At 39.8% G+C, this 133518-nt stretch overlaps 4 protein-coding genes across 8 annotated transcripts; 2 read left to right on the plus strand and 2 right to left on the minus strand.

Moving 5' to 3' along the window:
* Window positions 1-7999: 7999 nt before the first annotated feature.
* Window positions 8000-45272, plus strand: EZR (ezrin). 2 transcript variants are annotated; one of them, XM_051801568.1, is made up of 13 exons: window positions 8000-8280; window positions 26037-26120; window positions 30567-30662; window positions 31445-31719; window positions 32560-32643; window positions 33261-33407; window positions 36820-36916; window positions 39821-39984; window positions 40897-41027; window positions 41721-41881; window positions 42143-42235; window positions 43162-43413; window positions 43747-45272. In XM_051801568.1, the coding sequence occupies exons 1-13, from the start codon at window positions 8269-8271 to the stop codon at window positions 43909-43911; spliced, it is 1761 nt and encodes a 586-aa protein (XP_051657528.1). In that variant the 5' UTR covers window positions 8000-8268; the 3' UTR covers window positions 43912-45272. The 2 variants fall into 2 exon arrangements, with proteins under 2 accessions (XP_051657528.1, XP_051657530.1); XM_051801570.1 differs by lacking the exons at window positions 8000-8280; window positions 30567-30662; window positions 31445-31719 and having other exon boundaries at window positions 26062-26120.
* Window positions 45273-46097: 825 nt separating this feature from the next.
* SYTL3 (synaptotagmin like 3) lies at window positions 46098-78769 on the minus strand. 2 transcript variants are annotated; one of them, XM_051801566.1, is made up of 18 exons: window positions 78068-78769; window positions 77095-77126; window positions 76132-76621; window positions 71997-72544; window positions 70383-70598; window positions 68916-68980; window positions 66295-66346; window positions 64803-64875; window positions 63797-63869; window positions 60307-60431; window positions 56504-56647; window positions 53621-53799; window positions 51317-51419; window positions 49910-50080; window positions 49602-49701; window positions 48868-48976; window positions 47788-47993; window positions 46098-46444 (listed from the first exon to the last, which is right to left on the minus strand). In XM_051801566.1, the coding sequence occupies exons 4-18, from the start codon at window positions 72104-72106 to the stop codon at window positions 46314-46316; spliced, it is 1857 nt and encodes a 618-aa protein (XP_051657526.1). In that variant the 5' UTR covers window positions 72107-72544; window positions 76132-76621; window positions 77095-77126; window positions 78068-78769; the 3' UTR covers window positions 46098-46313. The 2 variants fall into 2 exon arrangements, with proteins under 2 accessions (XP_051657526.1, XP_051657527.1); XM_051801567.1 differs by lacking the exons at window positions 76132-76621; window positions 77095-77126; window positions 78068-78769 and having other exon boundaries at window positions 71997-73630.
* A 32-nt stretch (window positions 78770-78801) lies between these two features.
* DYNLT1 (dynein light chain Tctex-type 1) lies at window positions 78802-84056 on the plus strand. Its single transcript, XM_051801584.1, has 5 exons — window positions 78802-78940; window positions 81686-81727; window positions 82912-83035; window positions 83246-83323; window positions 83638-84056. Exons 1-5 carry the CDS (start codon window positions 78914-78916, stop codon window positions 83706-83708), a joined length of 342 nt encoding a protein of 113 aa, XP_051657544.1. The 5' UTR covers window positions 78802-78913; the 3' UTR covers window positions 83709-84056.
* Window positions 84057-86497: 2441 nt separating this feature from the next.
* TMEM181 (transmembrane protein 181) lies at window positions 86498-120717 on the minus strand. Of its 3 annotated transcripts, XM_051801573.1 has the most exons (18): window positions 113718-113790; window positions 112768-112911; window positions 108806-108909; window positions 104032-104087; window positions 102664-102754; window positions 101970-102088; window positions 101120-101239; window positions 98815-98895; window positions 97724-97823; window positions 96856-96986; window positions 96158-96249; window positions 95745-95802; window positions 94960-95062; window positions 94811-94862; window positions 94111-94193; window positions 92929-93018; window positions 91296-91362; window positions 86498-90374 (listed from the first exon to the last, which is right to left on the minus strand). In XM_051801573.1, coding segments are annotated over exons 2-18 (1428 nt in total). In that variant the 5' UTR covers window positions 112770-112911; window positions 113718-113790; the 3' UTR covers window positions 86498-90295. The 3 variants fall into 3 exon arrangements, with proteins under 3 accessions (XP_051657533.1, XP_051657531.1, XP_051657532.1); XM_051801571.1 differs by lacking the exons at window positions 112768-112911; window positions 113718-113790 and adding an exon at window positions 120549-120717; XM_051801572.1 differs by lacking the exon at window positions 112768-112911 and having other exon boundaries at window positions 113718-113832.
* Between the last annotated feature and the right edge of the window lie 12801 nt (window positions 120718-133518).

A 133518-nucleotide genomic window follows, 5' to 3' on the forward strand; every position in this document is an offset into this window, starting at 1 on the left:
TGCTTCTGGAGTCCAGCAGCACCTCACCCTTCTCCTCCCACACCATAAGTGCTTGAAGGTCAAAACAGAGCAGTGAACCAACAAATCTAGCTCCAAAGGTGTTGCTAGTAATTGCTGAGAGGTCACACAGATGAAACTGTGGCACAGAAGGTGATCATAGGTTACATATTACAGATTTTCCCTTCTCATCTTCACATCTGTCTTTTATTAAAGAGACCAAAGAATTCATCGTGCCACCCTTAAAAGATAATCGGCTTGTTAAGTAAGTGAAACACTGAGCTGAGCTGTGTTCTGCCTAGGAGCAAATCAAGTCCGTGCGAAATCCTGGTTACCTCTGAGGCAGCACGTCAGCTCTATTTTGAAGACTCGGGTGGTACTCAGTTAACAGCCAGGTCCTGAATTACCTGCTGCAAACAGGTGAAATTCAGCCGGTATTTTTAAGGTAGCACAGTGATACCATTTTTGAAGTGTTTTGAGGAGTTGCTAGCCAACATGCTACAAGACTCGGTGTTTATCTTTTGTGTCATGCGTCAGCGGTAATTACTTCACAGGCTAGGTGTGTCATTGGGAAGCACTGAAAACTCCCTTTGTTTCAGGTTACCTGCATGCCTCAGTGTGGCAGGTGAGCAGTAATAAGCCCGATCCCCTTCTCCTCCAGCAAGGCCTCACAGAAGTTATTTGGTTTGGTAGCCTCTTTGTTTCTGTGTTACTGGCTTTAAGGCAGCTGGGGCTGATTAGATAAGGTTACTGTGTATCTGCAGCCTTGACATAAAATAGATTTAGTTTGCCCTCAATGTTTAGCAGGGTTTTGAAAACCAATTAAGGATATATGTAGCCATTTGTACATTGTGTATGAGCTGTTTGCTGTGAAACACAAATAGTTTTTTCTCATGAATATTTAGTTGAGGTACAGTTCCAGGTAGGCCCTAGCAAAATATCAGAGTTAAAATTCAGGTCTGGTGAAAGTAGGCAGTGTTATGCTTTGTTTAGCAATGTCACCCTGCTTATACCTGCCTTGTACTTGGTCTTACATCTTAATCAGTGCCTGCCTGTTTTCAGTATTATTGTGTTATCACAGAGCAAACAGAGGATTTCCCAAGAGATAGGTGGATTCTTGTACTTCAGACTCTAGCTTGGTGTCTTACTTATGATATACTAAGGTCAAAATTACTCTCCTTTATCTGCGAGAAAAATCTCCATTAGTATATTTTGTCCTTATTCAGCACTGAGAGCTCCCTGTGCAGCTTGCACTGCTGCTGGGCAGCTGCAGCCTGAGGGGAGCAGAAATAACTTCAGCTCCTAATGGCACTTGGAAATGTTCATGTCTACAGCAGATGTAAGTGTTGCAGAGTAGGAGAGCTGATGTAAGGACCACTGAAAAACAGCATCCTCAATATTACATGTTTTCTGTTTCACTGTTGGATGCAGCCTTTAAGGTTAACTAGCCTTACGCTACAAAATAAACCTAATCTCTAATGTTCAGAAGAAGGAGAGGCCTTGTTGCATAGAGCACTTAAATAAGGCTAGGCAAAATATGAGAAGATATCTGAAAGAGACAGTCCTGAGCTGAAAAATAGGCCAGAGTGAGCTTTACCTAGTAACCTGTGCATCCAGAATTTTTTTCTGTTTCAATTAGGGAAAAATGTGAGAAAATGGTCTTTTGATAGCTGGCACCAAACTGCACAGTAATGTACAGCTTATATTACTGTCTTAGCAGTAAAGAGGCAAGAGCCACACTAGATGTTTTATCTTGGTTGAGTATTTAACTGCAAATTGCATTATAGCTAATGGATCTTCTGAAATTGAATGAGAAATACAAGTACCAGTCAATATAAACAACTTTCACAATTTACACTGAAAAAGGACTTGGCAGTGGAGAGAACTGGCCAGGAGGAAGAATCACTGCCATTCGGTCTTGAGACTGGGGTTTAAGGCCTTTCTAATGTTACAGGCTGGATTTGAGAATCACCAGGTGAAACTCAAGAGCTTAGTTTATGCTGAAAGTCAAACAACATGGTCGTTCTGATCTTAAGAGGTGTGAGTCAGCATCATATCATAGGAAAAGAAAAGGGACTCTATGTGCATTAATTGTACATTGAACTCTGCATACTTAGCCCTGAAAGAGTTCTGGCACTCTTAGTTAAATTGAAATAGCTTATTACTTGTGGTTTTGAACTCTTACAACCTCATTCCTACAGTGAGAGCAACAAAACTGTCTGCAGTGAATGGAATTATAAAGCAACTTGAAAGAGCTCCTGTACATAGATTGATGAACTATTTTTCTCTCTATCAACCAGTGGGCATTTATTTTGCCTCCACCTTACCACTCACACCTGCTCTAAGCACAGATATATGCTCTACTGATGAAGTACATGAACTAAGTTGGTTAATATGATTTGACATGCAGTTTTTGTCATCACTGTCTTAACACATCTCTACTTTGATATTAAAAAAACCTCAAAAATAAACAACCAACCAAACCAAACCAAACAAAATCCACAAAACAAAAACCAACCAAACAAAAACCTAAAATGGCTGGTCCCCATAGAAAGAGTTCAGATGTGCAGGGAGTATGTTCAGTATATGGCACTCAGCTCTGCTTTTAATCAGATTTCAAATAAAAAGCACAAAGGAAGATATCAAGGTGGAATAGAGATTACTTAAGAGGGGAACTCCCTTCCTCTTTCCTTTCTTATCATAGGCATTAAGATCATTACTTCATTTCAAGACGTAAAAGCTGTGTTGCCCCTAGTTTCCATTTGCTTTGAACCTTGGACAAACATGGCTGGATTTACACATGTGGTAAAATCTCCACAAATTCAGTATGTAATGAACTTGGTTTGTCATTTTACACTTTTACATAATACTTTGTGACATGATTGTTCTCATTCAGTCATTCATTTCAGAAAACTCTCAGTGCTTTTTCTATTTGTTTATTTGTTGGTAAGATCAATAATTCATTGTGGATTTCAGTTACAGAGATGATTACCATAGAATTTTCTTGCCCTATCACATACATGTTTAAACCTGCCTTTACTTTAAGTAGTATTTTACCTGTATTTTACCTATCACTAAGTCTTGCCTTCCCCATCCACGGTAAATAATTTTTCAGTCTCAGTGTACACAAAATGTAAATGCCAAATTGTGTTTTGTTTCAGTTGAAAAGAAGACTTTATTGCACATTTTGCATCACTCCCTGTGAAATTTTCCTGTGGCAGAAGAGTGAAGAATGTGTAACTAGAGTGGTTGCTAAGGCAACTCTCATGGGAACTGAAAGCAAACTGTCTTTGGGACTTCTCAGAACTGTTGCAGAGAAGAAACATATTCATAATCTTCCTTTAAGCTTTTCTCTCTTTTTATGATGGGTGAGAACAAACCAGATAAAAGCCTGAAGTTGTCTACTTCTTTTTCCTTCTTACAACATTTTAAAACAATCCTTCATAAACTTAATTATATATACATTTCCTCATAATCTACCATGTCCTCATAAGGCTCCATGATAGTCAATCAGAGAGCCAGATAATCCCAAGGACTGCTTGGGGGTGCTGCTGGAAAACAGAATGATTGTAAAGATAAGGGTCTCCCAGCATGTAACCATTGGATCGTGTAATGAGGTTTATTTCCAGGCCTGACTGCACCTAGCCATTTGTTGGTACAGAAAAAAAAACAACTTTGTGGGAATCCATGCTTACTGAAAGAAAAAACTAAAAAAACCCCAAACCAACAACAAACAACTGAACTTGGCAGCAGCTTCTCATTTAGGAACAAGGAAAATGAGGCACAAGCTTTGTGCTCTTTTACCCCTTCATAGGAAACCCAGAGAATGTTTTGAGAGTGGTTTGTCAACAGATGCTGGTCCCCCATGACCTGAATTCATTGGGTTCAATAAGCTCAGTGTGGGTAGTGAGGAAGCAGCTCTCAGTACAGACAGAAATACAACTTGCCAGGTCCTTGGTCACTCTTCCTGAAGTCTGACATTTTGGGAATTATATTGCCAAAATTTCAGAAAGTGCAGTGGGGAATAAGCTGTTTATCTAGTTATGCACAATGAAAAGGAAGCTCTTGTCTGTAATATCATATGGTTCTTTTTCCTTCTACAACTCTTCCAATTGACAAAGAAAATCAGACAAAAGAGTCTTGACCTAGATGAGAGCAAATCTCCTTAAATCTATACGTCTCAGAACATGGCATCCTTTCCATTAACTACTATAATGAATGTCCTTTCTTTTAACTGCTATACTACTGTAGATTTTCAGTTAGTAAAAAATCCTTGGAGTAAATCTGCAAACAAAACCACCAAAGATGCTGCAAAACTCTTCCAGCTATGCCTCGCCAAACCTGGATGAAGCTTTCTGTATGGAGAAACAGGGAGTTCAGGTCTGTCTCTTACTGAGACTATTGATTTTTTGTGAGTGACAAGAATGGGAATTTAAGGCACAAGATTCCATGTTTCCCAGTTCCAGGATGATCTAGCTTAGGAAATTTTATGGTGACTAAAAATTGGCTGGCACAAAGCCTGTTAAGCAAAAGCCACTTCATAGTGGACTTGCTTGAGAAAATTCAGGCAAATACTTGGACTTCATAAATTATTCACATCAAATTGAAATGTTATTACAGATTAAAGTAGAACAGGAAAATTAAATGGGTCTTCTCTCTAAAACAAGGAAGGCAGGCTTGCTGAGGATGACACAGCTTGATTAGGGGTCAGTAAGGTACAGGAACTGTTACAGGGAGGAAGACAGAAACTGGGTTCTGCTGCTGACCTGCTGAGCAATCGGGATTCTTTCATCACCTCCTCTGCCTTATTAATTCCTGTAAAAGGTTAGTAATGCTATCCTCTTAATAAAGCAGGTTAAGAGTAAGTGCTGGATCAGAGCAGATCTTAATCCTGTAATTTAAAGGCTTCATTTTGATTTGGGTCTTATGCTTAATTCTGAGGTCTGACTGAAGATGATGTAGTTCGGGTAGATATAAAAGCTGTCTCTTGCTTAGCTAATGCCTAAATCTAGAAGTAACCAAGTTCCATAAAGTTTTCATGTGGAAATTTCCCCAGATTGCACATTTGTATCTGGGTTTTTTATGTTTATATTTCTGCCTCAGGATGTCTTGATGTGGGTTAGTTGTTTTGCACTTACTTCACTCCTTCTCCAATATTCCCTTATACAGACTCCAAAAGGGATTCAGTCTGTAGGCATTCTTAGACAATGCTTATTGGTATTACACATGGTGGCCATGCTCCCAAAATTCACTATATTGATTTTCAGGACACTCTCAGAAAAAACAGAGAACTGAGGCATCTTACCCCCACTCTGGAGAAGAGGGCAACTGGATTGATTTGCATCTGCAAAGGATGAGTGTGCTTCTCTATAAAAGGGAAGAAGGGGCTTGCATAATATACCTTCCCGTCTTTCTAGGGCAGAGGTGGAAAGAGAAATATAAAGGAAGGCGCCAAGAAGGAAAGCCCAAGAAGGAGGCGATAGGTGTCTAACACATATTCCAAGCTGGCAGTTGTTCTGGTTCCTTCCACTGAAGACAATTCTTCCTGTGCAAGATCAATATGTTCACAGTGGCTGGTTTTGGGTGGAGCGGTGTTGGGTAAGCTGATAGTTATGGATGCCATTGAGGTATCTACCTTTTCCCAGGTATTGCAGGTGATTGTGGGAGAATGGCACAAGGTAATGTGCTGTGGCAAACAGGAACCTAGAGACTGTATGTTGCCATACTTAATTATTAGTCACCTGAATTCCTTTTGCCCCTAGGTCTGTGTGGTTATGAAGCAATGGTAAGTGTTTAAAAAAAAACAACTAACCAAACCAAAACCAGGGGTTTAAGCTTGGACATGTAACTAGCATATGGAAACAAATACTTACCTTACTGATTGAAGAAATTATGATTTATTAAATGAGACATCTCTCTGACATGGAGTTTCTTCAACATGAAGCCTCAGGGTGATGGTCTCTGATCCCATGTTGAGCTATGGACTCAGAAGAGGACTTTGGGAATGGAAATCTCACAGAATGGAAATTGGCTTGCCCTTAGATCTGTGTAATGCTCTGTTTCAGGGATATGCAGACACACGCACTTGTTTTGTCTTTTCTTTTTCCAGTCATGGCCAAAATCTGTATTTTAAGACTATGGAATGAAAATATCTCATCTCTATCCTTTTCCACCCCCCAAAAAAATCCATGAGTGCCACTCGGAGGTCTGAGTGCAAGCTGTAAAAGCTGGGTTCTTACAGCATTTCTTACTTGGAACAGTTGTTCCTTGTGCTTGGCAGCCTATCCAAAACACTCTGATAATCTGGTCTGGTTTGTTTCCAGGGTCATCCTACTGAATAAGGCATGATTCCCACCATAAAATTATTGCTTAACAGAAGAGCATAGAAAGCCTCCTCACAAATCACACTTTTGTTAAATAACCTGATCCAGGCAAATGTCAACATATTTTGTTAAATTAACTTGATCCAAGTAATTCTCAGTGATATTGTTTCATCTGAAAATGGAGGCCATACCTGTTTCCCAAGGATGTTTGATCCCATGGCCCTTTTCTTGGAAGCTATTCAGCTTAGACTATTTCTTCTCACCTGCTGTTGCAAGCTGCCACCCCCATGGGTCTGTTTTCATGGTAAAGCCTCCTCTAATCCCAAAGGATCATGCAACAGGAAAGGAATATAACCGTGAATTCTCTCAGCCTTCAACTCAACTCCCCTCCCCTTTCTCTCACAGACCTGACACAGTAATGCTTCTTTTAATGTGACACAACCAATTGCTGTTTGGTGGACTCTGTGAGGGAAGACATCATTTGGATTTCTGCCAAAGCAGGACCTGTATGGTTAGGGCTGTCCTTTTTGTTCCCATCCCTTGATATTTCCCAGGCTCTCTCCTGCCCTATGTACTTTCCATTAAGTGGGTTGTTGTTCTCCTTGTTCTGTGCCTCCCTGTTCCTGTCCTATGCGTTTTCTGACCAGACAGACAGACACTGGTTGAAGTGGGATGTTGCAGACAGCAGCTTGGGTACAGGCTGTGTGATTTCCTCAGTCTTACAGCTCAACTACATGCCATTGCCGGCACAGCGGAAGAGCTGTGTCCTACAGGCCGTTGCCCATGACTATGTAAATACAATGTGCTCTTGTGACCAGCCAAGCAAGGAGATGCTGTGGGAGGCCAGCAGCTCCTGGCAGACACCATCTGCAGGAGTGCATTGCATTCATGGGGGAGGAGGGAGAAGGAACGAGGGGCAGACACACGGACTTTGTCATCTTTGTATGCCTATAGATTGTTAGGCTACTTACATGAACTTTTTTTGGCTTTATGAAAAGTCAGAACCAACTGAAGGATACTCTTTGCTTTATTATTTCTGAGCTTAGATGGATTTTTGGTTTTCTGTTTTGCTGAAAATGCACTTACACAGAAAGCAACCCTGTGTTTTGTTAACTAATCATGTTTTCCGACCTCGCACATCAAGAAACACAGCGACTATTACAGACCAGCGTCTGTGCCCACAATTACAGAAACATGGAACTCATTCTCCCTTTCCCGGGCTGGATGGAGGCCGGGGCAGCGGGGGACTCGGTGAGCCCACGCAAAGCAGCCGTCCCTCCGGGTCCTCTCCTAAGCGGGCACTTTCCCGGCCTGGGAAGCGCCGGCCACGCCGCTGGCCCCGGTGCGGCTGGCGGCAGGTGCGGGCGCGGCCACAGCGCAGTGGGCACGGTGTGCAGTGGGCAGGGCGGCGGGGCGAGGGTCTCCCCGCGGGGTCCGGAGGCAGACGGAGAAGGAGCGGCGCAGGAAGGCCCCGCCGCGCCTCGGCCGTGCCCGGCGGGCTGTCGGGGCGGTGCCGCCCCCGCCCCCCGGCACCTGTTGCCCGCCGGTTCGCGGGCAGCCCCGCCCGCCTCTCACCCCGCGGGGTCCGGGGGTGGCCGGAGGTTCCCGACCGCGGTGCCCCCTGTGCCCTGGGGGCGTCGCGGCGAGGCCGGCGGGGGTGCCCGGCGGCGGGGCGAGGCCGGTGCCGCGCTCGGAAGGCGCCGGGGGGAGCGGCGGGCAATGGCCGGCGGCGGTGAGTCACCGCCGGGCCCCACCTGCCGTACTTAACCCGCCGCCGGGCGGCCGCCGCCGCACTCGCGGGTTGCGCTGCTGCCGTGGCCGGGAGCGGCTTCTTCCACCTCCGCCTCCTCCTCCTGTTCCTCCTCCGCGCGGGGTGCTCGGCTGAGGCGAGGCAGTCGCTGCATGAACGTTCGTCTCGGGAGTAGGAGCAGCACAAGCAGCCCCCAAAATGCCGAAGCCGGTGAGTGGGGCGCGGGTGGGAGGCGCCCCGCGGGGCCGTCCCGGGGCCCGCCCGCCCGGCCGGCCCTGGGCGTTCGGGGCTGCCCGATATTTATTTTAATATCCTGGAGGGCTGAGCACCTCTGGGTGCCGCGGCGTGAGCTTTTGCCGGGCTGGAAGAGCTGAGTCCAGGTCCCCGCTCCCGGTGCCGGGACGGGGCGTTTCGGCTGGAGCGCCCGCGGAAGTTCTCCTTGGCGCCGGGAGGGAGCGGCGGGCACCGCGCTCCGGAGCCACATCAGCGACTGCTCTCAGCAGGAGGAGTCGCCAGCGCGGCTGCCATGGGGCGCTGCGGGCAATGGGCCGTGGGTAGGACGGAGGGGTGCCTGGCCGTCCTGCCGCCGGGAACTGGGGAGGATGGAGTTTCGGGAGCTGTGCTCTACAGAATCAGGCAGTGGATTGCTCCGTCTTCTGTAACGCTGCCGTAACGCTTCTGTAACGCACAGAGCTCCCTAGCAACTCTCAAAAGAGGACCTTTCATCACACTCCCGCTTAACGAGAGGGTGGCAAAACTTCGCTGGCTTCCATTTACTGTGCGCGTGGCTTGTGCATTTCTCTACAGGAAATGTGTCTCCGCCTGTACATATAGGAGAAACCTTGTTTCCTCCATGTTTTGTTATCTAAAACCTAAACGCCAGGGGCTCCTAATGCAGTTCTTCACAGAGGTCTCTACCAGTCATTGTCAAATATCTATTTCTTCTTTTATGTCTGTTTCTCTCTTCCCCCCCCCCTTTTTTTTATTGTACGGACTTGTCTTTTTCGTTGCCCCTTCTTTCTGTTGACACCACCACCTGCTCGCCGCCTCCCCCCTCCGGCCTTCTAGACGGTTTTTTGCTTGTTTTATTTTAAAGTCTGCTGCTACTGTGCCAGTTAGAAACGATAACTCCCTTGGGGAACCAACTGCCTAACGCGGAGCTTTGAGCAGTCATTGGACCAGACGCACTTTTGAACTTTGAAGAGCATAATCAGAGCAGATTGTTCTTACTATCACTATCTGTTTTCAGTAGAGGCAATATTTCTTAAAATGCAATGCAGTGAAAGACTTATGTATGAGCTCACATAAATGAAATATGAAATAAGAGTAAACAAGCTTATCTTTGAGGTAATAAGCAATTCATGGTTTACCACTGTAACACTGAAGTTAGTTGAACTTTTTTTTTTTCTTTTTTTTTTCTTTTTTTCCCTAAAGTCCTTAGGTTAACTTACATTGCAGTTTCTGTAAACCTACAAAAAAAACCCCACACCAAATGGTGTTCAGTCCTTCTGAGAACTGAAAAATCTTCAGTCTCCCTGTATTTCATCAGTAGGAGGTGATATATTGCTACATATAATAATGCATACTGAAAGGACCCTTCTGTAACTGGGGAAGCAAATACATAATTTACAAAGCATTGATATAAAAGGTTGTGTGTGAATAATCTCTCTCTACCTTATTAGTTGTTTGCTAATTACAGAGTGCTTTCTCGAAATATCCTGGTTAGAATAATCTGAAATCCTGGTTTAGGACTAAGTCGCACTGGAAGCCGTGGATAGGTGTAGAAAAACTCTTTAATCTCTTAAAAAAATAATACAGCTGTGTTTATCTTTTTGCTTGGCATGGCTTTATTTGTATTCCCTCATAGATGGTGATTTTTCTTTGTGTCTTGGCTGACTAGCCACTGAATAACAAAGGTGGATGGTGTAGATCACCTTCCACTGGGGAAGACAATGGTAGTCTAATGATTTCTGAGACGTGACCTACTGGCTGGGATTTATGGACAAGACTGTGTCAATAGTTTGCACAATATAAGGGTTTTTTTATTATTGTTTAATCTGTTGTTCAGTAGGGCTAACTGATACCGTACTGTAAACGAAAAAGAGGAATTTTGTAGAGGTTATTTTAGTAAAACACTGTTTGGTCTGACTGCTTCAGACTGAGACTGGATTTGGATGCTTCCCAACTCAGCTCATTTGATCTTAATACAGCTAAATAGGATTTGTGTCAGTTTGCATGGAGAGAGGATGTAAAGCTGTCACTCCAGAGACAGAACTGTGTTCAGGACAAATGTGACAACAGCCTTTGGCATGTGTGAGGAATGATAGCATGACCTCTTGGGAACCAGTTTTAGTTTTTGATGGGTATTTGACATAGGTGCTAAATATTTATTACCTGTGCTTGTTTGCATGTGTCTTGCCTGCATGGCATACGTAAATAAGATGTTGCTTGGCAGACTTCATGCTGCTGTGTGTGAAGTCTGACACACTGGTCATCAGTTGTTTACAAGTAAAGGTTTAGATGACAGAAAGCAGAATTTTGGCAACACCTCCTCCTCTCTGCTCCCCCCCCCCCAACCCACTAGGCTAAACCTTTATATGAAACTATTTTTTTAACAAAAATTATACATGCACACACAGAGCTTACGGGTCATGTTTGTAAGTTATTATTTCACCATAAACAAATAGTAAGTCCATTAACACTAGAACGATAGTGATTTTATATTTTAATTATATACCAAAGTGAAGTGCCAGAAGGCCAGCTGCATTCCCAACTCTGCGGTAACATTTGATCACAATTAGTTGTATCTGATGCATGCTTACCATGCTCAAAATAAATTTTAGTAACAGTCCTGAAAATAATTCTGAAATGAGTATATTTGTTAATATAGACACATGTTAATATATAATTTAACACAGACATTGTGCCATGTGTAACAGTTACAAAGTAACAAAATCTCTCCAAGATAAGCTGTAAATATATAACTTGTACCCACTTCATAAGGGTTTATGGCTAGGAGTTCATGAGCAGTTCAGATACATGATTTCCACCTAGCCTGCACAGAGGTTCAATAGATTTTACAGGTAGTGAATTATTATGTAAGGAAATGCAAAGAATGCTGTCTAATCCAAATCTTGCAATGTTATCGGGAAACAAGTGAAATGCTGAATAAACTTATTTGCTCAGCCTTGCATCTTTTCATTACTGGAGTGTCTGTGTGCTCTCTGCATTTTTCCTAGATTCGTGGTGCTAGTTTATTTCTGTTTGACTCATTGAATGGATGGTGTTTTAAGTGAAATATATCCTTTTGTAAAACAAACCAATCCAATAAATTGTGGTTAGAACAGCATGGCTGCGGGCTAATGAACAGTACTTACCGAAGGAGGAGGAAATGTGATCTCTGGTCTATAGAGCTGTTAATTTGATCTGACCTCTGAGCATTCTTGATTACTTTATTGAGGGTGGATTTTTTCTTTTTTTTTTTCCTATTTTTTTTGTTTGTTTTTGTTTTGTTTCCTCTTGGGGGAAAAAAAACTTAAAACTTCACAAGAAATTGAGTGAGCTTTGCAGCAGAGCATTTGATTGATGTAGTGTCACACAAGAACTTTTAATACTTGTATGCATGTATGTAAAACTGCGTTAAGAGAAGACAGCAGTAAATGCAGTCTAACACCTTCTGGTGCTAAAGACAAAATATAAGTGAATAATCTGAGGCACCTTTTTTTTTTTAACACTTTTATTAAGGGCCTGTGTTCAGAAAGCAGAGCATAGTAATGAAATCCAGTAATGCCATGCTGTTGAGGGGGAGGTGTTATTGATGCAGAGGGCCAATATGTAAAGGCGATTGAAGGACAGGGTAATAAAGTCCCACTGCAACAGTTAAACTTGGAGGGGTGGGGAAAGAAGGTCCCTCACTAAATAGTGTAGAAGGAGATGGATTAGTCAGTGGTAGAATGACTGTTCTATTGTCTGTGTCATCTGCAATGCATAGGGTGTCTCTAGCAGAAAGCATTAATAGAATGCACTAGTGAGATCTTTCCTTGAATGTAGGTTACATTTGTCTGTGTCCAGGAGAGAAAGATTCAAAGCAGAACCTAGGGAAGGATTTTAGGATGATCAGGAGTAGAAAGCCTCTCACGATAACAGGGTACTTAGCTAGTTTAGCCTGGTAGAATTCAAGGAGTTACCTCTTCCTTCACCTGTGTAAAATGCAAGGGGTTCAAATGCCAAAGAGGAGGAAGAATTGCTTTAAGTGGAATTTGTGATTTAAGGGACTTTAAAACCTTAAAGCAGTTAAGTGTGTGTGGTGGTTTTTTTTGTGGGTGGGTAAGATTTTTTTTCTCCTTCCTTGTTGATCATATTCAAAGACTATTCCAAGACCTAACATCCCTTAAGATAAAATTTGACAAGGGCACAGTTTAATGCTGCTGCCTGTAGGAGTGGGGAACTGGCACTGATGTCTCAAAAGGGTTTTCCCAACTGTGTTGTTAATCATGTGCTAGTGTGTGCTAGGCATGAAGTGGTTAGACAAGCCCTCCATACCTATTTGATGTTGAATATGCATGTATTCTGAAAAAAGAACTTCAAGGCAGCGTGCAAGCCTTCTGCCAAACCTTTATCTGTCTGTGAGCAGATATGACATTAAAATTCAACAAGTTTTCAATAAGTCAGCCTAAAAAATATATAAGTGTAGTGACAGGAATTTATTTCTAAATATAAACAATTAATAATTGTTCCCAATTTATTCTTGACTGTGTCTTCTAACTACATCTAGTGGTTTGATCTTAGTGCTCTTCACAGCAGATTGCTATAACTGGACTGAAGTAAAAATACTTTTCATATCCTTAAGTGCTCATAATTAATTAAAATACTCTTAACTTATGGACAGCTATAGATTTAGTCAAGAATAAAATATTACCCTTGTAAGCATGAATTGCAGGACATTGGTGATACAGTGTGTGGTGTACTTAATGCCAAGAGATGTATGCTCACTTTGGTGCTAAATGGAAACCTAAGGAAGCTTCCATTTGCCAAATGTAAGAACTCCCACTCACTGCTGCAAAAGAAAGGTGGAGGATTCTGAGTAGTAAATTTAGGGAGTAGTTGACAGATGACTAAACTTTTAAAAGAATGAGTTCACAGTTTTGCCAAAACCCTTATTTACTGCATGATCTGAGTAAGCATTTCCGAGGGCTGTTTGTTCTGGGGTGTTAGCTGCTGCACAGAAATCAAGGGTGTTAAGTGTTATGTTAGTCACTACTTAAAGAATTTCTTAGCCTTCTTAAAGGGCAAAGGGGGAAGATAAGCCTTCCTGTTCTGCTCCCTCCCTCCACCCACATGAGCATCTTCCTCTGTCCCTGAAAAAAGCCGTAGTTATGTCAGGACTTTTTGAGAATAAGACTTCTTGATGACCACTGAAGATTCCCACATCAGTGTAGTTCTTGTTTGGCACACTGTGCCCAAAGAGCTTTTTGCGCACTGTAAATCCCATAATCACTCGATTGACCTTGATGGAAGGCAATGCTGCCCAAGATCACTGAACCACACTGCACACTGTGTTAAGTAATGTACTTTAGCTGCGTTGCGTTGTGTGCTTGCTTTGAAGCCTGGTTTCTACCATGGATAACATTTAGCCTGTAAGCCAAGAAGTACCCTCTTTGCAGAAGCAACAGAAATCTCTGGCTTTTACTGAACAGCGAAAATTGTTGCTACATGAGGCTGGAAACAAGGTGTAGCCCAGTGTAACAAGCTAACCATATTGCCTCCATATTGCTCATCTGTTCAGATCCAGATTTTGTTTCCTTTCTAGTTTCTTCTTCATTGTGGGGGAAATTTACCTGCCTTCCCTGTAGCTCCTCTCATTCTATGAGAGAGTGTGAGTAGCAGCCATGTGCTCAGCTGGGGCTGATGAGCACCTGATACTAACAGCCGTCAATTAAAGTAGAAATCCAGAGTCTAAGAATTAATGTGCAGGACTTCTAGTCGAGTAAGCAAGAGAAACTGTTGCTTGAAGACCACGGAATTGTGTTCGGCTACCTGCTGTGTAGGCTCAGTAGAAGAGGTACTGGCACCCCTATACAAGGCCTGTAGCCTTCTGCTACCTTTGGGAAGGGAGTGTGGGATTGCCCTGTTTGAGAGAGGGTTTGTGTGCATTTAGTTCTCCCTCTCTGTCACGAACAAGTGCTGTAACTGTTGTGTAAAACTCAAGTGTCACTATCACCATCTCTTCCTCCCTTGTTCTTGCATGAAAATGTCTGTGTTCTAACCTCGGTGTGAAATGTGTGTGAGAAAAGGATTTTCTGGGGGTGTGAGTGGATGGCAGTCCAATTGACGAATTTGAGCAGGGTTATGAAATGGCCCTAGAGCAGCTCAGTTCTACCAAGAGACCACTGCTCTGCAGATGCAAGGAGCAGCTCTGTGAGCTGCCTGCTACCTGAAGAATTAGGGATTAAAGAATTTTGCCCTTTGTACCCAGGCACCTGAATGTAGCCTGTGTAACCCAGTAGGTGACTTCAAAATCTGTACTGTAAGATCTGGGCTTCAGAGTTATTTGAGGGAGCTAAAGTTATTCTTTAATACCTAGTTTGAATACACTTAGCTTGCTTAACTTTTTGTTTTTGTAGAGATAAGCGATTGTGCACAGTGGTGTTAATTGGTCCATGGATTTGCGTAATTGATATTAGGTGATCTCAGTGTGGGAGAGAATAGTTTTTCCTCCTTAACAACTGACACAGCTGTGCAGGCAAACTCTTGAAAAGTACTTTTTCTACCCCCACTATGCTCAGGGACTTTGGGAACCACTGGGGTATATTTGTTTGCCGTCACACTTCTAGGTTGAGGGGCCTGTGAAGAGTTGCATCTCAGAAGCCCTTAAACTATTTTGGGGGCTAGGAAGGGATATTTTGCTGATCCTTGCAATTGCTTTTCCTTTATGATCTGTAACTTCTCAAGAGCAATATCCTGGTGCGTAGGTGACATTCCAGGACTTGCGATGCCCTACTTTTATCTGGGAGCAAATAGTACCTGTTGCATACTATTTGAAATACCTCATTGGGAAGTGGAAGCACTGTAGTGTATTTCACATAGATCAGGTTATCAAACTATCAGAGGTGATCACATCACATAATCCCACTCATAAATTTCACAAATGCCATGTGGTATGCTCCACTGAAGTCCATGAGGTAAAATGAAAGAGGCTGATCTGGATTAGGTGAAACAGAAGGGTGGGATATCAAACCAAAAAACTCCCACTCTGACAAATGGATTTGTATCTAGAATGCAAAAAGAACATACATCATTACCGGGCCTTGTGTGACTTGTTACACTGCTATTTCTCCTTGAGTAAGTGGAGTTCGTTTTCCTTCTGTGCTTTGATGTTTATAAGAACATGGCTGCCCTTGTAGGTCAGGCAGAAAGCCCTTGTAGCCTAGTATTACACCTCTGATGTTGGCCAGAAGCTGATGCCTGAGGAAGAGTATTTCAAAGATACGCACTATTGCTTTCCTCTGAAGTATTGGAGGTTGAAAGGTCCTATATAATGAGTTACTAAATGGATTTCTGTGAACTTGTCCAGTCTCCCCTTGAAACCATGTGAACTCCAGCATTCACAGTATGCTTTAACAAAGGCTGTCCTAGATAACCTTCACGTTGTTTGAAAAGTTATCTACAAAACTCCTTGCTAGAGTGCTATTTGATTTTATTTTTTTTTTCTTGTTCATGGGGTTGATGCCCTGTAGTTATTCTGTTGGTAGAGCAATGAATATACATTCCTTCTCTACCCTGTTTGTGGAACTCATGAATTCATATGCTTCTATGTCCTAACCTCAGTTAATTTTCTTCCAAACTGAGAAGTCCTAGTTAGCTTAGTCGATGCTTGCATGGTAATTATTTGAACATCCTTGAGCTTCTTCCAGATCACATCTGATGAAAATACTGCTTTGCATCCTGTAATGTCTCCATTGGTAAAGAGTATGGTTACTGAGAACATTTCTTCAACAGTTGTATGTTGTATGCCTTTAAGTCTCAGGTCATAGTCCTGTGAAAGAGTAAGTCATAGATGTTCTTTGTGTTCAGACAGCCCACCCTGCTCCAATGTAACGTGCTACTCTTCCACCCCAGAAGAACAGCCTTGTGCTAGGACTGTTCATACAGGATCTATTGAAAGTGTTGAGTGCTGTGTGCTGACAGTGTGTTGTTGCCTGGGCTCCAGGTGAGTAGCCATCAGACATTTGGCTCTTTGTAATGGCTTAGGGTTTTCCATGCACATTGTCCTCTAGAACACATCTCTGCATAAGCATTGGAATAAAAGACACCAGTATTGGTGCTTGGATTCAGGGAAAGCTCTGAGGTTATTATAGCTTTTATTTGCATTATTCATGCCTTCAGACCCTGCCCCTGCTTGTTGTGACTTGGTACTGTGGAGTTCAGCTTTTGCAGAAATCGTTGTATGCCTCTTGCTTCCAAGTGAAAAAGCCAAGCAGAGATAGGAAATGATGTTTGTGTTTTGGATCAAGACTATAAGACATTCAAGTTGGTTTTTATTTTCCCTTGAGGGGATTGCCTTAGTAGCTGATGTGTGAATATTAGAGATGTTAAATCATTTAGAAGGCTCTGAAATTATATTAAAATTTGAGATCTCAAACCTCTGTATTATCTGCACTTGGCCCCATGCTGTTGTTTCTGATGGAAAATAGCAAAAGATCTGATTCATTCTGGATTCTGAGCAACATCTTGAGATAAACCTTATTTGTGGATTGGTTGTGGGGCTTGCTTTAAACTTCATGTGTAAAGCCTTAGTCTCGCAACTTCATTATGTTTAATTAGATGCAACAGCTGTCATGATAAAACAGGCTGTGTATGAAGGAGTTTGATCCAGTGGCCTCTAGCTTCCCCCTGTATTTATCCTTTATGTACAAAGGACCTATTGTTGCTGCAGTCTGTGTTCCTAAATCCATCCTAACATCCATTGAGGGCAAATGGCACATCCAGGCAGTGGTGCTATGTTGAGCCTGTTGTCACTAGCTGTGGGTTCCTCCTCTAAAGAACAACTCCTGCTTGTACACATATATTCTGAAAATGCTAATAGAGTATTATGCAGCATCAGAGAGTCTTTAAAGTGAATCTTAATGTATTTCAATGAAACATCGTAAATACTGCTGCTTCTTCCTAGCATCCTCTGGGTTCAAAGTAAACCATTCTTACATCTCATGTAGAGTGAGGGCAAGTGTTTTGCATGAATAACATCTGGGCTCACAAAGAGGATGGGGCTTTGTTCAAGGGCAATATCCTGGGGCCTTTCAGACTTACACTGCATTGCTTTGTCTTGCCAGAACATAGGGCTGTCCCTAGGTAATTTTACCTTTAAAAAAAATGTGAATTTAAAATTTTTTAAAAGGCCTCTGTCAGTTTTTCAGCTTCTTCTGAACTCTAGACAGAATAGTGTATCTTGCTTGTTAGGAAGGAACTTAAGTTGGGAGAAACTTAAGTGGGTGAAGATTTTTCTCTGTCAAGAGTACTCGCTTGGTTTTACTGTTTAACTGAGCAACTACTGTTAACTGTACAGAGCTGACCAGAGCTGGAGAATGCTGAAGTCTGACTGTGGCCTAGACGTTGAGGAGCCAGGGCTGTCATAGATGCAGTGTCACCTGTGCTAGCCACACCTACATGAAATATTCATGATCTTCTAACATGCAGAGCATTATTGCTTGACCTAAGATAACAAACTGAATTACAGCCATGGCTGCTTCTTGACTTTTCACACAGATGCCTACTATGCAGTTATTACATGCTGACAGAAGAGATATCAGGCTTTCATTAAGGGAACTGAGATAGGCATGTAATTTAGGATGGCATCTTCTGCACATTTAAACATAAAAAAAGTTTGAATTTGCATTCTAGTATTATCTTCATGTTTAATTATAAGGAAGGTTTCATGCTATCTTACAAAGAAGAGTAAAGTGACCTGGCTGCAAAACCAAACTCTTCTTTTGGGTTTCTTGTGACCTGTTTGTGTGTGCCAGCAGGGAGGGGGATGTTTATTCTGAAAATTCAACCCGCTTTGTGAAAACTGGAATTTCTGGATGACTCCCCAGATCTGGATATTCAAGGTTTTCCTGCCCATATCAGTCCCCCCACTCCACTTAATCCAGGAGATAGCTTTCAGATTTCATTGAAAAAATATTCTTGGCTTCCCCTCAAAGTACTTTATTTCTCTTCAGAAAAACTGCTATGGAAGATGTTGTAAATCTCTTTCACTATACATGAGAGCAGCAAATACTTGGGCTGCTATTGCCTTGAGTAAACTTAAAAAATTTCAGTTAAGTATAGCTGATATAGTTATTGCTCTTTAAATACTGAGGATTAGTATCCCCCAAAAATATGGTTGTATGAGCTGTTGCTTTAAAGTTGACTAGTAGTTAAGGCTAACAATCATGCTGGACAATTTTAAGGTAACTACTAGCTTATAGATTATTATTTACAACTGTATTTACCCTCAGTGGTATTTGTCCCTCTCCTGGGAAGGTGAGCAAGGTTTTAAGGAACAAAGACCAGCCTACTCAGCTCTAATTTTACGTGCTGCAAATGCAGCAATACCTAACTGCTTCTTAGACTTGGAGGAATTCCATTGGAACGTGACTTAATGTTCCCATTTATTTGCAATGAGGAAGCAATGTTTAACACAATGAGAGCTGAAATGGAATTCATCTTTCAGTTCACAGCCGGGTCTTTTTGATTTAACACGGTATGCTGACAAACTGGGTCAGTCAAATGGGTGCAATGAGCTTGCCTTGTCAGCCAAGGGAATGCCAATGAGGCTATCCCCTATTCATGTTTTGTGAACTGATGAGGCTGTTTTCTTCCTTGTCAGCACACTATGTTCTGCAGTGTGCAAGGCGAGGCTCATGACTGCTGCCCTGTGCTGCTGCTGCCCTCTCTGAAATGCAAGGTGTTGGGCAGGTAGTGTGCAAAAGCTGCTGTCATGGGAGCAGGGGAGGAGCATGTGAAAGGCTTTCTTCGGTGTTTTGCTGTACATCGCTTTCCCACTCTCATAGTAGACAGATTCTCCTTCCCGCAGAAGGTAAACGGTGGGTCTGTCATTTGCCTTCTTGTTTTAGCTTCTTGAAGTTCCTCTAAATCATAAAAATGTAGCACCGGAGAGGACTTGAACCTGTGTTGTCTGAAGGCTGCATGGAGGTGGTTATATAGTATCCTAATGTCTTACCACTCTAGCAATTATTGTGTCTTCTCGTGTTACCAAGTTTGCAATAAGAGGCTGGGGGTTTTTGGTGTGTTTTATGGTTTTTTGGATTTTTTCCCCCTGTTTTTGTCCATGTGGGCTTAAAAGTTACTGTCTTGTCTATAAACACATCATGCTTTAGACAGGTCCCATTTGTAAGAGATCAGTGACATGCTTAAAAAATCAAATGGATTTGAAATGACCAAAACCCCCACGAACAAACAAAAAAACCCCCCAAATATGAGAAACCTCAACCCACAACCAACCCAGAAACACCTGACCTGCAGATTAGTGCAGACTTTCCTTGGTTAACTTGCCCCCTTCCAAAAGAAGCATTCAAATTTGGGTGACAGCATTCCAACTAGCAAGTCATCAGGCAAGCAGAACAGAATAGTCACCTTTTGTAATGCTTCCGGTGACAAATACATTCAAGAATGTAATTTTCCCTTCTGTGTAATAACATCACACCAGGAAATGTGGTATTTTTCTGGGGATTATGATAGACCACATCCTTGTCTACAGTCCTGCTGTGGAGCTATTGTTTGCAAGCTTATACTTTGTTCATCTCCTCCTCTGGTCCATTCTCCCCTCTCCAAGTGTAACACCTGTAACTATTTTTCAGACCTACCAAGATCTTTGAATTCCAGCCCTGTACTCCAAAAGAGTTTCTTATTTGTTCTTAACTAGGTGCTGTTTGTGAATGTGTAAGTGCTCTCTGTCTTCCAGGGACTGTGAGAATATTTAACTTTGTTTTCTTACTCCCTTAATCCCACCACACTCACATCCCATTTTCAAGACCTTGGCCTGACATGAGAAGGTCCGAATACATGTCCCTGCAGTAGTTCCAGCAAGATGAAGGTGCTGAGCCCAACTAGGAGGGAAGTTGTGCTTTGGCAATCCTGCAGCAGTGAATAGAATAGAATTGATCATTTGCTTTACACTGTTTCCTGTTTTGAACGAAGCTGTGGAGAATGTAGGTGCACAACTTGTTTGGTTGTAACTTCACATGGCTCAGATTTGTGGTCCCATATGACACAGACTAGGCATACAATATCAAATATGTTACTAGGTGATGCTTGATCCATTAGGCAGATTTCTCTGTCAGAGAAGAAACAGAATTGGCTCCAAGTGTGTTCTTGACATGTTGGTGTTCATAAGTCCTAAAGAACAATATAATAAATTGAACTAATATTTCTGCAGTTCATGCTAGTTACCCTCTCAGAGTTGTCTTCTCCTCTCCCCAGTGTCTGAACTGTTGATTGAATCTGTTGATTTAAGTAACCTGTGGAGGACAAGAATGCAGACACTGAAGTGTTAGCAGGTCAGCTCTGAGCTCTGGAGCCTGTAGGAATTTTTTCCCTATATAAAGGTGAAAATTTTCTGAAAATAGTTTCCAGTAGCTGGGACTACAGTTACTCCATTAATATGTTTTGCTGTTGGACCTGGAACCAATGAACACTACTGAATGGAATGTGGAAGAATAGAGAGCAGTTTCAGTGCCCTTCTGATGCTGCTACATGAAGTTGTTTTTCCTATTACCAGATACTTAATCGCTACGCGCGTCTCTGAACAGCTCTGGTTGCTAAGGTCAAAATGAGATTACTTTGCCCATGCAGATGCATTGCGGTCTGGGCCAAGAAGCTTGTCTGTTATTTATTCCAATAATAGTTTTTGCTTGTGTGGCGGAAGAGTAGACCTGCAGAAGTGAGGATGCAAGCTTAATACTACTGCTTTCTTAATAGTATCATTAATAACACTGCTTTCTCTTATTTGTTAAGACTTCCGTATTCCCGAAGCACAAGTGCGTCCATATGCATATAGTCTGTTTGTGTATGTGTAAGAAAGCTTAACAGCCCTGCGTGCCCTTTCTCATAGTATGTGCTGTGCAGGCACAACACTTAAAATGTGGTTGATCTGCTTACTTGTAGCTAGCAACTTGCCTGGAATTTCCACATGTCCAGTGACTGAAGAAAGAAGGCATGTCTACCTAGGGTGCTCCACTGTGATACTGCTAATTGCCACCACTTGGAAAGATATGTCACTAGCATTTGCACTTGTAAGCCTGCTATTTAAGAGACTGGTCTTTATCCCTCCTAGGAAAGAGGAAGAAAACATTCTTGAGAATTGTCTGAGGCATTTAGAACTGCCTAATGATAATAAGCAACATGGTTAAGGACCGGTTTATCCTGTGTATAAGGGTAAAAGTTGGTATTTACTGCCCTTTATCTTATGTATTCACTGAAAATCAATGGTATGTTCTTTTAAATGACTCACACAACTTCATGGTTTCACTGAACTATTTTAGTATGCAAGTGAACTTAAGGGTTATTACATTACATGCGTTAGGGTGCAAAATATTCACGATGGCTTAGTGTGTGTGAGAGCTGTGGAGTTTTTTTCTGTTCTGCCTTCCCTTTCCCCTTCAGTGTAGGATGTTTTTCAGTGGAGCTGCAATATTAGGAGAGGGATGGTTAACTTCAAAAATACCGTATTGCCTGCAACCAGAGACAGATTCTGAACCAACGAGCTCAGGAGTCAGACATTAGGAAAAAAATGTGCATGCGTGGTGTCCAACACACCTGGAAATTGGGTGTTTGTGAGAGGAAGGGATTGAAGAGGCAACGTCATCTTGGGTTCCTATCTAGGTCTTGGATCTTCCACAAAGATGTTGCCACTCAGCTGGTTGGTAGTGTGTTGCCTCCTTAAGAGACAGTGTTTTCTGAATTTTTTTTCAAATGGCACTTTAATTTTCCAAGTTAGATACTCTAGTAATGTGCATGGACTCTGAAAGACTGCCCTGTCCCCTAGATTGGTCTACTGACTTAGTATTGGAAGAGATGTTGTCTTAGCATCAACAAAAAAAGTAAGAACAAATGCATGACTTAAGGGCATTCCTAAAGCACAGAAGATTCTGTTCTAACTACTGTAACTTCTGATACAAGAACTTTCCTTAGTATTATGATCATTTAAAATACATTTTGTAGTTCCCTCTAGTTCTTTCATCTTACTTCTGTTCTCTTGTTCCAGTTGGTAGTGTAGCTAACATGTTACAGTCTATCCCAAACAGTCCGAAGTCATGGAACTGGTGTTCAGTCTCTAGTGTTCTAAATTTTGCGGCTTCTGTTGAGTCTTACTATTTATGGAGAGTTTTTCATTTTAATGCAAATGACATTGCCTCTTCAACAGCATGCTTTTTCCCCTCTGAATCCAATTTGTTACCAATTTTATGCATCATAACACAGGGAAAGAGGAAAAACTGATGTTCTGTAGTGTTTTTGTATGCACAAGCAAACCTTTTAAGGCTCCATTTGTCATTTTAATTATGTTAGTCTTGGACATTAAAGGTTAATCATAAAATCATAGAATGGTTAAAGTTGGAAGGGACCTTAAAGATCATCCAGTTTCAACTTCCAGAATTATAAAGTGTTATGACACTGGCCTATCGAGAAGAAAGTTACATCTTACTGTCTAAGATTTTTAGCATACTGTGTGCTTAAATGCACACAGTTTTTAATATAAACCCTTATTTCATGTGTAACAGCCGTGTGCTCTTCTCCCCCCTCCACACTTATGCTTTTAAAAAATTAGAAACTGTTTTTATTTTGGTTATGGCTTCAACTTTGTCCTGGGTTACTGCCAGGATTTGGTAGGGATCTTAACAAATGATCTGCCTTGCCTACGCAGGTTAAGCAGGACTTCACTTGTGAAAGTTGTCTTAACTGTGTCTTGCTCTTTTTGTTGCTCATGGAAATTAGGTTGAGTTGTTCCCTGCTTTCCTCCCCAACCATACCTTGAACTGGTTAGCACCTTGGGTGTTGATTTAATCGTCTTGGAGCCATGGGAAGTTTCATGTGGTCTGAGCCGAATGAATTCCAAACTGATCATCTCTCAGTGTAACAGGCATCACAGTTTCTTCAGACTGTCTAAACCAGGGTTTTGAGTGGGTTAGGCTCTGTTTGCCTGCTTTACTACCAGCTTCTGTGGCTAAAAGGTTGTGTGGAGTGGTTGTAGGTCATCCATTCAGAAGCCCTGTTAAAGCCATTATGTTCTTCTTGAAATTAAGGCTAAGGTTTGGAGATGAGAAGCAAGAGGACTTAATATGGCAGGAAGGAGACTCAAAGGATTTTCCCAGGCAGTCATCAACTCATCGAAGGGATAGATACTTGAGGCCCTGTCTCTTCTTGCTCTGCCTGTCATGTGGCTAACAGTTTGCCTGAGAGCATACCATGGAATTCCTCTTTGTCCTGCTGGTTATGCAGTCCTTTAAGAACAGAGAAGTTAATCTTTACCACATATCCCAAGTGTCCTTGAAAGCTTTTTGGATAACCAAGTAGTCATGTTCCTGCATGCTTCTGGCTTTACATGATTGAAGTGGAAAAGCAGATTACTACAATTTCTTAATACTAAAATAATTCTTAAAATATGTAGCAGCGAAATGGCTTTAGCACTAAATAGCTCACTGTGTAGCTAATCCTTCAGGAAGGGGTGTGTATCCAGATGAGTCTTGTAGGGTTGCGGTAATACAAGATATTCCCCTAGACTAGGGAGGTTAATTTTTTTTACTACCAGATAACTACAAAGGAGAGATAGAGGAAAAGACACATACTAGTACCGCCTGGAATTCTGTGCTCAGCCAGCATCTTGCAGGTTTTCTAGTAAGTAGGAAGCATACACTTTTAAGTTCTTCAGCTTGTAAAGTGATACTTATTTTACATCCACTGTGGTGTTTCATCCAGAAGTACAAATAACTTGCACAGTACAAGACTGAAGATTACAAGCATATGTTGTCTTGAAGTGGGTAGAAAGGGATTAGAATATGATTAGGGATTTATTGTTGAGAGGGATTAAGCAACAGGTGTTTTTTAAGGTCACATCTTTGAATTGCAGCCTTGCTGTTCCAGAGAATTTGATATCTGAACTTCCTCTCCTTTCCTACACTGGAAACACTTCTTGGGAACCCCTTGGTTCTTAACGCACAGGAAGAAAACCTTAAACGTAATTTCATGTTCCATTATGGATCACAAATGCTACAGTTAGGTTTTCCAAGAACTCCCTTTCCCATCTTGCTTGTTCTCTGATATTGCATTTAGAGATTTTTTTTTTTTAATTTCTAATTTAAGGGACACTGCTCTAAAAATATAGCTTGAAAGAGAAAGGGCACTAAGTCATCTTTTGTGGTTCAATTCTGGGCTTCCATGACTTGGAAACTGCCTTCAGTCATCTTTCTGTAAGAGGGTCCTCTGTCATCTGAGAGAGAACAGGAGGAGGAAACAACTCTATAAAGGCTAGAAGATACTTGATGCCTTCATAAAATCATTTAGTTTGGAAAAGATGTCTAAGATCATCAAGTTCAACCATTAACCTAACACTACCAGGTCTACCACTAAACTGAAAAATGTTGGTTAGACATATAGTGTCTTGCTGAAAAAGGAGTGCGAAATTTTCTGATGTGTTTGACTAAAAGTAGCTTAGGCAACTTGTTTTATTCACAGTTCTGTATTAAATGTGACATCATTTCACCTGACATTTATCCTAGAGTTTAAATATGCATAATTAAGTGGCTGGGAACTCCTGAAGGTCAAAGCTTTGTAGTGTGAGTGATTCTATTCCTCTCCTGCCTCTTACCTCTCATTTCTTCAGATGAAGCAGCCTCTCCTGGTCTCCTAGCTCTGGCTTTCTGTAAGGTGACGTTTACAAAATGCTGGGAAATTGAAATGAAATGTCATCTGCCTGTAGCTTACCTGCTGTCTGGCCTTGTGTTTACATGTCCACTTTTTCTTCTTTCCTTTAAAATACTAAGCTACAAATCCAGTTGTTAGTAGAACTATACTACACAATCATCCAAGTTGGGGTTTTTTTTAGTTTGTTTTGCTGGGGGGGGTTTTGTTTGTTTTTTGAGAAGTAGTATAATATTGTAATGAATATAACCTACTGTAGTCAAGACAGTTGGAGATAATCCTTTCCCGATTTGCCATTTTACTGGTCCTTATGCTATTCCCTGCAAGCTTAGTTGCTGCTTTTGCCTCCTGATTAACTGCTAATAGACTTTTTCTAGTCATTAAACACTCTTGCCTTCTGCATTCAGTGGCAGCCTCTGCCTTGCAGTCTACTGCTGTTGCAGTAAATCTGGTTATGTTGTTTCTTCACTGACAGCAAGAGCTTAGTGAACTCTTGCCCTTTAGTATCATTTAGTACCTGTTACTGCTGGGTTTATGTGCTGAGTAGATTTTTATGAGGGAAAGAATGAATGGTTATCAGGTTAATGCTGATTGCTTTGTAAGAATAATCTGCAGCCTTTTGCCTTTAAAACCTCAGATTAATTCCATCTCTAATATAAATGGAAGTTAAATTATAAGTCTTAAATTTAATTTAGTCATTAGGGCCTTTCGTAATCCAAGGGATGGCCTGGAGGCAGCTATACTATGCACTCAGAGTAGCTCTTAGTCCAAGAGGGTTTAGGCCTGGAAAGGGTCAAGTCTAAAATGCCCTCTTGTTTAACCAGAAGATCAGTCCAATCCTGTATTGAGTAGAAAAACCTGCAGAGCAATCTGGATAAGATGGCAAAATGAGTGCCCCAATTAAGTTTGCTGGTGTGATAACATAATTCTAATTGAGGCTTAAGTGTGTATATTATAGATGTGAGGGTAGTGCATCTAAGCATGGAGACTATTGTACACAAAGTACTCTGTTAACACCTAGAAATAACAATGCTTTTTGTTTTTCTCCTTAGATCAATGTTCGAGTTGTTACTATGGATGCAGAGCTGGAGTTTGCCATTCAGCCAAACACTACAGGCAAACAGCTGTTTGACCAGGTCAGTGAAGTTTTTGTGGGGGCTCTTTCTGTTTTAGTTTGGCGTATCTTTCAGACTATAGTGTTTACTTAAGACTGGATTCCAAATCTATTTTCACTCTACCTCCTAATCAAAGGCCCTCAGTCTGAACTGAGATCTCTAAACTCCATCACAGTAAAAGAAAAAAGCAAAAACCCTCGGAGGTATGTTATACTCCAGTGAAAACTGTCTTCCATGTTAAGTGATGAAATGTCACAAGGGATCTAAAATGTTTGGACAATATAGGTAGCATGTAAAAATGCACTTCTTGCTTTGAAATACAGCTTAGTTCTTACACTGTTCTTCAATTCTAAGGTTGAAATGTTGCCTTTGTGCGTGGAAGTCTTTAGAATCAGATCTTTAGATGGCTGAAGAAGGTGTTGGCATGGCTACATTAATTCAGAAGCTGGGTTGGAGGTAGCCACTTGCCACAGGTGTTTGAGTTTGTCACACTGCTGAAAAAACAGAAGAGTTTGAGACCTCCATGCAGCGTTTGTAGGCAACATGCCTTATAAGAAACCCCTGTGCAGCAGGACAGAGCACAGATTTGCACAGTCTGCCTTCAGGAATTCCCAGGAGAGTGGAGGGCATGAGTGACCAAGAGTATCCTCCCCTTGCTGTTATTCTTCCTGCTACTGCATTAACAAGTTTAAAGATGGACCTACAAAGATCAGATAAAGGCAACAATGTGCACTTTATAAAACTTTATTATTGTCTTAAGTAGCTTGTTGTTCTAAAACTGAAGCAAGGCCTAGATTCAGCAGAAAAATTTTACGTAGTACTCTGAATTAAAAAAAAAAAAAAAAGAAAATACTTGCTTCTAGCCATTTCTGCTGTAGACCTGAAAACTAAGAACTGATTTATGCAAACTTCAGTTACATATTTTAAGCTGTTTACAAGCTTTTACAGCAGCTCCTTTGTACTTCTCCCCCTGTATCCGCTAGCCTTGATAGCAAAGGGTGGTTGAGCTTCAACTCAAGTAGGCAGTACTGGCTAAACAATGTCCATTGGTTGGTCCTAAGGTTTTGTTGGTACAAGTTCTTGTTTCAGTGAGTTAACTAGAACTTGCTAGGCCTTAAGGCAATTGTGCATTAAGAAGTACTTAAAAAGAAAACCTAAAAAAAACCCACAAAGCAAACAAACAGCCCACAAACCCAACTAAGAAAAAAAAGCCCCCCAAAAAACACCAACAAAATTCAAAACTCGTAACAAACAAACAAACAAAAAAATGCTTCTAGTGGGTTCTTGAAAGGAGTCAAAGGAGGAAATCAAGTTCTAATCACTGCAGATCTTCACAGTACAAAACAGAGTTTAGCATTAAATCTAACTTTAATGCCTCTTGATTACTACTGATGTGGGCTAAACATCAACTATTCATTGACTGGAAATCTGCTGAAGCACATATGAAACCTGCATTTTTATGGAACCAGTGTTTGGCATTTGACCTACCAGAGAAGGGCCAAGATGATTAGAGAGATGGAGCCTTTCCTATGAGGAAAGGCTAGAGGATTTGGGATTGTTCAGTCTGAAGAAGAGAAGGCTTCAGTGTGACTTAATTGGCCTTCCAGTACCTGGAGGGAGCCTACAAGAGAGTTGGAGAGAGACTTTGCAAGAGCATTTAGTGACAGCACAAGGGAGTATGATTTAAACTGAAAGAGAGTAGGTTTAGATTAGATATTAGGAAGACGTTTTTTACTGTGAGGGTGGCGAGGCACTGGCATTGGTTGCCCAGAGAAGTTACAGATGCCCCATCCCTGCAAGTGTTCAAGGCCAGGTTGGATGGGGCTCTGAGCAACCTGGTCTAGTGGAAGGTGTCCCTTTCCACGGCAAGAGGGTGGAACTAGGTGATTTTTAAGGTCCCTTCCCACTCAGTCCATTTTATGATTCCATTCACTGCTGATCACTCTTGCATCGTGGTAACTTCTTCCCCCAGTCCCTTTCATGTTAATCCAAAACAGAGAGCTCAGATCTCATCTCTGAGGGTACAAAAATCCAAGTGACTAAATGACAGGTTTTTAAAAGCAATGCCTTAGATTAGACTGTAAGTATGTTCTATGTTCCTTGTGACAAGTATTCAAGAAGGACTTTTCCCCCTCATATATATTAATTAATGTTTACATCTGTTAAGAGTTAGGGTCATATCTCTGGCAGAAGAGAAAATACTTCAGCTGAGAAGTTAAAATTCCTGAGAACATGGAAAAAGGCGAAATGTTTCAAATTCAAGATACTTCTATTTTAGCTTGCTGTCTAGGTACTTCAGGATTTCTGAAGATTGCTTGTTGCAGCACCATTGAGATAGACCATCACCTCATGGAGATTTCATCCTTACATCCAATGGCTTGTTTTTAAAGCCTGTGACTTAAAATTCTTATCCATATTTCACATCTTATTGTGGTGCACTTCTGCATATCAAGAGAGATTAAGGTAAAAGTGTGCAGCACAAAACCAGTAAAGGCGAATACCATATCTTTAGCTGCAACTCTTCTGGCATCCTCTCTTCACTTCTGCTGTACAAGCCTTTTATTAGGCCCTTATCTCTGGTGGAGTTTACACTCAGATTAAGCCTGTGGAGGCAACAGGTTTTCACATGTATGGGGAGTGGCCCAACTTGAACTTCAGAACTACTGTGGGGGTGTTGAAGCAGGCTATTTTTAAAAACTACAAGATGATTTTTTGGCCTAGCTGTCAGCTAGCAAAACTACTCTGGCAGTGTCCTTGTTTTTCAGGCTTTGCTAGCATAACTGTATCCTGCATGTAAGAGGGATTATAGCTCCTTTTCATAGGAGCAGGAAAATAGTGGAAACCTGTGAATATTGAGTTCAGCTCCTCTCAAGCCAGACCTGTGCAGAGTTTATCCTGCAATGAGGACTGAGGTGTCCCAAGAAACAACACAGTGGACTCTGCAGCTGGCTGGAGTACCTCCCACATAGTCATGTGCTTTCTTGACCATGAGTAAAAGAAATTCAAATGGAGGAGAGTGTGCCACTGGCATTTTCTGGAAGTCAGTGCATTACTGAGTGGAATAGTCAGACTTAATATTTGCTGCTTCATGGGTTTGAGGAAGCGGGGGTGGTGTCTCCCATCTTGAATATAATGCCTTGGTTCTTATTTCTTCCTTTTTTTGCTATGGATGAAGTTTACAGAGCATTTTCCAGAATACAGTATGAAAAATTCTTTGTTCTTTGTATTGGAACTCAAACTGTGAAATTTGGCTTAATGCTTTCTCCATTCTTGCCTTTAGGTTTTGGGAAGAACTTGAGCGGTCATAACTTCTGCAGGCTTTCTAGCTTGATTTATAGAAAAAGTGTAGTTTTTCTCTTGTAACAGACATTCAGAGACTATGACCTGAAAAATGCTTCATTTACGCAACTCTTCATTTTAACAAAGTTGCAACACTCTTTTGTGCAACAGGAAGTACTATGCTTAACATACCCCTGCTTTTCTGCTAGACTTCATAGAAATACAGCTTGCTGTCAGAGAACTTGTCTCTTCCGTGAGGAAATAAGCCACTTGGAGGGAGGAGGGAAAATGAATTTTAGTCAAGTAAAAGCTGAAGTATTTTCAGACCCCAGCTCTTTATAAAAAGTTGTGGAAATTGGGGTTTTTTGTTTGTTTGGATTAGTGGGTTTTGTTGTCTTTCTGCTTGTTTTTTTAACATGAACTAATTAGTCTTAACTATCACAACACCGTTTCTTTCAAGTCTGCTTTCAAACCATAGTGTCTCTAACAACACTCTAAATGTGGTGGGTGAAACAGATCCTTGGTTGAGATCTTAGACTTGTTGAAGCACATGTAACTACACGCTCTCAAGTCTGTCACACTTTCCTAACTTGCAAAGTGGTTTTAGAAAGTTCTTGCCTTCCAGTCGGTTCAACTCTCTATGATTTCTACATCACTCTTTGTGGGGCTACTCTGCAAATAACATCAAGGAATGATCCTGATATATCTTTCTGGATTTCAGCTCTGACTAGAGCACAGCTTTACAGATAGATGAGCTGGCAGGCAGCCACTTGTCTATAAGAACAAGCTGTCGAGAGTAGGAGGAGATCAGGGGCTTGTTAGGCTATAACCTCCACTGAGGAAAAGTAACATGTCCAAACAGCACTGTTTTCACTAGTAAGCGTTCCATCCAGTCAATGGATGGTGTTTCTGGATGTTTCAGGATGTGCTGTTTGTCTCACCTGGTTTCCCCAGAATCATCCTCTTCTAGAAACCGGGTGGGATAAATAGCTTACCTATGCCATTGCTGTCATCTACTGTGGCAGCTGTATATCTTTGTCTACAAGGTGAAATTAAGAGATGCCGGATGAGTAGGTTTAGCCTGTTGCCTGCACTCATCACAGGTGATGTGGGACTTGAAAGGATACCTGGACCTCAAGTGAAGTGTTATCTACAATAACTTCTTTTTTTTTTACCTTTCCGTTGCAGGTGGTTAAAACCATAGGTTTGCGAGAGGTGTGGTACTTTGGTCTTCAGTATGTGGACAACAAAGGATTCCAGACTTGGCTGAAGCTTGATAAAAAGGTAACAGACTGCGGGTTGATTGCTGAGCAAAGGTTAAAGCCTATGTGATTCCTGATGTGTTATTGGCTGCAGCTTTATAAACCTTGTACCTGTTGTTGATTCTTCCTTAATTTTCATAACTCTAGGATTATTTTTTAGACATAACTTTGTGATATCCATGAGAATTGTTTGGCATGGTGGAAGTTTGCCCTTTCACTCTGCGTGAATTGTAGAAAGCGTTTTTCAGATATGCAGCAGCAGCTCAATACTGTATTTTGTTGAGTAGAAGCAGCTATGCTTTTTGTGACTGAAGAAACATCTTGGCTAATGATGGCTTTAGGCCCTGCTTGTGCAGGATCAGTTGTTGGACTAATTGGAAAGACAAGTCACTTCAAGGTTGGGCAGTTGTAACAGAGTGCTGACACCTCTGATGTGCTTCTGTTTGTGGACTTGCAGCTCTTATGAGAGTATAAACTGTTTTTCTTGGTGGAGCAGTCAGTGACACATGTTTTAATGTTAGGGGGCTGTTCTTTGTCAAACACATACAGTACTGGATGGGTTTGCCATCTGATAGAGCACAGTAAATCATTCTCCAGTGACCAAGGCTTGTTGTGCAAACAGAATTTTTCTGACATAGTTGAAAAACATAATATAGCCCCCCCCATGTTCTCATACCAATTAAGAAATTCCAGTAATGAGCTGCCAGTCAAGCTCCTCTTAAGGCAAATACGTTTTTCTGTGTAAAAGCAATCTATTCTGTTGTTTACAACTCTGCTCAGTTGTGGTGTCACCTCTGTCCTCAGGTTTCTGCTCAGGAAATTAGAAAGGAGAATCCTCTCCAATTCAAATTCCGTGCCAAGTTCTTCCCAGAGGATGTGTCTGAAGAGCTGATCCAAGACATCACGCAGAAGCTCTTCTTCCTGCAGGTGAAGGAAGGGATTCTCAGCGATGAGATCTACTGTCCTCCTGAAACAGCAGTACTTCTTGGTTCCTATGCTGTGCAGGCCAAATTTGGAGATTATAACAAAGAGGTGCACAAGCCTGGATACCTCAGTTCAGAGCGTCTGATCCCCCAAAGGTGAAGAAGTTGGTTGATGCAGCCTCCCTTTTTTTTCTTTTTCTCATGGGGCTTTTGTTGTTGGGTTTTGGTTTTGGTTGGTTTGTTTGTTTTTTAATTTGAATTCTAGTTAAATACAAGGAGTTTCATTGAAAGCATGTTTGGTGGGTTTTTTAATTGAATTGTATAGATTTGGGTTTTTCTTTATTTTATTTCTATCTGTCATATCAGAGTATGTTTTTGCCTCTCCTTGGGTTGGTTAGAGAGAGGAAGTATACTTTGGTATTCAGCTTTTATTTCCTAAGCATTGCTGTCATGCTGGTAACTGGCCATATGAATATCTCCTCTTTAAGAAAAAAAGCACAGGGTTAGATTAGGAATGTGTTATTCCTGAAGTTGGGTTGCGTGCCCTTGATCTCAATTTACAGTCCTAAAATCTCATATGCAGAAAGCATGTCTTGAGGCTATGCAGTCCGTACCCGCACAAGATCAGTGGATGTTATCAGACCAATCGCTTCTGTTTATGCTTCCTGACAATGCTGCAGGAATGTCTAATTCCAGGAATGGCACTAACTTTCTCTTTGCTTTAGTCCACCGGTGTCTACAGCGTGTATGGGATTTGTTTGCAGTGTTTTGCTTATGCCTCTCATGTCTCTGGTCAGTGAATAGAAAGGCTTTGCAGAGGGTTTTGGTTCATTCTAAATTGCTCTGCTTCACCGAGTACATCTTTGGGCTGAGTTAGGGTCTTCTTTTTGGCTACAATAAGACTCCCACCAGGGTGAGAGTAAGGCTGTGGCAAAGATCAGCATCAATAGATATTACAGAACATCTAACCTTGCTAATATCTGTTTCCTTGTATAGGGTCATGGATCAGCATAAACTCTCCAGAGAGCAGTGGGAAGAACGGATTCAGGTGTGGCATGCTGAACACAGTGGCATGCTCAAGTGAGTGTTTTGTTTTGGTCCTAGGGCTGGTCACTATGTTGCTTGTTGATTACCTTAAGCTTGCAGTTCTACACCATGGTTTTGAAATAGACTCTGAGTTGCCTGTCTGGGCCAACTTCTGGTATGTATTTTCTAGTTCATTGTTGAATTATATGGTAAAATGAAGTAGGACATTTTGTACTGGTGAGAACAGTGTGACTTCCAGGACCTGTGTATATTGTATCAGTGATGACTTTGAGCAGGGAAAAAAAGTAAAGGTGTATGTCAAACCTTAGTCATTGAAGCATTTGCACTGACAGATGGGGAAAGTTCAGATATTATACCTTTCCTACTGATTGTACCATGAGACAAGAATGAATGCTGAGATAGATGAACATTGATAATTTTCTGTCTGGAAATACTGGGGTTTGGTGAAGGGAAGTGTTCTGTGTATGTGTGTTCATAGATGTAATATCCTAACTTCTAAAGTGAATCCCAAATGGTGAACATTCAGTTTTAACTCCTGTGTTTGATGTGGGGGTTTAGGAAAAGTCACCTTTTTCTTCTGAGGGCTTTTTGCTTTGAGATAGTCAGATAAATAAGAAACCAACATTTGCTCTCCTTGCTGTCTGAACCAGAGAGAATGCCATGCTGGAATACCTGAAGATTGCCCAAGACCTGGAGATGTATGGAATCAACTACTTTGAAATCAAGAATAAGAAAGGAACTGACCTTTGGCTGGGGGTTGATGCCTTGGGGCTCAACATCTATGAAAAGGATGATAAGTAAGGCTTTTGTTTTTACCTCTGATCTCCCAGAGAGGGTTGGTATGGGAGCCAAGAAACGTTTTTCATTTACAGGATCAGGGCAAAGTTAAGAATTTGCTTGTGTTCCAGTTTTGGATCAGTAGGTGAAGCCAGGAAATGGGCTTTCACATCATCTGTGCTTTCATGGCTTTCCTGACCTCTGTGGCCTGACCCGCTAATGCTACCTGCCGTATAAAGAGAAATGTCAGTGGTACAAGGCCATCTGCTTAATTGTGCACAGCTGTGGCACTGAATCCTGAACTGAGGAGTTTACCAGGCTTCTCCTTGAGACAGGTCGCCAGGTTTGCCATTAGTGGATACAATATGAGAACCTAGATAGGCCAGCATATCCTGAAGTTAATGATAGATGTGTGTACAACTGCCTGGTTTTGGAAAAGACAGATTATGGGGTGGGCACGAAAGCAAAGCTGGATAACACCCAGAACCCAGGGAGGAGCTAACCTATATAGTTACTGTGAACAAGGAATGAAATGAGGTCTTGCTGTGGTATGCATAGTTTTAATCAGCCCTTCTGGTAAAGGCAGAGCCATTATTAATTGGATAGTAGGTGGGAAATGATAGACTACATCTATAAATAAACATAAGAGGAAGGTGAGAACAGCTGTGTCTAAGCCTGCTAGTCTCTTCTAATACTCCACAACTGAAGGATTGAAGGGGAGCTAAAATACTTATTTTTCAGATGTAACATTGCTGTCTAGACTGTTTTTTCAAATCTCCCATCTCTTATGTTCCGAATCTTTGTTTCATGTCACTAATCTGTAACAGACTATCACTGTAATACAGAAGGGATTTCACTTGTTCTACATCTTTGCCTCCAAAAATCTTTGAATGCAACCCAAACATTAATTGGAACTCGCTGGAGCTTCTGTTAACATGGCAAAAAGAGAGGCAGTCTTTTCTGCAATGTTAATATGTGCTGTCACCCAGAAAACAAGGAGTGTCACTTGAAAGAAAAGTAGTTTCGCTCATGTAATACTTCAGTCTTGAATGACTAGTCTTGCTATGTAACCATGGTCACACAAACAGGTTTTTCAAGCTGGAGAAGCAGACAGAGTGTAGCCATTGACTGTAAAGAGCTATCAAGAGCATTTGCAAAACAAATACAGTGCTGGAATAAACTGCTTATTTCTGCCTGTAACTCTTGCCACTATGTAATTAAGTCTTTCAGCAGATACGGGGACTAGAAAAATTGTAATGTGTAGAGTGCCTCTGGCTTGTATGTGCAAAATTTGGGGACTGGGGACAAAGGTGAAAAAGAAGAGATTTCATTGTTGAAGTTCAACCTGAGGAAAATGAGACTGTGCTGTAGGTGTGTGAGCCTCTATACTGCAGTGTATGTCAGTGTGCCACTTCTAGGTGTATTCAAGCTTTTATTTTTTTTCCCTCTCATTAAAGAAGAGAATTGGCAATAGAACTTACTAATAAGTGAATTATTTTAGTTGTCCATCTTACTGATTATATAGGATTGAAACACTAAAGCTAATGTGATGGAGGCTGGAGTAATTAGTTAATCTTAGTCTAATCGAATCATTTTCTTTACAGTCTTTACTTAATGTTACACACTCACACTGTTGCATAATTTTGCAGTTGAGTTAAAGGTTAGGGAGTGAAAAGTTCTGAAGAGGATGGATTTTATTCTTGATGTTTGAATTTAAATGAAGTAGGGTTTTTTTTATGGTTGGACCCAGCAAAATCTTGCTATGTAATGGCTTTCCATCTCTTTGACAAAGAATGAAATTCCTCCAAAATTGCCAGCTTTTTTTCCTTAACCAATGAGCTCTATAAGAAGGATTCTTACAGAATTTGAATGGTTCACTGTGATGAGACATTTCTCTAAGTGCTAAACATTAAATACATGTGTTTAAATCATTTGCAAGAAATAATTGTGACAGACACACATACATTGGAGGGGTTAGAAGATTGCTTGTTGGTATTATCTTTTATGTAAAACACAATTCTTAATCATTAACAACTGTCTCTAGAGAATATACCCTCCCTTGATAAGAGGCAAATGGAAGAATAATGATGTGATATTAAACATAAAAATGGGAATATTTGGTTGGGGAAATTAGAGGACTTTATTACAGTCAAATACAGAAGTCCTTGTAATATTAGAACTTGCTGCAGAGCTGGTCAGATGTGTAAGGGTGAAGTACTGGAATGGCTCAGAAATATTTGGTCTTATGAAAAACTAGACGCTTTTTATATGCAAGAATCTGAAGAAATTAAGGCAGAGGAAAAAACCTCCAATGATTAGTGAAGCTTTTAGAAATAATTTTAAACTAATAACAGACCTGAACTCCTCAGCAATGAGGAAGAGCTGGGAATCTGAATCTTGTCCTTTGCTTCCTTGGGGTGCTTTTCAATAGGGGAGAGTCACATGATGCAGCTTGTTGAATGACCAGCCAGTAAAGTTCCACTTGGTGACTCATGGGATGGGCTGAAAGAGCAGTTTGTAGAGAAGGAAAGAACAGGGCTCTTTGTTCCTAAGCTTGCCTGTAAATCTAGGGAAGAAGATATCTAAAGGGAGGGTGTCAAGAGGACGGACCCAGGCTCTTCTCAGTAGTGCCAAGCAATAGAACAAGAGGCAATGGGCAGAAACTGATGCACAGGAAATTCCACCTGAATATGAGGAAGAACTTCTTTACTGTGTGGGTGACCAAGCACTGGAACAGATTGCCCAGAGATGTTGTGGAGTCTCCCTCGCTGGAGATATTCAAGAATCATCTGGACACAATCCTGTGCTATGTGCTCTGGGATGACCTAGCTTGAGCAGGGAGGTTGGACCAGATGACCTGCTCTGGTCCCTTCCAGCCTGACCCATTTTATGATTCTGCGAAACAAAAGACATAATTGCTCCTACCAATTGTGCCTGTTCAGCAGTCCAGAAGTGAAGGCTGCATGGAGGTGACTGGTCTAGCTGTAACATAGCAGGGTACGTTTCTCTGTGGGTGCTATAGGGTGTGGGGATCAGCTCAGTTACTTTGGCTTATGCCTGTAATGATGTATGAGAAGCACGTGCTCTGGGAAGCACGGCACATAAAATCTGCATTATGTGAATTTTAGGCCTGGATTTCAAAGAAACAAACTTAAAACAGGTGTTTGATAAAGCTGAGCATGTGGCTTCAGTAGAGTCCGTCATAGTCAAAGGTCAGTAGGGTGGCTGACCAAAATGGGAAGAGACTCAATAAGAGAGGTGACTGGGCTTCTTCTCCTACTCCCTGTGGGGTTCTGGTTCACTTACTGTTCTCTATCTGTTGGGAGAGCTGTGTGAAGCGTTGCATTACACGGCGTCTGTGTGTTAGAAGGAATGTGAGGGGAAAAAAAAGTTTATTGCGTCATCTCTTAAAAATATTTTTCTTTTTTCCAGACTAACTCCAAAGATTGGGTTCCCCTGGAGCGAAATCAGAAACATCTCCTTCAATGACAAGAAGTTTGTTATAAAGCCTATTGACAAGAAGGCACCAGTAAGTATGTCTTGAACAGATTTCTGGATACTGCATATGAACAAATAATACAGCTTCATCTCAAAATAGTCGTTGGAGAGGAGAAAGCTGCAGATATTCTAGATGCAAAATGAGCCTTAGTATTTAGAGTGTATGTAGAGCTGTCTGTTTTTCTGTACAGCATAAGTACAGAAGGGCTTATAGCAATATCCAACATGGAAAAGATAAGGACTTTACAACTGCAGAGTCCTTTTATTTTCTAGCAAACTAGGTAACTTTATGCCTAAATTAGAGATTTTTTGCTAGTTCCATGAGTCCTCTCCCCATTTCTTTCAGTGCATGGAAGCTGGTAGATAACTTTTATTTTTGGCTTTTAATCTGAAGAAAAAAACCCAAAAATGTTCATTAAAAAAAATTACAGAAGTAATTAAAATGCTACTGCAAAACCACATGGATACATATGGCTTCCCATCCATCACTGCTCACTTCCACACTACTGAGTAAAAGCCAGTAAAGGCCCATGGTGTTGTTCACTGACTTTCTTGAATACTAATGTAAATGCCAGGGATATGACTTCTGTGGAGAACTGAAATGTAGCTGCCTGTGAATGTTGCTTTTCAATACTTACAAGTATGTTTTCAGAGTTATTTTAGTGAGGAATTAGAAGCTTACTTTGACCTGTTGAGAACATAACATGGAATAACTGGTATAGGTGGATGTCATTCTGTCAGTCTTGTGAAACTATGTGAATAGTTGAGAAAGATCTCCTCTTGTCTTCTCCCACCCCAGTACTTGATCTTGGTGGGTAAGTGCAGCCCTGAGAAATAATAAGCAGTTAGGCTTTGTCAAAGGAGAATAGCTTATAAATATCTCTAATAGAAAAAACTCCTCCCAATAATTTAAAGGATACTAATGTACAGTGTGCTGCAGGGATTTCTTCCAGATAACAGCCTGAGGGAGTGGAGCTTCTTTCTGTGATGCTGTTAGTGAAAACCAATAAAACTCCACAGAGACAGAAAGTTGATCTGTCAGGCATGCTTTCCTCAATAGAATAGCCTCTGTCCTGTGTTGTACATAATTACAAAATATGGATCACAGCTTTCCACCCACTTCCCAGCAGTAAATCAGACTGAGTTTGAAATGGAGGACTCGCAAGAGTCTGTTACAGAAAGGTGTTAACACTGAAAACTTCAATTACGTTTTCTTCCTCTGTGTTAATTGTCCTTTTCCCTCTGAGTGATGGTATGTTGAAACCTTCACTTGAAAGAAGAATTTATCTGGACACTAATTCTGAGCATTCAGGAAGTTGTCTGGGTCTTTTCATGTGTTTGTGTCTCCTTTTAAAATGGCAGGTGTTATAACTACAGCAGAATACTCAGTCCACCCAAGATGTGGGCTGGAAGCTCCCCTTTAATGTGGAGGATTCTACATGTCTGTGTTTAAATGGACAGTAGTGTAAAGGGTAGAGTCCTGTGGCACCTTGCCCTGCTTAACTAAGCTTTTAAATTTTTAGACTTGCCTGCCCACATACTGCAACACCTTCAGCACGTTGTTTTTCAAATATCGAGATGCAATGCTCCCAGTTTTGTGAGACCTGGGGGAGGCTGGGGATAAGAAAAGAAGGGTATTCTTTTATGTTCTTATTTAAATGTTTTGTCCCTTGGTTATGGCTTAAATGACAAATGCAACCACCATTCACTCCCTCAGTATTTAATTCCATGTAAGTGAGCCTTGCCTCAGGATAGGGCTTGTTCATCACAATGTACACAGACTGTTTGTTTTTAAAATTACTTGTTAGAAGGAGGAGGTCAGATGAATAGCTTACAGGTACAGTTCAGTTAGCAGTATCAGACCTGTATGGCTCAGAATGGCTCTGGCAGAATCTGGTGGGAGAGCACAACACACTTCCCAGACTTCCTCTCCTGCAGTCATTGTGTGCATTAGAGAAGTGCATTGGAGAAAATGAGTCTTTGTTGCCATATTCATCTTAAGTGGTACTTAGGGAGCTTTTAATTGCTTCTAGTGTGTCTTCTATTTTTTCCAAAGATAGCCACAATTGTGCTTCTGAGCTCAGGCAATTAAAAACATGATCACTGCTTCTATGCAAAAGTGTAAAGCCCGTGTGGCCCTTCCCAGTTCCACCTCTTGCTAACAGTGAGGCAATCCATGGGAGAGTGATTCTAAGGAATGGGTACTGGCTTATGGTGGTAATGTGGCAGCTTGCCCACTGCCCTTACCACCATTCACGCAGTACACAAAAAAGCACAAAAATGTTGAGTTTGTTCACTGTGTAAGTTCAGACTTCATTGTAAATGCATGAGGTTGTGGACTCAGTTAAATCATCAGGCAGGTAATGAACTTGGCCCTGTGTATCCCTTTCTTAGCAGATTTTCTTCTGGAAAATCCAGTCTGATTATAACACAGATAATAAGAAATTTGCAGCTGTTCTTCTTGCTGAACCAGAAATTTTAGAGTATCTTGTGCTTTGCTACTGCCTGCAACCTGATATTCCAAATAACCCATATATTTTTAGTTTTGTGCTTTATCTTTCATTCACAAAAATGTGCAAACTGAAAAACTACTCAATGCCAGAAGTCTATGTGTTGCCCAGATGTTTACTTGCCAACCCAGAATCTTCTCCAATATTTAACAATATTCATTTAAAGGAGACTTCATTGAGTTTGGAATTTTCTCTAGAAGATAATTTTTCTAGAAGAATAACTTATCAATTCTATGTAGACTTTAAAAGGAGAATATAAATAATAATTTTTGCAAGAGATGATTTTGACAGTCCCTGCTGCTATATTTAAATAGCCTTGCATGTGTGAATTAGAGTGAAATCAGTGGCAAGGTTTTCTGTCTGCAATTAGCTGGGACAAGAGAAAGCATGCTTATAAAAAAACTACTGTGTTGTCTCTCTTCTAGGACTTTGTGTTTTATGCCCCTCGTCTGAGAATTAACAAGAGGATCTTGCAGCTCTGCATGGGCAACCATGAACTGTATATGCGGCGCAGGAAGCCTGACACCATTGAGGTGCAACAGATGAAAGCCCAGGCCCGGGAAGAGAAGCACCAGAAGCAACTGGAAAGGTGAGCTTGAATACAGGCAGCAGGCATGGAGTGGCAGAAATAAATGACACTGGACTCCCAGGGTCAGCAAGCAGCTGTACCTGCGGGTCAGCGGTCAGTAACAGGGGTTTTGCCTGGGCAAGGCTAAGAGCCATTCCAGGTTCATGAGGCACACACATGGTCCTAGGAGGGGACTCGGGGTGTCCTGCAGTGGGACTGTAAGCATTGCTCTTCTTGTGACCATGCAGGTCTGCTGTCCTGTGCAGTCTCAAGAGCTGCGAAGACATGTGCAAGTAAAGGCACAATGGGCTCTGGTGGTGCCCGCCTAGAGGAGGGTTCTACTGACTCTCGGGTGTTAAAACCTGATTTATGTGCTGGACCATGGGATGGTTGGGAGTAAAGGGGAAACCTTCGTGGGGAGCATATGTGTACAGTGTAAAGAGAGAAGAGGGGACTGGGAGATTTCTTACATGCAAGGAAAAAGCAGTAGCAATTCTACCACTGGCTTCAGGTTGCTTAGGGTACAAGAAATCGTGCTGCTTTTCTCCTGTGTTTGTGGATTGTTTGTCTTCATTCCCTCACTGCTGTTGACGTTTTTACGCCTCCTTCACTTTCCTTACAGCAGAAGTAACAAAGTTAAATCTCCTCTGCTGTGCAGTCCAAGTCCTGCTTTTTCTCTCTGCATCTAGTAGCTATTTGGTGTTCTAAACTTCTGTAGTGGCCAACAAAAATACAATTTAAATGAAATGGGGCATCCAAAACTGAGCAAAAATTCTGAAGTGATAAAGGAACAGCCTATTTCTGTCTCCTGGCTCTTGTTTCATGGTAGCCACTTTCCATTGAGCTGCCTGGAGAGATGCCCAGCCAACTTTCTTGTCTGGTGGTAGCTTGAGTCTGAAAGTGAGCTTCAAACCTGAAATCTGTTTCTAACAGGAAACAACTAGAAGATGAAAAGAGGAGGAGGGAGACAATTGAGAGGGAGAAAGAGCAAATGCTGAGGGAGAAGGAGGAGCTCCTGGTGAGGCTACAGGAGTATGAAGTGAAGACTCAGAAAGCAGAGAAAGGTAAAGTACTTGTCATGGCTGACCAGACTGTGTGTACTGTGCTCCATAGAGGGGTTACATGGATTGCTGCCTATGCCTTGACTAAATCTAGTGACACTGAGATCTCTTAGCAAGGCTTACTAATATCTTCCTGTATGGGTAAATACACACATGTGCACACAGTACTCATAATAATCCAAAGTATTAAAGTAGCATAAAATCTGCAGACTGTATTTGGGAACCAAAGGGCAAGAACTCTGTTTTCCCCAGTTGCCAAGAGGGTTTAAGTAGCAGAGCCTCTTCCAGCAGTGAGCAAGAGTTCAGCCCTCAAGTACTTTTTACTTAATGCCCAGCAGAAAAAAGTGCTTTGGGAACAAGTCTTTCCAATGAAATGGAAGCATTCTGTTTCAATGCATAGATGATTAGATTGGAGACAGCAACATCTGGTCTATTAAGGCCAGCAGAATTTTGTCAGTGTTACAGACTTTTTAGTGCAAACATCTTGCAGAAAATCTAATTATAATGTGCATCTGACTCATCTGAATCCAGTTACTTGGTGTACTATGCAAATAATTACTTTGAGGAGCATGGTGAAGGGAGTATTGCATGCTGAAGTAAAGTGCTATTGTGACTTACTGCAGTTACCTGAGAGACTGTTTGTAGTTCCTTAGCTTTGGCCAGGCTTGTGGACTAACTGTGCTGATCTTTTTCCAGAGCTCTCAGATCAGATCCAAAGAGCCATTCAACTGGAGGAGGAAAGGAGACGAGCCCAGGAGGAAGCAGAACGTTTGGAAGCTGACCGTTTAGCTGCTCTGCAGGCCAAGGAAGAGCTGGAAAGACAAACTATGGACCAGATAAAGAGCCAGGAACAACTGGTAAGACCTAGTCATTTTGAGGATCAGATATGCTACTGTGTCCTTGAGTAAGGTAAAGCCGTCTTGTTCAGGGAAAAACCTAGTGCAGTAAAGTACTAGACCACGTCATAGGATCATTATGGCACTGGTTTCTATCATAAGGAATCGACTTATTTGTTCCTTATTTCTTTATTACAGTTAACAGTGTTTCTTTGTTGTGCTTGGTGGTTGGGTTGGGTTTTTTTTAAGAGTCCTTATCATTCCAGTTTTATTATTAAACAGGCTACAGAGCTTGCAGAGTATACAGCCAAGATTGCACTTCTTGAAGAGGCAAGGAGGCGTAAAGAGAGCGAGGTTGAAGAGTGGCAAATCAGAGTGAGTATCTGCCTTACAAAGTTGCTCTAAAGTTCTGTGCTTGAGCAGAGCACACTGTGGTGCTTAGCTTGGTGTGACTTCTCTACGCATATGGAGACAAACATCTGTACAGCAGTGAAGAAGGGCAAACTTGTGGTGAATGTGCAATATGCCTGCAAAACACCTTTCTTCCAACAAACTGTCAAAATTCAAAATGGAAACCTGTATAAAACCTAAAAATATGATCATCATCTTGGAGCCATGGAGGGGGAGGGGCACATGGATAAATGATGCCTGATGCATGATAAAATGTCTGAAAACATCAGTCAAGAGAAGATTCTGCAAATGCAGCCACACTGCAGGTATCCATTTTGAGGAGTGTGTGCTGTTGTTGGTGGCTTCCTAGTCAGCATAGTTTAGCAACATATGATGTGCTAAAACCAAAGACAAACCACACAAGGTTCAGAGTGCCTGATGCTCCCAGTGCCCTGTAACTAGGGCTATGGGCTGCATGGGAGGGCAAAACCACTGGAGCACTAAGGAAGGTACCTGCCTAGTGCATAACTACATTCAAAATTCCAACTTGGGAATCTGAGTTCTTGCTCTGTAGAACTCTTGTCTCTTCAGCCTACAGCTCTTCAAATGGAGAACAGGATGAAGATAACTAGCTTCCCCCAGAACAGTTTTTCCTAGGCTGTTTTAGTGGAAGAAGATTCTTTGCTTAGATCTCCTGCACATTACACAGTGAACGATAACATACCTAGCAAAAAAAATAAAAAAAGTTCTGTATATGACTAATAGAGTACTGTCAGCTGCAGAGATTTAATTCTCTCTTCCTTGCTTTTCATAGTGGATTGAAAAAACTGGGAAGATAAGCATTTGAGTGTTCATTAAGCTGGTTTAAAGCAAGAAATGCATTTAAAATACTTTTTATTCTTTTCCCGAAGGCCAGGGAAGCCCAGGAGGATCTGGTAAAGACAAAGGAGGAGTTACACCTTGTAATGACTACTCCACCTCCACCTCCACCACCTGTCTATGAGCCAGTGAACTACCATGTCCACGATAACTTGCAAGACGAAGGCTCTGAGTACTCTGCCTACAGTGCAGAGTTCTCCAGTGAGGGGATCAGGAATGACCGCAATGAGGAGAAGCGCATTACTGAAGCAGAGAAGAATGCACGTGTACAGAGTCAGCTGAGGGTAAGATGATGTCTGGGGGAGGCAGAGTAATTGAAACAGTCTTTCCTGGAAAACGTCATTTAACCACTTGGTTATACGCATGGAGTATGATAGTTTCTCTTTGTTTACAGTTCCTGTAGGCAGTTTGAAATAAAGACAAGGTATATAAAGATTACTCTCATTGCTGAAGCTTTGAGGTTGCTTAAATCATCCATAGTGTTTATGGAAAACATATGTTGTATCCATGTCACTGATCTGTCCAGTCATCTGTCAACTGTCAGCTCTCACCAAAGAACTGTCATGAGCTGGAAGCTTCTTACAAATAACCTGTATTCAATGTTCTTCATATTGCAGGCACTGACAGATGAGCTGGCCCAGGCTAGAGATGAAAATAAGAGGACCCAAAACGACATTATCCACTCAGAGAACATGCGACAGGGACGTGACAAGTACAAGACGCTGCGGCAGATCCGGCAAGGCAACACCAAGCAGAGAATCGATGAGTTTGAGGCGATGTAACAATGCTTGTAAGAAGACAGGACTGTGGGAAAGGCAGATCTTAATGCTGTGTTCTTATTTTGGGGTTTTTTTGTTGTGTTGGTTTTTTGGTTTGTTTTTTTTTTTCCTGAGGAGGCATCACTGTATGACACTTAACAAATGTTCTCTAAACCCAGAGGTGTTTAAATCTCCCATTTATCCTGTACCTTCTCTGAAATTTGATATAGTTAAAAACTTATTGTACCACTGATCCTGGGAACTTGCTCATGCCTTTGCTTAGTGCCAAAAGGCCTTATGTCACATCTCTTGTTAAGCAAGACAAATTTTAACAGGCTGTGCTTCTAGTTGAAGATACATGTCCTGTGCAGGTGCTGGATTCATCCTGGTCTAAAAAATAAGCATCTGTGGGTGAATTTTGTGCCATACGTCTTTGTATTATTAGTTACAGTGCGAAGTCCAGCAGTTGAGAAGACAGGTTCTGGAACTCAGGATTTGCAAGCACCTGAGTGTGTACAACCTTGCACATGTGCTTGTACGCCCTGTTTTTCCCTTGGTCTTGATGCCCATGTTCCCCCTCCCCAGCCCACCCCCACACACAAAAGAACTGACAACACCTCAGAACTACTTTGTGTAGAAATTAGGCGTTTTCCGGTTACTGTTCTCAACTGGAGAATTTCTGCAGTGATGGCTCAGAAGTGTGGCATAGGGACACTCATATCCTCTTCACGTAACAAGTAGCAAATACTCTGTTGGAATCCAAATACACTACTGTGTTTGCATTCCAACTTCATTATTGATCAGTTATAGTGTAGTATTTATATATATATATATATATAAAAAATGCAACATGTGGATTGCAGTACTAGTTTAAAGGGAAATAGTTTTGCTCTGTATATTTTGTTACTTTTCAGATTTAATAAGACTTGTGTCTGTAAAAATGCCTGAACAGCACTGTAGTCTGATACAGTGCAGCTGATTATTTACTATAAAGCATTATTTGTAAAGATCATTTTTTTACTTAATGAAAACTGTTATATGTACACATGATCCAGTATATACAATTTTACTGCACCTATTTTTCTAACAAATTTTCTAATTTTTTTAAATGTTTGATTTAAAGTTTCAGACTCCAAAGATGAAGGGACTGCTTGTTTATATCACAGTTGAATTCTCTCTAGTAGAGAGCGTTTCTGTGACCATTCTTTCCCCACTCTCCCCCTTTCCTTGAAAATCTGTTAGAAAGTGAGATACAGTATGTTGTCACCTCTTCTCTTCCATTTACAATATCTATGCTGCATTATACGTGAGTAGAATCTTGTGTGGGGTTTTTTTTATTTGCAGCAGCAAACATCTAAATAAAAGATCTGCAAAGTAACAAAGGATGTGGAGTCAAGTGTTTCTTGTGTGGGGTGTATTCTGTATAAGGTGTACTACTGCTCTTTTAGTTCCTCAGCTTAGCCTGTTAGTCCTTGTGTCTTTAAATCTTAAATCCTTAAAAGCCACACTGACCTATAAAGGAAGAAAGGGCAATACTTGCAGTAACAAAAGTATAACACAGCAGCACTAGTTACAGTTGTATATATGAAGTTTCTGCTGACTGTAACACTACATCCGAGGCAAGGCAAATTGCTGCAGTAGTTTGGCCTAAGCTTGCATTTCCACCAGTACACATGAATAAATGATAAAGTCATTTAGTCAGGAGCTAAATTCTTGTCACATGCTGTACACCCTATGGATCAGACTTGTTAAAGCTGTCTTACAGCGGCAGATAAGAAGGAACTTATTACACCCACACTTAGTCTATCAGCTGTTGTCCCATACTCCTACTGAGGGAGAATTTGTACCTTAACTTTCTAAGCCCTAAGATGCAGCACACATTTGAGAGATGTGGCTACAGGCCAATGCTTTTTAGTGGCATGTGAAATAATAGTGGCAGTGTAGATAATTCTGAAGCAGAGTTATTAGCATCTCCCCTTTGCAGTAAGCAGACAAAGATAAGCTAGTTTTCAGTTCTGTGTATAAAACATTAACCTGAGAGTGAAAGCACATAACTTTCCTCCTGTAACAGTTATTTTCTCTGAGAAGTATTCCTAGCTGTGACTAAACAATGAGAGCTTGGCTATGCCCAGAAATGGAAAACTGCATATTTTCTGGCTACTGTTGCTTTGTCAACATAATGCATCTCAAACTGAGACTGTAACTCCTCAAGAAACAATATTAACCTTATACTCCAGCTAGAAACACAAGTTAAAGCCTTTACTTTTTAAGAAATAAAACATTCAGAATGTCACACACTTTCAAATACATAAGTCTATTCCCCAAAAGCCAGAGTGGATTCATTTGCATCATACTTTCCCCAGACCTGAAGTCTGGGGAAGTCTAAAATATCACAAATGGGGAAGGAAAAGTTGTGTGATAATTTCTCATGATTTAAAGTTTTCCTTATTTGAATGCAGTACAAGTGTAAAGTCCATCCACATGTTTGGGTTGCAGAGCACTTCTTGCCATTGGAGCACTGACTGAGAAACAAGGTCTGTAGAGCCAAGCAGTTCCTCTGCAAGAAAGCAAAAGGAAAGGTCAGTTATTTTTCACTAAGCCTTACCCAGCTTCAGGCCCACTTGGACTGGTTAACAAAATAACCTGTTCACCCACTTCTACAGTAATTTCAGCTCCTAAGGCACTAATTGCAATAAATTGTATTTATACTTTTGAAGTATTACTTACATCCTGTAAACTAGGATTTCTCTCTGAAGATCTCCGCTTGCAGCAAATAAAAAGTTTTTGGTTATATGACTAGAAGCAGAGGAGCAAGTGTGTGCACTATTAATAGCTGAATGATACAAAATCTCCTGCTTCAGTTCATCTCCAGTACCTTCAGTGCATTACTAAGCTTAGGGCTTGAATCACTTACAAGCAGGTAGCCCCTGCTCTAGCAGAAAGGAAAATGCTGGGTCAGATAATCAGAAAAAGTTCATGAGGAAGCCTGCAAAACATTGACTTATCACTAGTGATAATACTCCTCTAAAGTGCATACTGATACCCAAACAACATGACAGCCTCAATCTTTTTTGAACCTGTCATCTCAAATACTGAAACCACAGCACTTACTCTCAGGGAGGATGGGGCTAGGAGACTCTGTTGGTCAGCCCTCAAGTGATAAGGGTTGGACTTGATGATCTCAGAGGTCCCTTCCAACCCAGCTGTTTCTATGATCCTGTGATTCTATGATAATGCTTCCCTGCTCAACTACCAGGGAAACAGGGCCTATTTAGCAAGCAGAGGGTTTTTCAGATGTTTCTCAAACATTTCTCAGCCTTCAGAAAGAAAGTTTGCTCTTATGTTAGAACAGAGCCCAAAACTCACGCATGCAATAGCCCCTTCTGAGCAAGTTTCACCTTCTGTATTTCATTGATTGGATTGATTTGTGGATGTAAAATGATAATCAGAAACATAAGCAAGGTTGGAGTCTACTAGATCATTAGTTCTTGTGCTTTCTTTTGATGAGAAATCATTTAAAATTAGCCAATTCATAAAAAACAGTTAAGGGAATAAGTCTCTAAAAATACAGAGAGCTTTGGGTGGAGTTAGAGCCAGGCCGTTTCTGTGCTTGTCTTGGCATGGCTCTGACCTCAAAAGTTACCATGTTAACAAATAGCTTTCCTGAAAATTTCCACTGAAAACCTTGAGCTTCCCCACAGACCTAACTAAAGCATATGCATCAGTTCTTGCTGGATCAAAGCCCAAGACTGCAAGTTGCTTATGACAGAGGCTGGGACTGCATGCATAGGCACATGATAGCAGGCAATAAATAGCATAGTATAATTATTGTTGTTTAGGATGTAAACTAAAAGACCTTTTCCCCAAATTACCTTCAACTTTTAGTGGTAAAGTACTTACTTGTACCGAGCTTGGCTCCTCCTAGGAATCGATCACTTGAGCTGAAAGTTGACTTGTCCCAGACAGTCAAGTGTAGACATGATTGCTGTAGCTGAGCTGGGGTCACACCATCGAAGACAAACAAGTGTTTCCACTGAGGATAGGCTTCTTTCTTCAGGACAGGAGACTTCTGCCTTACCTCTGCTTGGTTTGGAAGGATAAGACAACTTTCCCAAAAAAATAAGAGTTCAGCAAAGTTACTGATTTCTCAACAAGAAAACAGAGCATTTGCAATAATCAGCTAAGGCTCTTTGTTTTACCTTAAAGAGCAAAAAAGTTTAGCTTAAGTACAAGATAGAACATGGTGCTAGTGTGTTTATTTTGGGATTTGCACCTTCTCCTGCTTGTCATCAATGTGAATGCAAGTAGGTTCTTCTGGTCTGCTTTAACTTTGCAGTCACTGACTACTGAAGGAGTCTTTACTCCACGTGCTGTTAGTCAACACTGCCTAAAACCTGTCTTTCAGTAGCTAAAATGCTCACCCATTTCACCAAAGATAGGTGCCACAGCAGGTAAAATAGTGTTATGAGATGTAAGTTTACCCCAGTATCATATTCTAATGGCATCTGATGCCTGACAACAGGAAAGTAAAATGATCCCACATACAAGCTACTCAGCATACTGAAGAAAAATTCAGTCCCTTCTCTTTCAAAATGTCTGGAATGAAGAGGATAAAAGTTTTCAATGTATCCCAAGCTTTACTTAATTCTGCAAAAGCTGAAACTAGGAATGACGATACTGTATTTGTTTGCAAATTTTTTTCCTCTCCTAATATCTAAAAGCACATACTTAAGCTAGTGAACTCTAAATTTTAATGACATCATTAAATTCTAAATTTCAAGACCAAGAGGGCAGGTGGGACCTGTCACCACTCTGCAAACTGCTGCTGTTCTGCAGGCACTCAAATGAAGCCATTACAAGGAAGTCTAAGTGTAGACGATGGCAGTTTCAAATGCAGTCTGCTGATGAAAACATGTTAATACATACATTTGCATGGAACACGTGACATTTCCTATTTGTAGTGTTAGGTCTCATACATACCCTTTAACAAAGGAGTTCAACACTCCAGCAGGTCTCAGCATGGGCAAGTTTTTAGCCCCAAATATCATAACCTGAAGCTGGCAGTTGGGAACTCCTTGGTCTTTGTTTCCTGAAAAAGGGAGCCCTTATCACATGAAATGCCCAGTCAGTTCAGCTCATAGCTTAAGATGCTGCTATAAGTAGGGGAATGCCTAAGTGGTACTACTCAGATAAGGAGTCATAAGGCTGTACTAGGAATATTTGAAAGATTTTAACATGTTTGTACAGTGTATGATTCACACAAAGAAAACCAAGCAATGAGTAGCAGGCTGCTTTGTGATTTCTGTCCCAAAGATAAAGCTTTCTGCTGTGTTTGTGAAATGTCAACACAGGACGGTACCCACAGAAACATTTCTCTGGAACAGTCAGAAGCAGGAGAAACAGCCAAACCCACAGTGTGATACTGCTCCTCTCACAGCTCTAGGTACATAGCAGAGACCCCAATACACAGGCCTGCACAGGGAGGAAGAATTGAAGAAAGCAAGCTGATAACTTTGGGGTCATTTGGAAAAGAAAAAATTAATACACCAAAAAGCACCATTTGCTGTAGCTGTTAAAAATCCCATACAGGAATATTACATGGACACATTGCCAGTCCTTCATCGATCTCAATTCTTTTCTAGCCAAGGGATTCACAGAATCATAGAACCATTTACACTGGAAAAGACCTCTATGAATGCTAAAACATTTTATACCTTCAAACTGGAAATTTTTATACTGGGCTGGTACCAAGAGTCTTGCAGACAAGAGGAGTTCACCGCTGTACTGGGTAAGATCATCTTCAGGCTTTTCAAGCTTAAGAAAGGGACACACAGAAGTTTGCATTACTGCAATCATTCTCTTACACATCTTTGTCAGAGCTTATTTGTGTTTGTGACACATCTTACTAATGGGCTGGATTGACAGCATTTTTCCCTCAATGATCTCAGAAGGATGATCTTTTTCATAGCCTTTACAGCATCTTGCTCTCAAAATAAAAATAAGAACAAAAACTAAGAATCACCTTGGGTTTGAGTTGATACCAGTCAAATAACTGCATTGAGTCCTCTTCAAAATTCCATGCTGCCAGTGGAATCACTACTTCCCCCAAAAACACCCTGTATTTGAGTGCTCCCGCATGCCACACAGAGATCTGAAGTTGCCGACTTCGCAGCTGGGAGTATTCAATCTTGTACTAGAAAGATAAACAGCATTTACAGAGCAATACACAGGATGAATGCAGCCCACGTTCATGACCTGCTTACAGGAAGCCCAGGCACAGCATGGCTGAAGGCAGATATGAACCATGATGTCTGCGTATGCTTTGCAATCTGCATATTACCCCACAATTTAAATGCTAAATAATGCTCATTCAAATATATATCAACATTCCAGGAATACCTTGACCTGCCTTGCTAAAGATTTTGATTATTAATTCAGAACTTTAAATAATTCTTGACCATTTTTGCTGGGTTAGGTGTTTTTTTTTTCATTTGTTTGGTTTTTTGGTTTGTTTGTTTCTTTTTTTGGTTTGGTTTGGGTTTTGTTGGGGGTTGGGGTTTTTTTTTATATTTCTGTTTACGCTCCCAGCAGAATTTGTCTGCTCTGGAGGCCAGTTCAAGATTAAGACATCTAATGACGGTGCTGAAACTCCCATCCTGTTCAGTGGACATCTACTTAATGCAGTCAGTCAGCAGGGGCAAGGAAGTAACTCAGGTGATCACTAATTAAAGCCTTGATCCACTCCCCAGACATAGTTAGAGCCCTTTGAGACATTGTTGGGTATCTAATATACCACATGGTATACGGTATGTGGGTATCTAATATACCCACATGAGAGTGGCAAACATGATACCCAGCCCATAGGTGACCTGCACTGAAAGCTGAAGGCAATGGAGAGGCAAGGAAATCGCTATCCATATTTAGGCTGTTGAATCAGAAGCTGGGTGTAGGCTCTGTGGCTAATCACCCTGAACCACCCTGGGCTCCAGTGATTCCCAGGAGCACTTGCAATTCCCTCTAAATGCAGGTGCCTTAACTTGCAGCTGAATCCCACCAAGCTGGATCTCAGTGGCATGATGTAGTTCACCTGTAATAGTGCTATGCACTTTTGACCATTTTCACTGAATTCAGTTCCTGAACGTACAAAACCCCATGTCTATGGAAGACACTTTGCTTTTGCAAAGGTAACTCAGAACAACACTGGTATTCATTAAAAGTGCTCTCTTGGACAAAGGCAGACTCTTCTAATGGTTTGCCATTTACTGTTGCAACTCCAAAAGCATTTTCTCTTATTTGGACTGAAAAAACCATAATTTTTAAAATTATTATTGTTAGCGACTCCTAAATTTGCCCTATCAGGTCGATTCAGAACTTGCAGGATTGTACCATAGAAAAGCACACTTAGCAGCAACACAGTTGCAAACGGTACCTTCAAAGTCTCATTGAACTCTGGATCCACTGTGCTCTTTTTGACAGCTGTCTTTCGCTTACTCCAAGGAGATTTATCAGGAAGTAAATAAACCTTAACATACCTTATCGAGAGAGAGAAAGATACATTGAAAATGATCAGAAGGGGCAGGGAGAAAACAATTAGATGAGAGGAGTTTTTCTTATTTCTTAAACAATTTTATTGACTTTGTAAGTTTCCATCAACAAAACGGCAAAATGTGATTTATATCTTTTCTCAGTAAAAGCAGATAGACTATAAGGAACCCTGTGTATCATTCTGCTAATGTGATTCAATTCTATTGTAACTCAGAAAGGATTAGGATCTGAACAGGAATCTTCTGGTTTTGTACTCTTGGCCTCTGATAAAATAGCCCCTAAAGAAATCACCTTCCAGGTTTAGTGACAGTTTTATGATGAAAACAAACAGCATATTATGTGCTCAAAGAAAAAAAAACCCTCAATCAACTTTAGGATCACTGCTGCTTGTTCATAAAGAAAATATCTTGTCTTCACAACACCGGGTACCATGTAGCAAAAAAGGTGTTATCACATAAATAATACATAATAATTCATAAGTCTTAAAAATGCTAATTGTTCTAATAGCCACTAGAATGAAAATGGGAGATTGTCCAAAAGTTGTCAAAATTGTCCTAACATTGATTCAAGGAAAACCAGTAAAAAAAGTTTCTGGAAGCTGAGTTGCACCAAAATCCAGCAGTAATGATTCCTACCCAAAGTTTCTCATGTCTAGGTCAAGTGAACACTAATACCTAAATATTCTCCTTGCTATCAGTTCAGTGGGCTGTAATTGGGTTATGGCTTCAAAACTTAAGAGTTTTAGCCATAGAGAGTGCTCACAGCTTGTCAGGGAAAGGAGTGATTGTTTACTTAATACTAAATATTTTTAAACTGTATTTGTTGTATATATTTCACATATTATGATTTAAACCAATTCTAAAACAGCCTTTTGATTAACTTGCTGGGTAAATAAAAATCAGCTGTACCTCATATCATAGCTGCAAAACTTACACATTTTCCCTATTTTTTCTGAACTTATCCATAGATAAAACTACTTTCTAAAATACACAAGTCCTAGAAGTTTTAACCTCTTTTTCTATGACCTCAAATCAATTTAATTAAAATGTAGCCAGTCAGACTTCAAACCAGCAAGTAAGCTAAGTAACTCAACAGGTTTTAAACATCAGTTAAAAGTCTGCTTTTCAGCAAGCATGTTAAGAGAGTTATACTATAATTTTTCTGTTGGCTTGGAAACCAACAGAAATATATAAATATGTGCCAATAGAGAACATAATGTTTACTACACAACACTTCCCACATTGCCTTTCAGCCTTCCTGTAATTGTTTGCCTGGCTTAATTACCAAGGGACTTAAAGAACCTTGACCCACTTCTGAAGTGCTCCCAAACTGTCCTGCTCCACAAGCTGCTGTTCCAGCAAGGCACTGCTCATCACCAAGCTTGTCTTCATGACTATTCTCTGCAAGATGCACAAAAGCCCTCGACCTTCTGGGTGAAGGTGACTGCAAGTCCTCAGTTCCAACATGGTCACTCAAATGCTCAAACACGGCGTGACAGCAGGGACAAGAACAGGTAGTTAGGTATTCTACCTGTTGATTTTCTATCGGTGGTTGCTGCGTGGTCAGAGAGCATTGTTAAGCAATAAAGAGATAAATCACCAAGGCTTAACTGTCCAGCAAAAATTTCTATGGCATATTTTATCTACAGAAGTAAATATTTCTTCTTCTTACAATGATACGTAATTATTAAGCAGCCTTAGACTTTAAGATCCATTGCAGCATCTGAAATTTCTACTCTTATTACAGAAGATAAAAGCACCCAAGTAGTATAGCAATCACCCAGTGAGCCACAGTGAGTCAGCAGACATATTAGGAACAGGTCATCTCATGTTTCAGCCACTTACATATTAATTTTCTGGGCACAACTTAAGAACTAAAATCTGAACAGCTATTCTTGAGGTCCAAAGGTACTCATCAGCAACATAGATACCCAACTGCCTGCTCACAAGAAGGGAGAGGGACAATTCCTAGCAGAAAATTGTAAGAATGGAATAAGCATTGGTATGAAACATATTTGTCTTGCAGTGTGTATATGTACAAAGGGCTGGTACGTATGTTGGAGGTTCTGAAAGTGCCAATATGGCATACCATCATATATCAATCCATTTCAATCACAACATGCGTAAGTATCTCAAAAAAACCAGAATATTTTCCTTATGTTTTCTCTCCTCCTCTGCAAAATACTTACGGGTTACACTTTTTCTTCTTCTCTTCTCCATAAGCCAGGTTCTTGCATCCCTTGATGCAAATTTCCAAGATGTAAGCTCTGAAGATGTATCTTAAGGCAAACTCTATTTCTCCTGTGACATTAGCTTTGCCAAAATTGCCAGATTCAGTGCAAGTGCTGTTAAGACTAAACAAGCTTCCCTAAGAAAAGACAAACATTTGGGAAAATGAGTGTCAGATCAAACAGGGCAAAACATTTATTTCCTTTAATAGTCAGTATCTTTATAGACATTACTGTAAAGCTACTGCAAATCACAAAATGTAAGGTAACCTGTATAAAACATTCCACTGCTTCCATAACAGCCCTGAAAATTATGACTGTAATTGCAATAACAACTGCTTTGCCCTGTTCTAGGGTAAAGCTCTCTAGGTTAGGAAATTGCTTTGTTAAGTAACTTCTAGATCTAGAAATTGTCTTAGAATAAAACTGCTATGTCGCTTCCCATAAGAAAATTGGGTAAGTGAAAGGGATTGAAAAAAAACTCTGAAATCTAAGAAAGTACAAAACATTGAATTAGACTCCTTTTAGTACATAGCACACAGTAGAGTACACCACTGAGACATTAGTTTCTGTCCTGTATTAAAGGAAACATAAGTGGCCTGCACATTCCATAAATACTTTACAAGATGCCTCAATTCCACATAAAAATTGCGCACTTTGTACTGCAGACCAGTAGGATTCAGGAAAGATTAAAATAGGAAGACTTCCTGTTGTTGTATTCTGGTGCAAAGAGAAGGTGTCTCCTAGTTCACCTTGTTCTCCTTTCAATCTACTTTCACCTTTGGGGCAAAGGTTTGGATGCTGTCCATCCACATATACAAAAACCACTTGCATCCAGCACTACAGAAGCCATGACAGGGCAAAGAAGGAAGAGACTATAATGCTTTCTGTGGCCCAGCCCAGACATGTAACTTTATGGTGCTACGTAGCCTTCACTGTAACAACGTATCAACTAAAAATGGTTTGGTCTCCATTCATTTATAATGATATTCTTTAAGGTGAGCCCTAGGAATTTTTTACATCACATTTGTCACGAAGACTCAATTGTTGTTGTGATTAGTCTCACAGCAACATTGCCCTAGATTGCTAAGATATCTGTGTTAGATCACTCCTCCCTCTGAAAATAAACACCAACCCACACAGGACTGGTTAACCAAGGAGTTCTGAATTGCACAACCCAGCAGCTAAGATTGCAGAGTAGTGTTTATAAGATCATATCTCTCTTCCATGTAGATACTTTTCTTCATTTGTGCAGCATGCCAAATACTCAATTCACACCAACAGATCCATTAGATTAAAGCACCTATCTACTCTATCTTATAAACTCTAAGTAACACACATACAAGACAAAAGAAGAGCCAAGTGCTTGCTGAGGAAGTCAAAAGAACTTCAGGACTTTTTTGACCTGATGCTTGTTGCATGTAATCTTGCTCCCTCCATAAGATGTTTATCAATGTAATCAATCTCCTTTGCAGCTTTGTTTTGCTCTGCTCTTTCACTCACTGACATATTTTTATTCACTTGACCAGAAAATTATTATTTTCCACCAAAATCCTTTATGGTAATGGAATACAAAGAGTTTTGTTTTAGCTCATGTCCTAAGAAAAGGTTCTGTGAAAGTCCCTAATATTTATTCCACAGAACACCTTATTTATTTAGAAAGGCTGGATAGGTGTTCTGGACTGAATATCACCACACCTCTCCTAGCTGCTCAGGTGTCACATACATTCAATGTAGAAGTCACCATCCTTTTTGTTCAGCGAACAGGGATTTAGCAATGACTTCATGTATTGTACTTCTGGTGGCATGACTGGAAGCAATGCCATCTGATAGTTGGGAAGATACATTTTTATGGAGTGGCCTTCAATATCCAGCACTTATCCATAAAGAGAAGCTTAATGGAATTTGTCCCCTCTTACAAGATAGTAAAAATATTACAGTTTTAAGCCTGAGCCCTTTATAGACCAGTTCAAATGGTCTATAGCATCAGGAATGTAATCCACAAGTTATTACCCATTTGTCAGCTTAACACCTCAGACTCCACAGTGCAGTAAACTGTCAGAGAGCACCAAGGTCCCTGTGTGTGTTTATACTTCTCTGTAAAGCCAGCAGGCTGGTTTAATTTTGATTCCCTAAATCATTTTACAAGGTCGGTCATGAATTCTTTGGATACTTCACCCTGCTTAACCTTGTCACTAATACATAGAAATTAGCTTCCACAGTTAATCATAGGGGCTTTAAAGTATGTGCTGAATTCATTTGTAACCAGCTTCCCTCTCTCTCATCTGCAGTATTCAAAATGCCATCCATCAGAGGATGATTCAATATCATGCCCTAAGCCTATGAACTGCTCCTCTGGCTTCCATCACTGCCAGTTTCCTCTTCATTCACTGACATTCTGACATTTGAATTTCCACTGACATTTCCAATACCACAGTTCTTGCAGACTGACAAAACCTTTCTGTTAAATGAAGCTTGAAGAGAAAAAGCTAACCATTAGATTAGAAAGTACTATGTTCATAATCCCAACCTTAATATAAATTGGGAAGAATGTTAGTTGCATTTGCAAAATTCAGAAGAAGCCGCTTTATAAATTATTCATTATTAATTGATGTATCCATCTATCAATTATCCATTATTAATTTGATTTGGCTTATGCTTCAGAAAGTTCACAGTATTACCATGAGGACCATGCCAAAGGCAATCAGTCTTTCATCAGATACAAACCAAATAAAATTCTTCCTTCATTTTGTAATATAATCTAAAATACACCAACATTTTGCACAAGCTTTTATATTTGTTCCCTTTAAGCACCTGTTCTATGTCTTTCATCCTTTAACTTACATGTTTTCTGCCATCACAGAAAACCGTGTCGCTTGTGGGACTGGTTGTTATGTCTTCTTCCTCCTTGCAACTACTTTTTGTCAGAATTTCACTGTCATTTTGGGCCCCAGTGATGAGCTGTTGCAGACTGGGTGTACTTTTCATCTGTAAGAAATTCAGAAAGTAGTTTTTTTTAAGATAAAGAAAATGTCCTGGTTCCTTCAGGAAAGCTATCAAAAGAAAATGCAGTAAATAGCTACAGTTGACTCTGATCAAGGTCATGCAGGTGGCACACTTTCAAAGATAATGTAGTAACTTAAATGTTGATTTATAACTCTCTCCTTCCAGCTAGTAGTACATTCACTATATTAATAATTTTCTAAAATCAGCATACCACTAGCTAATGTAATGATCACTACCACAGCAATTATTAACAACAGTCTACTAATAATACACCAAAAGTAGTAATATACTAATAAAAGGCCTTATTAGCCCTTAACAAAACAGTAATTTTGGAAGAAAAACAATAATCTTGCCTCCAGGAAATGAAAAATAGTATTTTGCAATATGTATGACACATGCCCATGTTTACCTATGCAAGAATGAATGTACATTGAAAGGGACTTCAAAATAGAAAAAGACAAGTTCATATTTAACTTTGTTTATAGAAAAAGCTTAAATTTCCAAGATGTTCTTGACTTTGCTTTGACTGTGTCCATTCACCTTTCCAATTTTTCCATGAAAACTCTGATAATTTGAGAAAAATTGAGATAGATAGATAGATATAGCAAAACTCCTTGAGATTTTTCTTCAGCCACCTCTGTTATGCAGAACAACAGTTAATAGAAAGAAGTGCCAAAAGATTAATACATATGGCTAGAAGTATGCTGAAATTAGATTTTAGCTCATTCAGGCACACCACTTTCCCTGGATAATATAATCTATGAAAAACATGTTCACAGCTCAGTGGGTCCAAAAAGAGTGAGGTGAGAAATTTTATATGGTTAGGATGTAAAAAAATAATTTCTTTTTCAAATTGTGTAACAGAGGTTACCTGAAAGACTAGAAAGAATACAGTCTGACTAAAATCAACAAAAAGAATTGGTACTTTTTTGTATAAAAGAAACAGGTAATATATACTTAACAAACCTGAGAGCCCCTACTGCACAGTCAGCAGAAAGCACTAAAGAATGAGGACAACAGATGAGATAATATATTGAGATTACTTCTGAAAAAAACAGGATGTGCAAAATCCTAACCATAATGCTGTTATGATGACACACAGATACTGTTATGTGTAATAACTACCTGACCTTAAGAAGAGATGTAAGAATTATGTTCCCTTGTGAGAGGGAAAGAGACAGAAAATGCATTGAGAATACAGTCTCAAAAACCCCAAACAAAACCAAAATAGTGTATTTCCCAGCACAGAAATTGCCTCCTGCCTTATAAAACCTAAACCACCACAGATTTAATTTGCTGAACACAACAGCCTACTACACATTGAATTTTAGCTTCTACTTGTATCAGGAGGACTTTGGTTGTGTAATACAGACAATAAGTGACTGACAAGGCACCATAATTACCAGTGCTAAACTTAGCATCAGGTCGCACAAGCAAGACTCCCCCCTAGCCCAGCTCTAATGTCACAGGAGAGGTATCCCACAGCTACCAATGCACCACAAACAGCTTCCACACATTGCACATGCTTGCTTGTTCCCCCAGGAGGGCAGGTATAATTGCAGTTCCCTTAATAAACTTGGAGATTCTGATGACAAGAGGCCCTTGAAAACACTATTCAATTAACTTCCCAAATCCAGATTTTACACTGGTTGGTGGTTTTTGCTATTGCATTGGGGTTTTCTCACTAATACTGAGGTTAAATATAATGTCTTTAAACTTTAATCTGGAGGAATCAAGCTCTGAACACATCACAAATTTAGAAAACTTATCTAAGAAACAGATAATGTTCTAGAGAACGAAGTAGTGCCCCAGTTTTATATACTGCACATTCAGCTATTACTTTACAGTCATTCCCAAGAGAAAAATACACACTTTCCAGGGGGAAAAAATCCACTGTTTTGATTCAGTCTCTGATAATGAAAAGTTCTCTCTGGTGTGGAAAGCACAACAAGTAAAATTTCTGTACCATATTTCATTATAAATGTAATTAGTTGTTTTGCAAGTGTAATTTAAAATATGTTCTGTCCCATAACTTAAGGTATAGTTCTAGTAGGGATATAAACAGCTACCCTTACTAAAGGAAAACAAAGATGGGAAAGAAAAAAAATAAATTGAAAAATAATAAATAGTGCCATTGACAGAAATTAAAAGTAGTTTTTAAACACACAGTAACAACACAAAAAGTCATGATATAAGTGTGGGAAGAGAAGAGTAAAATTTCCTTTAACATGAAAAAAAAAAAAAAAAATCAACAGTAATTCCAGTAAAATTAAAATTCTAGCTTAAGAATAGTCTAACTGGTTTAAATGAAACAAAAGGTTCCTGGTTCAGAGAAATAGTGCTCTGGCACACAAACAACATTGAAATCTATCTTTCAAAACCTGCAATGCAAAGTGTGGACATAAATTAAGTCCTAAATCTTTAAAGGGGTGATTTAAACCCCACATAAATAATTTGGAATCTTCTACTAATACATTTCTCAAGCCAAAGAGTCCATATCCATCTTTTTAACATGACAGATTTTTTGCGATCAGTGTGAGATGTAGCATAGTTGAAATCCACATTATCTCCAACTCTGATGCTTTAAAAGAGCAATGCTCTGCCTGTGGAATAAAGTTAACACTGAAATGTGGCTTGCCACAATGAAAACAGCACTCCAGTAACCAGTAATTGTCGCCAATTCTGTTCATAATTTAATTTTATACAAAAATACCAGAACTAATTTCACAGAGTTCACAGACCTTGCTGGGCCAATTCAGACTGCCATTCCATGCAGTTTGATATCCTGTCTCTTCCATTTAACAGCACCTGACACTTCAGAGGAAAGTGAACAATGTGCACCAAGGGAGCTGTGAGTAATGTGTGCCAGGAGGTCTGGCCCAAAGCAAGAGCTTTTCTCAGCACCTAATTCAGGCACTTAGCAGACCACATTTACCTCATTCAGATGAACAAGGCAATTCAATAAGTAGCCGCTATGTGGAAAACTGAGTGTGGACAAAGTTCAGTCACTTGAGAGCTGAAAGCATACAAAACAAAATCTTCAGTGTAACTTTAAAGCAGAAGTGTGACATCATTTTCAGCCCTGCACAATTTGTGGGAAAACAGATGACTGGATTTTTCTCAAACTTCTCAAGAAAACACTGAAAGTTAGAGACTGTAACCAAAGCAAAAGGAAAGGGGAAGTTGCACAGCAACTAACAGTAATGTTTTCTCCCTGCCAAGTCAAAAATGTTCAAAGATTGCCAGGATGGTTTTGGGATGGTCATAGCTTGGTCCTGTTCGGCAGGAAGAGGGCAAGACAGAGTACATCTCTGCAGCCCAACAATCACATAGAGCAGACATCAAATCTGCCTCAAGAGAGCCTGTGAACACCTGAGAGCAAAATGACCCATCCCCTCCCTCTCTATATGAAGGTCTTTGTAAAAATCTCAGTCTAACATTTCAACTCTGGACTGAAATCAATTGTGCAAACTCTGTCAAAACCCCTGTGGAGAATAAGAGTTCTGATCATGGTCAGTGAACATCAGCTGAGCTCTGTTCATACAAGTAAAATTCCTCTGTATAAGTCATTGCTCTCACAAATATATTTCATTCATGAAACAGCTCTTACAGTTCGAGACAGTGTATAATAATATGGATACCTTGCTTGTAATGTTGATGGCAGTGTCAGACTGGCTCCTTCTTTGCCACCTTCTTTCCACATTCTTCCCAAAGTCTGTGGTTAGGACACATCTGTCAGTCATATCATTCTGAGACTTTGAGATTTCTGAAGTGAAAATAAAGAGAAAAGTCACTATAACAAACTTTGCAAGCAATCCTTTAGGATTTATAGGCTAATTCTGTAGCTTTCAAACTTTTATCCTGCAACTTTAGTGTTGATCTCCTAAGAGTAAGAAACAGATAGGAAGACAAGTGCATGTCACATTTTATGTAATTATACTTTGCCTGCCTAAATCTTTCCTGCTATTTCAATTGGAAATTATACTCTTTGTTGCCTATTGTCAGAACTACTGCCATCAAATACAGTTTCCTTGCAGAAATAGCTACTACAGTCCGTATGTATAGATTGATTTGTAAAGTGGTTTGGTTTGGTTTGGTTCAGGATTAAAGCAAGATCATTATAACAACATAAAGCAATATGACAATGAAAATCAGAAAGCAGAGCATATTGGAAAATATTTAGAAATTTATCCAAAATATGTATGAAAGGAGAGATATTACATACTCTGTTCCCAAACCACATATAATTTTAAGAACATGACTAGCCCTCATTGACTTCAATAACATTACTCATACAGATAAGCTTAGCCATACTGAAGTACCTTATTGAATTAGCGCTTCAGTAACATCTAGTTTATTGTCAAATAAATCTACAGGGCAACTGGACATTTAATGCACCACTTTTCACTTCTTATTCCTCAGTGTACATTCAGAATTTCACTTAAAGGGAAGGGCAGCACTCATCCATGATTTCTGAAGTTGAAAATAGCAGGTTTAGCTGCAGACACTTTGTTGCTAATCCCAGATAGCTATTTCATGTACCACTTAAAAGTTATTAATTCTTCATGAGAGACTATCATATGTTTAATTCATACAGAAGAAATAAATACTTTTCTCACAACATGAACCTCTGTGGAGAAACCTCTCACACAGCAGACAATATGACAGTGATGGTATTGAAAAACAATGGGACTCAAGTGTGATTTTTAAAAGGCACTCTGGGGTAGTTTTGTTCTTAGCAGCAATCAGTCCTCAGATGTTTACTGTACTCTTTGTACATCATTAAGGAACCATGTGACCTATTCAAATGCAGGCTCAATTAAGCCACCCCCGTAAATGAAACCCGATTTTTAAAATACACAGTGAAATCAGAGATCATAAAAGAGAGTGAGAATTCTGATGGAATAGATACAATCTGAATATCTTGAGCAGCAGTCAAAGCGGAAACCCCAGCTTGCCTTACACTCTCCTAAAATGAACAGGTTACAGAACAGGTTATTGTGAGAAACATGAATGTTCAGTTTTCATATCTATTCCTCCTTTGGCTTCTCTACCCAAACGTCAGCAAAGATGGACACTATCTCTAGAGCCAAGGGTGGCTTTTTACTGCAAATAAAACTACAGCCAGTAACTCATTTTACATTCACCAAATGGCAACCATTGGATTATAATCTCCTGTTGCTGCCAAGCCACGCTGGAACAGGAGGTAACAGCGTAAAGAGCAGACTGTACAATGGCCGTTCTGTGCTGCACTCGCTAATCCTTTGTTCCCACTGCTCTCACACACACCCCGGCTCCAGTGATAGAATCAGAGGCATAACGAAGTTCTCCGTGTTTATTTACTTCAGTGCACAGGAGTGGGATGTATTAAATACCTCTGCAAACCAGGACATTTTTATCTAGATAAGATACAGAGTACTAACTTTAGACACTTGTGACCAAATGCTTTTATCAGCACAGCACCAGGCTTCACTGGAGGCCATATTGTCTGAAAAAGTTGGTTTCTTAAGAAATCCAATTCTTTCTCTTCGTAAGACTTCCAATGCTTTTTAATTATTGACTTCAGTGATTGCAACAGCCTGTTATTTTCTCACAAATCGAACCGCTCTACCCTAACTGAGGATGGTATCACCTGCATGGGGTTTCTCACACAGCTGAGCCGATCTAACAAGTAGCTGCCGTCTCCCTCTTCAACCACTGCTCTTCCCTCCTCAATCCCTGGCTCCTGACCACATGGTACCCTCCACTGTACATGTTCCAACACATATGTCCTACCTTGAGCCTATTGACTCACTAAACCAGCAGAAAAGTATCTATATGTTTTGTCCAGGTTAATGTTATGCCCTTAAAATTAGCTAAACCAGTTTCCAGAGGGGTCCAGAAACACCAGTGCTAATTCAAGTCACAGCAGCATAAGGCTAGAAAGAGGGAAAGAAGAAAAAGATGTGAGTGGAGGAGGATCTTCCATTTGGTAGTAGTGAACTAATAAATTAGCTTGCTGCAGTCCTGACAGTCTTTACCAGTAACTGTGGGATATGACCAGGCTTCAAACTATCAGAAAGCTGGATAAATTACTTTGCACCCAGTTCAGTGCTGCCTCACCTATCTGCTTCCAGTAATAGTGTCCTATACTACCCTATATTTTTCTGTGTGGAGCAACAGTCACTGTGTCTCTGCATGGCTTTAATATGTGTTCATGCAGACTCAACATTGAATTTGCATAGTTAAAGGAAAACAGCCCATTAGGGTGGGTAGAAGAAGCTAAAGGAAAGACCAAACAAGAGGTAAGGCAAGAGGTTAGGGGGAAAGGCAGAAAGGCACTAAAGCCAGTTTTATTCAGGTCTGGTCTCACATGTGGGGTTGTGTAAGTTGAAGCCAGCAAGAAAATATTACGGTTTGTTCAAATACATGCAAATTTGCAAGCCTCTGTAATCTTCCTAAGGCTCAGAAGTGGTTTTCTTCTGGTCATTGATGCCTTTGTTTTTCACACTGCCTGGCTGTCCTTAGTGTAGTCAGTCTTAGAGGTGCACACACAGTCTGCAGCCCAAGGAACAAGCAGCATAAGAGAACGGAAGGAACCAAAAGTATCAGAATGAAAGAGGAGTTGTTAAGACTGGACGGTACCTAGAAATATGCACTGCAAAAAACCCACTCAACTAGACAGACTGAGAAAGAGGAAGGAAGTCCTCATGAAAACTGCCAGTAAACGAAAATATTAAACTCTACTTCCATTAAATAGCAGACTCTTTGACAGTCAGTTGTGGTTCAGTCAGACAGAAAACATGAAGATCAATACAGCAGAAATTGGTTATTACTCGGTGCTAACATGAGTTAAATACACTGTATCTGAAAACCTGGTAAACTTAAAGATTGTATACTACAGTCTTTTCAGTCTTTACAGGAAAGCCATTCTGGGTTGATATAATCAGCAAATTAAAAAACTAGCAGAACACTGAAGGAGAATTTGATTTACTATATTATTTTTCAGATTGGCATAGCCTTAGCATTAATCATTTCAGCCATTACTCAATATCCTTGTTTTATAACTATTTCTTGGCCAACACTGTGGCCAAAAAATTGAAACATTTGACTTCATTACTATAGAATGACAAAACAGTGAAAGCTACTTACTTTTTATGTGTGTTGTGAGAGACAAAAACAAGTTTTCCACAGATTTATTAAACCTTTTAGACTCTCCAAGTTCCTGCAAATGGGAGATGCCATGAGTAAGAAAACACAACAATTGTCATTTTAAAGTTTCCATGATTATATCAGATGGTAAGGCTGCAGCCCTTTGCTCACTTCTGTAGAAAAATATATCTGAGGACATACATAGGCATAGTTGAAAACTGTCAGCTGTTGAAGATGGAAAGTAATCTTTTCAGTTCCATAGTCTTTGACATATAAGTGGAACTCCTTGTAGGAAGATCACACAGCAATTTCATAAATACAGCTAATTACATCACCAGTATGTTGTAATGTAGTTAATACTTTTATCTATTACAGATGTTCCTGTGCCTCTGAATCAAAGTTTTGTCAAACTTCAGGTATGCATATAAGGCTGTTTACAGAACTGCAATGGGCTTAAAAAACAGACCTGAGGATCCAGTCCAAAATGAACCGAAATAGTAATTCAGTGCAACTTTTATGCGTTCTGAGCCATGTCCTACTATTCTGTCCACTAGAAACTGTAATGCAAAGGCAACCATCAAATTCACTGTTCTTCACTCAATAATGGAAGTGACACATGAAATGGTCATTTTATAAATAACTATTGAATATCTTAGGAACATGGGATCCCCTTCAGGTTTGAGGGGAGCTCAGGAGATCCCAGTCCAGTCTTCCAACAGTGAGGCCCCAAAAACTATATGCAGTATTCCAGTGTCAAGAAGAGTGGTGGAACACTTCCCTCAAAAACTGAAAACTAATTGAAAACAGCCCTCATAGCCTCTAATCTTTCTCTCCTGGTACCAACACAGCATAAAAATAATGACAAAGAACATAAGACATCGTTTATATGGCAGTGTGATGTTATAGTAGTTGTTGTTTACTACATTTCTGTGGCTGGCCTTTACACATGAATGAAACTCTTCGAGATGAGTATATATATATATATGTATATTTTGTGGATACGTACATTTACCATCACATTGATTCCTGCTGTTGATTCTGTGAAAGGAGGTGGAGTTGGAGGTACGACAGAAATTTTACTAGAAATTTAAGAGATTAACAGTTAACAACATTTAATATATTATGCCAATAGATGGATAAATAAACCATGTCCATGCACAGTATCTTTATTATATGGTCTTTCCTGTACTCAAAAAAAATCTGGGTTGACATCCTGTGTCTTTAAGGGTTGCAACACAGGTTTATTGCCTGTTCTTAAAAATTAGGTCTAGCTTTCTATCTTCTTAATTGTGGGCTGACCTAGGTAAAATTATTGAATTCGAACTACCAGGAAGACCTAAGTTAGGACAGACTCCCTAAACTTCTATACAGTTGGCAGTATTACAATCTGTGTTCTGAGTTCTAAAACACAATTCCTGTATAACACATCACATTTCTATTTCAGAATTTTTTTCAGAAAATAGTCATCTTTATTTACAATAATGAAAGGATCCTTCCTTGCCTGAGTCCAGAGCTGTTAGAGGACCTTTACAACATTCCTACCATTCCATCTGTGGTAAATAGTGCTGGTCTGTGAAAAAGAATCTAACTGTTATCTGACTGATTCTGTTATCACAGCACAATCACAGATCTCAAGGCAGCTGGTAAACTTCCTTTTTGATTCTCTTCTAGTTTTACCACATTTACGTAAAAGCAAGCTCTGGTTAGGATCTTATCTAGCTGACTATAAGTTTCTGTCTTATGCAGCTATGCCTAGCCAGATAATTATAATAAATTGAGACCACCTCTATATATCTTACTTTAAGTGGGATTTTGGGGGGAGGAGGGGGTTTAGTTCGTTAGTTTTATTTTTGGTGGTTCTTTTTGTTGTTGTGGTTGGGTATTGTGTTTTAAGGAAGAGGGTTACTTTAATACCATATAGTTTAAGCAGACTGTTCATTATATATCACTGGTAATAACTTAAGTATGGGCATGCTTTAGCCTCTAGTCAAAGTATTTATTCACTGTAAATTAGACTTTTTACATTTTTAAAGTTTGGTTAGTGGAAAGGTCTAATTGAATACAGAGCTTCCTGTCTACTATTTATTCTAAAACTGTCATATCAGCAATATCTCCCATTGAATCAATAATGATGCTATTATGACAATTAGTAAATAGTGTTCATCTATGATCATTTAAAAGTATTGTGCAAATTTAACAGATAATGGTGTAAACAGTTATGCAAAAAATATAAGCACATAAAAATAATGGACGTCCCTTCATTTCAAGGAACACTATTACTCTAAACATAGTATTCTGTTGCACTTGAGATCTTTTCTATGGATTGCTGACAGATAAAAGTGACAATTTTTCTACGTTTTTGTCATTTGTACTCCAAAAGTGTTGAATTTTGTTTTTCATAATAAAAAAATACAAACTGTTGGCTAGTTTATAGCATAAAATATATCACCTATACAAATTCTCAGTGTCCTAGGACCGCTTGTCCTTTTGAATATTACCTCAGTTTCTGATAAGATTTCAAGAGCTTTGCACCAACTGTTTCATGTCTGCCTGTGAAGGAGGAAAAAAATCCAAAGGTCATTTAGCAACAACAGCAGTTACTAATGCCAGTATAACACTTTTTAAAATCAGTGCCTTTCAGGAACTGGCCTGTATTTACAGAAACTCGTGCACATATAAGTGAGGAGTGAAATCGATTCCCACCTAATGCATTAGCATACATGCCAAGCAACACAAGTTTCTCCTGTGTCACAAACTATGGTGATTTCACCTCTCACGGGTGACACATTCAGACTAACTCTTCACAAATGCTAAGGACAATCACATTCAGATGCTAACAGGCCCATTCCTACAGGTTGCTAAGTGCTCTCAGCCTCCTGACATCCAGGAGGCAGGCAGTGCACCGGCCCACTGCACTAAAAGACACTTCAGCCATAAAACTCAAACACTAAGGAAAGCTTAAAAATGTCTATAAGAGCAGGCACATGGTCATCTCTTGCATTTCATGAAAAATTCCTCTCACTTTTCCTACAAGAGACCTGAACAACCATAAAAATGCTTGACTAGCTCACAAACATGAGCAAAACCCTCTGTTAAGACTATCCCTGCAGGGAAATAACAACCATGTCACATTCCTCAGGTGAGCAACCACATGGTGTAAAGAACACTCAGGAGCAAGCACTTCATCAGGCACAAAGAATGAAGACTCATAAAACTCTAGTTCGTTCCCAGGTGATCACAAACACAAAGAATGGCTGAAAGCATGTTACAAATGACCAACTAAAATTATCTGGAGTATCTTTAATTACTAATAATTCCTAATACAGAAGGCAGCACATAATCCACGTTTTGCTAAAGATGGCATTAACTATAACATTAACTATAACATTGCTTACATAAAAGTAGTAGACCTTGGTGGTGATAGAAATAATAGTAAGCTCATCAATATTACAGCTTTCAATCAGGACTCCATTATTCATGCTCTATTATTAACAAGTAATATTTACTATCTTAGATTTTAAATTTATTAGCCATTAAAGGCAATATACCACTTTAATGAAAATATTGATCTTATTCTTTAGGTAGAAGCTACCAAAAATTAATAAAAAGCTGATGTCACTCTTTGGGTTATTTTAGTCTGTAACATGAGAAAATTTCACTGTAACATGTTTTTTTTTTTCAGTTAAACTTACTTTCCAGTGAATACTTCGGTTATGCTGTATTTTCAAACCAAAAGAGGGCACTGTCTCTCCAGGATTGAAGGATGCACAATGGCTGTTGTGTTTCAGTTTGCCATTTTTTTAACCTCTTTAATTATATCAGTTGGTCTAATCAAAGGAACTAAACAAAACATATTTCTCCCTGCAGGTTTATCTTCTGTATATCTTTAGATCCTTGTGACTTCAACAGTATAACTAAGCAAAATGCTTCAAGCACCCACAAAGCTTTGATAATTCAAAGTGAGAACTCATTTATTTTGCTGGGAAAAGAGACAGTCAGTACCTTCAATAACAGAGAGATTGATAAAATTACCGGCTTTAGACTCACTGAAAAGATCGAGGGGAAATTATTAATAACAGTAATTGGATAAAATTGTGGTTTTAAAGATCAGTCAACTAACACATTAAAATCAGAAATTGTCTTACCTAGAATGGACTACAGTGAAATCTTTCAAATTTGAAATTAATTTAATTAGCAGGAGCTGTAGTTTAGTTTCTTAATATGCTACTTGTTGTCTTTCATGAACACCTACTACCCAAAATTTGACTGATAACCTTCTTACACTTATAAAATTCTTCCTATTCAAGTTTCCCAAGACATATTTAAAGCCCAGTTCCTTCCTTTTCTCCAACTACTCTTAAATCTAGATGTAATGCAGATACTGGAAGTGAAACTCTATCATTTGACTATGTTCAGGCACAAAATAAAACAGCTGCCTATCTGAAGTGGCACTTCAAGGGAAAGAGGAAAGAAATTCTCTCCACCAGTTATTGTAGGTGAAACAAAAACTAACACCCCCTTGGCTGACAAAACACATTCCCCACAGAGCGATCCATCCACATCCTCTATAATTTCTTTTAAGGCTTTGTACTTTTGATGGCACTGAAAAGACTGAACACAAGGCAATGGCACAGCTGCCTGAAAGTAACAAAACAGTAAGTGTTTAGCTCTCTGTTGATTTATAGCTATATATGTTTTTCTTTCTTCCATTCCATCATTTCTTTCAGGTTTAGAACTTTCTCAGTGGAAACAACTGAAGTTTTAACTTTGACAAATGATGGATGCAAGATCATTTCCTTCCTGAATTTATACTTTAACGTTTCTATATTTGCTTTATGTCATTGTATTTCTTAGAAGTCTTACACACTCAATAATTCAAAGTGATATGGTCAGCAATCTTCTTATTACTCAAACAAAATAAGTTATACTTTAAAATGCATCCCGCTGTTTTGTGTTCATGTTTTATTTAGTGCAGAGACAGATGCACTGAATGGCAATTTTTGATACATCTCTCATCAAATGGAAGAAACATTAAATACAGTGGCAGACTACATTCTGTGTTTCACTTAGATGATGATTACATATTACATAGCAGCTTATGGTCTATTTCAGTGATTACCTTCACCTGGATATTTCTTTGCTCGTTCCTCAAAGAACCATTCACCAGCCTTTACTTTAACATCTCTGAAAAACAATGAAAAGATATTTGAATCATCATGTTCCCAGGTGCCTTTCTTCAAATGTTTGGTAACTATTTAACAATACAAAAACTTTTTCAATCCTACCATAAAACTAAGATTTCTTGACTGCTCAATCCATTGACCAGTTTTGTTGTGTGTCTGAAAAAAACAGAGGGGAGATATCCCTGGGAGGGAGTTGTTTTAGTTTTGAGGTTCTTCTGTTTGTTTTCCTTTCTGCTATGTAGGACTGCCCATGGAAAGTGATACATACTGCTCTAGGCATTGCTCTGAAGCCAGGAGTCTCAGCTCCATTCCAGTCTATACAATCAACTTGCAACACAGCCCAGGCACTTGTGCTGCCTGGCATCCTGACTGTTTACAGCTGCAGCCTACTCTGAGAAGCAGGGAACGTCAATGGTAGAGGACATGGTTCCAAGCAGAACTTGGGGCAGCTATCAGGGAGTGCTGAGCTGTCTTTTTATAAACTATAACTCTCTTCCAAACTGTAGAAAATTACTTCAAACCAGTACAAATTTGTTTAGTTTAAGACCAGTACCTTGCCTTATATTTCCCACTATTCTAATCTCATTTTTCCACCTTCAGAGAGAGTGAGGTGGTGGATTAATCTTGTGTTGGCATAAAGTAAATTTTCATCCAAATCCTCACCCTTTGTACAGGAATATATATCATCCAGCACAGCTTTTGACTAATTTCCAAAACTATCATTCTTTGCCTACATATTATTTTTCATCAAAAGTGGAAATATTCTAAAATATTTGGTTTAGAAAGATTCTAAGAGATAAAATGGACTATGAAGGAATATCTTGATATAAAAATTGTACCAATATAGTAAAAGAAAGATTGTTTTCTGTGTCCTGTAAAACAAAACTAAGATGATATAGTAACAGAAAATCCTAATAGTGGTTTTTTGCTTTTTAAATTTTTATAAAACATGACTACTTAGTATTTATCAATCCAGGTTCCTCACTCCTGTAGTAAAAGGCAGAAAATAATGATTAGGAAATTGTTGAGAAATTGGCTATACTACAAAGCACAGCACTTTCAGCAGCTTGTTAGGATGCACTGGTTCAATATTGAGTCAGGGGAAGGAGTTCTCTCTATGGTTTAGACTGTTGCTATGCTTTGCTGCTATCGTCTTTGCCCCACTACCTCTGGCTTACCTTGAAGATCCATTTTGCTAAACACAGGAAAGGAAATCCTGACTATGTGAAGTATAGCACAAAGTTCCCACCGATTTCATTGCTACCAGGACTCCAGCCAACATTTTCATTACGCCAGAGGTTTCGTTTCACTAATTGTTTAAGCAACAGATGCAAAAAACCAGTGGGCATCCATTGGATGACCAGTGTAAAACAGCACTTATCCAAACCAGTAAAGTTTCTTACCCATGAGCATAACAAATGGTGCATTTCCAAAGGCAGGGATTTAGGCAGACACGGCATTCAGAGCATACTCGATGACTGCAGCCATTGCATACTGCCCCTCTGTTCATCAACAACCCGAGAGGTTTCTGACAGCGAGCACAAGATCTCTCCTGATATTCATGGCTTACATTTTTTGCCCCTTTCCACCGAAGCTGCTGTAGATGCAGTTTCAGTTTCCTAACCCCCCAGGTAAAAAGAAAGAAAAAAGAAAAATTTTAAAAATTAAATAGACCAAAATCCTCGTGAAAGTGAGCTAATACCCTGGTTGTGCAATACCATTACTAGTGGGAGATAGGCCCTCAAGTGTGACCTCAGTTAAGCACTGTCTGAAGGCATCCACACACAGCATTTTTGCAGTGTGACTGTATGTGACCAGAATTGTGCAACTAACAGAGAAATAATTTAGTATAAATGGGGTTCTGATCATGTTAGGTGTTCTCAAAGCAGGGCATTGAAATCGTGTATGCGGGTGATTACGCATTGATCTACAAAAACTGAGACTAAATGGTGCTCCCTTTCATTTGATTTTTTTTTATCATATTTATTCAAGAATCAGATCTTCTATCAAGTAAAAATACTCATAACAAATGCATCACCTGAAAGCTAAATAAAAAACTACACTGGCCCAAAAGATCAAAACCTCTCCTTTTCATTAACTTTGCTTCCATTACATGTACGAACAATCAAGATCTGTATTTTTATCTGTTACCAACACCATCAACAATTGAAAGGGATTTTCTGATCAGTCCAGATTTTCTATATAACCCTTTACTTACTTTTCACTTAATTTTTTTCATCTAATATGCCCAGTAATACTTACATAACTGTTTGCTGTAAGCAAAGTTTAAGTTTCCACATTTAAGACACTAAAAATTTATCTTATCCACACAAATACCTTGTTTACATGGGAATGCAATGTCGCAAAGAAAGGTACAAGCTGCAAGGAAATCTTTGTCCTTGATATAAAGCAAAAAAAGTGCTGGAGAAATATCCTTTATTCTCTCCAACTGAGATACTTGCACAATGTAGTTATTTAATAAAATCCTTTTCCTGACAAATGGCACCTATTGACACTAGTAACAACCTCTGAAACATCATTGTGTGCTTGCCACCTGTTGTGTGTGAGAAGGGACAGTGATGGATTTAGCACAGTGAGCAGGTATCCAATGATTCTTAACTCCAGTATTGGCACAACTTAAGTTAAATAATCTAGCCAAAGATCTGAACGTGTTCTGTGTTACTAGGACTATATATGTATACATAGGAACATGACAAGAATGCCATAAGGCCTTCATAGAAAAAGTACAGGCAGCAACTGAACTTTCTATGAAGGCTGAAAGGAAAATTAATCCAGTATGTTATTCATAGAACAGTATTTGCTCATCTTTAATGTAGAGTCAGTGGAATGGTAAATTTAAGAGAGTCTGGATAATCCTTGGTTTTCCCAAAGAATAAAAAAGCATTAGGTAACAAGAAGTTATAAAAAGGAGTACACTTGGAAGGACAAAGTAGAATAATAGTACTTCAGAAAAAAAAAAAAGGAACAGAATACAGGAATAGGGGAGGAGCACATACCTTATTCTTTCCTCTTCTGTTTTTCTCACCATCTCATCACGGTACAAGACTTCCAAAACAGCCTCTCGCTCCAATTCCTTAAGGAAGTTCAAATTAAATTCACAGGCCATTTTCTCCAAATTTCACTTGTTCTGTAGACTCCTATCCTATGGGTTCTAGTATATCCAGAACAATGTTCTGGGTGTTAACTAAGTGCCTGTGCTCTTACTCAATTGGTGATGTGTTTGACTGTGTCATGCCCTTGAAGAGAAAAATGACTGTCTGTCTTCACACAAACCATCACTTCTCTGTAAACCAGAGAATATGAACAGTTATCAAGATCACAGCAATCTTGACTTTTTCATGTCCTTAAACTTCCTGTTCTTTTCTTTTTTTATTTTTTTTTCCACTGAAAGTAGTTCCAAAAGAGATGAGAGCTTGCAGCAATGTCCCAGACAGGGCTTTAATTCCTCCAGATGGAGGGACAATATGTCAAGAAATAGTGTAAAAGAGTGAGGGGACTCGTTTGAGGTTTTTTATTTGTTTTTGTAGATATGGGATTTCTGGACCTAGGAAAAAAATGAAGAATACGTGTTATTATCTCTTCTTTCCAAGACATTTAAAATAGTATGTGAAGAACACATTTTGCTACACTCAAATCTTTCATACACTAATTCAGATACAGGAGAGGTTTTAAGACAGTCCTGTTCTTCAAAGAGTCTCACCATAATGTCCATTAACACTCAGGTACATATCTTTGCATTTTTTGTACAGTTAAAATAAAATAATCAATAAAAAAGTTTAAATTAGTTCTGACCACAGGCCTGTAGGTCCCATGACTGGAAAAGTCATAGTCCTTGTGACAAAATTTTTGAGGAAAAAAATGCCCCTTTCTGATCTCATTTTATTGAAAAGACAAAACATCACAAAACTAAGAGGAGAGACATCTCTAAGAGTCATTTTTATCAATTACCTATGTCTTTTAAGTCTAGATAAACAGTCTAATAACAAATAATGCTATTCTCTTTGTTAATACACTGAAACAGTAAAAAGTTATTATTTTCATCTCAGTGCACTAACAATTTTGGCCCCAAACCAAAGAAGTTCATGTACAAGCATATGAGAAGTGTAAAATTAAAACAGAATCCCAACTGTAGTTTGAATGTATTCTGTGATCTTCATTTTTGCAGAACCTCCACCAAAATATAAAACAGTTTTAATATACTTCACAGCAAAGCCAAGAGAGAGAATGGTTATTCAATCCAAACCAGCTTGCACACCACATTCATTTTCAGTACTACTGTCTGGCATCTAGTGCCTATTACAAGAAATGTAAGATAATTCTACTTACGGTACACAAAATGTTAAAGATGTGTACATGAAAGCTGGTTAAGCATTTCAAACTTAATCTGGAGTAAATACACAGAGTCAGGCTCTAGGAAAAGGGTCTAGATGCTAGGTCAGAAGAGTAAAGCTTTCCCAAGGCAGTTACTAATGTTTCACTGATGGACCTCAGCTGAGAATCTGAACAACCATCTGTACTGCTGACACAATGTTGATTGCGTTATTTTAAAATGCAATACTGAGTTTAATTTAAAAAAAGAAACAACTGAAAACCTAAACAAACAAACCCTCACCCACTAAAACTTCATATATATATATATATATAGTGACAATGTATTTTTGTCAGTGCAGGTAATTATTTCACATGCAGCTTGCTCCAAATACTTAATTTATAGTTACCTAATTTCCCACCAAAAAAAGCAGAAGGTGATAACATGTATTTATAAACAGCAAGCATTCCATTCCTGTATGTTGTGTTCTTTTTTTTTTTGTAAAACCCTTCAGACACCAAAAGTTGAAAGCATTTCACAGAAGCAGTGTTAAAAGGGGAAAAAAAAAAAGAGATTGGTTTCCTGTGCAAACAAAAGAGACAGAGATAGGCATAATCATATTTTATTTCCTTACCAACTGCAATTTCACAGGAAATTACTCATTTGAAACATAGAAAGCTTGAACAATTTTTTAACACAATATACGTCACTTTCAAAGGCCCCTACATCCTTCAACTGCTTTCAGGGCACAAAGTTTTCCATATATCAAGACCGTTTTGAGAAATGAGTTTCAGAGGACACAGAATTTTACTTAGAGATGCACAAAACAAACAAACAAACCATTAGTTTCAGCTATTCAAACTTGCACAGATTTTAACACTGTGATGGAAGGATGAGCTTAGACCCTCCCCTTATTTCTAATTTGTCTTGCTCAAAGTTATTCCCCCTGGGAGACACAGTTTCTGCCTAAGCCAGGGCAGGATTTTCCAGAAGTGCATTCAATCTCAGCCTCTTGTTGATACTGCAAACATCAAAACCAGCTGATTTAATATGTTACACTCCATACCCTATTCATAGTGATCAATCACAAGCACTCAATCTAATGCCAACAGGGAGCAGGATGGAAAGACTAGAATCATCTTCTGGTACTAAGCAATGGAACAAATTTACTGCAGAGCAAAGTGCCAGGGCCCTCCATCCTGCAGCATTTGCCCTGTGCAGAGAGGGAAAAAGCCACCATGGCTCTCTCACCGCTGGGCAAGGTCAGCACACACTGTAGACAAAGCTTAAAATTCATCATGCAGCCAGCAGCTCTAGCAATATTGCACCTGCACACTTCTACAGTTGTTGGTTTTTTAATCTTCATGAAGATTTCAACTCTGGCAATCATTGTGTTCTGACAATTTTTCTTGCACATCCAAAGGTAACTTAAAATCTGACTTTATGATGAGGTAGCTCTCAGAATAAACAAAGTATTATAAAAGCATTATAACCCCTGAAATGGGAGATAATTCTTGGCCCCACAACAGACTTGAACTTGTAATAATCCCACAGAAGTGTTCAAATTGGACTGTAAAGCTCTCTACCACTGCAAAAAAAGAGCTTTTCTCTTACACCAAAGCTGTCTGCATTAGATTAGGTTTTTGGCAGTAATAAAGAAGTGTCTTCAGTAATGGCCCTCTTTGACAGGAAGAAACAACATTATAAACCTTCGCAGATGCCCTCCTTTCTTGTTGACTCATTGAATCCAGTTAGCTAGTTGTTTTACATGGTCAGTTAACCTCAAAGCTGAGCATCTTCTACATAAAACCAAAAATAGCAGCAACCTCTTTAGTAAATACCATGACAATTCTTCCTTTTCAGCACAAAGTTCACATTAAAATAATACTTGAAGGGAATATGTTAATTACGTGTTTATTATTATTACATTTTATTTTAAATTATAGATGGATCAGTAGCTTTTTGAAAATATCATATGAAATCTCAAAGCCAATATAAGGGAGAAGGAATAACCAACATGGCTATACCTTAGGAGAAGAAGACATGAATGCACTGAGTGCAATCTCAAAAAAATATACTTTTTTCTTTTATATCAGCCTAAAATAGTATATAGTTATGTAACTGAAGATAAATCAAGAGGTCTATCTAACACAAGATTAAGTTTGCAAAAGGTAACTTATTAAGTTTTTAAACTTAGAAACGCCTGACTTAGCAAGCCTTTCCTCAAAGCAATTTTACATGTAATGTATTATTGATTTCCTTTCAGATCCTTAAGCATTAGCAAAATAATGACAATTAAATAAGTATAAATAAACTAATCTTCTAAAGTGACAGTCTTCATTGACTTGAGATAATTGGATTACTTCATCCATTAACCCAGAAAATAGATGTAATACATCAGTAGCTAGGACACAGGTTAAGAAGGTTCAGGGTAAAAATGATCACAAAAGCCACTGTAATTTTTGGCTATTTTCTATTCATCTGAGGCCAATCTCATAAATTTATTCTTAGTTAAGAAAATTGCACATGTTATTCTGTACTACCTGGTTGCAACAGTTTATTTTTCACCTCCCTGCATGTGCACATGCAAATTACTTATAAGTCCTTTGATAATGCCTTACCAAAATTATATCCGTGATAACGCCCAACCCCAGAACTTAAAAGTGAAAATAAAAACAAACAACAAAACCCAACACAAACAATTACGTTCCAGTTGTGGCTTTTCCGTTATACCTTTGCAGTTTGAAAAACATCATGCAAGTAGGTAAAAATGCATCCCTCTGTGCAATATCATATAGAATGGATTAAAACGATGTGCTTACCTCTTCAGCACCCCCCAAAGAAAGACACACGGAAGTAAACTGCTTTTAAAAGATGAGTAGCACTCTTATTGTTTAATTATCTTTTCTTAAAGAAAACTGGTGGCTGTTCTCCACTCCCTTTCCTTCCTTTGGGCACTGATATTACTGATGTATGTTCAGAGAAGCATCTCCAAAACAGCTAAAAGGAAATGCACTCAATAAAGAGCTCTAATGTTACAAAAGCTTTTGTCAAGTCTCTGGTTTTGTTACCAGCATCAAGCAAGGAGAAGATATTAATTTTTCTAACATTAAAAACAAACCCAGCACACGAGACTATAAAAGCTGACTGATAAAATGTGCTCAGTCTTCAAGCCATACACAGGAAGAGAAGTGGCTTTGAGTTCTACATAGTTTCTTTTTCTGATACTATAGATGTGAAAATGCTTCTAACCACAATGGCTCTAGGACTTGCACAGAAAACTTGTAACTTTGTATCATAAGCAGTTCTTTCCTGGAAACAAAAGTAGTTTTCTATTTAGGTCTCTATAAAAAAGCAATTAGAATAGATAAAAGTTCAAAACAATTCATTTTTATGCACCGGCAAAAAGAAGAAGGTTATTTTACCTCACAGCTGGAAATCTGATCTCAGGTAACAATTGAAAGTTAAAATATTATTTGGATTGGATATCCCAATTCAGTGTATTACAGAACTAAGTGTGGGTAATGAAGTTCAAAATTACATCCCAATTATTTCCAAGTCTGGCAAATAAAAGAGGCTATTCTTACAGGACAATCTCCTTTCTTGTTCTTGGCTCTAACAAACTGTATGTACAACACAGAAGCACTCTTAGTGTTTCAAGTATTTTAAGATTCCTTATTTCTAGTTAAAATTAAACAAAGCACAGCAATTCTATTCATATGGCAAAGTTTAAGAGCCTGCATTTTTATAGTCTCATGAAGTTAAATAGGTTCAAACATTCCCACCTGTGTTTGTCAAGTTTAATCACCTTCTTCAGCTGTATCATGGAAGGAAAGCAACCGTTAGTGGGGCACAGAACTATGCATATATGCATCATATTTGGTTAATTTGGGCCTTAACTTCAGTAAAAAGTTTAACTGAATGAAAGACCAGAACCAACCTGAGGATTCTAGCTACCCACAGTAACATCATAGTAGCATGCCAAATCCAGGCTGAGGAACATTATCCCTACCACCAGCTTTCCCTTAATGTTTCAACAAAGCCTTAATTGCCACACATGTAACTCACTGTATTTTTCCTTCTCATCCCTGGATGTGGAAAACTGTCACAGTATTTTATACATGCTAAGAATGTAACCAAATTATAGCCTTTTGTGCTTTTGTTCAAACAAGCACCACTTATTCAGCCTTTCCATAGCCCTCACCTTTCTGTCTCTGCTTCCAGCACAAGGCTTGGAGCGAGGCTGAGGGTGTGCTCAGTAGCCAGCCACAGTCCCACAGTATCCCTGCAAGATGGGCAGAGCTGGTGCTGCCTGCAGGGTGCCCACAGAGCCCCGAAGTGGGGTGATTGGTCAGGGTCTCCTTTTTCAGGAGGAACAGGGTGCAGGGCCTGACACAGGGTTGGAGACAAGGTCAAAACTGATTAGGGCAGCTGAGGCCCCATCAACAGGGCTGTAGCTCCAACAGCCTTCTTGATACAATGCCCAAAACTGGGCACAGTAGTCCTTCTGCAGCCTTACTGTAGAGAGGGCAACAGGAATGCTGCTTCCCATGTCCTGCAGGCTATGTGTCTGTTTAGATGTCCCAGGATGGCATCTTTTTTTTTTCTTCCACAGGACCTTATGACAAATTGAGATAAATTGTACCTAAACAACCCCCTACTCTATTGTCTATGAACATATACTGAGTGAGCTGACTCTGCCCCGTCTGTAATTGTAGAGCTGGTTATTCCTGCCTCACTATAACCCTTTGCACTCACACCCAGTAAGTTGTTTCTTCCTTCATCCAGACCATTTCTGCAGTTCATCCAGGCCATTCTGAGCCTGAACAGCATCTTCCACTGCTTAGAGCAGCTCTAAGAGGCTGGTAGCATCAGTAATTTGGACAATCTGTAAACACTGTACACACATGGAATCCATAAACCGTGACAAGTGTGCCCTTTAATTTTGTTGTCCTGATTCTTACTCTGTCTGTTAAAAAAATGTGATCTGCTTAGAACTGTAGGAATTCAGATATTCTTCTGTGGTGGATTGACCTTGGCTGGACATGGTGTCCACCAAAGCTGCTCTGTCACTCTCATCCTCATCTGGGTGGGGGACAGAAAATATAATGAAAGGCTCATGAGTTGAGATAATGACAGGGAGAGTTTTTCTGTATGTTTGGGCATTTTTTTGCAGTTCCTTGGCATACATGAATTCATTTTTCTGAAACGAAGGCCTCGTTTTGAAGGTCTGTCTCCAGAAACAAGGTGCAGACCCATCTCCTCTCCCAGGGAAAGAGGAAAGAACATCCCAGGGAGGGACCTCTTGCATCACTGAACACAAACGGCAAGCCATCCGTATGAAAAGCACAGCCGTGACAAGCGACCTCCCTGTCTCTCAGCCCCAGCCTTTGGGATGTTTGACAGCGCCACAGCGGTCCCACGGCAGCGCCGAGCGCCATCTCCCCACCCGGCTCCCGGCCGCTGTTGCTATGGCAACCGCGCCATCTTGGAGGGCGCTGGGTAGGAGCCCGAGCCCTGTCGGGCGCTCGGCGCGCAGGCGCAGTGCGAGCGGCGGGTGACGGGGTGTGCGTCGGTGGCGGCGCGAGCGGCTCCACCGGGAACATGGACGAGTTCCAGTCGGGAGAGGAGGTAACGGGATGGGGGGGCAGAAGTAGGACAGCTTCCCGCCTGGCGCCTTCTTTCAGGGTCGGCGGAGGGTCTCAGGCGGTGCCTGCCCGTCCTGGATCCCACCCCTCAGTGTCCTCCGCCGCCATCGCCCCGATCCCTGCCACCTTCCCTCGGGATGGAGCCGCGTGTCCCGGACAGCGGCGGGAGACGGGCCCGGCCTTTGTTCTGCCGCCCCCTCGGGAGCCGGCCCCTTGTCCGGGTGTGCGCTGGGCTCCTGTCCCCGGGCGGTGTCCGCCGCCCTCGCAGAGCTGCCGCTGCGGGGGCTCGGGGGGAACGCGGGAGGGGGGTCCTGGCTTTGTGGCTTCCCCAGCGGGATGAGGCGGTGTGCCGTGGTGGAGGGTTGCCGGTGCGGTGTAGGTGTAGGGACACTCGAGCAAGGTGTTTCTGTGCGGAAAGAGGGGTTCAAGCCCATGGTGTGCGCGTTAGAAACGCACCGATGAGGCGTCGTACCCCATTAGCAGGATTCGAAGTGGGATAAATCAAGGGTCTAATTGAGCACCCAGACAGTACTGCTCTTGCAGGAAGACAGTTTTTCTGAGCTGTGACACTGTTACTTAGCGGCGCGTTGTGGCTGTGTTAGACAATGGGGAAGCAGCGAGAGGAGCGAAGGTGTGTCAGGCTTGTGCTGGTCTGAAAGCCTTCTCCTGGTTGCCGGGCTGGGCCAGTCTTAGACATAAATAACATACATACATACTCGAAAATCATTCTTATAGATGTTTTCGAAAACGTTTTCAATAATTATTGAAGGGTAGTACTGCTTTGCAGTTTGCGTTTGTTGCCTCGGAAGCGCGCCTTTTAAACAAGGCATTTGAAATATCGTGTCTGCTTTCTTTGTGCCATAGAGGTACTGCAGGGAAATTGTAAAGCTTACAAATTTTTTAATACAAAATAGTGTTTATGCCGTCTTATTAAAAGGTGAACTGGTGGTGCTGCATTATTTGGCAACTCAGTTATAACACGTAATTCGCAAAGCTGGATATCAGAAATTTGTTCTCTTTTGTCGTCTCAGAAACGGAAGAAGATTGAAAAGTAACAGCAGCTCTAGAAGCATATTCTCAAATCTCTTTATTGTTTCAGTACAAATTAGATATTGAAATACCTTCAAGAAATTGGGTTGAATTTAAGTCATTTTACTTTGGTGAACTGTGTTTGTGCTCAATATCATGTCTGAGCAGAGTTCTAGACTTTGTGAAGAAAAAAAAATGTATATGGTTTATAATCTTGCCTGACAGCAGGCTTCATGTCTGCCAGTGTGTCTGGCATGCATATTCTTAACTTATGCTCTTTGGGACAGAGTGTTTTAATAATTGTTGCTCTTACTTGGTTAAATACACTAGTGCACCTGTAAAATTTAATACCAGGAAAATAAACGGGGCATATTAAAATTAAATCAAAGTCAAGAAGCTGAAAATAAAAGCCAGAATAAAGATAAAATAAAAAAAATTGCCACAGCACATAAAAGCTTTTTAAAATGTTGAAGTGTGCAAGCAAGCTGGTGCCTCCGAAGAGCTATAGAAAAGGAATTGCCTGCATGTCTCCTGGGATATGCTGTTTCTTCTGTCATGGAGAATGATCAGCAGCTCACATCTTTCTGAATGCCACATGTCATTGAAGCCAGCTAGGCTGTTCACCTTCTGATCAAAGATTTATGAAAGTAATGCTGAAATTCTCCTGTGCAGCTATAACTGCATCCTGCTTGCATATGTGAGTTTTGCTGTTGTTCATGTTTGTCAGCTGGAGAAGCTGACTGACCTCCCAGTGAAAACCCGGTCAACATGTGCTTGATTAGGTTCATTTTTACATCCTTAATCAGTCTTCTGAAATTAATTAGTGTGCTTTTATGTGCACTTCTTTGGCCCTGGTTTGTGAGGTGTGGCTGTGAGGTCCTCCCAGAACTGACAGTGTGGTGTGTGTCTCACCTACACACCACATGGGGTTCCCCATTAGTGCTCCCTGGCCCTGTGAGTAGGTGCCCCAGCAGTGGTGTTGGGTTGTTCAAGCCTCCTGACATGGGGGGCAAAAAGAGATGAGGGACTAAAACAAGAAAACCTACTAACCATACATGTAAATGGGTAGTAGATTTAAGATTAATAAAATGTTGGGGCCTTCTCTCTCCTGATTCCGTGTGCTTAATCTTCTCCCCAGAGCCTGAGAGAAGGCTGAAGGTCCAGCGAGCTACATTTCCCCCTTGGTTTCCAAGGGGCAGTTTTGTTCTTATCCCCAGCTGAGATTGTTATGACAGTTTTTCCTTCAGCCGAGAATTGATGTTTTGTCACACGGGTGCCCTGGAGCTGTAGGTTTCATTTAACTCCAGGCTGTGTCTGCACACTGAGCTTTTCTCTGCGAGCCCACCCTGATGTGCAGACATGCATGCTTATTGTGAAAGGAGAATACATATGTACAGAAGTACTATACACGTGATTTCAAAATGCTTCCAAGTTAAAATTTGAAAACTTTCTTGACTTAAAAGGCCAACCAATATTAGTTCATCTCTTACTTTTCATTACTTTGCTAAGAATGTTCACTTGACTGGATTAAAGGAGCCAGAGTACATATGAGCAAATAAAGGAAGACTTGGTATCTGCTGACCTAGCAGAAATCTGACAAGCATAAATTAAACTTCTAGTGCATGTTCTTAACAGATCTCGAGCTCTCTAAACAGAAGAATGTGTCAACTGATTATTTAAAATTCTACTTTTTTTGTAGGCTTCCTTTGTTGTCGATGAAGTCAGTAGCATCATTAAAGAGGTAAATTAACATTTTTGTTTTGTTGTTGTGAAACTATAGTATGTTTTATGCTGTGTGCTAAAAGAATATTCAGTAAAATCTGATAACGGATATGTAATAAATTTCTAGATAGGTTGCTCTCAAAATATAGGTAACTGTTGATATAATCAATGTAGAGACTTTAAGGAGAAATGATACCCAGCCTTAGCTGCGATATGTATCACAAATCCAAAAGATAATTAAAATAATTTCATACATACCTCTCTGGTTGAAGTGCATCCCTATTAGAATTTCGAGGGGGATATTTTATGTTAAGCCCTATAGAAATAGATTTTATGTTTCAGTAAAATAGAGGAGTTTTTTGTAGACTGCATATGCATGTTACTGTGTTCTTTCAAGATGCTTTTCTCCAAAGTGAGATCATCTTTGGAATGACTGAACTATTCTTGTTGCTAAGAAACATGAATATTCTGTCTAGAAAATTTCCAGAGGGATTTGGAATTTCTCTTGTAAACTAGTGCAATCTTTTTCTTGTTGCAAAACAACTCTTTTGGTCAGACTCTGTAAATTGAATACATATGCTTTAATACATGCTCCTGTCTCTTCTGAATTTGAAATAATTGTGGTTATTTTTAAAACAATTTCTGTGATGAAAAATGTGTCAGTGAAAAACATGTAGCTTTAACATACTTTTATTTCTATCTTAAAGGGGAAACTATCCTCATAAGTAAAATGGATTATTTGGCTGAAGGCTTATGCTCTGTTAGTAACCAGCAACTACACGGGTCTTTTGTTTTAATTTTGGGTTTGTTTCCCAAAAATGATTCTGCTGAAAAATCTGAATTTCATTTCCATAGAAGAATATGTGTGAATGAGCCATTGTCATGTGCATTTCTTCATTCTCTTCAGGACTGTTTAAATGCCTTCAGACCCTTTTCATAACTGGCTGCAGGACATTATGGTAGAAATTACAAATAGTCTGAATGTCACAAAATGACAGAGGATGGAATCTATGATGCCTGGCTCAGATTCCTGGCTCAGACTCTGACCTGCAAGTTTATAATAATTAAAAACAGTTCCAACAGCCAGTGTGGACCAGCAGTATTTAGGATTTTTCTGTGGGTATGGGGTCCACGTTGCAATGGGTTCGTGGGTGCCTTGTAGCTGAACCCGGTGCAGCTTCTTTATGTGTGTGTCCCCAACAGGCCATAGAGGGTGCGATAGGTGGCAATGCCTACCAGCACAGCAAGGTGAACCAGTGGACAACAGGTGTGGTGGAACAGACACTGAGCCAACTCACAAAGCTGGGAAAGCCCTTCAAGTACATCGGTGAGTTCAACTTTCTCTTTTCAGTGAAAGCTGGTGCAGTCAAGTGTACTACTGTGTGGGAGAAGATCTTTGGCAAAACCCATGTCTGTACACTGCTCCTAAGCATGCATATGTGTGTGTGTGTATGTGTATGCTTTGCTGAGCAAAAGGTAGCTGAATGTTAACTAATGTTAGTGATAAATTAATAAAAGCTTCTCTACTGTCTAACAGTGACCTGTGTGATTATGCAAAAGAATGGTGCTGGGCTACATACAGCAAGCTCTTGCTTCTGGGACAACTCCAGTGATGGTAAGGAGCGTGACTGTTGGATTTTTCAACTTGCAGCTTTAATGCCAGTCTCTTTAAGACTAGGCAGCATACTTTTCTTTTTTTCTAAGTGCCGTAGCTTTGGAGGAATAGCAAACTTTTTGGTATTTTTTCCATTTGGCTGTGATCCTAATTGGGCTATATATGAATAGAATCTCTAAGAACGCTTAGCTGTTGCAAAAGCTTCATCTTAAAGATTCTTAAAGTAAACAGTTATAAAGATGCATATAGGGGCATGCATTTAATCACTGTAATGATTAATCTTCTGTTTCTAAAACTCTTTTTTGTATTTGTAGGAACCTGCACTGTGAGATGGGAGAATAAGACCATGTACTGTATTGTCAGTGCCTTTGGACTTGCAATATAATTGCCTTGAAATCGTTCATCCTTCTCTTTTCTATTCCAGCACTTGATTCCACCTCCACTCAAACTGTGAATACCTGAACAACTTGTTTTTAATGTATTTTTAAAGTAACTTTTCTTCAAACGTAGAAATATGAGAACATGCTGTTACATGGTTTATGTTTGTACCTAGTATCCTACCAGTGTTTCTATACTTTCTTATCACTTCAAAACTTCTCTCCAAGGTGCTAATACTGAAATCTGCTGCAGTGTAAACACTTTCTCTAGATTTCTTTTTTAAGACCAATATAAATGAGACACTCATTTTCACACTTTGTATTCTTGGTTAGCATTAAATTATTGAAATTCATAACCATTGGTGTGACTCATTTAAACTTTGTTATTGAAAAAAAGTTCCAGTTCTTTTAATTCTCTTCAAGGTAGTTCAGGTACATATCAGAATACAAAGCACTTTCATAAATTTGCGAAGTCACTACAAAGTTGCAGGAAAATTAGAGTATCAGAAAGTAACTTGACTGCATTTTTGGGACCTATTTAATCTGACTGTATGGTGTTTAGGGCATGGAACGATAACAGAAATAACTATCTTCACTGAACAAAGACAGATAAGAAATTTTTCACATTCTAGAAGTGCTCAGTTCCCTGGTTCACTTCTGCAGCCAGTTACATGTGTCAAGTAGGTCTTGAACTTACTTGATTTTGCTGAGAGTGAGTGTGACTGAGTTCTGGTATTTAGTGAAACGTGATACTTTCTGAAAGGGGAAGAAACTGCCCTGAGGCAAGGTGACTAAATAACACGTGAATAAGTCTCCTGCCTTCTAGAGTAAAGTTGCAGAGGAATAACAAGTAAAACAAGTTTTCAGGTTTGGATAAGGTTTTGTCAGCCAATTAAAGAAATGGGAGCATGCTATGAATTTCAGGAAGCCTCTGTGAACTGCTATGCTGCTTCTGTAAGCAGTAAGCTCACTGCTAGTGAAGGTGAAAGAATTACAAAGCATGTGTGGGAGAGTTATTCTTGGGCTACAGTCAGTTTGAGCCACCTGGATTTGCTTCTGCTTAGGAAGCCCTTTCCAACGTTTTCAGACTCTGGCTCACCTAAAGTGGTTTAGAGTGAGATGACAGCTGATACAACAGTATGTTTCAATGATCTGGAAGGATGTAATACTGAAAATTCAAATTACAATGGAGGATATAACATATCAGTTTCAAAACATCTCTGTAAACACATCTTCATGATATCATTATTCTCACGTATGTCCTAGTGAGTGCTGTAGGGCTATATAGAATGTATATACCTCAACCTGAGGAGTATGCACCTACATTTCCATAGCAGAGAGCGCTTAGCATGGGTTTGACTAGAAACAGAACTCAGTGTCAAAATTTGCTTCTTGGTGAAGCCATTCAAACATTTGTCCTTTGTTCATGTTAATAAGAAGAAATCCCTTGATTTTTTTTTTGCTTTTTGTTGGTTCATGCATGTGCTGAGCTGCAGAAAAAAACCCATTTGAGATGGTTGTCAGTGTAAAGGTTGTCAGTGTAAAGGGAGGCAAACACTGTTGTATTAAAATAGAAGTTGTGCTACAGAAAGGTAGACAGTTTTATAGATGGTTTTATATGTGAGCAATAACCAATACTTCCATTATAACAGTTTTAGGACTACAGAAAGGGGTGTAGAGGTTGTGAGTTTTTTGGGTGGTGTCCCCTTCCCATGAATTAAGATAGGGCTTTTCTGTAAAATTGTATAGCCACTGTTTCAGTTACAGCTTCAGTGTTCTGCAGTAACTAATTTTTAAATTTTAAATATCTTCAAACACCTTCGTTTCAATCACTTTTTTCAGAGACTGCTGGCCAACTTATCTCCGTGCCAAAGTAAAGCATTCGCGTAATGAGCTTGCAGAGTCCTTGCTCTAGGTAACTAATTGGCCTTAAGAAAAATTATTACTTACTGTGGACTGGAGTGTTCAGGAAAGTACTTATAAAGTCTCTCTCTGGTTCCTGTCTCTCTCTTACCGCTGTGGCTCTTCATATTCCTACACTTATAGAAATCGGGGACATGGCAGGCCTGTTCTGGAGGGGAGGAGGAGGAAGGGGGCAGCCATTTACTGTCACTGCCACAAATGAGTATGACCTGTCTTCCACCACTGTGTTAACTAAAACCTAAAGGAAATGGCTTCAGGATTAAATGCTGCTAGTAAATGAGCACTACCATAGCTGATACTAAAGCAGGACTAGGTTGCATATCCGTTTGTGCAGGGAAGTTTGTGGCTGTTTTATTCAGCACATGGTGAGATTTCAGTATCTAAAGAATGGCACCACCGCAAACAGAGAGTGATGTGCTGCTGATCACTTGCAGTCTGTCAGCTATGAGCATCCTCTTGGAAGATACAGAGCTGTAAGAAGTTGAAGAATGACATCAGCATCCTCACCATCTCTAAACCTTTTTTTATTGCTGGCACCAATACTCACCAAGGGGATTCTCGCTGCCAGCGTGACCTCAGCAGGCTCTGCAAAGCCACTGTGAAGCCATTTGAAAATGCCAGGTCCCCTTTGTAAACCTGGCTAACGTATTTAGGGAAATTAGCAACCTGCCCTTCCAGCTTCCACCTTCAAGTCCAGGCAGGGTAAAATATGAAAAACCCCAACACATCCTCTTGGATCCCATCCTTATGCAATTAACCAAATTTAAATATGCGTAAGAAAATGCACGTAAACTGAAAATATCTCTAAGTCATGAAAATGGTACAGTTCACGAGAAGGAAAGTAAAATTCACTAGAAGAAAAATAAAACCAAAATACAATATAAAGGTATAAAACTTTATTATGAACATATTTAACAATGATTATGCACATGAATTCTTCCAAGAAACTTTAAGTAAAATATTCAGTTTTCCTTCATTTTCCATATTAGCATGAAGTTTTACAACATTAATGGATATTTGCTGTTACCAGTACAACTTCTGGATACACAGAATATTTAACACATCCTCATGCACACTTTCTCAAAGCAGCATTTAATTACAGCTTCTCATTAAACAGAGCATTTATCTTACACATTTTTATACCATTTTGGTACACAATTTTTCCATATTTTCATTTTACATATTTACAAACTTCTAAAAAAAGTTTTACAGTAATGCAAAGGTTATTACTGGCATAAGCAAAAGGAAAGAGGTGGGGAAACTATGGATAAAAAGTTGTCATTTGGCTCAGAGACAACAGATCAAAGTCTTTCCTAGCTGGAACCATTCTCCCCAATATTGGAATGAGAGGTTCAATGCACTAGCTGTGTCTCACTGGTGTTAAACCTTAGGCTTCCTCTTCTTTGCCACTTGTAGGAAAGTTTCCAACTAATTCCAATTCCAACATCAACTGTATTTTTAAAGCAAATACTACAGAAAATAGTTGCTATGAATGACTCACACTCGACTGATTCTTAAAAGTCCCTTGTGATCATTGCGTAGGTGAAAGTCTTGCAGTTATTTAATAAATAGCCTCTCCTTAGAGCAGGATCACTGGATGCTGTGGGCCTTTTTGTGTACTTTTCTCGTGTTATACAGTTCCACTCGTGATGGAGATAATTACTTTAGCAGTAGTGAAAGGAAAACCTGGCTAGTTTCTTACCCAGATTTCTTCTGTTTCACCCTTAGGTTACAATACTCAGAGGTGAATTTATATCACCTATTTCCAAGCTGTTTTCAATTCATATTGTAGCATTCTTCAAATACCGTCTCTGCTTTACAATCATGGAAATACAAGGAGTCAAATTGAGATTTCTTGCTACCAAAACTAGTTCTTTAAAACCGCTTCACTGCTTTTGTCATCTTACTGTAAATTGAATTTGATGCGACAGTGCTTCAACCAAGCTCACCATAACACTAGCACTTTCAAAATATAAAGCTAACTGGCATGGCAAACATTGCTTAAATAGAATCTCAAAAAATTAACACGGAAACTATTTTCTCACTATTTTCATAGTGAGAAACTTGCTTTAAGCACAATTTCCCATTCTTCACTTTTCTATTGCCACTTTGAATGTAGTGATGTAGTAAAGTTAATGCAAACAAAACAGCAAGAGAAATGGGCTGAGAAAAACTTAGAAAAAAAACCCCTCAAACGTAGGTTATAAATACATTCTTTAGTTAATGAAATACCAAAGCATGACACTATTTCAGAGTTAACTGTAACAACCAGTTCAGACTGTATAAGAAACATTAGTGCACTTTGCACATTGGTCAAATTTTCTCTCTTCAGAACAATTAAACAGTAATTAAACAGAGTGAATTAAACAGTATCAGAGAAAAAATATCTGAATATATAAGTATCATGTAAATATCAGTTTTTGAAGACCTACTTTCTGTACCCGCTGTTACTCTAATGGAACTCAAAAGGATTTGGGGTATGCAAACAATCCAAGTTGGCTCCCAAACCTGACTCTGCAAATTCAAATAGCTGTAGGCCTCAGGAAGAGTAAAAATGAGAATGGGCTCTCTAATTTTAGGATACAGAGCATCTCCCATACTTGTTAAAAAAAGTCTAAAAGGAAGTGCTGGAGGAAGAGCTTACAATAGTTCACTGGAAAGGAAACCACCCATAACTTGAAATACTTCTTGAATGTTTTCCTATATGTTCTTCTGAAGTAACACCAATTAAGAAATTAAAGGGAAAAACCTTCTCCCCCAGCAGTTTCCTTGCTTTTGCCATACAGCAGTGCTTTGGCTTCTAACAAATAAACGATCCCTGGCACAGAAAGTTTTAAATTTCAGATACTCTCAAAAATTTCATAGCTCTCCATAATTGTAGAAAGTTTTCTCTCTCTCTCTCTCTCTCTCTCTCTCTCTCTCTCACACACACACACACACACACAATGTCTCAGTACACGTCTTTAGCAGAGCACTGATTTAATCTGAACTATTCTATGATAACAAGGATGCAACCACATGAAGCAGTTCCTTTGGTCCCCCCTAACTGAATTGCTGCCCTGTGAAGTCTCCCCTTCATGATCTTGAACCAAAAGGTTATTGCAATGGGAATGGTCTAGAGCAGTTGTTGCACCAAAGCAGAATAAATCTATTTTCTCCCCCATATGATTCAGCAAGTCTAGCAGGACTTTATTGCACTATTCTGCTTTAAATACTTCAGCGATAAGCACGATTTTCTAGTGCAACCCAGCACCATATTCTAATACATGAACAGTGCTTTTGAGAGCCTTCTGTAGCAGCAGGGCAGAGAAATTTTACAGGAGTAAATCTCAGTTACAAATCCATAAGAAAAAGAGATACTTTTAAACAGGCCAAGTATCTGAGAACAAAAGCATTTATAAAAAACAAACAGCACCCACTTAAATAAAGAACTGAACAGTAGTGTAGGAGAAAACCAACTTCTAAATAGAGCAGCAGCATTGTACATGGAATACTTAATTCCCATATAACTTTGTTCCAGCACAGACTGGAATACAGATAATCACAAAATGTGCTTAAAAAGTTCCCCTCAGTACAGGTGGTGACTGTGGTATGACAAAGCAGCTGAACTATGCACAGAACATGCTCACAAGCTAACTCTCAGGCCCATTCAGTACATGAGCAACCACAGTTGTTCCTAGGATGTAGATTAACTATTCCCTAATACAACTTAAGGAAAAATTCTGATGTAGAAAAAAAATCTGTAAAAGTGAAATGTTTGGAAATTTGAAATTGCAATTACTTATGAAACTTTCATACTGTATTCTCTGTAAGTGCAACAGTCTCCTCCAGTATACAAAAAGAGCAAGAAGAAAAGTACAGGCCTCCTTCTGAGATTTGCTGTTGCTGAAATATTTCAATTTGAAAGGGCTGTTCTAAGAAAAAACAATAGACACTTCTGTTGTGGCTGTAAAGGATGTCAGGAAACATACATTATACAAATAATTTTGCACCACTGAGACTATTTTGGCTCACAAGAACTTGACTAGCTTCCGCTTACAAATCCAGTAAACTTATTAAAAAATGGTCTTAAGTCTGTATCACTTATTCAAAGGAAGAAAAGAAAGCTTGTGTTTTCTTGTATTAATTAAAAAAAAAAAAGACTAGTTCATTCCCTGCCTCCAGCTCAAAAGACTAAGGTAGAAAATTGAAAGGGGAATGAGGAACTTCATACAGCAGTGGACAATATACACAGCAGCTAATGCAAATATAACAGATGAATGGCAGTATGCTGTACATCATCCTAAAAAAAAAACAAAACAAAACAAAAACCAACCAAACAAAACCCACCAAAACCAAGCAGCAAGGAAGCAATTCGCAACTCAGTATATAATTCGTGAGACTTTGAAATGGAAATAGACTTAAAGATTTTAGTTCACAGACATCCTGCTATCAAGCATTTTATAAGACATGTAAAAATTTTGGTTTCTTAAGTTTTCACCCCAACCATTTCAAGCATTCGTTTTCTCAGTTTTAACTCTGTAAACAGAAGCAGAAGCAGGATGTCCTTCCCGGGAGTTGGTGTTAAAATGACAGCAGACTGTAAGGAAGCCAAGGAAGATGTCCATCTAGGAAAACTTCAAAATTGGCTTAATTCCAGCTGAACAAGTCTGTCTGCATCAAAATCAATCAATCAATCACTGTCTGATTCCTCTTTATACTTGGCTCTAATAGCTTGGCCGTTCTGAAGTGGCATTTCTTCATAGTCACTCCTGTGAAACAGATACTTGTTGAAACTTCTGAATATGGTGTTCAGATAGGAAGTTGAAAATAAACAGGAAGTTCTAAACTACATTGAGGCATCAAATGTTACTTGGGTAAGAAGCTAGTATCTGGTTTTCTTCCTTGTGGGAGATATGAACAACATATATGAATTTTCTCCAGAGGACAATGTGTAATAAAAGTTATTCCAGTAACTACAAGCCACTTTTCACACAGATTTGTGTAGAAGCAAGCTGGCACTATCACTACTCATCTAACTAACCAAAGGCAAGCTAGCCCAGGCAATGGATGAACTTGTTCAGGTCAGTGCAGTGTTGGTCCCATTCACGGTTCCAGCCACTTCAATGTCTTTGGTAAGAGGTGAAAAATCAAGGGCAGATAACAAGTGGGTTTCAGTGTCCAGCACAGAGCCATCTGACTGGGATGGGTTTCAAGTGCTACTATAATTCTCATATTACATAAACTCACAGAAGTCAAGGAAATTTTGCTAGACTTGGCTATTCTGAATTCAGAAAGCGCTGGACACTTAAGAAGCACCATTCTCCTTCCCTGAAGCATTTACAGATGAGATGCCTCTTTGCTAACTCCACTTGACTCCTGCTGTCCTTCCCAGTGTAAAAAGGAAGCCCTTTCACAGCTCTTGCTGCCTTCACTCCATGACCTACCAGCATCATAATACTTTCTTACCTGTTTGTATCAGTGCCATGGCAATCCCTTTTAGAAACCAAAGAAAAGAAAAAACAACATGCATTCTCACTGCATTTCTGTTTCAGAAAAAGGCTATATTTCTGTTCTTTAGGCAGAATACTTTCACTAACAAACCATTCACTTATTTAATGAATATGGAAAAGAACATTACAAAAATAATATACACAGCAGAAGTAACTCTCCATAGTATTTTATAATCTTACCCATAAATCACATCATCATCTGAATCATTCAGCATAGAAAAAGCAGGATTGTCTTTCAACTGTGATTCTGGAAAATACAAATAAGGGTTAATTTAGTGTGTTAAATGTAGAAATGTGACTAGTTCTAACACAACACTGTAGCAACAGACACAACTTCCAAGGCAGTCACAATTACAATTCAACAAAACTATATCCAAACAGGAATTCTCTCCTTTAAATTCTCCACCCTTCAGCCACATTGTCATGGTATTAAGAGTGAAGGAAATGACAAATTATCTCAGTTTTAGATAGATATTCTCCATGTTGTATAAGTTGATTTCCTTCCTTATGCAGCTTCCTATGTCATATTATTTCAATTTGCACATAAGTTAATTCAGAGTTCATTATTCTTTATCAAAAGTTTGTATGTATTTAAAAAGCACAGACTTGTGGTTTTGGTTATTTCTAAGCTACAAATATAGTAGACCAAAATTGGAATCCCTTGACTGTAAGTCAGTGATTATCTGGTTACTTTTCATCCTTGTAAGAGATGAAGGAAGGACTTGTACCTTTATAGTGAAATGAAAAGAAACACATACTTTCCACCAGTTATGATAATTCCCTCTACCTTATTCTAAGGCCTTCATTTCTTGCACAATCTGTGCTGCTTAGCTGCAGTTCATAGTAGAATTCAATTTAGCAATTTGCCATAATATTTTTTTCCTGGCAGCCTTTTACTCTCTACCATCTACAAAGAAATATTTCTTGCAACCCTCATCCAGCCAGTTCTTTTTCCATTCTTAATGGAAAAATAGCATTTTTTGGTAATGGTTCTATCCATCTCAACTCTAAAAATTTAGAGAAAGGACCAGCTCCACTATTTAGTGCCTTCCCCCTGCATGCTCTCAGCATGCAAGGTATGACTGGCCACTAGATAATCTCATCTAGGCTTCTTTTCCCATGAAAGGCTGGACTGCATGATCTTTCCAGGTCCCTTCCAGTCTCGGCTGTTCCATAGTTCTATATCATGAACTCAATGCTTAAAGCAGAGAATGGACTCAGTACAAATATTTATTTTAAAGATCTTTATCTGTTAGAGAGAGAACTGCTTTATAATCATCCTGTAAGTCAGACTGTATCCTCTACACAGGAATGCAAAAGCAGAAGTGCTACTGGTTCAATCCTTTATCTCCTTTAACATGGATCCTGTGCAGCCCTCCCCATAGCAAGTTCTCCAAAATTCCTCTCCCATTAGAGATCAGCTTCACTCCTACTGTTCCAACAGCATGTTACTGATTTCAGAGTCCAGTTTGCCAGCATGCCAATATATAAACTTTCATTAGAACAAAGTAGAAGTGAAGTAATGTTGTGCCTTAAGGGCTGTGTGTGAGTCAGTTCAAAAGTTGGTGCATTACATGCAAACGTCATACTGACTATACACTTGATCTAAGTGCATAAGAATTCAAGCCTAACTCATCAGTTATTACATTTTATGTGTTCCTAATTTGCTCAGGAGCAGTGCAGCTTCTGCTTATGTTAACTCAAAGGAAATTGGAATAGTAACGAGACAATCAAAATATAAAGAGATTGCACAGTATCTGCTAATATGGCAGTTCTTGTCATACAAGTTTGCCAGACAACAGCTTACACTTACCATATAGTGCATTCTTCGAGGGGGAATACACGAAGGCTAACGTGTAGAGATAAAAGTTCAGTAAACCATAAAATGATAAGAATTCTGCTGGTAGTAAGTGTCAAGGATATTGCTCAATATAGTTCCACACACATTAACTTTGGAAACAAGACCCAATCCATACACAAGCTGTTTCAATGGAAAGAACGTTTACCTTACTGATGTTTGAGAGCATGAATGGCTAAACAAAACTGCATGTTTTATTTTCAATGACAACTTATGTACTCGAGCTATTTCAAGCTAAAGCTCCCACTGAAAACAACGCTCTAACACAAGTAACATTTGCTGAGGTATGGTCTACTCAAGCAGTGGAGTGCATGGTCAGTCAAATGGTTCTGCCTTCAGTGCTAAAAGAAAGCTGAGTAAGTGGGGGTGTTCAGGTGTTTTAAAAGTTTAAAAGTTTCTCCTTGGCACAGTAATTAGGAAGGAAGGAGAAAGGACTATCCGTAGATAGAACTCTGAAGATGGTTTCTTGCCATGCTTTTAGGAAAATACTAAAGGCTTTACATACTGTTTTCTACTACCTCTCAACACATATCTAAGCTTATCAGTAACCAGAGCAGCTGCAGTTGCACAGGCAGTTTCAGAAAGTACAATGAACTGGGATCTCATGGTTCAGGTCAGGAATACACGTTGTAATCCTTTGTCAACAGACATCAGAAATAGTCTCTCTCAAGTCACTTAAATTCTCTGCTATGACCTATACCACATGTAGACTTGGACCAATGCGCAAACAGTGCCTTCTAAACTATTAATTTCTCATATTTTAGTACGCCCCATGCTGACTGACAGGTACACAGAAAACAACTGAGGCAGCAAATGCAGCCAAATTTGTCATAGTATCTAATTAAAATGACTTCAATATGCACCAGGCATGCATATCTAAGCCTTCATTCCTTTTGAAGAGTATCAAAAGCAGTTGTGATTCATGATGTGAACAAATTAGACTGAGACTGTCTAGCTCATAATCTTTACAAGGAGTCATTACAAAATGCTGACGTAAAACCTTGAACAAAACAGACTTAACTGCAAAAGTCCGCCTAAAAGTCAAAGGTCTCAGTCTTAGGTACATCATTTTGAAGTACCTTCTGCATGAAAACAGCTTAACATTCCTACTTGAGCAGTATCACAACACAAGGATATAATTCTGATAATGAGTCGACAGCTCAGCAACAAAGTTATCCTGTAGAACCTGTGCTCCAAAGCGTAGGTAGAGTATAACGATGCTGTGGGGGAAAAAAAAATAAAACACATAGGTGCACTCTGTCTTTAAAATTCAAAATTGAAATAGTAGGTTGATAGAAGAGTATATGAGAAAATAATTATGTTAACGTGCTGACCGGTTATTTTAAAATAGACTTGCTTTCATAGTTCTAAATTAAGAAGGATTATTTTGTGATTAAAAGTCAGCAGTCAACTGAGCAAAATGGAAAAACTCCTCAGATTTCATCCACTACATACTATCCAAGTAACAGCTTGGAGTGGGCGAGAAAGATATTAACAATAATCTAAGAAACTAATTGTAGACTTCTGCTTTGACTAAGTGACGTTTACAAAACTCCAGAAGAGGGGAATGGTGCGTTTGCACACCACTCAGCAGTAAATATCTGCTAAGTGAACCTCTAAATCTTGCAGTGCGTTGCCATGGTAATACCAATAATATAAACTTAGTTCAAAAAGCCTCAAGAAAGGTTAAAAAATTAAAAATGCTTGCCACAACAGCCATATTAAAGACATTCTTCAGTTTCATTGACAATTTTATTGTCTAGAAAATGTACTCAAAGCTCTGAAAAAAAGGTTATAAAAGTTACAATTCTGAGAAAGGTACTTTGAAAAGCCTTACCTAATAACAAGCACTACAAATGTTAATGCAGTCAAGAATTTTAACCTGAGATCTGAAAAAAATTGAGAAAAGTTGTTATTAGTGAATTTACACCTATATCTAGGAGAAACAAGCCTGTTTGGGGAAGAATCAAAAAAAATATTCCTTACCAACATAAGGCATGTTTCGAAGTTCTGAGCATGCCCTCACTATCAGGAACAAAAGGTAGAGAATGTATGTGGTTGCCACCACAAGGAAGAAGATCTTCATTCCCTATAAGAAAAGTGTTAGGTTTTATTATTTAATGACATTTGGTCTATTCCTCCTTCCCTCAGTAGAAATCATTATTTCCCAAAGCACAACATATAACAGTCCATTTATGCAGGAAAAGCTGGCTCATGAAATGAGGATGGTGATACATCCAGGTTGAATTTTAGGGAATGTAAAGGACATTTCATAGAAACCAGCATTTTTCACCAAATTCACAGTGAGCTGAATCACCATGATTTTCTAAAAACACGGTTTGTTCACAGGAACAATACAAGGATTGGTATCAATCCTTGATAAGGTACAAACAAGGTACATCAGATCTTCCTTTACAGCAAGAAAGCCTAAAATTTACTAGGACAGTCAATCTTGGCAGGAGTAAAGATATACAAAGCTGACTTAATAAGAGGCTTAAAAATTTTTCTTTCATTTTCAACAGTCATGAGTCTTGTGGTGTTGAGTCTCTAGATCTGCAGGACAAATTACCCTTCTCAATATGGAGTTCAATATGGTCTATGCATCTATCTAATGCAAAATTAAAAATACTCTAGTCAGAGTAAGACCATTTGACCAGCATTTTCTCTTTTCTAAATTGTGTTATAGATTTTTATAGAAGAACAAACCCCATCTCCTTGTATTGCCTAACTCTACCTGACAATTTAATAGCAAGAAAACATTTTTGACTTACCTGAAAATTGCCTGTGTCAACCCTGTATTGATATGTAGGATCATGTACTTCATTAACGCTAGAAAATATTCAAAATTAAAAACTGGTATGTGCACCATTCCAGACAAGGTCAAAAAGACATACTGACCAAGAAACCCACTCAAAAGAAAAGGTTTAGAGTTACTATAAAGGTTTTCACCATATAAGTTGGTGCAATGCCATTAATTCAAATGCAGTTGTGACAATTTACTGTATATAACATTCTCGTTTCCTAACCCAATTTGGAAGAAATATGGAGGATTTAAATTGTAATCATGTCTCATCTCCCCATTTGTTTTTTAGAAAATGCATTTCTCTACCACTAGTTATAAACAACCTTCTCATTCTTGAACACTCTCAGCTCATACTTCTGCACTAAATTTTAAATTACTTACGTTTGCCATATTCCCAGTGTAACAGAGGCCAGCCACAATAGTCCAACAACAAAGAATTTGGGCAGATAGAAAGTTAAGCACTTTCTTTCCCCCTGTAGAGAAAACAATACTGTGGTGAAGAAGTGAACTACATTTAAGATTTTATTCATTCTTGACAAAATAAAATAACTGTCTTCTTTGTTTCACTCAACATGAACTAGATTAAAACACTCATCTTCTGCATTTTTATCCTGCACAGGTGATTTAGAGAAGACATAAAATTGTATCATCATTTGTGTTAATAAGATGCAGTAGAGTTGGAGCATCCTATTTATAAGGTCCCATATATTTCACTGATAATGCAAATAAAGGAACATGCTCCAGAATTCATATTTCTCTTAAGCAGAATTTTAAACTAGTTTAAAAAACCAATCGAATACCACATAGAATAACAAAACCCTTCAAGCAAGAAAAAGCATAATAGCATCATGATTCTGAAGACTGTCCCACCTATTTCATTTAGACTTGTTGGAATCAAGATAATCTACTTCACCATAAATCATTTTAACTCCAAAGCTTCATATGTCACATTGTACTTTATGAGTAAAATAAACATCTCTCTTTAAAATATTTAATTTCATTTTTGTCACCTTTTGAGAGAACTGAAAAAAAACAAGTACTCTCTTCTCAATTAGTAGTAGATACTGGTGCACCCTTACCTGTACTCTTATACCATGGTAGACACAAAGCCAGAACAACAACAATGCACACAGAAACAGTGACTGGAATAGATCATCCAGCATTCCAGGAAACCAGCTGTTGACCAGAAAAGAAAGGGGGAAAAATGGATCTGTAAAATAAATAAGAAAAAAAAAAAAAGTTAAACAGAGAGAAGAAAACCTTTCATTATGAAAAGTAAAGCAGAACGTATCTTCAGAGGAACAAAAAGCCCTAGATTTTTCAAATTACACCAGTAAAAGAAATTGAAGTTTGCTTTATCTTAAAGAAATTAATAAAGAAAATGGTGCCTCCAGCAGCAATCCTCTGTGCTGTAGAAATAATCTCAAATGGTTGCCAACATTTCTAAAAGATTTCAAGTTTTATTAGACTTTCTACTAAACCACTGTTAATAGTGATGACCTAAAAATTATCACTCAATGATTAAAATGCAAATATTCTTTTAGTACTGCTAGAAAGTGCTAGAATTTGATGTGTTTTCCTGGACTAAAAGTAGCCTCCATTTTTAACTGAAGTGTGAGTATCTGAAAAATGAAGAAGTAAGACTTAGCAGATGAACAGAAACTGAAAGGTTCAGTATGGTAGGCACCTATTCCAATCAGAGCATTAAACAAATAGTTGAAATTGATGTGACTGAAAAGAATTAAATCCACCTACTCGTTATGCCCTTGAATTTGCTACACTTGAAAAGGGTTGTTAAGATTTTTTTATTTAGTTTTCTGAAGCCTTATAAACAGTTGCTTATAAGTTCAAGGAGGAATTCCATTTTGCCTTTTTCTCTCTCTTTTGTCTTTTTTTCTATTTCTTTTTTAAAAAGGAGCTTTTTGAAAAATTCCAGGATACAAGTACCATTGTAAAGTAGCAAGAGAGGAAGTAGGATGGACATCCATTTCTGTTCAATACCCCAGTCTCTCATGGAGAATTTCCGCAGAGAATGTGCAAACAGACACTATAAAACAACAAAAACAACAATTTGTAAGGAAGGGATACAGCCTTAACGGTTTAACCAGAGTTAAGAGCACATTGCAAAGGCTGCTTCATGAGGTCTTTGCCTCTGAGAACACAGTAAAACATGAGCCAGGTCTGTTGGGCTCTACTTCAAGTTTGCTGGCTGACCCCAATGCAAATTACATAATTTCTCAAGCAAACTGAGAAGTAAACCAGGTAGTACTGTGAAAATCAACAACGTGTGAAAAAAAATGCTGCCTCATTACTGGTCATAAACTATCATCAAGTTCCACCTAAACTGACTTTTTAAAAAAGCAGCTTGCATTTTATATTCACAGTTACCTGCTGAGTGACATCATCTATGTGAGAAAAATGTTATGCAAGTGTGCAGTACTTTGGTGTCCCTACTCTGAAAAGTCAACATTTTAGATCTTATTTTGTGGTTTTTTTTTTTTTTTTTCCTGAATACTTCTTTTCCAGGGCCAAACCAGGTTGGAAAGGAGAGATAATCTAAATCATAGCATAATTTAGATTGTAAGGCATCTCTGGAGGTCATCTGGCTCATCCTCACACTCAAGGCAATGATAACTTTAAAGTTAGATCAAGGTTCATATTGATGTTTTGCTCATTTTCAGACACAAACAGCCCACACTCTGGTCATCCTATTCCAAAGTCTGAGCCTACCTGTACTGCAAAAAAATACTTTTTCTAGCATCTAATCACAATTTCCTCTGTTTAAGCAAAATTCTTTCTGTTTAATCCAAAATCAGAGTTTGGAAAAGCAAGTTTTCCCATTTATCCTATTTTCTTAATGCCCCTTCAATACCACTTGTAAAAACATAAAAGCAGCAACTACATGAGTATTTCATTAACATTTTTTACATCCATTCAGTGATACGTCAACTCAGCTGCCTGGGCTTACACAGCACTACAGAGCAGTGTTATCAGCTGTCTATATAATACACTCCAGAAAAACTGAAACAAAATCTTACCGTGACCATAAAAGTAAGAACTACAAAGACAAATCGGAACCATATTTCCACTTGTGAAAAAGTTGGATTGTAGGTCTTCCACTAGAAGAAAATAAAAGAAAAAGAGCCCAATGAACGATGTTTTGACACGGTACATATGACATTGATAATTAGCACTTTATGCACATACTGGAAAGTTCTCAGGCTTTTTGAAATGTAAAGGTGTAGCCAAATTTCACAAAGACAAATTTGTACCCACAGGACTATCTGATGAAAAGATAAGCAAAGCAGCCTAATAGCCTTGCTTCTCTTTTATCCTTCCACTTTGTAACATACCCAGTGCTATCATACGTTAAAGCAAATCTCAGGACAAAAAGGATATTTTCTTCATTGATTTAAATTGCATTTTCATTCAAAGTTTTAATACCAATAAATGAGTAAATCCAGTATGTTCTTCTTTATTACCAAGGTCAGTTGCATAAATTGACTATGAAGAGATCAATAAGGTGCAGGGGTGCTTCCCATAAGGGGTTTGTTTTCTTAAAGCTTGCTCACTTGTCTCAGAAGTGGAAAAAAAGAAAATCACATAAAGGAAGAATAAATGAGCTTACTAGAAATACAGAAATCTTTTCATAGGTTGGGGGAAAAGCTCCTTCTCCTCTAATTACTAGAAGGGCACTGTAGGGAATTGGCTATAGAACACGGCTTGCCTAGGCCGTGGGAACATCTTAAATAGCGAGGTTACAGTGCCCTTGTACCCTGTTAGCTGGCTGGTAAACAGGACATTGTGATTAGCAAAACAAAAGCAACTGAGTGCCACCTGTGTCAACATAAGAAATGAGTGAGGGGTGGAATCAACATCTAAGCAGAGCCAATAATGAGCTTAACCTTTGCAATATGTATGAGCTAATTATAAAGCATATATTAAGTTGTTAGCAATGATCAATAAACGAAGCTTGCTGATTCTCATATTGAGCATCACTCTCTTCCCTCGTCGGACAGGGCACAAACACCCATTACAACATGTCAGTTTGCAAAAACTCTACTCTGTCAACAATTTATCTCATACCTGGCATGCTTCTGTTTTGAAGCCATTTTTGAAATGTAAACTCCCTGGTACAACACATGCTCTGCTCATGTGAACAAGAAGCTTTACCTTTCATTTTAAACTGTAAATGTAGAATGAAAATTATATGTAGAGAACCCTATTATGCAAAAGGCAATCTACAATTTCAACTGAGGTCATCATAAACAACTGTAATAATGAAATAAATTTGATCATTTCAGTTGCTGCAGGAAAGTGGGGCTTTGGGTTAGAGGTTTTTTTGGGGTTGCACACAGGTCTGCCTTAAAGGCAGCCTGCAAAGCAAGATAATAAACTGTACAACTACAAATGCCCCAACACTTTGTCCTGTTTGAAATCTGGAACTAAACAAATGGTTTGTGAGCTTAGGGGTTTTTTCTCCTTAGAGCTTTTTTTTAATGATATGCTTTATGCACTAGAATATTACAAATATTAATATTTAGAAAGTTAATTTAGTATATAAAAAACATTTTTGCTTTACAGTAAGATTTTTGCTTGCTACCTGCTCTGACATTCCAAATGCTGTATACAGGTAGAATACAGCATAGGAACATGTATTATAAACTTGGTTTAGTTCCATTTTCTCCCAGTGCAAATTTCTTTCTGGAGCCAATCAACATACACTGATGATGTGTTTTATAAGCAGTCTTTAGAACTATGTACTGAGATAATTATTTCACCAGGGATTATTTTAGTGAATTAGTTTAGTAGCCTGATTATTTTTGCTGAAAATAAACACCATTTTTCCCTTCCTTATAAGCACAATCATTAAAAAAAAAAAACAAACCATTTTTCTTTGAATTTGTTAAGTCTTTCTAGCCCACGCTTTTGTGAAGTCTGGAAAATTTGCTAATTCAGATAAAGCTCCTGGAAAAGCTGAAAAAGATACCATGCTTCAGAAGGCAACATCTCTATAAGCAAATGCAGAAAACTGAATGTTCTAGTCTAGTCTGTCAATTATTAAAAATATCTGCCAGGAATTAAGACTAAATTTATCTGTTACAAAAAACAGCATCAGCAGTTCTGAGAGAAAAATCTTTCCCTATAGAGGTGAAAAAATTGGTCTAGACTGTTATGAACAGTAAATGCTACAATAATTCTGACATCAGTAGTGACAGAAAAATTAATTATAATGCATTTTTATATTTCTCTTCAAAAATCAGACACTTTTTTGTTACAGTCAAAGCACACCTCTACAGCATTAAAGAGACTTGTTTTACTAGTATAAAACTTTATACTTACTGTGAAAGTAATATTCTGGATAGTGTATGTTAACTTGTTTAGATCTTCAAAGCTAACAAATATGTTGTACTGAGTGTAGTTCAGGTAGCCAAGGTGAGCAACAATGATTTCACTGCATTTCTGTGAACACATACAGTAGAGAATAGTATGTTGAAGTCTTCAAACTATTCCAGAATATGCACTGTCAGTATAGGATAGAGAATTTGTTTCTAAATGGTTGAATATTGATGATATTTATTATATGTCTCACCAATCTCAATCAGTCCAATCAAGAGCTTCTTGAAAGATAAAAAGGCAAAACAGAAGAAACTGATAAAGTCAGTCACTGATAAAGTCAGTCGTTGAACAATAAAAAAGGCTAGCTTTTCACTTTAGCTGGTGACAGCACCTGCTTGCAGCACCAGGATGGATATGAATAACTGTCAGTCAAACTCTAGGTCATCAGATTGTGAGATGGGGCTATCTTGTACTAACTCATTTTTAAAAGCTAACAGGAGGAAAGAGAAAACCCAAGCATATTGTTCTCTTGGCCTCTATTCAGTATTGCTAAACCTGTTTAAGTGACTAAACAGGACATACTGTTTTGCTGACAAAGAGCAATTCTAACAAGAAAGAAGGGTCTTTAATGGGTAATAGACACAAGTCAGAAGTAAGCAAAAAAACTATGGATAGGAAGATACTTGGTCAGCATCACTAACTATGTTGCCATTATAAATAAAACCATACTCTAGAGTCTTTCCAGAGACATGTTTAACAGATATTCTTCTTATTTGCAATGTAAAGCAACATGCACACAAACAGATTTAAAGAAAGTGCACTTCATTAAAGTTTCGTTTAAGCAAGTACATACTTGTGCACAACTGAGTAATCTTGTTCGATTGTGAACTTGATTGTTAACATATGGTGTGCTTCCATCCTTCACCACTCCAAGTACTTTGACTGTCATAGTAACATTCTTTTTGAGGGATACTGTAAACAAAACAGAAAACATAAACCTATTGCTACATTCAGAGATGAAATCCCAAATAGAGTTTCAGATGCAGGTCAAAATGTGTGTTATCCAAATATTACTCAGAGTTATTCAGTTATACTTTACTGAAGTAGGGGTACAGTATTTTAATGCTTACACAGTAAGTCTCAAGCCCTGTTGTGAATCTTGACAGATTAACAATTACTAATACAGTATTTCTCATATATATACAGGGAAGCTTTATTGAAAAATTAATATCATTACAGACTACACATCTAATTCCCCCAAAAATGAAGGAAGAAAGACACAGATTATCTGGATATTACTGTGTTCACAGAAATAACAAACAATATTCCCCTATACTTGTTTCTTACAATTCAGTCAGTGCTGTCCATGTCTTTACTGAGGGAGGGGGGTGGAGGGGAAGAAAAAGCATTAGAGGAAAAATCTACCAACCATAGACAAAAAGCAACAGGCTCATCTGTGTGACAGATGAAATTGAAGATACAACAGACAGGTTGCTATAGCAAGTTTTCTATTCTCAAGTTTCCTGAGAATTACATAAGATTCTCACCATCATGCTGATCCAACTCAACTACGCAGGTCAGCCACAGTTGCTGATTGTAAGTTGACAGTGGTGGAGAACTTAAATTAAATGGCTTCAGCTGTAAAAAAACCCATAAGATTAGCACCAGCCATTACACTGTTACATGGCGTATCTGTAGTTACAATGATGAAAGGCATGTTAATTATGTCTGTGAAAATGTTTTTGGGAAAAGATATAAAATATGGTACTCTGTGGACAGTATGATAAGCAGCTCAAACAGAAGTCTTTCAGAGGATTAGCTTAAACAGCCCACGTGTTTTGCACAGCACAGAAGCAAGGACAGGTATGACTACCTAAAGCCCATAAGAGCAGCAGCATTAAAGCAGATAAGTTCAGACATGAAAAACAAAATCCTGAGACCTAGCCTGAACATAAGTAATAATTTTTAACACTTCACATCAAAAGTCAGTTTTGCGTCCCTTTATCTGCCACAGTTTTAAACCTATTCTACTATAATTATGAAAACAAAACTACTTTTCACTAGGCTTTCTAAAAATCCCACATTTCGTTCAAAAGAATGGAAGATATCATTAACAGATAAAACCTACATGCAGGGAAGACTTCTCTTATTTGAAATCAAAATGTGCTTTAAAAAAAAAGAAAATCCACCCATAATATAGTATCAGTACAAACAAATATAGGTGACTAATAGATGAAAAACAAAGAAATGTTCCAGTGTATTTAAAAAAAATTTACTTAAAAAAACCCCCCAAAACCAAACCTTTTTAGCACTTTCACAAAAAATATTTCAGATATTACATTGACAGTGAAGAGCTATCTAGAAAAAAATTGCAAGAACTAAGAACCAAAATATGAAAGTTTTAAGAATGTGAATGTGAAGGTTCATGTTAGGAAGCCAGATCCCATGTCTTGGTCACGTGACAGTGAACAATTAACAAGAAACAGAAATATTCCTTCCCAGATGGTAGAAAGGAAGATCACAAGAGGGATATCATTAATTGCCACTGAGTGCATCATTTTTCAGTTTATGTTCTCAATTTCTATTTCTGAACCCCCTACAAGAATCTCCAGCCTTAATTCACCAGGGGAAAACTCAAATGCTACTTTATCAGAAACTGCTGTGTGGAAACATCCTAGAATTCTCTACCTGGCCTGCTCACAACAGTAACAGACTAGAAATTGCTGCTGGGCCATTCTAAATAACACAGTAGTAGGACAATATTGCATGTTCAGTTTCAAACTGGAAAGCATGGAAAAGAGGTTTTCCAGTAAAAGTTCAAATAATTAAAATAATTAGGGGGAAGAAAGGTCATGTTTAATATTACTAACATCAAATAAAGCCATTCATATAATCCAACTATACTTAACTCTTACCTTTAGGCTGTTATTTAAGTCTGTTCTTGCTACAGAAGTTTCAATTACATTAGGACCTGCACAATATATAAGAAGGAAAAAAGATAACAATATTGAAGTATACATATTACTGGTAAGTAATGATGTAAATACAGGTTTTCAAAAGACTGTATTAAGACCCTGCCTGCAAATCAGGTAAATAGTATCCCACTTTTCAGACGTTTAAATTGGAGGGTAAATCACTTGGACATTTCAATATAATTTATAAACTTGGCCTGAATGTTCCTTTAAGTAGTTCTGACATAGTATTTCTAGGTATGATTAAATAGGAAGTAAATTATAAATCAAGAATTCCATGTCAGAAGCCCTGAATGTGTACTCTACTACAACAAACCACACGGAATTTATATAAATATATCCCAAGCTTTTCATGGGAGTGCAGTCATGAAAGTACTCAGCTATAGAAAAAGCTGGCTAAGCACCAGTGGCGCTTTTGTTATAGAGACTCAAAGTTTAACAAGGGCTGCAGAAACCACCTGAAAAAACAGCATGTTTAATTGAACTATAAAGTTTGCATGGCCAAATTGTTACCATTACCTAGTTTAAATGGAGCACAGCATCCGTAACACATTGCACTCAAGGCTTGGGCACCAGGGCAAACACATCCCATTGTATTTGTGTGCAAAAAGCCAATGCCTTTTTATGCATGTGTAATGTACTTGCCCATACAATCACAGTAACAGTACTTTCTGGATAAAGATGGATTTTCATTGCATTGGTCTGTTCAAGCCAAGATACCCACATTTTGTTTAGCAACAGTTCTCATTACTCAGACTGGGCCCTTCCTTTTCTACAGAAATCTGAGGCTATGATACACAATGAATGTCATCACATAAATAAAGATAACTGCATAGAAGTTGTATAAACAATTTCTCCCAAAGCAGACAATCCATTTAATAGAGTTGCATGTCCAATTGCAGTGGGAGATGTTCAACTCAATACCAGACCTTTTATGCAACCATTCCTCCAATCATTCTGGATACAGACATGTACGCACTTAACATGTACTGATCCATCCACTCACATCCTACCTCTAGTTCTATATGCAGTAAATGGGAAGCAATCAAATCATAATTTATGTTAGAAGAGACCTCCAGAGAATATCTAGTCCATTCTTGTTTAATTAGGTTGCTCAGGGCTATGTCCAAATAAGTCTTTAACATCTCTAAGGACAGAGACTCTCATAACCTCTCTGGGAAACCTGTTTCAGTATTTAATCACCCTTATGGTAAGAAAAAATTCCTAATATCTAACTGGAACTTTTTGTTCCCATCTTATGTCTGTTGCCTCTCCCCCTATCATCATGCACCTCTGAGAAAAGTCTAGGCCCATCTTCTGTGTATCCTCTGATAAGGCGGTTGTAGATAGTGCTACAATTTCCCCTTAGCCTTCCTAGGTATGGAAGAACACACACTACTGGGAAGAAGAAGAATGCACACATGTTTGTACATACACAAAACACGAAAAGACTAAACCAGAAAAGTGAAAGGGAAGAGTAGAAACAGATCTGTGTCTATACACTGGGGTGTGAACAAACACAGAGGAGACGTAAAGCAGGTAGGAACAAAAGCAGGACATACATATTTGTATTTGGTCACCAGAGGCTTCCCAATCATAGTAAGATTTCGCTGTCCAAATGGTCTCTCCCTCTATATATTTGGTCTGGCAATTTAATGTAATTTATTAATCCTCACAATATGCTCTTTCAGCCATAAGCTCAGTATTAAAAAAATTATGCAAGAAAAGCAGTTTTTCACAGAGACCATGGACTTCAAAGTTACTACAGAGAAACAATGGAAAAGAAGGAAGTTTATAAATAAGCAACATAGGATCACTCTGTGCAAGAGGTATTTCAGGTTACCTGTCATGACAGCTCTAAACATGTAGTACTGCTTGGGCTCCTACAACCACTCTAATAACAGTATTAACCATCTTACAGACTTTAAATGGAAAAATTATGAATTTCACCCATCATAGTCAAAATTTCATATTAGGATTGCAGTTCAACATCACTAACAGCCACCCACTATAAAGTCAGTTCTGCATCACTGAATTTTTCAGTTCTCAAGTACATATAAACAGGGCAGATTTTTGAAAGGCATTTTTTGTTTTAAAAAGCATAACTCAATTTCAGTAAGTGTTCACGGACGATGTCATCATATGTCAGTAATCAGTTCTTGACAAAACTAAAAGAATTGGCCTTTTTTTATAAGTTTTTTTTTTAATTGGAAGATATGAACCAATATTGGGACAGAGAAATCACAGTTACAATTTTTAACAGCAGCAACCAAACAAATAATGAAGTTCTAGTGCCATTAACTGCTACTTCTGAAGCAAGCAATATATAAGAGCTTTTTTAAGCAACTGACCATAATGATACTGTGGAGACTAATTTAAATTGTTATTGGGGTTTTTTCAGTCTTGCTCAGTTATCAGAATCACAGCTGAAAGCAAAGAACCACCCTGAGGTGGTGAACAGGAAAACTGCACAGGTACAGAAAAACGAGTTCTGCACCTTGGATTTTCATTACACTTGTCTCACCCCAGAGATAACATAGACCCACTGGGACAAGGGAAAGAAAGTGAGTGCAACTTGGGAAAAAGATCAAACAAGTCTGCATCTGTCTTGGGTTACGAGAACTGAGGAGCAACTGCCACCATAGATTAAACTGCCACCATAGATTAAACTGTCTTGTTTTCTCAGATGAAAAGCAAGACTTCTGCTAGGCTTCCCAAACTGCAGGTAGAGATGTTGAGTATGGGCGGTGGCATATTCAGGCAGCATGGAAAATATGGATGTATCTCCCATGCTTTCATTTACTTAGTGGGTTTGGTGAGTTTTTCTCAGACTGCACCCTTTAATGACAGAGCATTCTACTGTTACTGCCCCTCCTTCTATTCACAGGAAGCAAGCAGCTGTCAACAAAAGTCACAAAAAATATCACAGTAAGTGTTCATCAGATCTCCTCCCAAGGTAAACACCATTCTTTTAAAAATAATTAAGTTATAATAATAAATAGTGTTCATGCTTTGTCAACAAAACTATCCAGCAAACCAATCTTACAAGGACAAAAATCCCACAGCCATGGCAGTTCCTGAAGGGGATCACAGGCAAGGCCTGGGACCCCAGCAGGGTACAGATGACCAAGTGTTGCTTACAGCAGCCAAGTCCCCTGGGCCAAAGGTAACCACATCATCAGACTGCTCTACACACAGACACAATGCAACACACCAACACAGCTCTCTCTCAGGTTCTGATATCCATTAAGAATGAAATGCTCAATTTTCTCTTCCAGGAGCACTGCTTTTTGCCTATCTTACGTAAAACAACTTTCACTTCTTGTAACCTGGCAGTATAAATATACAACTACAAATATGGTTCAATTTTATAGCAAATAGCCAAATTACAATAAATTAGGTAATTCCATTTTTTGCTCTTTATCATTCATATAAAATGCACTTTTGTAAATGTATTTCTACAGTATTTTAGTGGCCAAATAATGTTCTTCAGCATCCTTAGGCAAGTCGCAGGAATATCAGTGGTTAACCTTTATGAACTGAAAGTCTATTTGGACCTTAGGCTGCTACAATAAATCAAACTGCAGGAAAGAAGGTTTTATTTCACAGACAAATTTTATTATTTAATGCTATTATGAAAAATGTACTGCCTACAAGGCACAGATGGGCATAAAAAGCCTAGACAGCTGCCTCCAATTAATCCCCTCTTCTTTCCAAGGCAGGCAGGAGCAGATGACTCCCAGGCCTGAGCAGCCTTTCTAATTCTAAAGGAAATGAAGGACAGGGTAGAGGTAGAAACAATCCAACAAACAGGTCAAAAAGTGTCAGAGAGGGGCACAGGAGAACACACTGGACATGCTTGGTGATGTGGAAGTAAGCAGTAAAGTGGGGGAAGATGGTAACAACCTTAAGTAATTCTTATATACAGGATGGGTTGCTTAATGAGTACAAGTCCCTCCCTTCCCCTCTCCCTGTCACTTCTGTATTGACAAAGCTCTCCTGACAGCAGAGTACTAGTATATTAACACTGCTGTGACAGCACACTGACTTCTTTTTCAAGTATGTTTTATACCTGGAAAAGCTCTCTGGCATAAAATAAAGAGGGCTCCCATGCTTTTCAACTCCCTAGTGACACTGCATCTTTGTGGATCAAATCTCTGATCTCCAGGATAAGTACTCAGGCACTAAGTGCTTAGCCTCTCAGATCACATCATGACTCCAACAAAGGTCTTTGAAACCAGAGACCAAAGCTCGTATATGTTTGACAACTGAAGTTCATATTTTTATACTACTAAAATATTTATTATTTCTGTGGCATTTATTACCTATTTAGAAGACTTTACAAACAGTTAGCAGTTTCCTCACAGGAAATCAAGTATTAGCACCACCATTTTACAGACAGAAATACAAAGAAAAACAATTAATGTAGCAGTCTGCTGAAAAATTATGTTACTGGTTTTGAAAATTATGAAACTGATTTTGTTTTATTTCACTGACTCCTCCCTGCAAAGCACTTTTAAATACCAAGTCGTTGTAGGTAGTACTCCTATGAAAAAATGAAATGGAAGAAACACTTCCCCCTTCCCGTCAGGAGTAATGCTTCCTCAGACATCCCAGGGGCACTAAGCTCATTAGCATTTAAATACATGTGTAAATACCACCAGGTTTAGATAAAGCATACAAGAACTGTAATCTTCTAAAAAGACAACGTCCTTACCTGCTATTCCTATGAAGACTGTCAGACCAAAACAAACAAAGAATACTACAAAGACCAGAACAAAATGCCTTTTGGACAGTGTATATAATCTCATCGGTGCCAGCCTACAGGAAGCAAAAGAAAGCATAGAATTAGTTGTCAGTCACATTTCTAAAGGGGCAGAAAATAGACCCCATTCATTTTTCCACAAAGAAAATGAAACCGAATTCTGAGATAACATGCAACACTAAGAAAAAAATATTAACGCTGCTTCATAGAGCCAGGATAACTACTAGGCATTATTAGACATATGTACGTGCACACGTAGCCGTGCTCCAAAATGTAAAAATTTTGCAGATTCTTCTTATGCTAGGGTTTTCTATTGTCCTAAGACTTCAGCAAGAGAAAGCATTTCTTAGAGGGACAAAAAGTTGCATTTTAGTTCATACATTAATAATTTAAACATCCCAGACACCATGTCTCCTGTAATGACAACTTAATCTAAAGGGACTGACATCACTAACAACTCAGTTATCTGCACGGGATCTTGATGAGTTTTATGCACTCTACATATATACTTCATCCCTTCAGGATCATCCCAAACAAGGAGTAATGCAGAACTCCAGATCTGCTAGATGTGCATGCTCAGGCTTTGAATTCTCATCTGAACTCCACCAAAGCTTGGGAAACAGAAAACTGAACTTAAGTTTATTATTGGACACTTAAATACAAATACACATACAAGCAACGACATCTCTTCCACAACTATATGGTGCTTATCATTAGGTTAAAGACAAAACAGAGAGGGGAAAAGTACTGAAAAGACCAATTGCATTCTCTTGGAAACGAGTAACTTCTAGTTCTTTTGGCAGGGAAATAAGATCAAACAATTAATCCTACATAACACATCTTCCTTTTTGTTAAATGCGTAATTTCTAAAAAACACAAATCCAGCATTTTCCAAAATAAAGCCAACATTTTGAGTTATGCCAGAACTGAGCCACCACATAACTGATTTTCTAGTGCTGTTCCAGAAGGTTCGATCATAGAAAGCTGTACAGTTTATATGGAAAAGCTGCTAGGACTGGGAGGGTGATGGAATGGTGCTGGTGTTTTTCAATAAAGTTGTATGAGCATCATCCTGGAAAGAAATGAAACCATAAGACTTTAATGGTAGTGCTCCCTTTTGGTTTGGAATAAAACTTCTTTTCACCAGCTGAACAGTGCTCTTACTGGTTCATCACATTAATGAAGAATTGCAGAAAAGGAGCTGAAATCCCTTCCACAAGCCCAGTCTGAACTCTGGGACCAGGTACCATGTGCTGCATGCATAGCAGCCCTTATAAGCAAGGTAAACAAATCACCAATACAAGGATCTAATAATAACAACCTCTATTTTCTTCAAAAATCATTCTCTCCAAACAAAGTACTAAAAAAAATTACATTATTCCTTTCTTGTAAAGTTTGAGAGATCCAAACCTTAATTTAACTCACAAAGGAGGTGAGGAAAGGAGGAAAACCCTACAGAAATAATGAGAACTACAAGTAAGTAACTGTAAATGTTACAAGTCCTGCACAAACTGGCAGTGCAGGACTCCGGGCACAGCACCTGCAAACACAGAGTAACTTGCCTTGCCACATGCCCTTATGCGCGGCAGGAACTCTCCATTAGCCTAGAATTCAGAATAGCTGATTGTACAGACAAAAAAGGCAAATCGTACATGAAATTATCACAGACATAAATAAGATCAGATCTCTGTCAGAGATCATCACACAGAAGTCTCACAGATGAATATGATTCTAAGCTGACATTTAATAGAAGCAATTAATAGAAGCATTTCAAACCAGAACTTGTCTGCACAACTTTTGCAGGGATATAACTACAGTATGTTTCTTAAATCAGTGTCTTAAAACTTCAGCCTTTATGTACTTAAACCACATTAAAGCTATTACATCTGTACTAGTACTTAAATAACTAACTAACCAAGGTGCATCTTTCTACCAGTTTCAAGTGCTTCTTCAGTTCCACAAATGACCTGGTATTCCCTATCTACCTAAGTATATCAAGTATGAGATACTATCTTGAGATGCTAAAGTACTAATCTTAACAGGAAAATCCTTGAGATATAAAAATTGTGCCTAAAATACTGACATGCCTAAATTAACTATAAGGGTTCATCTGGATACCAAGTATTTCATGGCAGAGTACATAGTGAGGATGTCTCAATACACAGAAATTGGGTATGGATGGGAAAGTCCATGGATCGAGAATAGCTGACAACTGGATGAGTATTGTATGTTTGCAGGGAAGTTCAACATACACTTGTGCAGTTCTGAACAGCTTACATCTGGGCATCCACTTAACAGCTACAGCTTGATGCAGGATACTTCTGACATGCTGTACGTATTCTCGGTTCTTTTCATAAGCTTCCTAATTTCCAAGTTTTTGCAGACACTTCAAAACGCATAACGTGAACATGAAAAGCAGCTCCCTTTCCATAGTCCTTCCTCTCCAGGAAGGTCACCAGAGTTCCCCCCCCCAGCCAACACAGGATTACAGCTACTGGCAATTATCACCCTCATTTGCTCATATACCAGAGCACAGATGGGCTCACGAGCTTTTGAAGAAACATGTTCCAGACATTCTTTATTCCAGCTCCTCTCCAGCTGGTGCAACACCTAACAGTCAAAATAGGAAGGTGTGTGCCTACCTAAGTGATGATGGTACCTAACAAAGACCAGAGACGAGGGAGAGTAGGGACATGCTCTGTGTTTTCCTTTCTTTCATACTGGTACTCCTCAAGTCTCATCTAAGCCACTGACTGAATGTGCTGCTTTACAGGTCAATAAGGCACCATGGATACTTATTATTAAGAGGAAGTGTAAGAACTCAGCCAAATCTTAACCACATTTCTCGTGAGTGCAAACAACAATTTACAGCATTCCTATCAGGTGATGCATGTTTCACTGCCCCTCACTGCAATAACAGAACTTCCTTGTGTGGTTCTGAGTGCCTCATTTCACCTATCACCAGTTGACACACAAAGCAGATTAAACGGTCCTCCCATATGTTCATTGCTAAACATCTGCCTTTTGGAAAGACATTACGTGAAGTTTCTGAATACACAGAAGTGCAAGTTGATGATCCTCCACTAACAGCTTCTTTCTCACATCTGATAGGCCCAATAAAGAATACAATGTTTGAAACACACTCATGGGAAAATCAAAAAAGGTTCCTTACTCTGGAAGCATCTGTTCAAATGAGTAAAGAACTGTGCTTTGCTTTACCAGCAGAAGATGCTCCCTAGCCATGGCAGTCGAAAGCTCAGGACTAGCCATCCAAGTGTCTGCAGATCTTTCAGGCAGCTTTTACTGCCTACATTGAGCTTTATCTTAACATAATTAAATTATGTCTGAAATTAACTGCAAAGGAGCAGAAACCACTGAGATACAAACAGAGAAATATTACTTAGACATCTCAAATAGTAGTAAAAAACTAAACTGCATTAATGCAATCCGTGGTAAGAGTGAACTTTGGAAACACACACTCCTAACATCTGCAGTCTTTCAGTACCCATTTATATGTGAGATGTAAAGGTGGGTTAAATCTTGTTCTTTGAGTAAAGTTTTGGCTCAAAGTTTTGGCAAAATGTTTCTCGGGCTATTCCTCATCTTCACCTCTCATGCCTGCACAACAAAATCTTTGGTAAAGGCCATTTTGAAAAACGGAGCCTGTTATACAATAGTTTTCACTTCAGACTCTCACTTTACAGAAGGGAAGGCTGTGGCAAAACTGAGATTAAGCAGTACGTAGGTACAGAGTTGATATTAAAATCAGAAATAACTCACTTTTATGTACAGCAGTTTTTCTGACATATTATCCTCAACATCTCTGCCTCCAACTGCTCTTTTCTATTTTAGGCTTACTTCCAAATAAAACCATCAAAACCACTTTGATTTAAATGATTATATATGCTACCTACATTCACAGTACTGGGTCTATCCATACACCCTGCACTTCCTCATGGTTTAAAGACATTGCTCGCTTCGGTGTCCCTCAGAAGACCTTGAATTTCTTCTTGCAGATGTATTCCACAACGTTTAATAGCTAATGAGGCAGCACATGACTACATAAAAAGAGGCATAAAATTAACATTAACAGTATTATACAGAACTGCTATATGACAACTCACAGCTAACCATGGCTATGTTAAAAATATTTGTGCACTGGGTGGGTTTGGGTGTTGGGTTTTTTGGTTGTTTTTTTTTTTTTTTTTTTTTTTTAGTTCTTGTTTGCAGTATTCATTTAAGTCTGAATAATTAGTTACGGCTATGGCTCTGTTCGAGCAAAGAGTTATCCAGGAAAACAAGTTTTCCTTTTTCCTTTAACAGACAATCTGAGAGTGGAGATACCAGGGGTGGGGGTTGTTGTTCTCCACAGAAAAGAAAAAATCAGAACGTTCCTCTAAAGAGGCGGGTAGTCACTGAGTGGCGAACCACAGCCTCGGAAACATAAATTTAACCCTCGGCGTGCTGATTTCCTTAACGAGAGTTAACGTGTATAACCTGAATTCGATTCAGATTGCCCAAAGAGGTTGTGGAGTCTCCCTCACTGGAGATACTCAAGAACCGCCTGGGCATAATCCTGTGCCATGTGGGATGACCCTGCTTGAGCAGGGAGGTTGGACCAGGTGTGGTCCCTTCCAACCTGACCCGTTCTGTGATTCTGTGAATGACAACATTCAGGTCTTTACAGGGGGAAGAGCCTAAACTACCGCACCTGGCCGGAGCAAGGATTTTCTTTTCTTCTCCCCATCCCGGACCCGGACCCGGACCCGGTCCCAAGCAACCGGGCGCCCCCTCAGCCTCGAGCCCCCCCGCCCCCCTCCCATCCCGATCCCGCGCGCGCTGCTCCTCCCCGCCCGCCACTCACGGCTCCATCCCGGCCCGCGCGCGCACTGCCGGCACCTCCTCCCGGCGCCGCCGCTGCCGTGGCACCACCGCCGGCGGCGCCTCGCGCCCGCTTCCGCGTGCGTCACTGCCCGCCCGCCGCGACCTCGACACGTCACGGCCCCGCCGAGCCCCGGGCCGGGGCCCAAGGGCGGTGCCGCCGCCGGCAGGGGGGGAAGAGGGGGCCGCTACGGCGAGCCCGAGGGGACATCTGCCCGCGCCCCGCCGGGGCCGCGGGAGGGAGGGAAGGAAGGAGGAGAGGAGTTAGCTTTGGTGAGCCGTCCTGGAGCGCAGTCACGCCGCTGGTCCTGCCCTGCCGAGCGCTGCGGGTTCAAAATCGCAGTATCACAGAATCACAGAATCAGTTAGGTTGGAAAAGACCTGAGATCATCGAGTCCAACCTATGACACAACACCACCATATCAACTAGTGCCACGTCCAGCTAAACACGTCCAGGGACGGTGACTCCACCACCTCCTTGGGCAGTCCATTCCCATGTATGATCACCCTTTCTATGAAGAAATTCCTCCTAATATCCAACCTAAACCTTCCCTGGCACAGCTTACTACTATGTCACTATATCCTCTGGTCTTATTGCTGGTTGCCTGGGAGAAGAGACCGACCCCCACCTGGCTACAACCTCCTTTCTGGTAGTTGTAGAGAGTCAGGAGGTCTCCCATGAGCTCCTTTTCTCCGGGCTGCTTATTCACACCCCCAGCTCCCTCAGCTGCTCCTCATAGGACTTGTGCTCCATTCCCTTCACCAGCTCCGTTGTCCATCTCTGGACACACTCCAGCACCTCAATGTCCTTCCTGAAGTGAGAGGCCCAAAACTGAACACAGGATTTGAGGTGTGGCATCACCAGTGCCAAGTACTTGGAGAACAGTGTGGGTGGCATAGCTTGTCATCCAGTTCACTTCAATTAGCCATGGAACCACATTTCTTTGCCATCTACTAGCTTTCAAAGGCTTGTGAATACACTGTAAACATGTACATTGCACACTATTTTTTTGGTTAAAATTGTATCACTGAGTTTACAATCTAAACACTTGAAAGGAAGGCATTTCAAAACACCCTCTCCCCACAGAAGCAGTCAGAGTCTCACTCTACTTTGTTTCTTGCAAGAAGGTGCCACTCAGTGCCTTGTCTGACCTGCTCTGGAATGAAATAGTGCAAGAAGCTACTGTCTGCCTCATCTGTTGTAGGAACTGGGCAGTGTATGATGAATGAGGCTAGCAAGAGGAGGTTGGCTGATCTATGAATAAGCAGGCTCAATGCTAGCTCAGCGGGGATGCTGCTTACACTAACCACCTTAACACTAACGCTGTACTTTCTTGACCAGTTTATACTTTCATGACTCACACGTACAGCTCCAGGTGACAAAAAGTGAAATCCAGCTTCGCTGGAGCTGGAGCTCTTTGATTTTTGCCAGCACAAATGTTAGTGCAGTAGAGTGGTGAATCAAATAATGGAAATTATCTGAGCTCAAAGTCACTCAGGAATCAGTTGGTCAGTCACTGTGCAAATACAGGACTAATTGTGGGCAGATGAGGAAGAGAGCAGAAATGTGTGACCAGCGAAATGAGAGCTAGGATGGCTTCTTCCAGCCACAGAGCCAGTTTGTGGGATCTTAAAGCAATCATGAAGCTACAGCGTTAGTTTCCTCCTTCTGTTTCAAGCCTTCTGGCCACAGCTCTGTAGTTCACATGAGGGTCATTCAGGTTCTTCCCCCAGTTGCCAGGACCCAGCAGGGAGCCTTGGAAGAACAAGAGAGGGGTACTAGCTATGGTTCGAAGCAGCCACTGAAGATCATGCCTGGGTCTAGGCTGGAATTTGACTACAGTTCTCCAGCAAGGTCTGGTTGACCCCATGGCTTCTCACAGATTTGCACTTTGAGCACTTGGGAAAGAAATGAAGAATGTGGGAAGAAGTGTATACTTATCACAACAGCCCTCTCTGGCAACTTCAAGTTTCTTCTCTGAAGCACACAGGTACTGGTTTCTCTAGGGAAAAATTAAGGGTTTCTCTTTATTGCCAAGCCAAATGGACTGTTCTCTGGTCTTTTTGCCAAAGGAGCGGAACCACAGAGAATGAAATTTTCCCACATATTTTGAAGATTGTCTATGTTTTAATGGACTGGAAACACTAATAGGAGATGCTGAGGAATTAAGAATATCAGTATCATCTATAATTACCTCTTCTGTTACCTGTATAGCAACATCAATCATTACTTAAAGCTGCAAGTCAAATAATATGTTTCATCATGTCCTATATATAGTCTTTTCTGTTTGATGTACAAAATGCCATACTATTGCGTAATAGGAATTTAAAATGTATCCCTTATTTAAAGCAGGGCAGATGGTAGGTCTTTATCTCAAACACTGAGTGTTATTACTAAATTCAGGATCAACACTATGCTTCCCTGTGTAAGCTGATTGGCCAGGGGGACATGTTCATTAACCTAGAAATTGATTTTTCAGGAATACCATGTCATTACTTGTAGTTATGCAACTCTGATGTCAGACCACAATTTGGCCACCCTCCTGCTCTCTCCTCTCTATCAGGTAGGCAATTCAATTGCTTCCCTTCCTATCAAAATGGTTCCAGCAAGTTGAACTCTTTGACATTAGATAAGAGATAGAATGATGAAATTCCCATTGAAAAATAACTGCCAGCTGATTGGCCTGTGTCTTCTGGTAAGCTTTGGTATGGCCAGTCTTCGCGAACGAAGATTTGGGAAAGGTCTTTTACCCTTCGAGCCTGCGCAATGGATTTTTTAGATGAGACACAGTGTGCGCTGAACTGAGCCCACCCTTTAATCCTAAGGTTCATCTGCCAGGGCCGAGCAAGCTTGGACAGTGACAGTGAGATCCTCAGGATGTAGGTTTGTTTAGAGTGACCTTCTCTTAGATATCTCACTGCTAACATGTCGAACAGATAAAAATGTGTTTTGGTAACACTGGTACTAAGCTCTTTTCTTACCAATAGTCTACTTAAAACAGTCTACTGCAGTGGGGGAGCTGTCATCTGCCAGCCCTCCGTCAGCTCTCCCTGCCCTGCCATCCCAGCCAGGAGGCATGCTAAGGGAGGAAGAAATATGTTGGAGTGGGAGGGAGAGACACCAGACAAATGAACAAACTGTTCATTCAAGTGGCTTGTTTGAAGCGATTTCTCAGTGGCGTAAATTAGAAAAACCCTAAAGTTGCTGCAATAAATCTGATGTGCTTTATGGCAGTCCCCATGACTGACAGAAGAGTGTAATACTTCTGCCTTCTTGGAGTTTAGCTACATCCCCTGGTGTAATACAGGCTAGTCTTCAGTGCACTTGAGTCCAGACCAACCCTGTATTTGGGTTACCAATGAGGTTATTTAATATCACACCCATTAGTCTGTAAGAATACAGTCTCTTTGACAAGCACAACATGCAGTACCATGTCTGCTGAAGGGAACTATTAACCTAGACAGATGGCATTCATCAGTGTGCTGAGCCATGGCTAGCCCTGATTTCTCCATCTCTCCCAGATGACTGAGTAAACTAACACTTGCTCATGGGGAAATACACCAGGAGGCACAAGGTAAAGAATATTTTGGGCTGTTGGGAAGAACAAACTCACTGACATAGACAACCTTTCCTCTCTGTAGTATGAATGAGACTCCTGGGGCTCTGCTGAGTGAGGTTGACATAGCTTGGGATGGCTGAGGACTGCCAAACTTAGCTGTCCCCTGTGCCCAATGAACAGGCTGCTCACAGACAGCTGCTGAGCCACATGTTCAAGAACACTGTGCTCTAAAGGAAAACAGCACCAAAAGATGTCACTAAACTGGGACAGCCTCAGAGCTGAATCAGAAATGACTCAGCCATCCATGCAGCAAGAGGACAGTTACTTGGGATAACAGCTTCATCAGCTGTCTCTGAGCTAGATCATCCCCTTGTACTGAGTCCCCTGTCACTGAGAATGAGCATGAACAGCACAGCATACAACAAGCACTTCTGAGTCAAGAGTCACAAAGGGGACTGACTGCTTGGTGCTTTTCCATTTCTGTATCAGCTCTGCTCCAAAGCTTTCCAGTTTTGAGTTTTCCAGTTGGCATTCAGAGAAGGCTGTCCTCATAGAAATCAAGAATAAGATTGCAGCAGCCAATTTTTTTTTTCTAGGAAATACTGATTACAAGTACCTCATGGCCCCCAACCCCTTTCTCTACAGCTTAACAGAGCAGATTGCTCCATTTCTGAAGAGGCAATGGAAACCACTAATTGATAGCTCAATGGCTTTGTTCCACCAGCCAGAGAGAAGAGTTAAGGAGACAGTGGTTGAGAGGCTGACATCTGTAAATACTGTGTGTGAAAGGGAAAAATAACATGCTTTTATATAGTTTTACCATCTTTTCATTTTATTGGTCTGGTTTAAGGTATTATTTGCTTTTAGTAACCTGATTATTTTAGAGAACTTCCTTGGCTTGAAGTAAAGAAAAGCCACACAGATTTCCTTGGTCAAATTTCCAAAATCCCCTCTGCTGTCAGAGCAGTAAGTCTCCACATTACATCTCCGTGCTCATTTATAACCTGATCAAACATACTGAGTAAAATAAAGAGGGAGAAGAGGATCAAGTATCTAATTCTCCTTCCTATAAGTGAGAGTTGGCTGTAAGAAGAATGCGTGGTTGCATCAAGAAACCTTCCTCCTTACCAGGAATCTGAAAAGCAGGTGCTGTGGTTACATCCATTCATAATACTGAAGGGAGACACTCAACAGAACAGGAGGTATGCAGCGGCAGTAACAGAAACCTGTTTTATACCAGTCACTTAGGTTAAGATCTTGACAATGCAAAGAAATACTAGCATGACTTTTAAGTTAGGAAATGTTTCCTTGCAAAGAGTCCATTTCACTCTATGTAACCTGCAGCTGATACCTCTTGGGGATATTGTCCCTGGAGAAATGGCAATCTAGCACTAACTGTACAAGCTCATTTGATTTGGTGAGGTAGCATCTTTTCAATACAGAAAGTCCCTCTATACACCCTAAAGTCATAAAAATGTTTCAAGAACAAGATGTTGGAGAGCTTGAGTTTTGTCTGGAAATAAAGCTGAACCAGATGCCTCTCTCGAGACCTTTTAGTTGTTAATTCAACAGGCTTATGTCTCCTTTCTTCATTCCAGTGCCAATATTCATTATTGCACTGCCAGATGCACACAGGTACATTTCCATCACTCCTTATCACCTCCCATGGCTTTTTACACTATACTCAGGTACAAGAAGCTGCTGTTTTGCCAGAAAGGACCATGGTTTTGTTAAACTCTGCCAAGCTGTCAGGCGGTGTTTCCAAAGTCTATGACTCTCTGTGGTCTTTGCTGTTGTGAACAATGAGACAAATTCAATCTAATGGACCACCTACCCCTTCACTGGGAAAAACAGACACAGCATACTGAAGTAAAATGATTTAAACAGAACAGCTAGGGCACTGTGCACAAACAGACTGCCCAGATGCATAGAAAAATAGAGCTGGAAGAGACCTCACAAGGAACCCCATCTTTCCTTTTGCCTCGGGAGAGCATCTGCCAGATGTAAGACTTTCTTGGCATGCGTTTTTCAAAAGTTTTAAAAGGTCTCAGTGATGGAGATGCTACAGTCTCCCTGGATAACCCTTTCTATAGTCTTTTACCATCCTTCCCTTTCAGAAATTTTTTCTTAATATCTAACATGAACTTTTATTTCTTCAATTAATATTACTCTGTAATGTTTTGTCCAAGGTGAAATGAAGTTTCTCTTTACAGAAATTCCTCTTCCTCCAACTTCAGTGTTTGTGCTTTTGGGGGACTAACCCCAAGTTTTCCTCACAGCTATGTTTTCTACGCTTTCGATTATCCATTTCTCTGTCCTTATCGTCTCTTCCACTGGCAGACCCTTGAAGTGTGATGCCTAGAACTGGATATAGCTCCAACTAATGTCTGGAATGGTGACTAAAGTAGATGGTTTAATTCTCACATCTTATGAACTGTGCTTCTGCTGTACACCCCAAATTATTACCTTTTTCACATGTATAAGATAATGTCATTGTTGAAAGAGTTTATTTGATAAAAGATTATAATTTCCATACTTTTTTTTTACAAAAGCGTTATATAACTGTTCATTCCCCAACCTGTATTTTTGTGGCTGAAGAGCATTCATTCTCTGCGTAGTTCCTGGCATCTGTTTCTCCTGAATTTCATTGTACTTTTTCAGAACCTTTCACCAATTCAAAAATTCTTTTCATTTATAACCCAGGCCTCCAACACCTTTGGAGTCCTTCCTATCCTTTTGTAATCTCAAACCATCTATATTCTCCAGCCATCACTGGTCAGTCATGGAAACAGCAGGCAGGGCAAGGCATAGAAAAACGTGGGTGTAGCCCATGCAGTACATCTGTTCCTTCTAATCTCAACCTTTGCCAACTAGTCTGATTTCCTAACCTATTCCTATCCTATTCCAGTATTGTTTCACGGCTGCCCAACAGAACAGAATCACATTTCCCTGTAGAACAAATCCCCCTCGCTTGCTACGATAGTGGAAAAGGCGTAGCATAGAGGAACGCAGATGGAAATTGCCTGTGTAAGGTGAGGGTAGGAAGAGAGGCGTCGGGCTTTCTGCCAGGGAGGCACTGCCAGACCACATCCCCCGGGCAGAGCAGGCCTGAAGCAGCCCCGGGACCGGGCGGCCGCTCCCGGGCACTCAGCCGGGGGCTCCTCGCGTGATGCCCGGCACCCAAACCCCGCCCGCCTCCCGAGACGGCCCCTGCTCCCCTCCGGAGTCCCGGCCGGAGCCGCGCCCGGTAGTACCGGTAGTATCGGTCATCCTTGTAGGGGGTGAGGTCCTCCTGGATCTCCCGGTAGGTCTCCCGCACCCGCCTGCAGAAGCGCTTAACCTCGCCGCACAGCGGGCTCCCGAAGGCGGCGAAATCCGCCTCCATGCCGCCGCCTCAGGGCCCGCGCTCCGCCATGGAGCCCCGCCGGAGCCCGCCCGGCGCTGCGCGGCCGCGGGGCGGGGGCAGCGCAGGAGCCACAGCGGCAGCGGCCGGGGCGGATGAGGGGGCGGGGGATGCAGGGACGGGAGATGCGGGAACGGGGGATATAGGGGCGGGGGAGGCGGGGCGGGGGATGCAGGGGCGGCTGCAGCGGGGGCGGTAGCAGCGAGGGCGGCGGCAGCGGGCCGGGCCCTCAGCTCACGGCCCGCGGGGGCGGCGGGAGCCGCTTCAGCACCACGGAGAGGGGCGGCCGGTGCCGGGAAGTGAGCAGAGAGCTCGCATTACCTCTGCTGAAAACATATCTCTCTCTTTTTTTTTAATAAAACTGTTTTGTTCTTAAAAGCATGCCAGCTCCATGTAAAATAAATGTCCTGATTTTTATTGTTTCTTTTCCCCAACCTAGGAGACACGTAAAAGAAATTCTACGCTAAATCCACTTTTCATGGTCATGACGCTGTAAATGCTCCAAAACTCAGAATGACGCTGTTTACATTGTCTAAATCTAGAAAATCTGAACTGAGCTCTAGTCAATTTGCAGAGCGCCATGTTAGCTTCATTCACATTAAACTTTTCTTCATAAACCAATTCACATTTAAACTCTTTTATTCTATCAATTGAAGCCTTAATTTCCATTAAATAATGACAATGGTGGTATCTATATTAAAGACAAAATCCCCTCTACTACGATATGCAATAATTGTTTCTAGAGTATAGAAAGATAGGAGTCTGCTGTACTGCTCCTCCCATGAAAATATCTTCCCCGTTGACATTCAGGAATGGGGGCTGGGTTATTTCCCAGCCTTGCCGCTAGTCTGTGTTACATACTAAGACTGAAATATGCATTTTTACTTAAATCGATCTTTCACCAATATGTGATGACAAGAGGTTATTCCTGGTGGTGCAGTGGGGGAGGGACAATATGTCTTCGCCAGCAGGTGGGAGAGAGACGAAGGTTCACCTCTGACTGAGAATATCTGTTTCCTACTTATGAATATTTCCAAGCCTGAGAACACACAGCAGAAGGATAAAAGCCACGTGCACATTTAGGCTGGAGACTAGAAGGTTCCTTACAACTTCAGGACTGTTGCTCTGGAGCAGTCACCAAAGAGGAGCCAAGAGCTCAAGGGTAGAGACTGACCAGCTTCTGAACACTGCTATGAAACCCTGGGACAGGCTCAGCAGGTCCCTTGCACTTCTGTGACTATGTTACAATTTGTCAGCACAATGCTCGTTATAGTACATGTGGCTGATGTGGGCACTTAGATTTTCCTTGAACTGTTTATTTCAGAGGCCATGTTTCATTTGGGATCAAGATTTAGCCATGTTTTCCCTCAAAGCACTAAAAAATTCCCTAAAAGAATTAAAATTCTTTGTTATGTGTGATGAATGTGCTGCTTCCAGCTCTCATGCTCAGAAATAGGCATTATCAATGGGATCTTTAAATATTTACCAAAAGGAAAAAATAAAACATTTAGGGCTTCAGCTGAGTAAAAACGTGTTCACTGCTGGGAAATATGCAGTCAGCATGGCAAAGTAATAAAAAATAGGCTTGAAGACTAAAAACTAATTACCATTTAATTATTTAGAGCTAAGTGACCTCTATTGCATTTATTTCTCAAAAAAACCCCAAACACCAACACAAACAAACAAACAAACAAACAAAAAAGCCCTCCAACCCCCCAACCAAAAACCAACAACATCCCCCCCAGCCAAAATCAAAACAAAAAACCAGTTCTGGGGGCTTTTTTGTTTGATTGCTTTTGGGGAGTTTTTTTGAGGGCCCAGAGCAGCACCATTTCACAGGTGCAATCTAGTTTTCTCCTTGTAGTGCTGAACATAGGCAGCTATCAGTAAGACAAGAGGGCATGGTCTTAAGCTCTGCCAGGGGAGGTTTAGGTTAGATATTAGGAAGAAATTCTTTACAGAGAGGGTAATCAGGCGTTGGAATGGGCTGCCCAGGGAAGTGGTGGATTCTTTGTCCCTGGAGGTTTTTAAGATGAGACTGGATGTGGCACTTAGTGCCATGGTCTAGTAACCACGGCAGTAGTGGATCAAGGATTGGACTTGATGATCTCAGCCCTTCCAACCTGGCTGATTCTATGATTCTATGATTATCCAGGCTGGCTTCCAATTGTGTCTCTCTCCCTACACCTTGAATGCCATGGGACGGTCCTACACCTGCTGTGGAAGGCTGTCAGTCAGGCCTGCAGGTTACTCCCAGAGAAGGTTTTAGCATGACCACATATTAACCCACCAACTTCTGATATCGAAAAAACCAGACAGTGTTTCAACTAACAATTTCCAGACATTACAGGATTAAAATTACTAGACTTGTGAATAGTGAAGCTTGTGTGAAGACACAAGCTAACTGCATATTCCCATTGTGGTCCATATTAAATGCTCAAGGATTCTAAGAAGGTCAAGAATTCATTTTGAGTCCCAAAACACTTCAATACATTGATAAAACAAGCAATACATGGGGTTGCATGCACGTACCAGTGTATAAATGAGACGTTTTCAATGTGTGGCCTTCTCTACATGGGAAATGACCAGGCACTGAGAGCATACAGAGCTGCACTGCCCACACCTTCGGCAGCCAAGAAATGGGCTCAGGATGTTGGTGGTCTGTGAAGCGCAGCCACCAGAAAGTGACTTCGAGAAAATGATAGTCTATTAAAAGCCCGGCTTGCTGCTTTTATTAAAAGTTCTTTCCTTCAGTAGCAATTCCTTGCTATACAGTAGCAATTCCTAAGTAACATTTTTAAGGAGAAAAAATTAGCTTCCATGCAAATGTTTTCTTCATAGAAATATCAGGTTTCCTTTTTTTAGTAAATAAGCAAAGTATTAAAACATACTTTTTATTCTAAACAGGCAGAATAAAACTAATAAAACTGTCTGTCTATTTTCTTTTGTCAAAACCTTATGAATGAAACATTTCAACTAGCCATTTGCTCACCCCTAGCCCTGCAGACACAAACAGATCATACTTCTACCTTTATTGGTTGTCTGTCTTTCCTGTCCAGTACAGTCACAGCACAGACTGGGCTGGCACAGAAAAGCATTTGGTTCTGCAGGAAGCACGACTTAAGTAAAAGGAGACCAAGGTTTCATAGACAGCTTTGCGAAGTAACTAACAAATTACCTGCACTGGTGTATGACTTGCCCGGTTCATTTCTGGGCACCCTAACTCATTTATCCAAACACAGCACCTTCTATGCCAGCCTGGTTTTGCTGATTTTCACAGCACATATTAAAAGAGAGGCAGCGTCATACCACATCTAAGAACAAACCAATCTAATTAGTACTGAGAGTCCTAGAAATCTCATTTAGAATTTAAGCATCTGGAACTCAATTAATCTCTCGAGTGCTTCTGGGCTGCATGAGGGAAAGAAAAGCCCCAAGAATCTAAGACTAAAATGTGATCAAACTCAACATCTGATGAACGCACTGCATCATATCACGTAACATGGACAGAGTTTATTTTGAGAGTGGAGCTTAACAGAAGTCCCTGCCATCATTTTTCTTCCTGGTTCTCCCCCTGTGTATAGTTAAGACTTTTGCAGCATCGGCCATGTGTACTAAATTGTGGTAATAGCTAAACACAAAACTTAGCAATCCATGTAAAATCACCAGGATTATTACTCTGGGCTCTTTCAGAAGCAATGGCAGCTGGTGCTGAGAAGTTAAGGGAGTAAATGCTGCCAACACAAGTACCCCCCTTTATTTTTTCAGCAAAAGAACAAATCCCACAAACAAGCAGAAGTCCAGCTGCTTAGTAAACACTTTCTCCTTCCAAACTGTTTTGAGATAGAGAAAGGCAGCAGTGGCAGCTGCTGGCTGAAAAGAGCAACTGTCTTTTTCCTTCCTAGTGGAATTAAGGACTGGCATGCCAGATGACACAGAAACAAGCACATGTCCATACTGACTCTCCCAAGATAAGAGCCTGTGCTGCTGTTACACAGCTGTATATATGCTCCTGAGTCTCACCACATACAGGAATTACCACTGAGTATTCCCAAACTGCATGAGTAGAAACTGTGCTGAGCTCCACATAAACCTCGTGACTTTGGTCCACCTGCCCTGATCTTCAGTGCTGCCTTAAATCTGGAAGCAAATAACTCTTGCCTTGCCCCAAGCCATCATGGCTTGACTGCCTCCTCCTGTCAGAAAACTCTTTGTCACAGTGGTGTGACAACAAATGTTGCCGTGCAGCCCTTGCTGTGCATGTAGAGGATCACAGCGGCATGCTGGGGACAGAAAGGTGAGCGTGCTCGGTAGGAGCACAGTGCTCACCATGAAGCAAAACTTCTCATTTATTTGAAGAGGTGACATGGAGACATCAGCTGGGACAACCCCTGACAGATCATCCATAACAAATCATCTCTGAGCTGACAGGGGCTTTGGAGTCACAGCTGCTCTTGTCATCACTGGGAGGAATAAAGCTCTACACAGTTGGCTGCAGCTGGCAGTCCCGACCCTCACAGCAGCAGCAAGAAAGACTCATCACTCTCTCTGTGTCTTTGGAGATGAATCTTCCCTGAGTCTATCCTGCTTTGAAGAGATGTGAGGACAAGAAGATAAAATAAGATTAAAAATATCTTTTGAAGAAAATTTAAGAAGAATCTCTTGTGAGGTGATTTCAAGGATGACAAAGAGGAAGCGCTAATCACACCTGATTCATGCTCTGTGTACCTCTCAGTATGGCTGCGTTGCTCTTCTCTCAACTGTCATGTTGAAAGCAACAGGAAGATTGAAGTGGTATGATTGGGAGGATGACTAGGTTGCCTGTCCTATATATAAATTAACATTTTATATGGTGTTTCACTGTGATTACTGGCTTTCAAATGTCAACTACACTTGGAATAATAATTACCAGTGGCATATATTAACTTAAATATCCCACTGGTATTAAAAGGAATACTTGTAAGGGAAATAAAAACTCAGCAACTAGTGGTATTTAGGTAAAAACTAGTGAAGACTTTACACTTACTGAATATTTTCCACTGCTGCTTATTTCTTGTATTTTGGTTACTTTAGTCAATTAAATAGATCACAATCTTTACTTTTCAGTTCTCACACAACTTTCATATTGTTGCAAGTGTACTTCAGAGAAAATTTTAAACACTATGTTCAAACCACACAGATGTATTTTTTTAAAAAGTTTTGTTATGTTTGAGAATATACATGTAATGACATATCCTGCCAGTTTTACTGTGCCTATTTTAAACAAAACACCTTCTTTTTGATTTTGAGATGGTTATTACTCTTCCTTTGAAATTCATGTCTCTTGTGATACACAGCTTTATTTCTCAAGAATATTTAGGATTAATTGACTAATAATCACGCAAATTATACCACCTCAGGCTGAAAATGTGTGGTGGGTTGACCCTGGGTGGGCAGCCAAACTCCCACCCAATTACTTGCTCACTCCCACTCCCTGCCCTGCAACCAGCTGGATAGAGGAGAAAATAAAAAGAACAGGAGTAAAAAAGCTCATGAGTGGAGATAAAGACAGGGAGATCCAATTCCTGTTGGGGGAAAACAGACTTTACTCAGGGAAATTAACTTAATTTATTGTAAATTGAGGTAAATATTTGGGTACTGATTTGGATAACAACAAACAGACTTTGATGGTGGGGGGGTGCCTGCCCCACCATGGAGCACCTCCTCCTCTGACCTTGGTGTTCCCCTGTTGTTTCTCTCTTTTTGTTCCTTCCTCCTCCCTCTGCCCTTTCTTAAATATGTTTCCACAGAGGCACCACCAGCTTTGCTCATGGGCTCAGCTGTGTGTCCCATGCTTGTCCCTTTTGGAGCTGACTGAAACCACCTTGTGTCCAATGCAGGGCAGCCCTGGCCTCTTCCCACAGAAACCACCTCTGCAGCTCCCCCTTGCCAGCACATACACCACATACAGTGTGTAATTACTCAGATAGAAGACTACATAATACTTTTCCATTATTTATAATATTTCCGTTTCAGAACTGTTGTCTGTACATCTCAAGGGAAGCAATTAAAACAAACTTGGAAATAGTGAAAAGTGACAGTCCGTAAAACTTCTCTCGTTTTAGAAGCAGCTTATTGTCTGCACACACTGTCACATATTAATAAGACCCTCTAGGTACTGCTAGATCTAACTAGAAATATGCAGTATCATCAGAGGAGGGTCTTATTTTGTGCTTGGGAATCTCTTTTCTCCAGTCAGTCAGTTCTGGTATGAACCACAAAGTTGAATACCTAGTTATAAATAGCACACGACATTTTTACAAAGTAATAGAAAAAAACCATAAAAAATACAGGGTTTGCAGCATGTGTTTGCAGGCCCCTAGAATGTCTTCGCTTTTTCTTGTGCAAAGTGCCAAATGTGTCTCAGTCAGCCTTTTAGGACTACAGCTAATTTGCAAGACTTGGGCATATTTCTAAGCTCCTGGGCCTGGGCACACGTGTGGCTAAATCGTGGGCCCACAAAAGACAGAGACTGCTCATCCTCAGGCCCTCGCTTTTCCTCCTCTTATATGAAAGAAACCTGGGCATGCAGGTTGTGAAGGACCAGGAACGTCCCCCAGTCAGACCTTGCCTATGCCTCTGAACACAATTCACCTTTGGTCATTTCATGTTTCACACATTTACCTCTACATCTAATCAAGTGCATTTAACTGAAGCAGCCTTGTTTGGAACACTTCACAGGATGGAGAATCCACATCTTCTTTGAGCTTGTTCCAGTGTTAATAATTTTCATCATTAAGTGTGTCGTGCTTCCTTTTGTACTTGGCTTCAGTCCCCAATCATTACTGCTTGTTGTGCCTTTTGCTGCTAAATTTAAGTACCTTTTGATACCAGTATTTTAATTAAGTTTTTTAAGACAGTGAAAATTATTTAATTATGCTTTTCTCTGAAATAAGTTAAGCAGACAAATCTCTTGCTGTGAGGTGTTTTCTTCAGTTTTTGAACTTCATCGTTTTTCAACACTCTCCCTTCTTCCAAGACAGCTTAAAAGCCTGGCCAGCAAAAGCAGACCCAGAATTTTATCATGTGAAATCAATTCCCTCCTCCCACTGCCCTACTTACCAATCTAATGGTTGTACTAGCTCTTTTTGGAGGAAAATCTCAGGATTGCTAACATACTCCACCGAGATGCCTACCTGCTTTAACCTGTGCCTCCAAATTAATCCTGCAGCTTTTAGAGATAAATTACTGATTGTGAAGATAAGTCCACATTCCTTATTCCTAAATGTATAACTTTGCATTTGGCTGTATTAAAAAAGCATTTTGTCTATAATCTTTCACTGCCTTGTCCGTAGTGCTATTTGCCTTCATGGCAGTTTTATGCCATGTCCTGATTCAATCAGAGTCCTCTATTTGCTTTTGAGTCCGGTTTACTGTCAGATCTAGTACCTGTCTACAGAAAAACCAAAACGAAACAAAACATTCTACATCACAGGCTACTTTGTAAGATTTCTTTGTACATTCATAATCCATCTAAAGCCACCCTGTTCACACTAGCTGTTGCTAATGTCTTTATTTAAACTTCAGGCAGCATTTCATCAAATGCCCTATGAATGAAATTTTATCTACAAATTGAGGTATTAGCCTCAAATAATAGTGTAAAAGGACACAGTGGGATAAGAACTCTTTTTTTTTCCTCCATAATAACTTATCACCTAAAACTACTTTTTCATGGTTTACATCTTTATATTCCAATTTTTAACTGACTCCAATATCATCCTTTTATTTTGCCTGCATGGCTGGCCTACTTCCTGCTGCCTATTTTCTTTTTTCAAATACTGTTAGATAAGTATTTTCTCAGGCTCCTGGGATATCTCCTGTATAAAATACGTTAAAAGTGCTCACCAGTTGGCTCGAATTCTCTTCAGCCTGCTCTGTGCCACTCTTGACAACAAATTAGTCCAGTTTCAAACTTTTGAAAAAAGAGTGGAACAGCATAAACTGACACAGGTCAATTTTGGTTATTACTGCAAGACATTAACTATACTGAGGAACAAGTTTGGCAGGACACTTAATTTTGTACTTAATTTACCCATATATTTGAGCAGAAAAGAAAGGAATGTGTTAACTGTACTCAAGTCTAGCAGTATGTTCTCCAACAGTATGCAGTATGTGATACCATCTTGCATTGCTCAGGGTGACAAAATATAGCTCGTAGACTCCCACATTTTTTCTTAAAGTTAGCTCACGTATCTTGTACCTCATGTACTTTGGAGAGAGATGTTTTGCTTTAGAGCTAAAGCTGCAGAACTGGCTCTGGAACTTGGAATCTCTTGATGCACTGCCTCATGCCTCAGTGTACTTTTTGCCACTTCACATGAGAAAGGAATTTCTTTAGAAGCTTTTTATTTGGGGGCTTCTACAGTAAGTTTCAAGCTATAGTAGGATTCCATTCAGTTATTGCTGTCAACAAGAGACATTAAGAATTATTAAAATTACAGTTCTTGGGATCACAGTTTGTACTAAATCCATATCCTGGATACTCCTCGTTGCATCTGGACTATGAGCAATTCAACACAACACAGTTTGCTTTTTCACATCTTGGCATTGCTCTTAAGACTTAAATTCTTTGCTGATCCAAGCTGCCTCTCCTGGCTGCCTGTGGGTGTACTACCTAGTCCCTCAGGGAAGTACAACGAATATTCATCCTGCCAGTTTTCTCAAATCCACTGCTTTGCAGTCCCACGTGACTTCTGTTGCAGCAAGGATCTGTGTTACTTTATTTTTGTGACATACCATAAGATTCTGCTGCAGTCTGCAGTTCTCTGATCTTCCTTGGCTTTCCAAAGATTATACTTGGTCTCTACAGCTGCAGTCTGTATCTTTTTTCATCACCTGCCTCATAGGAAAGTCCCCCTCTCAGTAAATTCACACAGGCATGATGAATTAGAGTGAGCTGTCCTGCCTTCCTATTCCTACCGCAAGTGCATCTCAGGGACTGGTGTTTTTGTTGTGGATGTTCCCTCTTCATTCTTGACGTGGTGTCATCAAAAGCCCCTGCCCGCCCTCCCTGCCCCCTCCCCCCTTACCATCACCAACACACCAAATTCCTTTGAGGCTTGCTGGTAAATGTGTGTACCACAGCTAGAAAGCCAAACTGTTGTGCTGAAGTTGGTTTTATGTTGATTTTTTTTCTTTTTAATTGGCTTGATGAATAAATACATCAAAGAAAATAAAGAACAGGGCAATAAAAGGGAAGCTATTAGAATGCAACACTGAGGAGCTGAAAAGATGGCTTATTCAATCGCTCTGAGTCAAGCACAGATAACTGTAGTTATAAGGCTTCTCTGTGTCACTGCATTAGAAAAGTCATTGTGAGAAAGCACCTAGGAGGAAAATCCATTTAACTTAGTGAGCTTGCTGTGTGTAAAGCTCTTGGGAGTAGCATTCAACTCACAGAGTTAATGAACCAAGGTCAAAAAATTCAGCTGCTGATTTGAAGAAGAAAACTTTAATAATGCCTTTTTGGAGACATCAGTGTTGCCAGATTTTTTTTTTTCAGATCTTACAGCCTCTGGTAGCGTCGAAGTAATGATTAAGATTTTAAAAATGGTTCCCTGTCTGTTGGCAATATATTTTTGGCACTGTAACATTTAAGCTTCACATATTTATCAGTAAAAAATTGATTATTTATACAATAAGAATTATATAAATTTATTGTTTAAAAGCATCATAAACAGACAACACAGTGTTTTACCTTAACATGTTTATATACTATAAAACATTTGTAAGATTCTATTTCAAACAAAATAATTCACCTCTATTGTTTATAAATTTCCAGTGAAACTATGTTACTTGGTATTTCTTTTAATCTTTAATTTTCTGCTAGGCAGAACTGCAGCTTGCACCTGCAGAGGGTTGCAGTTTACACCTCTTTGTTCAAACACAGGTATTACTGATCTGGACATGTACAATGATCACAGAGGACACACTTGACAATAAATGTGACAGGCAGCCATGGTGAAGATGATCCAAACATCCACTCTCTGTCCAGATTCTCTGCCTCCAAATTCCAGTGCATTTGTACACAGTGCAAACAGTGCATGCCCAAAGACAGCTGGAACCCACTTTATCTTTTTTGGAAGAAAGGCTAACACAGGAAACCAAGTGGCACCAAGTATTGCCCATCACAGGATTTCATGTCACATATGTTTCAAAGACATCTGATGAACTCACCAGTTCTTGGTGCTACACACCTGCATGATTTTTCTATCTCCCAACTTGCCTTCATCTAACAGTGTTAACATCCCAAACAAGACACATAGGCTTGTTTCAACTCCACAAACATCAGCCTTAGGGGAGCATTTGGCTTCATGGATGGCTGTAAATCTTATCCAGGCTTGTGTTCAAATCATCTGACATTCTGGCCAAGATATAAAATTGCTGCATCCAAGGTCAAGCTCAAGAATAAATATGTCTTCAGGGGTAATTGTGGGTGATTTGCACCCATCACTTGAGGCACAGACAGCACACAAAGAAGTCCACCGGATTTTCAGAAAAGAATTTAGGAAATCTGACTTCTTTTCAAGTCACTGATTGGCTCTGGGACTCACAACATAAATTTCTGCCACAAATTCGATGAGGACTGAGTTTCTGATGGGATTAAAAACATTTTTCCATTGTTATACAGTTCTGTTCTTGTAATGAATACATGCTTTGCACCCTTTGTTGCATCCCTCTGAACCTCTTTTTTTGCCACCTTTTGGAAATATCAAAAATCCAATAAATTTTGCAGCTTCTGTATCATTTAGTTAGTGCTAATGGCCTGGTGATGTCAACACTTAGCCAATACTGTTCATTCTTTAGATTAAATTCATTCTGTAGTAACAGAGACAATAGTGATATTAGCAGGAATCACACTTGTAACCCATCCAATGTCAGTGCCCAGGGAATACCCAAGGACTCCTCAGTCTCTCTGTGTTGTATAACAATTAATATTTTTCCTATGAAATTCCTTCAATGTCCTTTCCTGAGCACCTTCCAACTCCATTCTTTCTGTTGGTACATCTTTTATTTCTATTTGGATGTCTAGTCATAATGTTTCTTTGAAGGTGAATCATGTCTAAAACAATTCCTTCTGATATCACTATGTGCTTCTTCCCTAATTCTGTAGAATTTGTTATCAACATCATCAGAGAGGAAATTGGCCAAGCACTAAACAAACTGACAGCATCTGCCTCATTAACACTGATGGGCCTTCAAACTTTTCTAAAAAAAACTTCAACACCTACCTGATATTTTGAAGTCATATATACTTAACTCTTCATGAGTTATCTTTAAGTTAATCAATTAAACCATGACTGTCAGTTGTTTTATATGATTACTAACGCATTCATATAACTAACACGTAACTTAAAATTTTTGAGAGCACATTTCATTGTAATCTTGTTCTTTGAATCTCTTCAGCTGATTACTTCTCAATTGCATGCTACACGAAGATTCTTCCAAAAGAACACAGAGATCCCATTTAAAGACACTTGACATCATCAGTTGTCAAAACCATTTCAGACATCTCTTCTTTTGATGAAATTGTTTTCAACTTTGTCTCTTGCACTCAGGAATCTACACGTAGGAGATGAATGCAACAGCTTTGGGCACATGATAAATATTACCTTATCCTCATGAATTCCATGTTTTGGTCTTTCAGACCTGTCCAGGTGCACAGGTAGGATTTCTTCTTAATTGGCTTGCTTATAACTTCACAGATGCAATCAATCTTGCTATGAGGTTGTTCGTTCCTATTGTGCTGGATTCTGCACCCGGGATGGGGCAGCCCTGGATGTACGTACAGACTGGGGAATGAGATGTTGGAAAGCAGTGCCATGAAGAGAGACCTGGGGGTCCTGGTTGATGACAAGTTGAATATGAGTCAGCAGTGCCCTGGGCCAGGAGGGCCAAACGTGTCCTGGGGGGCATCAGGCAAAGCATCACCAGCCGGGCGAGGGAGGGGATTGTCCTGCTCTGCTCTGCACTTGGGTGGCCTCACCTTGAATATTGTGTGCAGGTTTGGGCACTGCAATATAAGAAAGATATTAAGCTGTTAGAGAGCGTCCAAAGGAGGGCTATGAAGATGGTGAAAGGCCTTGAGGGAAAGCTGTATGAGGAGCAGCTGAGGTCACTTGGCCTATTCAGTCTGGAGGAGACTGAGGGGAGATCTCATTGTAGTCTTCCTTGTGAGGGGAAGGGAAGGGCAGGGCAGGTACTGATCACTTCACTCTCGTGACCAGTGACAGGATTGGAGGAAAAGACATGAAGCTGGGTCAGGAGAGGTTTAGGTTGGATATCAGGAAAAGGATTTTCACCAAGAGAGTGGTTGGGCACTGGAACAGGCTCCCCAGGGAAGCAGTCACAGCACCAAGCCTGACAGAAGCATTTGGACAATACTCTCGAGCACATGGTGTGATTCTTGGGGTGTATTGCAGAGGATCAGGAGCTGGACTTGATGATCCTGATGGATCCCTTCCAACTCAGGATATTCTATGATTTTGTGAAATAAAGATATTTTCCTACTGGATGTGAACTGCCCTTAGTATGCAACATTTTCTACTTCAGAATATTCAGTCTTCTCACCATCTGCCATTTTATTTTGATTCTTTTCACATTTAATATTCACACAGTAAAAATTTCAACAAAAAAGCTTCTGTGGCCACTATGTTTCTAGTGATGATGGCACAGATAACCCTAATTGTAGATTTTGCATTGATATATCTGAATACATGTGATTTATACTTATGCATCTCCTCATGAGTTTGTCTTTACTTAACTTTCTGTCTCATATGCTA

This window comes from Manacus candei, unplaced genomic scaffold (genome assembly GCF_025592945.1).
Source record: "Manacus candei isolate 608988 ecotype Guabito, Panama unplaced genomic scaffold, ASM2559294v1 h1tg000052l, whole genome shotgun sequence".
In the NCBI taxonomy this organism is placed as follows: Eukaryota; Metazoa; Chordata; class Aves; order Passeriformes; family Pipridae; genus Manacus; species Manacus candei.

What these genes read in the sequence shown, in the direction of transcription:
- EZR (XM_051801568.1), top strand. An exon ending in GAACACAGTGGCATGCTCAA is followed by an intron (nt 32,644 to 33,260) that starts GTGAGTGTTTTG and finishes TGTCTGAACCAG; the next exon opens with AGAGAATGCCATGCTGGAAT. An exon ending in GTGTACAGAGTCAGCTGAGG is followed by an intron (nt 43,414 to 43,746) that starts GTAAGATGATGT and finishes TTCATATTGCAG; the next exon opens with GCACTGACAGATGAGCTGGC.
- SYTL3 (XM_051801566.1), bottom strand. Translation starts at nt 72,106, where the DNA reads ATGGCCTGTGAATTTAATTTGAACTTCCTTAAGGAATTGGAGCGAGAG. An exon ending in AAATCTTATCAGAAACTGAG is followed by an intron (nt 64,876 to 66,294) that starts GTAATATTCAAA and finishes TTAAATTTCTAG; the next exon opens with TAAAATTTCTGTCGTACCTC. An exon ending in GAATCAATGTGATGGTAAAT is followed by an intron (nt 63,870 to 64,802) that starts GTACGTATCCAC and finishes TCCCATTTGCAG; the next exon opens with GAACTTGGAGAGTCTAAAAG.
- DYNLT1 (XM_051801584.1), top strand. Translation starts at nt 78,914, where the DNA reads ATGGACGAGTTCCAGTCGGGAGAGGAG. An exon ending in TCAGTAGCATCATTAAAGAG is followed by an intron (nt 81,728 to 82,911) that starts GTAAATTAACAT and finishes TGTCCCCAACAG; the next exon opens with GCCATAGAGGGTGCGATAGG. An exon ending in AAAGCCCTTCAAGTACATCG is followed by an intron (nt 83,036 to 83,245) that starts GTGAGTTCAACT and finishes ACTGTCTAACAG; the next exon opens with TGACCTGTGTGATTATGCAA.
- TMEM181 (XM_051801571.1), bottom strand. Translation starts at nt 120,679, where the DNA reads ATGGAGGCGGATTTCGCCGCCTTCGGGAGCCCGCTGTGCGGCGAGGTT. An exon ending in ACTTAAATAACAGCCTAAAG is followed by an intron (nt 102,755 to 104,031) that starts GTAAGAGTTAAG and finishes GTTTTTTTACAG; the next exon opens with CTGAAGCCATTTAATTTAAG. An exon ending in TTCTTACTTTTATGGTCACG is followed by an intron (nt 97,824 to 98,814) that starts GTAAGATTTTGT and finishes GTTGTTTTATAG; the next exon opens with TGTCTGTTTGCACATTCTCT.